Below are 106869 nucleotides of genomic sequence, written 5' to 3'. Positions count from 1 at the left end.
AGTAAGACCCAGGACTTAGAGAGGCTCTTGTTTCAGTGGATTCCCCCATTAGGCTCTCCAGATTGGGACAGGACTCCAATACAGGTCCTCCACTCTCCAGGGACCATAAACAAAAAAAATCTCTGTTATAAAAAGAGAAAAGTGGATTTCTTCATTTGCTTCGTGAAAATATAGTCCTCTTGAAAGACGATCAGATCAAGGATGCTTATTGAAGATTGTTCCCTCTATTTGGAATGGAATATCAGACTTTTCTCTACTTTGGACTTTTAAATCTTTAATTTTGGATATTGGTATTCTATTACTATTTCCTCCTTGGGAGTGCAGTGCTGGTCTACCCTTGATTCTTCCAAGACTCTCCATGTTCTAATGGAATGAGCAGTCCACATGGCTTTCAATTAGACACACACACCAGGTTAGCCAATCTTTTGGTCTTCTATGTAGCAGTCCTTTATGAAATAAATAAATAAAAATAAAATGAATATAAAATGTGCTTGGGTAGTCCCAAAGGCTTAAAGAGTTAGGTTGTCCCTACGGGATGTTAATGTAATCTTAAATTGTTTAAATTTCATGCCTTTGTGCGTTTTAGGAATATTTGTAGAAAAAATGTTTTATTGCAAAGCTTTTGTGTTTGTTAAATCTTTTTTCAGTGTTTCAGTGTGCATTGTTGTATCAAGAGTATCCTCAGTACCAAAATTCACAAGTCTCAATATTATCACAAGTTCACTACTGGAAGTATGTTTAATAGCTAGGTACATGTAATTTGTTAGTACTCTATGCTAAATCAGCTAACATTCATTAACATTCAATGTCATGGTTCTTAGGTGCTGATTGCAAAAGAGATATATTAAATTGTTATTAACAAATACAGTTGCTTGATCTCTAATGTCAAGTCACTTCACATCTTACATTCACATGTATTACATTACCATTACTTACTATATTTATATCCAGGTTACAAATGCCAAAAATAGCTAGTGATCTGGTCTGGAGTGCTAATGCTGAAAGTAAATTATATCACCTCCATTTATTAAGCCATTTACATTTATATAATACTTGATTATAAAGATAAGAAAAGGATTGACCACAGCCCCATTACCAAATTACAGCTATGATTAAAACATTGAAAAAAATTAAATAAATATACATACTTACTCTTACTTTTAATTTATAGCCTAGCGATAAAGTGAGATGGGAAGTTTATCTCACAGCCTCGTTGTCTTTCCCATTAAAAATCAAAGATGGTACTAATGTGAATAAGGTCTATAGGTTGTTAAACATACGGTCAAATCATCGTGTTGATCGGAAAGTTCGGAAGTAGAATTCAACACACATTATTTCACTCACAAAGTATCTTCAAGTTAAACCCCGGAGAAAAAAGATTTTAGAGTTTAAGATTTTAAGATTTTAGAGCTGTACACAGATATGTTTTGTCATGTTTTGCTTGTCACTTCATTAAACACCAACAAAAAAATAAAATAAAAAAACAGCAGAAGCTCCCGATTGAGACAATTGCTTTAATGGTCATGGGTCCAAATAAATACAATGTAGTATAAAGCATAGATATTAAAATAATCTTGTATAAAAACTCTACCTCAGACATCCTTGATATCATCCTTGGGGGCGGTCTCTGGTTAAACTGGACCAATCACAGCTGTTGTTGTCTGTGTCGACGCGACTCGCAGTTACATTTTTTAAGAGGTGCACGTCGGACGATGGCGTAGGTTCGTCGCAGATGTATAAATCAGCCTTTAAAAGTCGAGGATTTGACAGAAATAGTTTCAGGTCATGAGAAGTTCAAGCAGATTCAGATTGATAACTCATTGTCATATTTAGATATATATATCAGGATGTATCCTCTAAAACACTCTAAACCTTATCAGCTTTTATTTATTTATTTTCTAAACATTATATTATTCAAATAACATTATGGCAGCCTGTAGATTGTATATAGTCAACATGGCCATATTGTCATTCCACAATAGGTATTTTATCTACAATTTCATGTAAATTTAGTAAACACTATATTTAAGCAAATTGTATAAGGACCAAGAATGTGAAATTCTAGTATCTGATGAAACAACTCAACTTTCATAGAGCTCATTAAGATTGGACTGAATAAATGAAGGGCTGTGGTTTTGTGTACCAGTTATTTATAATCACAGACAGTGGAACACTCAAAGTAGCGTGAGCAAGATCCCGTGCAATCCTCAGTAATCCTGATTTATTTCAGTGTTAGGCTAGAAAGAGCATGCCAGACCTCGTGGTTAAGGTGCGAGGGTGAGAAGCTGACAACAAAAGAGCACGTCAGAGAGGTGTGAAGTAACAATATGGAAGAATATTAAAGACATGGTTTATAGGGTAGAGAGTAAAGAAAAGATAAAGGAATAGAGAGTTATTAACAGGCATTGAAAGAGAGAGTGTGATGTTGGTATGAAGAGATAAGGTTGATTAAGATTAAGATTGATTAAGGCTCACGTTATTTGGCAGTTATCATGACCATGGCTAATTAAGGTAGAGCTCTTTAATTGTAATCTGCTTGCTGCTTGCTGAGCAATGGATATAGAAAGAGCGTGAGGATTGTGCAGACAGCCTGGTACAAGTCATGTAACACTTCACCCCACCTCCAACTTTAAACCTCACAGGCAGATGGCACTTGAGTCAGGTGAGGAAGTGGCTGGTCAGCTGATTCCACCAAAGACTGAAATTAGAGATCAGGCCTCTCGGATCACAGTGGAAATGACAATATGTAAAAGGGTTGAAGAACACTCTTAACATATCCTGCTTTCTGCTCCTCAATGCTGCTATGGTCACCACAAAGCTCTGATTAGCTGTTAGTGTTTATTTGAAGCTTGCCTTTCTGAAAAGTTCAAAGCAATATAATAAATAATCATTATATTAAAGTGATAAGAAATAAATAGATTTATTTAAAACTTTCATCAAGGCTGTTTTCTGTATATTTAAAACATGTTGTGTAGTGATTCAGATTTACTTTGTAAGAAAAGTGAAAAAGCCTGGGAATGATGAAAGCTCCAGAAATTGGATAAATATACCAAATGGGCAATTGATGTAAAAGAGGGAATTAATGGAAAATTGCTTATGATTACATCATGATTATATTATGCAATATATATATATATATATATATATATATATATATATATATATATATATATATATATATATATATATATATATATATATATCCCAAAGCCTTGTCTCCTTAGTTGGCCAAGTGCTATGAGCATTATTCATTAATGTTCAGCTAGATCCTTTATACCTATAATGAACTATCTGACACCGATGATGAGTGTCAGTGTTTTAGCCACTCTTACATATTAAGCTGTGGTGAAAAATACTATAATATATTGTATATACTAATTGTATTCATATTCTAGTTTTGAGAAGATAAACTAACTTTAGTCTTTTCTGTTTTTTGTCCCTCTCATTTGTTTTTCTTTCTTTCTCTCACTCTCCCACTCTGTCATCACAACCTTGTCCTTTCTCTCTCAAACACAACCACGCACATGTACACACATCCAATCAATCACTACTGCAGACAGCGATGGCTGGGTACTGTGCAGTAGTTTTGGGGTAGTGCCCCTTGGAGGGTACAACCTAAAGCAAGAGCTGTATTTTTTAACATCAATCAAACTGTCACAGGCAAAATATTCACAGCATTTCTCTGTGCCAGAATTTGTCTCATTGTCACTGCCATTTAACAGTTTGACCAAAGAATCAAATGAAATGGCTGACCACAGAAACTCTAGTTTTCTTTGCCAGTCCTACCAACCACGATCGCAACCACAATATTCTGCTGTAAAAAGACGACGAAAACAAACCACAAAGCACAAAGCCAAAAGCACACATGGCCCAGTGAGCTCTCTGTCCTCCACTCCAGTGATACGCAGCCAAAGCTGGTGGGGTAACTGGCTTCTCCTTCCACTAGCCATGATAGCATACTTGCCCTGTGAGGCCTGGGCCACCACCTTTAAAATCGCCATTGTAGGACCATGGGCGTGTGACCCTATGTACTCTAAAGCCCTGCCAGACCTGGCTGCCCGATTAGCCATCAGTCGCATCAACAAAGACCCCGACCTCAACAAAGGCTACTGGTATGATTATGCACTCATTAATGAGGATTGCACAAGCTCTAGAGGCCTGGCTCGCTTTGCTGAGCTGGAGGGATATGGCTCAGCCTTTCTTGGACCTGCAAACCCCAGCTACTGCACCTCTGCTGCACTGCTGACGAAGAATTGGAACAAGGGCATCCTGTCCTGGGCTTGCCTGAATGCTGACATGAATGAGGGAATGTATCCCACGTTTCTTCACCCACTCCCATTGTCTTCTCGTGTACTTTTCTCTGTACTGCGCTTTTTCCGCTGGGCACATGTTGGGATTATAACAGCAGAGAGCGACATGTGGGAAGCAACCGGGCATGAACTTGCATCATCCCTACGTGCTCTTGGTCTGCCAGTTGGCACTGTTACTACCATGGAAATGGACAAGGACGGACCACGGCGAGCCCTAAAAGCAATACGGGAGGCAGATCGTGTGAGGGGTGAGATATGTTTGACTTTTTATGTTTAGCAAGTATCTCTTTTACTCAAATTAGAATTAAAACAGAAACCACTGAATAGTGGTTTCACATGAAATTATAACCTACTTCCATTTCTGCAGATATTGAAACAGAATTAAATCTGTGCTAAATGATGTTATCTATAATTTATTTTAATACATATTTTTGGTAACACTACATTATGGGTGCATTAAAAAACATGAATTCAGGCTTAACTAATGCACATTTAATATTGAGATAATGTATGACTCATGATTAGCTAAGCCATTCATTAATAATTGCCCCATCAGCAACTAATAAAGAGTCTGACTGATTAATATATTAAGTCATATATGAATTGCTATTAATTAAATGTGTCATCATGGATTAATTCCCTAACAATTTATTAAATTAACTAATCATGTTAATTATCAAAATGAGCCAAAGCCATGTATTTGAACTTCCACCCAATACGGGTACACTAATATGTATTAATACATGCTTAATTAGTGCATTATTACTGCAAATTCATGTGTTAATTATAACAATTACTTAATGATAAGTTAATAGTCATGTGCCTCAACAAGTAGTCATAATATAATGATATCTTTGCAAACCATTAGTTAAAAATTAATTAAAACTGATGATACTGCCTAAAAAGTCATGACTTGGGAACTCATTTATCATTAATGACAATCATTGGACTTTATAAAAGCTGTTTATTTAACATCGGTTTCCAAAAACATTGCCTCACTAAAGAAAAAAAAAAAAAACAGTGGGATGCAGAGATAAAAAAGAGCTATATGTATTTATATGTGATATTTTGTATATCTCTTTTTTCATTGTAGTTATTAACACATAGATTTGCAGTAATAATGCAGTAATTAAGCATGTATTAATGCATATTAGTGCACCCGTATTGGGTGGAAGTTCAAATACATGGCTTCGGCTCATTGTGGTAATTAGCACATTAATTAACACTATTAGTTCATATAATAAGTTGTTAGGAAATGAATCCACAATTACACATTTAAATCATAGCAATTCATATATGACTTCATATATTAATCAGACAGACACTTTATTAGTTGCTGATGTGGCAATCATTAATGAATGGCTTAGTTAATCACGAGTCATGCATTAACTATATATTATCTGTGCATTAGTTAAGCATGAATTAATGCATATTATTGCACCCGTATTGTAAAGTGTTACCAAGTTTTTTGCAATCTATCATCTAAACTGCCATAAAAGCTAAAAGAGTTGCTGCACATTTAGCCAAAATTGAGTTATAACTAAAATTGGTTTTCTTAGACATTTAGACTATGATCAATCCTGACAGGCATGTTTGGCTCAACTAAGAGAAAACTGAGTGAGCTCTGCTGAAGAAAAAACAACATTTTAACCAGCCAATTCTGGTAGGCTGGTCTTAGCTGGTCACTCAACCTGGTCAGGCTTGTCAGTTGGCTGGTTTTAGAGGGGTTTTGGGAACTTTATATCTGGTCAGGCTGAGCACAAGCTTGGCTAGATGGGGAAAGGAACTAGACCAGCAAGACAGTCTTGTTGACCAGTTTTATACCAGCTAAAACTAGTCTTAGCTTAGTTTCCCCCACCCCCTTATGTCTAAATGATAGTTCATGCTTTTTGGCTTTGTAGGGTAGTATATCAGAACTTATCATTTGTAAATGGTAATTACTGGATTACAAATTGTCAATGTTGCTGCATCATTCTGTGCCGAGGGACCCTCTTATCATGTGGAATAGTCATTGACACCAGCTCATCCTTTCATTGATTCTTCAACCCTCTCATCACATTCCCCCTCCTTGTTCCTTTCTTTACTCCTCATTGTCTACAGTTGTCATCATGTGCATGCACTCTGTTCTGATTGGTGGAGATGAACAGTATAATTTGCTAACCACAGCAATGGACATGAGAATGATTGACAGAGGATACATTTTTATTCCATATGACACACTGCTGTATTCATTGCCATACAAAGATGTGAACTATGCAATCCTGGCCAATGACACTAAACTGCGAAGGGCGTATGATGGGGTCTTAACAATAACCATTGACCAAGGGGAACAAAACTTCTTTGAGGCCTTTAATGAAGCACAGAAAAACTACGACATCCGGACCAGTACATCAGCTGAACAGGTACAGTGGGTCTAAACTTGTCTTACCAAAGGGATTTAGGTCTAGTGATATAATTTTTAAAAACCTAAACCACAGTTATTTAGAAAGAATATCCTAATTTTTAGCTTGTGCCTGAATAACATAAGTACTCAGTCACAGAAGATGGTTTGCCACAACAATGCATCTTGTTTCACCCCTAAATGTGTTCATATTGGTTTTTAGCATTGTACATTTAACATACACAATTTGTTTTTGTTGAGATATTTTTCAGGTTGATGTTCAGTTGGTTCAGTGGTATTTTCTCTCTAAATGGTTCACGTGACATGAACATCATCTTGCTGAAAAAAACAGCATAGCTGATAACTAGCAAGTGTTGTGTTTTGAATGCTGGTGTCCCCACCAGGCTCTCTAGTAAGCTTCACCTGCAAGAATTTCTTGATCAGCCAGCTTCACTGGTTTGTTGATGAGTTTACATTTGGAAGACTGATTTATTTTAGGTTGTTTGCTCATCTGCCATGTGTCTATAAAACATTTCCTTTCCGTTGTCAATAAGATATTCAGCAGATGTCTTTCAAATGTTTATGACTTAAAATGTTTATAAATCTGATCTTTTTAAGATGTTTAGCAGATATTAATTAGAATGCAATGCTTTCCAGATTAAAAGATTTTAAAAAAGACATCTCAGAGACGTGTGCTATCTGCTAAAGATATCCTGGTCCACTAGCTAGACCAGCACCAAACTACCACAAACCAGCATAAACCCTCTAGGACCTGAATGGAAATTCATGCTTACTTATTATCACTTATTATCATGCTTTATTATTACTAATAGGGTTAGAGTGGTTAAAGATAGAGATGCACCGATTGCAATTTTCTTGGCCGATTTCGAATTCCGATTTTCTTTCTAAGAACTATTATTGACCACATATACAAACAAAATCTACCTTTCTTCAATGCTAAATTTTATTTTCATAATAAAATAAATTATTAAACATTAAAATTTCCCCCAAACTGCACTAAGTTACTGGATCTTCTCTCACTTAAACAACTCTCAAAATAAAGTGCTCTGTGACTGGAAAGAGGTAGAAATAACAATTAACTGCAAATGAGTTGCTTTATATAACAGATCAAATTTTCCACTATTTTTAGAAATGGACATTTTTATCTTTATTACTCGTCTAACAAAACAATTCCAAAGATCTGAAAAACTGAAGTGTCCAATACGCTCAACTTACGTTAGATGTCCAAATATCAGTTGTAAAACTGAGCACTGCTTCGGGAACGGCTTGCATACCTGTCAACACTCCCGTTTTTCCTGGGAGTCTCCCATTTTGTTATTTCTCCCAAAAAAACTCCCGTAAATTTGTATGGCCCAAACCACGTTATATGAATAATCACATCAATATAATATTCCAAGGTGGTCCAGTTGCCAGATCTTGAATGAAACGCATCCTACTCACACAATCAACACATCATACACATTACAAATAATTTATGCTCACAATCTGGCAACCTACAACCCATTTGAGCTGTTGATGATTTGCGCAGGCAGTAGACGCGGGGTGTTAAATCAAGCATCACTGATATATGGGAGGAGAAGACTCAGCTGGTGCTGCGGTGAAAAAAACAAAATATACATGTACATTTAGCAACAGCTGGATGGAAGAATTGAATTTCATATCCCGAAGCCATATCGACAATGCCCACGCCTTTTGCAATGTGTGTCGCACTGATTTTAATATCGGACACGGTGGGAAAAATTACGTTAAATCACAACGGCACAATTTGTATGTATTTAGCCTGCCTCTGCCATCCAGCACCCCCCTTCCCCTCTCCCGGATTTGTGTACACAAATGTTGACAGATAACAGGCTGCGTGTGTGACATGACACGAGATTAAACAACTCGGGCAACGCGACGTCGGAAAGTACCTCCTACTCTGTATCGAGGAAATTTATCAGATTTCTGAAGCCTCTGTCCTCAACTATGGAGAACAGCTGGTCATCCAGGGCCATGAATTCCATAATTTTCCTCGTAATTGCTTTGGTATTTTCGTTGCCCAGGAATGATAAAAGACGCTGCTGACTTGTGGCGGTCTCTGAGCACTGGCTAGCTTTAGCCGCTTTCACTTTTTAGCTTCTTTTTTAAAATGGGCATTTTCAGCTGGGTGATGGTGTTATAAATGTCTAATTAGGTTTGTTGTTCCGAAAGTTATTGTGGTGGTTCCCCCGCGGTTTACTTTGGCCTTAGAATTATTACACATTTCGAACTTTATGTATTCTTCACTCACACAGTGAAGATCTCCCACGCCAATGACATGTTTACGTGCGGCTGTGACGTTATTGCCTGCGCCGCTGGCAACAAAACGGACCGGCTTGGAATCGGTAAGATGTGAGGCTGACTGGCCGGTTACCGGTCCGGGCCGAGCATGCGGAAAATCGCTAATAATGGTCCCTGGCCGGCCGATCGGTGCATCTCTATTTAAAGAATATGTGCGGAAACATGTTATTTGTAACATTGAGTGTTAAATTACTATAGGTAACTTAAGTAACATCCAAACACTTTGGATTACTTATTTTTCTTTTTTCCATAAATTTAAAAAGATAGGGACCTGAGATTTCAAGCATCATGTGCTACGAACATTTTTCTAACATTCCCATTAGGTTGATCTATTCTGGGAATGTTCAGAACGTACTTTTTTATCCCCTTTTTCTCCCAATTTGGAATGCCCAATTCCCACTACCTCATGGTGGCACAGTTACTCTCCTCAATCCACTCACAGCATGGAGGCTCATGCTACTCTCCACGATCCACAAACTATTTACCACGCGACCCATTGAAAGCAAGAACCCCTAATCATGACCACGAGGAGGTTACCCCATGTGACTCTACCCTCCCTAGCAACTGGGCCAATTTGGTTGCTTAGGAGACCTGGCTGGAGTCGCTCAGCACGCCCTAGACTTGCGACTCTAGGGGTGGTAGTCAGCGTCAATATTCGCTGAGCTACCCAGGCCCCCCAGAAAGTCCAGTTTTTTAAATGTTTACTGTTTTTTTCATGCTCTCTGGAAAACGTTCTGGAAAACATTTGAAAATTATTATTTTTTTCACAATGTAGAAACATTTAAAGTACATTCCACTAATGATGTATGAATAATGTTTTCATGCTAACATTTTTAAAACACATCAATGACAGAAAACCTTGAAAAAACATTCTATTAATATTACTGTAAGAATTGGGGGCCTGGAAAGCTCAGCGAGTATTTACGGTGACTACCACGCCTAAAATCGCGAGTTCAAATCCAGGGTGTGCTGAGTGACTCCAGCCAGTACTCCAAGGCAAACAAATTGGCCCGGTTGCTAGGGAGGGTAGAGTCAAATGGGGTAACCTCCTCGTGGTCATGATTAGGGGTTCTTGCTTTCAATGGGTCGCGTGGTAAATAGTTTGTGGATCGTGGAGAGTAGCATGAGTCTTCACATGCGAAGTCTCCATGGTGTCATGCACAACAAGCCACGTGTTAAGATGCGTGAATTATCAAATGCTTTAAAAATATTTATCATTGTTAGTTCAGAATAATTAATGTTGTTAACTATGTTAACAAATATGGAACTTTACTGTAAAGTGTTACCGATAATTTAAATACAAATTCTAAGTAATCCCTTCAGATACCATTTATGAATGTAACTGTATTCTGATTATCAACTATTTGAACTGCAACTATAATGAAATACAGTTAGTATTATTTTGAATTTATGTATTCCGTTACACCCTAACCCTGATTTACTGTTATATAGGCTATGTGGTAACACAGATGCACTGCTACTTCCTGCGACAGTGAGATCATCATCTATAAAATCCCAATGACTAACTGATTTGGAGACAATAAATAAATCATTAAGAAAAACCAAATACAGCACTTTAGTTGAAGACATATGATGTTATTTACTTATTGGTTTTGTGATTTTTTTCCTTCTTGGCAGGTTTCTCCATTTTTTGGGACCATCTATAACATGATATATTACACAGCCATGGCTGCAGAGCAGAGTCGAGCTGCAAGTGGAGGCCGCTGGGTATCGGGTGAAGTTCTGGCTCAGAATGAGGGTGGATTTGAGTTTAATGGTTTTAACCAGCGGATATCGGCAGGTACTGATGGCGAGGGGATGCAGGCACGCTACGTTGTCCTGGATACAGATGGCTCTGGGTCAATACTGCACTGCACACATGCACTAGAAGCGCCACACACATATGGGAAATATGGAGGGCTGAAGTACTTGGGGAAATCCATTCATTTTGCCGGAGTGTCTCCAAGCAGTGACTCCAACTGCTGGTTCAGCCCTTATGTGGCTTGTAGTGGAGGTGAGAAAGGAACACATAAGGGTTACCTGTGGATTTCATAAAAAAAAAAAAAAAATTAGCATTCCCACTGATTCCTCCTTCTATCTTGTTCTTTATTTCTGTTGCAGGCCTGAATGGGGTGACCCTCTTCTTTCTCTTTCTGTTGTTCTGTGTGTTGCTGTGTGGGGCAGGTGCCTGTTTTCTCCATATAAGGTATGAACTGGCTTGCTTGTTCACCTTGAGTTAAACAAGTTTAATGTATTACTAATAAACAATTGAGTATGTACATGTGATTACAGGAAACATGGGGGGATATTAGGAGTATTTGGTGGTGGTGGTGGTGGAGGAGGAGCAGTAGGAGGAGTAAACTCCAATAAGATAGTGCTGACATTGGATGACCTGGTCTTCATCAACACCACACTCAGCAGGAGGGTCAGTCAAATGATCTCTCTCTCTCACTCTCTCTCTCTCTCTGTCTCTCTCTCTCTCTCGCTCTCTCTCTCATTCATAGCCATTGTCTATGTTTCTCTATACATTGGGTTTTCTTATCTCACTTTGTAGAAGCTGAACGAGGAGAGTATGGTGAAGAGTCAGCTAGATGTTAAAACCCCATGTCACTCAGTTTCAGGTCGCAGTTACATTCCATCAACTGCTGAATCGTCCAACGTTGCTGTATTCGAGGTGTGTGAAACATACTTATACAGTATGTGCTATGTGTACAGACATATATGCACCTTAATAAATAGTTTTGATTCTATATGTAATTTTAAATAAATGTTTGGGAATCAGGAGGAGCATGTTCATCATATCCTGCCAAACGCAATACACGCATGCTTACTTTACTCTTGTGACGATACTTTTGGAAACTCTCGACCACCCCATCTCCACCTTTTGCTTATTTATTACTTATTATATTTTATGAAGTCAAGGGGGTCTACTTAGTCTCATGCTTAAGCCTCCCATCATGAACATCATGGCAAATCTGTTTACCCTTATTCCACTCAAGAATTATACAGTATAAATGTGCATGAACTTGTGAAACTGTGTATTATTTTACTACCATGCAGCAGTTATTTGTAAATCATTTTTCTGTGTATTCAGGGTGATTGGGTTTGGCTAAAGAAATGTTCCTGTGCAGGATCTGTATCAGAAATCAGTGACAGCACACAAGCCATCTTTATCAAGGTAAAAGAGAGCATGAAAGAGACTGAAATGAATGAAAGTTAATGAATAAATTATCAACTTTCAAAAAATGTGTTAGCTTCTGACTTTTGAAAGTACAAGTAACTACTTATTTTCCATCTTCTCACAGTTTCTATCTTTCTTTGACTTCTATTTGCTTCTATTTGTCTTCCTCTCTTCCCCTCTCTATCTCTCTCTCTCTCTGTCCCCAGCTGAGAGACATGCGTCATGAGAATCTGAACCTGTTTCTGGGTCTGTTCGTGGATTCTGGGATATTTGGCATTGTTACTGAACACTGCACAAGAGGCAGCCTGGAAGACCTGCTCAGCAACGAGGAAATGAGACTGGACTGGATGTTCAAATCCTCTCTCCTCCTTGACCTGATTAGGGTGAGAATTAAATTATATCAATTAAAAATAAAGAGCAGAATGAATGTATAGATAAAGATTTTTTTACTGAAATTACATTGTGGCCACTAGCCAGGTGGTATTCTCCATCAGTGGCCAGTTGAACAGATGCAACAAACACTTGCTGTAAAACCAGCAAATGTTTTTACAGCCATGATTTTTTTTACACTATATAGTTGTTGCTATATATATATGCATGATATAATTGTTGCAGTTATACTATACAGTTTGCATACAACTTAATGCTTAAACTTAAAGGTGTAATTTAAAGTTGTAACCATTAACACTTGCTTGGGGGCAAGTAGTTTGTGATCCCTGGTATAGATAAGTAAAAAGAACTCAGCATGAAGCCATTGAACAATGCCTAGTTATAATAACAGGTTAGCAGCTGCTCACATCTCTTCATACTTCTCCTGTATTCTATGACTTTTCTCTCAATATTTTCTCTATTTTTTCCTTTTCAGGGAATGAAGTACTTGCACAATCGTGGAATTATTCATGGACGTCTGAAGTCAAGGAACTGTGTGGTAGATGGACGGTTTGTTCTGAAGGTTACAGATTATGGCTTCAATGAGATCATCCACAGTCAAAACATCATCATGGAGGACAGCAATCCTGAGGGTAAATCAAATACATGTGGAGACCATACATAGTACAGTTTTAAGTCCTAGGTCCGTATTTTAAGAGCACTTGTGCTAAACGTAGCCCTACGCCATAAGTCATAAGCGTTGACATGTTAATGGGTGGAGTCATGTGCAATGAATAAGAAGAATTTAAAATTACATTCTTTTGTGCATTAACTGCATCCTTGATCGTTGGCAGGGCTGGACTGGTAATCTGGCATACCGGGCATTTTCCCGGTGGTCCGACGCACTTTGATCAGGAGCGGGCTGGCCATTGGGAGAACCAAGCGGGCCATTGGGTCGGCCGCGAAACGTGCCGAACAGTTGGGCCATTTCTCTTCCCAGTCCAGCCCTGATTGCCGGGCATAATTCTATGACAGTGACACGCTCCTTTTATAGGCATGGAAAATTAGATTCTGATTAGAATTTGGATGTACATTCCGTTACATTATAGAGAATGTAAGAATTATGAATCATTTTCATCTACTGACACATAAATCATGTATTTATCTAGTATTAACAGTGATTGTATCGGCACACACTTCGCTTCTACTGGTCGATTTTGAAAATTTTTATTAATTGATTAAAAGACAAAAAAATGACACCAAAAATATGAATATTAATTAACAAAAATATAATCTAAATAACGAAGTGGTAAAAAAATTAAATAAAAAATCCAAATATTTTACCCTCTCCAACTTCTTCCACCGGTACCTTTTGCAGGGACTTACAGGACTATATGAACCAGTGAACTCATGAAATATATGGTTATTTTCTTCCAAACACTGTAAATGAAATAATAAAAATCCTAATGTGTGAATTAGCATACAAGTCCCTTACTTATTCTCTCCTATCCTCTCCTTTCCTCCTCTCCTCTCCGAGATAATCACTGTTTCACACTTTTCGATTTCTCAGTCTTCTTTTTCTGTTTGTCTGCCTCTCTCTTTGGTACAGATCAGTTTTGGACAGCTCCAGAAATCCTACGGGATCCTCGGCTGCAGAAGAAGAGCACATATACAGCAGATGTTTACAGCTTTTCTATTATCATGCAGGAGGTGATCTCTCGCTGTGCACCTTTCTGCATGTTGGACATGCCCCCTCAAGGTTAGACATGCTCAAATCACTACACAATCAAACACCACTCACTTCTCTACATGAGTGAATCTCACAAAACATGTCAAGAAATGTCCAGGTCACATCCATGTTATCCCAAAATAATAATAATAAAATAAATAAATATATAAATAATATTTTGCAAAAGAAAAGGCAGCCTTAATGCTAAAACTGCTCCCAAAATTCTTATTACTATAATGTATCTAGTATTGTAATGATTATTCTCATAATTATACAGTAAAAGAAATTGCAATTATTTTTTAAATTAAAATCAGTTCATTTTTAATTAAAAGCAGCACAACAAATGTCGCCATGATGTATAAATTAATGCTTTTATAAGGTGATACAAGTGGCTAGAGACATTCCTATATTTTATAATTTTGCTTGATATTATACAAGCATATTCATGTATCCACAACCTTTGAATTAGAATATAATCATATACTTCACATCATGAAACCAGCTTATATGGCATTATCATTGTATTATGTCCATCCTTGTATTCCTGTATTGTATACATGCTACAAGACACAAGTCTTATATGTTCAATGTGTGTGTGTTAGAAGATTACTTCATGCTCGTTCGCTATCCTTGTAAATGGTTTGTTAAATGGTTTGTGCTTTCTGTGCCCAACATTCCTGTGAGAAACTGGAGTGCTAATTAATACTTTTATAAGGTTTATGCATTAATCTTCACATCTTACAGTAATGAGAACTGGGGGGAAAATGAGCTTAATTGTTCTGAAAATAATGTCACAATGCAAAAAATATTTATGGTCCTAATAGTAAACTTAATTGTTTTCTTTTAGTTTATTTAGTCAGCACCCAGGGGACTGTGTTATGCTAAGGCTGTTTTTCCATTAAGATTTCTACTCACTATTTTTACTCAAATAGAGACAATAAACTAAACTACTATCTAACAATATATATCTATTTTTGCGATTTGAATAATGGGGACACTAGAAATGTTCTCATAAACCACATTTATAGTATAATACCCTTATTATTACCAGTTTGTAACCTAAAAACATTTCCTCGAAAACCAAACAAACCAGCCCAAACACACACAGACACACGCACACACTTCATAACTCAGGAAAACTTTATTCCTTATATTTTTTGTCCATTTATTTTTATAGATATATATAAATTAAATAAATAAATCAAATACAAACAGTAGGCATAACCAGTTTTGTTCATATTTTTACCATGGTGAACTACTCGTTTATACTCCACCCCTCTAATGTCCGCTGTGTATAAATGTGACATAAAATAACTTACTCTGGGGGGCACTGCAGGGGAATTTAGACCCTAATGGAGTTTGTTTGGATGAATTTAGATCTGAATACAGCAGTGTATTGAGTTATGAATACATAAGTTGTCTATTTCTGACCACAGAGATCATAGATAAAGTGCGCTCTCCTCCTCCATTGTGTCGACCCACTGTGTCTGTGGATGAAGCTCCGTTGGAGGTGATTCAGATAATGAAGCAGGCCTGGAGTGAAGAGCCTGATAAGCGACCCACGTTTGAGGAGATCTTCAGACAGGTACACTCTCTCGCACTTGTTCTCTCTCTCTCTCTCTCTCTCTCTCTCTCTCTCTCTCTCTCTCTCTCTCTTCCACTCTTCTATCTTCTATACCCACACACAAATAAACTCATATACCACAAACGTTCCTAACAGGAAGAGACAAACTTACTCACAAATATACAAACATAAATGTATTAACTGTATATGACATGGCTAAAGAGATTTTAAAGCAGCACTAAGTCACATGCAATTGATTCAATTCACATGAGTCCTTTCATTGCCCTCTTTCAGTCATTCTTCAGTCAATTTCTCAAGATTTTACCTCAACTCTTTCTCTTATCTTGCTTGCTCTGCCCACTGTATTTTCTCACACTCTGGTGATTAGTCCTCACCACCTTTCTTTCTCTATCAATTTCAATTTTACTGTGCTTTATTGGTATGACAAACACTACATATTTGTATTGCTAATGCATTTGTTACACTGCATACAATGAGAAATTATGCTGTGAAAAATAATAATAATATAAATAGTGCAAATAAACAAGTAACTAACAATAAAACATATCAGTAGTGCAAAATAGAATAAAAATGAAGTAATAAAATGAAATGAAGTAACACTGCAGATTAAACTCTATTATGTTGTCTGTGTCTTTCTCTCTAACCTGCAGTTCAAGAATGTGAACAAGGGAAAGAAGACAAATATAATTGACTCAATGTTACGGATGCTGGAGCAGTACTCCTCTAACCTGGAGGATCTGATCCGAGAAAGGACCGAAGAACTAGAGGTAGAGCGTCAAAAAACTGATGCTCTATTAGCTCAGATGCTGCCCAAGTGAGTCCCACTCAGAGATCAGTCTTTTATTTTTTTTATTTCTACTCCCTTCCACTCTTTTCTTACTATGCCATTTCCTCATCCTGTCTCTTTTGCTGTCTTTTAGGTCTGTGGCCTTGGCATTAAAGACAGGGAAGCCAGTGAAACCAGAGCACTTTTCAGATGTGACACTGTATTTCAGTGATATAGTGGGTTTCACAACCATTTCTGCTTTGAGTGAACCTATTGAGGTGGTTGACCTCCTTAATGACCTTTACATACTCTTTGATGGAATCATTGCTATCCATGACGTCTATAAGGTTTGCCAGAGCTTTATTTATGTTTCACTGACCCACTCGTAAGACTTGAATGCTGTTGAGGAAATTGAGGAGTTTGGATGCTTTTACAATGCTTAAAGGAATATTTCCCCTAAAATAAAAATTATTTAGTATTATTTTTATGTTTTTATTATGAACCAAACTTCCCTGTACTCCATAAATACAAAGAATGTTCAAAAAAGGTTTTGAATCTTCTTACAGTTGTGCACAATAGATTACTGATTTATATCTTTTCCACAATTAAGTTTTTAAGCCAATAAATTTAACTAATATCTGGTGTATTTTTATATTTTTTTTCTGGATTTTGCAAATTGTACCATCATAATAATGATAAATCATTCCAAAACTTAAAAAAATATGTTTTTTAAATGATTAAGCCTAATATTTTTATATATTAACAGGACTACTTACTCCATAAACATTTTTTTAAACTACATAATTTAAACTACACTGAGTTTAAAAAAATTACATCCAAAAAGAAATTGAGACAGTGGTTGTTAATAGTGGTTGACTGATATATCGCCGAGGCCGATAAATTGGCTGATATTCTGACTTTTTTTAGTTTCAGTTACAGTTCGATACAGTTTCCTGTTTGGCCGATTTTTTTCTTGAGGGTGCCGAAAATCGCATGCCAGCATGTGAAGCATCTGAGACATGTTAAAAACCAGTCATGGTTTGTTTTGTTGTTTTGTGCCATCGTGTTACTACAATAACTGACCGGTGTGCAACACAGTCTCATTTAAACGGTCTGCATATTAGAGCCATGGCAGACAAGTTTGAGCTCATAATGTTAAAGTGCTCGCCTGTTTCATTCTCCCTCTCTCTCCTCAACAGTTCCTTGAAACTTTAACTGTCTTGTCTAATGAGAAAAAGACAAATATCAATAAAATATATATATATATACGGTGGTAGAAAGTCAGATGCATACATTTTCGGATGCAGCCCAAGGTAAAAATCACAAGTAAATGTCTTATTCAATATCACTGTATGTACATCCGTGGCCAAAAGTATTGGCAGTGACATAAATGTTGTGTTTTGCAAAGTTTTCTGCTTCAGTCGTTGTGGTGTTGATTCACATTGTTTATAGATTGTTGCGCAGAGTGATCAGATGCATTTTAAATAATAGTAAAATGCTTCATTGGCCAAACAATTTTACTTTATCACAAAAACCCAAATTTCACAGTTTTTTGGCCCTGGCACAAAATGACCAGCTAACATAATTTCACGAATCATATCAGCAGCACCTGGGAAATTGTGAACGAGTACTAGTCAGGTGAAATCACTCCATCATTCTGATTGGATTATAAGAGCAGACTGATTGCTATACAAGGAGGGAAGAAGTCCTTCCAATCATTGTGTTCTTGTTAGCAATGGTTACCTCTAAAGTAAGACTTGCAGCCATCATCGCTTTGCATCAAAATGTACTCACATGCAAGGAAATTGCTGCAATGAATATTGCACCTGAAAAAACATTTACCGGATCATCAAGAACTTCAAGGAGAGATATTCAACTGCAGCTTTTGGACAATAGCCAGGTGTCAAGAAGGGCAGCAAAGAAGCCACTTCTCTCCAAGAAAAACATCAAGGACAGACTAAAACTCTGCAGGAAGTACAAGGATTGGACAGCAGAAGATTGGTGCAAAGTTATTTTCTCTGATGAAGCCCCCTTCTGACTGTTTGGAACATCTGGAAAATTGATAGTTCGGAGAAAAAAAGGTGAACGCTACCATGAGTCCTGTGTCGTGCCAACAGTGAAGCATCCTGAGACCATCATGTGTGGGGTTGCCTTTCATCCAAGGGAGTGGGCTCTCTCACAATTCTGCCCCAAAACACTGCCATGAATAAAGAATGGTATCAAACGTCCTGCAAGAGCAACTTTTCCCAACGATGCAGGAGCAATTTGGTGACGATCCGTGCATTTACCAACATGTCAACATCACAAGGCAAGAGTGGTAATGAAGTGGCTCAGAGATCATTACATTTAAATTTTGGATGCGTGGCCAGGCAATTCCCAGGATCTTAATCCCATAGAGAACCTGTGGTTAATCCTCAAAAGTTGAGTGGGCAAGCAGAAGCCCACAAATTGTGATCAACTGCGAACACTAATGAGGCAAGAATAGATCGCCATCAGTCTGGATTTGGCCCAGAAGCTGATATCCAGCATGCCAGAGTGAATTGCAGAGGTTATGAAGAACAAGGGTCAACATTGTAAATATTAACTCTTTGCATATATTGAATGTTTTTGCCAATAAAAGCCTTTCAAACTCATGAAATGCTTATCGTTGTTTTCCAGTATACCATAGAAACATGTGAAAAAATATTCTACAAATACTGAAGCAGCAAAGTTTGCAAAACACAACTTTATGTCATTGCCAAATACTTTTGGCCACGGCTGTACAAATGCGATTTCTATAGTGGGCATGACATCCATGGTTGCTGGACAACTGTGTGCACTGTTATTTCTTTCTTCCTAATATATTAACAATTTCTTCATGTGCAAATTAATGAATACAATTTTATGACTAAACAGCAATCAGAAGAAACTGCTGTCTACCATTTAAAATACAATATTATTTATCAGTTTTATGTGAAATTTAGTAAATATAGTGCTAAATAAGAGTGATTGTTTTTCTTTTTTAACAATTTAATGTTTGTTATTTACTATATTAATTTGTGTGATATATCAGCATTGTATCAGCCTACTGGCCACCCTGCTCTCTGGATATCGGCATCGGCCATTAAAAAACCCATATCAGTCAACCATTTAATAAAGTTAATGGCCATTTTATTATATTTCGCTTAATTGCAATTTAGTTCTTGCACTCCCAGTTTTCTCTTGGCACACCCAAAGTCTTGTTTCTAGCTACGCCACTGCCGTGGAGCACAAAAACAGATTAGGTAAAAATAAGTACGTATTTAAAGAAAACTGCAATGAAAATGAGATTGTTGTCATTCTGCCTCATCCCTTTTTGCGTTCCATGAAAGAAAGAAATTGATAGGTGTTTGGAACTACTTAAGGGTGAGTTAATGATGACAGAATTTTCATTTTTGGTTTAACTATCCCTTTTAAAGCTGATCTCATAATATTAGACTTAGAGTGCATTTCCTGCAGATCAGACAGCTTCAAACCATTAATTTCATCAGAGCGATTCAAAATAGTTGTATCTTTGGTGCTTAAGTTTTTGATATTTTGGTAAAATACAGCTTTCATGTATAATATGACATAATATCAACAGGTAGAGACTATTGGTGATGCGTACATGGTGGCATCAGGGGTCCCGAACCGTAATGGTAACCGACATGCAGCAGAGATGGCCAACATGTCTCTGGATATTCTGCACTGTATTGGAACCTTTCAAATGAGTCACATGCCTGACGTCAAAGTCAAAATCCGCATTGGACTCCATTCTGGTGAGAATAAAATACTACACACAAAAACAGTAGCCCTATGCCTTCACTTGCAGCCACTTAGTGTTTGCCATTTTACTGTTCTAGCACAACACCATAGATGAAGTCACACCAAATACTTGGTCACACTAAATATAACTGGAATGGCGGTGCTAGGCAATAATCTGATGTGGCGAGCTGCAAAGCGATCATCTGTGTTCTGCGACTGCTACCGGGTCTTTGAATAACGTACTATATAACATGTGAGGAAAGGTAGCCGGAGGAGTTTCTGGTGTCCCCCTAGGGAGATGGTTCCTTACGCAGACAGTATAATAAGTGTAATTGTGTACAGGGAGTGGTAGTACTGAACTCTATGCAAAACTGTCATACAGTAGAGCCAGAAAATTCAGATTGGGATGAGAGTGCTGTTATCCCATTTACTCAACTGTTTTTCTTCCACTAAATTAAATGCATCGTCTCATGAGGTTAAAAATGAAACTCATTGACATTTCATTGATGTTCTATCCTTACACCACTGAACTGAACATAGTGCTAAATATAAATACGTATTTACACTTGATCCCCTGAAGACTGTGTATTTCAAGAACAAGTGAAACGATAATCTCGGACGTCATCCTGTTAACAGATTTATCCATTTAGTTACCACATCGTCGGCCCTATCCCAACCCTTCAATGCAACATGTTGTAGAAAACATATGGTGCTCACACAGGTGTGCCTAACACAATAGTCGTGTCTCAAATTTTGTACTATACACTTATGTATTTGGCCATCTAGTAAATACATTTTCAAAGGGTAGCATCATTTCAGATGGAACACTTTTTTTGCTACATGGTAGCAAACACTTTTTTTCAGTTGAGGGGAAATTACATTGAAAACACATTTGAGATTGCCGCTAGCTTTAGCATGTTAGCGAACCTGCTTACAAGTTCGAAATAAGTGCCAAAATGTACTTTTTAATATTTCAAGGAATCAAACAATGGTAAAGCATTCAACTCACATTTGTAAGATGCTGTCTTTCCTTCTGAAGTATAGTAGATACAGCATCTTGATCATTTTTTGTCAGGCCAGCATTACAGCCTGATATCCTCTCACCTTTCCATAGGGAAAGATGTGACCATCGAGTACAGGCAGTATTGTAGATAATCTAATCTATTTTTGGATTACTTAACGCATGTTTCTATAAAATTTTAAGTGTATTAAATACCAATTTGCACTCCTTTCATTAAACATCAGTAAACATAAAATCACCCAACCCCCCTCAAATCAAGAAGGATATGTAATGTAATACATATGTAATCATGTAATCCATAAAAAGGAACTGTAATTTGAGTAAACAACATTAAAAAAAATTTTATTATCTAATTACAAGTACATGATTTTTGCAGTCGTATTACACAATAGAGATTACACATAGTCCATTACTACCCAACACTGGTACAAAAGTAGTAAGTCAGAAGTTTACATACATTTCGTTTGAAGTCATTCAAAATCATTTTTTAACCACTCCACAGATTTCATGCAAAGTATAGTTTTGCAAGTTGTTTAGGACATCTACTTTGTGCATAACACAAACAATGTATCCAACAATTGTTTACAGACAGATTGTTTCACTTCTAATTGACTATATCACAATTAAAGTAGGTCAGAAGTTTACATACACTAAGATAACTGTACCTTTAAGCAGCTTGGAAAATTCCAGAAAATGATGTCAAGCCTTTAGACTATTAGACAGTTAGCTTTTGATAGGAGGTGTACTGAACTGGAAGTGTACCTGTTGATGTATTTTAAGGCTTACCTTCAAACTTAGTGCCTCTTTGATTGACATCATCAAAATAAATCAAAAGAATCAAAAGAAATCATCCAAGACCTCAGAAAATAAATTGTAGACCTCCACAAGTCTGGTTCATCCTTGGGAGCCATTTCCAAAGGCCTGAAGGTACCACATTCATCTGTACAAACAATAGTATGCAAGTATGAATACCATGGGACCACACAGCCATCATATCGCTCAGAAAGGAAGACTCTGTCTCCTAGAGATGAACGTAGTTTGGTGCAAAAAGTGCAAATCAATCCCAGAACAACAGCAAAGGACCTTGTGAAGATGCTGGAGGAAACACGTAGACACGTATCTATATCCACATTAAAATGAGTCCTATATTGACATAACCTGAAAGGCTGCTCATTTCATATTCTTAAAATAAAGTAGTGATCCTAACTGACCTAAGATAGGGAATGTTTTCTATGATTAAATGTAAGGAATTGAGTAAAAATTTGTTTGAATGTATTTGGCTAAGGTGTATGTAAATTTCTGACTTCAACTGCATGTGAAAGAGACCAAATTAAACATAATTCTTGAAAATCTGTGGCTCCAATAGCCGCTGCACTCTGCCATGCTTTCTTAACTATGTATGTTAATCTATGTATATTAGGTCCAGTTGTAGCAGGTGTGGTAGGGTTGAAGATGCCTCGGTACTGTCTGTTTGGGGACACAGTAAACACAGCTTCCCGAATGGAATCAACAGGGTTGCGTGAGTGCACCACACACTTTTCATGTCTTCTTCAAACTGTTTATGTGTAAATACTGTACATCTGTATGTGTCTGACAGGAACAATATAAGTAACTGTCTGAAGCCATGATTCCAGGAATTTACTGTGTTTGTCTTTGGCTGAGGATCAGTTAGAAGACTCAGTAGTTAGTACTTTGTGTGTGTGCTGATCAGTGAGTGCATGTCAGTGAGAAGCTCCGAGGGCTTAAGTGCAGAGTGCTCTGTAAACTCTTAAGTGTATAAGCCAATTAGAAAGAAAATTCTGCTTTAAGCTAATGCTCTTAGAACTCAGCCTCTGCTATCACCCTGAATGGTCTCACCTTTAATCAGACCTTCTGCCACACTTTCCCCTTTGCATTTACTTCAACTTTAGAACATATTTCATGCTGAAGAATGTTAAATAAAAATGTATACAGTTTAGTTGATCAGGCCATCAAAGTCACACACGCATCCTGTGCTGTGACTGCTGTGTCACCTGTTCACTTTGAGGTCTCAACATGTACATAATGAATTCACTCATAAATATTGTGTTTTCTAGATAATCTGTTGTGAACAGAAGTGTGCAGAATGTCTAAAGTGATGTAATTTGTTCAGTACATCATATATAAAGGGCTCAGAGTGCGCTTTCAAGGCGTTTTTAACATTTTGGGACATTATGCCATCTAGTGGTTAAGTCTCAGCTACTAAGAAAGCACCACTACCTTGATGTGAAACGCATCAAGATGTTCTTGATGTCCTTGGTCTGTATAAGTGAACTCACAGTATCCCAATATGGACAATGACCAAGTATTTTACAATTTGGTGTAACATAACAAATTGAGTGGTTTTTTTTACTTTCTTTCCACAGCTTACAGAATTCATGTCAACCAGAGTACTGTTGATGTCCTGAACAGCCTCAAACTTGGCTACAAAATAACTTCTAGGGGCAGGACAGAGCTCAAGGTACACAAACACACCAACACAGTCATGTAGGAGCACAAATTACACCATACAGTGTTACAGTTTTTCACAATAGCTTAGACACATTTCTTGAAAAGTTCACCCATTTTCTCATAACTGTAAACACAAACCCAAAAGTTCAAACTACATTCACAAAACCCCTGACACTTCTGGCTAAATCAAACAAATACATTTTAACTTTGGCCAAAACCAAAAAATGCATTTGGATCATAAACACAGCCAGTCACTAATATGGCAACCACTAGATACTACACCAAAACATTTAAAACACTGTGTTCAGGACATATAGGTACAGAAATTATGATTTATTTTATTTGACTTTTGTGGTTTGCATTCCTCATTGCCAAGTGCATAAAAACAAATATGAGACCAATTGCAACAAAGACACATTTGATTGTTTTCACAATAAATATTTACAGCAATGTATACAGCAAGGGGCAACTACAGTAGAGCGCATTCAGAGTATAGAACGCATGAAAAAAAAAATGAGTGAATGAAAAGAAAACTTCAATGCAGTGCAGTGCAGTACACATATTATGTAACGAAATTCAGGATTTTACTGTGCCTCAGCATCACGCCTCTGTGCTGGGTCAGACCAGAAGACTTCGTCAACGTCATATGACATATTCTCCCATCCCAGGCAACGGGGAAGAATCCTCTTGTGCGCAGAATCCAACCCTGACAGGACTCCACCCCATGTCACCACAGGCCATTTCCATGGACTGCTGAAGATTTTCCCAGGTGTAGGAATTCCGGTCATAGACCTTACATCTCCATGTTGAGAAGAACCCTTCAATTGGATTTTAAAAAGAGGAGTAGTGTGAAAAGAAAACATTCAAGAAACATTGGTTTATGTTGAACCACTTCCAAACCTGGGCACCACTGTGAAATCTCACATTGTCCTAAACAACCACATAGACTGGACGCTCTGCCTGGCCATGATCCTGGAGCTCATGGTCAAACAGGAGATCTCAAAGACAACCCAGGAATGTTAGGTGGTGTTGAGTGTTATAAGGCCCCAAGGTTGCATGGTGGTGGAGAACTCCTCTGTTACTAATGGCCGCACAAAGGGTCAAATTGCCTCCACGCTGACCAGGGACTTTCACAATAGCCTGCTGGCCAGTTATTTTCCTTCCTTGCCTTCTATTCATCAGATTGAATCCAGCCTCATAAATATAAATATACTCATGGGACATTTACATTGAATCCAGGTCAAATATTTTCTGTAGGTGAAATATATACAAAAGGTTTTGTAGGTTAACAGTTGTAGTATGACTGCTACAGAATGAAAGACCTCTTCTGTTCTTTGGACTGCTTTACAGTACTACATTATAGTGCAGACTTTTGACAGTTTTACAGTACTGTATGTAGTAAGGTACTGTAAGAACCAAAACTCAATTGGAATGTACACTTATATGCACACAAAAAAGAAAAAAAGCTTTCACTCTTAGAGTTGCACTCAAAGGGTACCCGGTACACTTTTTTTCACACATACCCTGTTCCTCTGCAAGATTCCTTCAATAGTGGAGAGGATCATGCAGTTGATATCTACAGAATTGGCATCATCTTTGATTAATTTGTCTCGTATTTCTCTAGGATGGATGGCATTATTTTGAAGGGCCATATCAACAACGTGAGCCTCTTGCGGTAGCGTAAACATGGAAAGTCTGCCACCTCGAGGAGTCTTGCAGTTTTACAAAAAGCAAAGATAGAATTACACACACATAGAGTCCTGTGAAGATACTGCAATACATAGATGATTGTTGTGGAAAAAAATTATTAACCAACCATTATCACTGCGTAAGAGACACTCTGACACAAACAGTCTTTTAAAATTATTTATTCTTGCAAGAAGGACCCAGTCATTACACAGGAGTAAATCTGTGCCATGAGTGAGACAAGAAGGGGAGGGCTGACTTGTTTTTTATACTCTTTTATCCAAGGTCTCTGACAGAAGCAGATCCTCCTCCTCTGCATTCCTCAGACACAGGGGCATTCCCTTGCAATGACTATTACTGATCAATGAGTATCAAAATTTCTACAACAATGATACAGGTTGTTCTCCAGTTGCTTTACTATTGTAAAAGTGATGTACTGTACTGAAATGTTTGCATACAGTAAATATTCAAGGACCAAGAACCAAATTACTGTACCGTACCTGTCATGCTGTCTGAAAGTCCTCACTATGGTGGACACTGAGAACCTGTTCAGGTTTAGTTGAACCTATTGTCCTGCTTCCCTCATCGTCATCCCATGAACAATGACATGATCAATGATGGTGGTACGAATTTAATCAGAAATTGGTGCTCTTGGAACTCCTTGTCCTCATCCAACTCATCGTCCACCACCTCTTACATGTACCCTTCCTCCTCGTCAGCCACCTCTGACGCAAACTCTTTCTCTTCTGCTTTGTCGATAGTTGCCATCCATTGTTGGTATCAACATTCAACTGGCCCTTGCCCCTTGCACTGGCTTATATGCCATTCACATATTGGTTTCATCATTAGAAACAAGTGCTAACAAGTTTGAGTCGTTGTGTTTAAATGATGACACTGTGTTGAAATTGTGTCCAACTTTTGCAGCCTGTGTTTGTCATTTTGGATCATAAATGCATCTCCATTCAAAATTAGCTTTAAAGTATGAGAATGTGCTTAGAGTTTTGAAAAAAGTGTTTCTGAGTTCTGCAAATTGTTTCTAAGCAGGCCAATATAGTTTAAGGTTTTGCCAAAAGAGTGTTTGATTCGACAAATGGGTTCAGGCAATTGACCGTTTAGTTCAGAGAATGGGGTTAAGTGTTTCAGCAATTCAGAAAAACGGTAAGTGCCAAGAATTCACAAATGTCTTGAGGCCTGGGAGAAGGGCTGTATCTACTGGGGTGAAATGTGGGATAGATTCTAGGGGCCCAAAGGTCTAGGGGGAACCACAACAATTTCAACAGTTTGATGTAAGGGACCCAGATCAATATATAGTCAGGGAGCCCAGAATTCCTAGCTACAGCCCTGCCTGGAACTATATTCATTATATCCACCGAAAGACACTGTATGAGTACCCTTTTTCTCTATAACTCTGTCTGTCACTCAGGGTAAAGGTGTAGAGGAAACATATTGGCTGGTTGGGAGAGATGGATTCGACAAGCCACTTCCTATACCACCAGACCTTACTCCTGGGTAAGGAAGAAACCAATCCTATATATTGCTATTGTTGATGCATTGTGTACATATTTAATAAATCATGAGTCAAATATAGTTGGCATTACTCTAATGGTTATATAATTTCTGTATATATTTCACAAAGGGCAAGCAACCATGGTATCAGCTTAGATGAGATTCCGTTGGACAGGCGGCAGAAGTTCCTTGAAAGGCAGAAGAAGATGGGGAACTGAGGTAAGGAAGGATTACATTTTACATTTCTTTTTGGTGGATTTTAGCATTGAGCCCAAATAATCATTTGCAATAGCAACATTTCAAACACACAGACTAAACCCTGCAACTTCAAGGGATAGTTCACACAAAAATAAAATTGTGTCACTTTACATCTCATTTACTCACCCGCATGCCAGATGTGTATGACTTTCTTTCATCAGCAGAACACAAACAAAGATTTTTAGAAGAATATCTCAGCTCTATAGGTACAGTACATACAATGCAAGTGGATGGTGATCAGAGCTCAGGCCCGGTCCCACTAGCCCTTTTCCACTGACATGGTTCGGGTGCGGGTTCTTGAGCCAGTTTGAATTCTCGAACTGTTCCGTGCATTTCCTGCACGGAAAAGGCCATTCCCCACTGTTTCTGCACCGGTCCCAAAAGCTTGCTGGTCTCCACACAGGAACCGATTACATCAGGAGACAGAGGGCGGGATAATGTTTCATCATCATGGTGAAGTTTTCTCAAACAACAACAGTAGCTTCTGTCTGCAGCAAGGAGTACTTCTTCACTCTATAATAACAATCAAAACCCAGAAAAAACATCAAAAGTGTTCAGTTAACATGACGAAATGACGAAATGAGTGCTGTAATTGCGATATGGTATTTATGAAGATCAGAGATAAACAGAGAGATCGCAATGGAAAAAAAATACTCTACAAGAATAAAAATGCAGCAACAAATGATGCACTCCACCTTCAATTGGAGAATTGGCCAAATCATACACAAATTGAAAAACACTGAAGGGAGAACAGGGACCATAAGAAGGACATAAGCAGAAGAGACAGTAGACGGAGCAACAATGTTTTAGACTCTTAGACTCGGACACTGACCAGCCTGCTAACTAACCGGGGCATTGAATTCAGCCAGGCTCGGCACAAGAACCATCGTAATTTCAGTGGAAGTGGGCTATGAGTGTGCTTCTGAAAATTGTGGGGTGCTCTTTATAAAGTGGAGATATTGTAATTACAAATTTTTTAATAGATTAAATCTCCGCTACTAAAGTAGTGCACTCATGCACAATTTTCTACAGTGTATACTGATGGAACCATTCTGCTTGAAGTTCTCTTACGATTCAGCACACTTGACATGTGTCACTAAGCTGACGCTATGGCAAGTGTCCTTCTACACAACCTAATTGAAAACTTTCTACAATAACGGCAGTATTGGCTATGGTATTTAAGCCCCGGCCTTTTATGTGTGAAGCTGTCCGGTATAAAAGCGGGTGTACTACCGTTCAAAAGTTTTTTTAAATAAATTAATATTTTGGCACAATTATATTTTTGTCTACAAAACTAATTTAAAACATTTAAGCATACACCTTCAGATCAAAAGGTTTTTAAGATCATGAGAAACATTTCAGGCATGTGACCCAAACCCAAACTTTTGAACGGTATTGTATATATATATATATATATATATGTATGTATATATATATACAGTATATCGTTACTTAAGTGTTCCTTATGTGAGGGACAAATCCCACCTTCAGATCAGCATGAGAGCTGCTTTCAATGTCTGGGCCAGAGACAGCTCTCAAAGAGACTATGAGGGCATGAGTCTCAAGACACTTCGCTCATGAATCAGATGATTCAGCTTCGGCCCTCTGCAGGAGCGCATGACCTCGTCACATTTGGTGGTTCTGACACTTAGGATGATGTTATGTCTCTCGCTACATTTGGCGAGTGGTCAGTGGAGGACATTGCCGCCCCTTCCCCCAGCGAGGGCGAGAAGCCTGCACGCACCAATGACAAGGGGATGCTTCGCATCCTTTCAAGGGACACAACCAAGACACAGACACACAGTGAACTGCCCCATACCTGAAATTCGTAAATTTCTTTAAGAGCGATTGGACGCAGGGCTCACTCAGTCAATGGGACCTATCTTTAGTCCTGGAGAGTAGAGTATTAAATTGAATACTAAATTAACACTTGTAAAACAGGTTAAGGGAAAGGAGGAGGTGAGAACCGGCTTGACAATATAAATAATAGTTTTAATAATAAACTGAACCAAAAACACACAAACATAAACACAGAGCAGCTGCATGTCATTCTCTCTCGAACCGTTGCTACCAGCCATCTTTATCTCTCGCGCACCCCCATCAGACCGGGCGTGTGTTGTTCCAGCCCGGTCCTGCCCTCCTCCTCTCTACACCACTACATTGAAAAATTAAAATAAACAATTAAGAACTATACTCAGCCTGTATTCAGTTTTACTAACACATGACAGAAAAGTAGCAGCAAAACGTCTCGTTCTTTTTATTGTATACAGTCATGGAATACAGTCTTCTTATTTTGTGTATACTGTATATTATTAGGTGTATATTGTATATTGTGTTGTGTAACAAGATGTGTAAATCAGAAATGTATTGTAATTGTTATACTGCTATGTTGCTTGGAACTGCACCCAAGACTTTCACCCACTGTTGCACTTGTGTATATGGCTGAGTGACAATAAATGGATTTTATTTGATGATGGGAATGAGACATTGCATCACTAAGGTGATGCTAAAGGGAGACTGAATCAAACAGGCTGCATGACTCTGATAAATGATTACTGCCAGAGTAACAATCGCATACAGGTATGAGGGACTTCAGCATTTTAAAAATAACACAAACAAACATTTTACTCTCTCACTTTTACATAATTTTAATACAGTAATATACATGAAGAAAACTAGTGTTTACTAGTGTAACTATACAGACTTAATTTTTTTTAACATTCTAGTCCTGCAAAACCTCAATGGTGTGATGATATTAATGCTGTCACTGTTGTGATAAGGCCAATAGTTCTCTCACTGGATTCAAATCTGCTGTGACGGTTAATTGCACAACAGGAAGATCACAGCACTTCTCAAAGCTTGCAATAGATGCGTTCTACATCCTTCTGTCCTTCCGAGTTCATTCTTCCAAGGTAGCTTGGCAAGACTGGTCTTCATAAGAACACAAGTCCATTCTTTGCATTGTTTGAATTGAGAAACACCCTCTGATTTGGGTGTTGCATCTATTATCGTGCAACCCTGAGCATATTAAAAGCTTGTGGATGAGGTTCATGATAAATCCAACTGCGGGCAGTAGATTGCCCTGGTCTGTAATTGAGGGTGCTCTAATGTGTGTTTGAGGGTGCTTAGCACCCTCAAGCATCCCCGTAGAACCGGGCCTGTCAGCACTTTAAAGCTTTAAATGCACAGACAATTATAGTAAAAGTAATCCATATGGCTCCAGTGGATAAACTGATGTCTTCTAAAGCTATACGATTGCTTTGGGTAAGAATAAGATGAATATTTAAGTCCTTTTTTACTATAATTTTACTACAAGAGCTTCACAGGATTTTAATGAATGTGAATAGCGACTCTGGTCTGCCAAGCTCAACCAGAGTAAAAGGAATCGATTTCATTCAGGCAATGTATTTGTCTTCTGAAGTAATATGAACACTTTGTGTGATGAATGGAACAAAAGTTCACCCATAGTGAAAATGCTCTTATAGATTACTCACCCTCATGCCATCCCTGGTGTGTATGACTGTCTTTCTTCTGCTGAACACAAACAAAGATTTGTTTAAAAATATCTCAAGCGAATGGTGATCAGACCTTTGTAGCTCCATAAATCACATAAAGCAAGCATAAAACTAATCCATACAACTCCAGTGGTAAATCCATGTCTTCAGAATTTAAATGATGTGGGTGGAAACAGTACAATATTTAAGTCCTTTTTTTATGCTAAATCTCCACTTTCACTTTAACTTTTACATCTGAAAGTCACATGTGGTGCCTGTTTATTTTCACTTTCACATCCGGATAACTTTTATGTTGGTTTTGAGATTTTTGGAGCTACAAAGTTCTGATCACCATTCACTTGCATTTTAAGGACCAACAAAGCTGAGAAATCATTCTAAAAATCTTTGTATGTGTTCTGCAGAAAAAAGTCATACACATCTGTGATGGCATGAGGGTGCGTAAATGATGGGAGAATTTGGGTGAACTATCCCTTTAGGTTGCTATTCACTCTCAAATCAAATAATTAATAAACTCCCAAATCTAATATGTTGGCTACATCGATAACTTCAAACCTCATTCTCATCGCATCTCGTGGCCAAAAGTGGTGAGGTTTGATGTAGCTGCCATGTTTGATTTCAGTGCTTTTTCACTGATTTGATTCGAAAGTGAATAGAGAATGTAATTATGTTCATCACACAAAGTAATCGTATGGCTTCAAAGGATTTGGAAAATAGCAATATTGTGTCATATTTAAATTACTGTGGGTTTATGTTAACTTCTTGTTCTCTTTTGCAGCTTGACAGTCACTGTTCACTTTCAAAATATGGCAAGTAATTACTTTCTAAAAATTCATCTTTTGTGTCCCACAGAAGAAAGGAAGTCATATGGGTTTGGAGAAACATTGAGGTGTTTAAATAATTAAAGGAATTAGATTTTTAGGTGAACTTTCCCTTTAAGGGGTTAAAAGCCTGTCTTAAAACTAATATCAAAGCATATTGGTCAGAGTACACTAGTCACCTGCCCTGCTAAAAAAAGACAAGCTTAGATTATGCTGGTTAGTGTGTGTTTGTGACTGGTCTAAATGGTGGACCAGCATCATCTGACAGACCAAGGAAATCTTGCTGGATAAGATAGTTAAGCTAGGCATGGTAGGGACACCACTATACCAGCCTTCAAAAACACAACATATACTGGTGATCAACCATGTCTTTTCAACAGGTTTGTCTTGAATTTTTGGCAACTCTTGTACTCATCATATTGTGTTTCCGTGTCTTCTAACAGGTTGTCATGGTAATGTGTCTGCACCAACCTATCAAATGCAGGAAATCTCAGCAAGTGGGGAAGGGAGATGAGAGGGTTCAACTGAGGCATTAAAAGACCTGTCAAATACCCTTTTCCCATTTGAATTATTACCCAAATGAGAAGAAAACCCACACCAGGACATCTGACAAACACCATAAACACTTGCTGCAGGCCAGTCAAAACCATCAGCTCAACAAGACAGCATACCAACTGTCGAGGATTATTACAGAGGACTTTTTTAAGCTGTGTAGAGTTTATACTGCAATTTTTCCCAAACTTAAATGAAAACTAAAGACAGTGCTGAGATAACAGCTCATCGAGGCATACAAGAAAATGAGGACAACAGCACACCTCTCTTCCATCTCTGCAGTTGTTTCTTTCAGACAGTCCTATGTTTAAAAAACAAAAATGAAACAAATTAATGGTGCTTGTTTGTTCATGGTCACCTGACAATTTTGTTATAATTCAGTGGAATAATGCCAATAATATTCATATATCTAAATGATTAAACTATTGTTTTTATTTTTTCTAGAATGTCAGCTGTTAAAAGCTAGGTGTTAGTTTCCAAAAAATAACTTCTTCGTTATTACATTTTTCTTTTTGAAAATGGTTTTGTTCATTTTGAGCAATGCATGTGAAATGCATTCAAAACAGTTGTCATGGTCAAGCTAACATTCTTCAAAAACCCAAGAATCTATTTCAGACAATTACTCAGACTCATTTGAGTAGCTTAACTTCATTTTCCCTTTGAGTTAAGAGTGACAGATACATTAAAAGGAAACTCAAGTGATCTAAGTCAAAAACAATTTGAGTAAACTAAAATTGTCATGTTCAAAATGGAATGGCACATTATACTGATACTCGGCTGAGTCAGCTTATTCCATGAGTATTATGCTGATGTCCAACCCTGCATTCCTTATATGCAGCTCTCCAGGATGATGCTCTGTCACCTGATACCTCAACCACAATCTGTAGGTTATCAGATGAAACACTCGTAGAGTCCCAGGCCCAGTATGTAGCTGCATTTCAACTGTAAATCTCCCAGTTTTATTTTGTTGTCTGTGATTGTGTAAATAAAGGCTGATTTTAGCGAGAAAGCAGTGTTGTCAATTTAGATTTCAAATGTGAATCATTCTTGTATTTGTAACATACAAATGTTAATTTAGCTGATGTCAGTACTTGAATCCTTGAAGAAATGGTTCACCCAAAAATTATAATTCTGTCATAATTTATTTGCCCTCATGTCATATCCTAAACAAACCCATATGACTGTCTTTCTACCATGGATCACATACATGTTCGGCAGAATATTAGGGTCTGACACGCTTAAGTCACCATTCACGTTCATAGCATCTCTTACAATCACTCATCTCTTTTTATGTTCCATGGAATAATATATATGGGTTTGGAGCAACATGAGTGTGAGTAAATTGTGCAATTTTGTTCTTTTAATTTTTGGTGTGAACTCTCCCTTTGAACTATATTACTCTGCTTTCAAACTTCCTAGAAATAAGAAACTATTTCTGAAATATCTGAAATCTATATGGTTAAAACTACTCAAGAAACGTAACCAAAGCACTTCCTTTAAAACTGACATTCAAAAAAATCTATCATTTTTTTAAACAACTATAACAACAAAAAAGGGTTATAAAGACTTCACAGTCTTTATATATTTGTTTTCTGAGGCACTTTTAGTTGCTTGATAGTATTTAAACACAAATGCACACTAAATAGTTGCAGGTATGAGACAATGGTCAGCATATGTGGGCTAAAGAAAAAGCTTTATCCTTGAGTATAGTGTTGATTCTACCACGGTGTGCTATTATTTTATATATTTTAATATTTGTGATGTTGAAGAAGGAAAGACATCTCTAATATCTCGCATATGTCAGGGCTATTATGACTGATTGATAAAGACCTGCAGAGAGGATAAGGTGTCAATTTGCGCTCGGGTGACTAGTAAATACTACACGGAGTCTGAGATGAATTATAATTCGCCTAGAACTAGGACATTGTGTCTCCGCCCACTTCTAAAACCCGGGTCGCTGATTGGACAAAGATTCGTTATTGAGGCGGAGTCTATGGGTGAGGCGTGAAGCTTTACCAAACTATGATTGGCTTTCGTCTCCCTCTATCACAATCCGAATAGCGGCTCCCAGAGCCAAACCACATTTAACACATTAAGCAACTGATTCTGGTAAAGTGCCGTTGATATGAACCAGAGCATGAACATGGGATAAGTAATACTGCGTCATTGTTTTCAAATTTGAGAAGTTTACATGAGCATTCAGGAACGCCAAACGCCTTAATTTCACCAGAGCGAAATAATTTCCTTCTCTTTTATATTGCCCAGAGCGCAGAATAATGTGTAGATGATAAATATCCGTCTTCTTTCAATTAAGACGAACACAACACGACGAAAAACTCACTTGACATGCACTTCATGGACTTCAACGGACAACTACGGTAATGTAAGGTAAAACTCTAGAAACATGAAATGTGTAAATGATGCTAGATACATCCAGTGACACATTTTGCTCAAACCTGATATTTGAATTGTTGTCGTCACATATTATGACCGTTTAACGGCGTTCAGCCAGACAACATTTGTCTGAATTAGTCTAATTTCTACTTAGCTATGCGTGACAGGTGTAGTATTTATAGGGGAGGGGGAGGGGATTTAGCTTAATACGAAGTCACATTAGCAATAATACGTTTGATGTATGTATCTTTTTGCATTTTGTAGTTGGATCTGCTCGCGCTTGTTCTACTTGCGCGCGCGTGTGAATGCTATGTTTGTCTCCATGTTGCGAGGGCGCATCAAACTGCTTGGCTGCTCTGTCGTTCTCAGCTCTCTCGCAACCTCCGTTCCACTACTCATGCAGCGAAGGCGGGGCCAGCCCAAATAAATGTGGGCAGGGGAAAAAACGAAGACAACAAACCTTAAAAATGTAGGCCACGGCGCGTGACCCAGTTCCTCATGCTCACCATAGCGAGTGTGAATGTGGAGCACGGTTCCAGGGCGTGTTGTACTGTGCGTTTTTTACTCCGTGCCTGACAATCTTTTGACAAGCTTTTAGAAATAAGAAAGGGAAGAAATATATTGAATTAAACGTTGCATTCATTGAATTTGCTTTTTAAAATTGCAACTATGTAAGCTTTTTAATTATACTTTTATGTCATTAAATTTGAGACATGCATACACCGTCCATAAAAGTAATGTAGTATTAAATGTTTTTAAATGATTATTTTCATTAATTTTTTACTTTTTTTGTCTGAAGCCTACATGCATTCCGTCTATTAACCACGTCTTGCAATAAACAGGAAATATTTACTTTACTGATTACAGCTGAACACTGTGTGTGTGTGTGTGTGTGTGTGTAATATATATTTATTACATACCCATAGCCTATGGGCTGACCAGGTGGGAAACCATTTCTCTTCACCTGTAGATTACACCTGGGGGGCAAGTCAGTGTATGTTTCAATAGGTGTGCGTAGTAATCTGAAGCCAGGGTGGGCTGGGCTGCTCCAAGTCTTTTGTGTAGGAGTATTGGGTGTTCTTGTTTTTGGCCATGGTTAATATACACGAAGAAAGAGAAGATTGTAGTGTTATGTGTGTTTGACAGATATTTTGTGTTGGCCCCCCTGGAGAAGACGATCAGTCTGAAGCTGACCTACTTTTCTCATTTACATTATTTTTTTGAGGGTTTAAAGGCAGACGTGTGAATCGTATACTTCTAAAAGCACTTACAATAATTATTGTGTTAACTTGTGTATTCCCTATTTATCTTTTGCGGAAAAGGTTAGTGATTTTCTCACACTAAAATCATGTTAACACACACACATTATTTACTTCTTGTGGCTATACTTCTAAAACTGAGTATTTGTACCTTTTTCAGATTGGCCCAATTCAATTCCATGCATTTATTTATTTTTTTGTAAAGGAGGGACTTCTAGTAATCAATATTATGCCACAAATGCTGTTATTTGAATATAATTATATTAAACAAAGTATATTCCTTATACAAAAACGACTAATCAAAACTAGTCAGAACTGATTTAGACACTCATTATTCATAAAAAACTTGGTCACTTTTTAAACCTTTCAGTGATTACAGGAGAAGACCGTACCATCCTGCAGTTCCAGGAATGGAGAACAGGAGCCACCTGCCTCCAGATGGTGGTGACAACCCCAATCTATCCTCAACCCTCCAATCAGAGTGTGAAATGGAGATTAGAACAGTCAGGAAGGAGCAAAGTGACCCAGAGACCTCTTCACAAATGGGTGTGAGAAAAGATCATCTCTGTGATGTGCCTCACAAGGTGCCTCGTTTCCAGTATGTGGACTTTCCTTCTCTGCATCAGTGTATCCAACAGCTTACTGTGCCTCCTCTGAATGGTTGGCTGGGATCAAGCTCTTTGGCAAAGGCACCAAACCATAGACCTGCCAGTCCCAAAGAGAAGGTGCCCAAGTTTAAGTATGTGGATTACCCCTCTCTCCACCACTGCATTCAGCAGCTGTCTGTTCCTCCGTTAGAAAGCTGGAGTGCAGGGCTGGTCAGGCTCAATGCGGAGGGAGGACAGGAAGGGTCTGGGTTGCAGAAGAGACCTTCTCAGCCTGGGACTGTGAGAAACAAGCAAAGGGTTCAGATGAATGAAGCTGGAGATCAGAACGAGGACAGGAGTAGAGTAACAGTATTTTCTTTCCAACATACAAACTTAGTCACAGGCAAAGAAGAGAGTCCTGTGGGGAATACTCACAAAGCTTACATCTCAGACAGGGCGAGAGGATTGCCTGGGTGTGTAAAGAAAGGTAACCCACCAGATTGTGCTTTCAGGTTCGAATCTGGTTCTGGATCTCAGACAGACACCGTGGTGATGAGAAAAGACAGACCTTCAGTTATTAGCATGGTGCACACAAAGAAGCATCAGAATTGTACAAAGGCAGATCACTGGGACTCCTCAGATTCAGTCGAACAGGTACCATGGAATACTCTAGAGTTAGTGTGCCAATTCTGCCAACAGATGTTCACAAATCCTGAGAAGTTTAGAGCTCACCAGCAGAGCCATAGAGATAAGGTGACTATAACCCTTTATTCATAACCGTGACATATAACTATTTATAAAAAATACAAATAATGAGATGCCTCAAGTGATTTATCCCCCCCCAAACTCAATTTAGCACCCTGATTACCAATTAAATATTGCAATGTCCTCTCTTTTTTTATCACAGAGACCAGACTGATGGGCAAAACTCAAGGTTCACCTGCTGAGTGAGAGCTGGTTTGGGCAAACAGATCACACCACATCAGGCCTTCTTGTGTTGTGATTGGCTGCAAGAGTGATTGCAGACAGCACTATGGAGACATCACGTTAAACACAAGACATTTTATTTCCAACATTAGGGAGAATGTAACCTTTGTCTTGATTGATTAAATTAAGTCTAAAAAGGCAGAATTTGACACAGAAATGCACAAGCATACAATGTGTGTGTTTTTTTTTTTTTTTTTTTTTTTTTTTTGTGTGTGTGTGTACACAAGAGAACAGACACAGTGAATTCCTTTTATAATTCATTTAGAGGTCAATATTTACTGCCCCACATAAGGACCACCAGACGTAATGGTGTTTCAGCTTAAGGCAGGGGATTAGAACCTTCTACACATATTGTGTTTACAGTTCCCTGAGGGGGAATGCACTATGGGCTGGTGTGCAAGAGATTTACTTATTACATATAGGTTCACCCACACCGTGTACATGGTGACAGGCTAAATATTTAGCTTTGGGTGCCTACAAAGAAACAGGCTTGTTAATGATGATTTGCTATGTCAAATTTTTATTGATTTGTGTGTGTGTATATGTGTGTATATATATATTTATTATTATTTTTTTTTTAATTAATGTGTAGCTCCTTCAAGCTGGTAGATTTAAATATTTAAAAGATTTACTGCTTGTTTTCATGTGTTTAATTGGGAGTAAAGATTTTTTTTTTTTTAATACTGAAATTGTTTTCTCTTTTCAGTTCAGGCATGTACAATGCACCAAACCTGTTTGACAGGTTGTCTCTTGGTTTTGCAGATGAAGTCTTCAAACTTTATATAAACAAAAGATTAGAAGAACCCACATCCCAAAAACACAGTGAACCCAGCAGATTAACCTAATTTCATTGTCTTTAACTACAGACTGATCCAGATACAGCACAGTGTCATTAAACCTACGAGCCAACATCATCATTACAAAGCTCTCCACCTATTTAAGTTTTACACTTTAAAGTTTAAAGGGCTTTTTACAAATTATAAAAGGTGTGAAATGGAGGAATAAATTGGCTTTTGATTACAACAAAAGCATGAATTTCTTATCCGCTAAATCATTCCTAACTTGCAGTAAAGGTTAAGAAATGTACAGTCAATCTAAGTTACTATGATCAACATGTCAAAGAGAAACAGAAATAGCAGATAGAAACAGTCATTATTGTAGTAATGTTTATCTGTTAATCACGTTTCTTTCATGGATCTCAGTACAGTTAAAGCAACCCGCCTTTTGTTGACTTAATGAATATACAATTTCAATTTTATAATTGGCAAAAGATTTCAATTGAAAGTTTTATAACACTTTATACTGCTCTAAGCTTTTATGCCAAACAAAGTATCTATACCAACACTGAAACTGGGAAAAATGCCTGAAAGTTTTTACTCATCTAGCCAAATGTGGATTATAAAGTACAGTTGTCTCATTCCATTTTGTCTGTGCAGAGTTGACCCAAACCATCTATAACAGGACCGATCATAATCTAGGACCACATTTCAGTCATAACTAATTTTTGTGACGCATTTAGCCTTTCCAGGGCGGTATAGTTATTGTGATCATCATACCACGTGTCTCCAGAGTAATTTCAGGACTTTCCAGTAGTCTGTTGTGGGTTGTCACTGTAACACTTTCATTTCAACACAGAACAGATGGACACTGCAGCTAAGACCTCTACAAATATCAGACTAATTAGTGTGAAAAAAACAAAAGGCTCTGAAAACAAGGATTTAAACACAAAAACAGAACAGCAGAGGAAAAGAGTAAGACGGACAGTTATACAGTGGAATGTAGGAGGAAAGACAACCATGGGAGCAGGTATTTGTTTATTATTGTTTATTCATTTCAATAATTGAAAGTGAATTGATTTTCAATAAATTCTAAATTTAGAACCGATTATTAACAGATTTGTACTAACAATTCTCGATTGCCATCAAAACAAAGGGACACTTTCACTTTCACTTTGTTCTGAGAATCCGACAGAACATTCCTAATTTAAGATACAACCTCTTGTTGCACATTTAAAATGTTGTAATGCCCCCCAAAATTCAATGTATTATTCTGTAGGTAATTCACAGGTGTCTGATCTACTCAGCGAGGAGAGAAATGCTTCACCAAATGTGAGAACAAATTCCTTTATGATATATATTACAATATGAGGTTATTACTATATTGCTGCATCATGAAATACCCAAGACTTGCAACATTTTAATGTATTTTAAAAAGTATTCCTAAAGTTGTTGAAAGACGGCAGTTATGCCTTAAGAAAGTTAACCCTCATGGAGATACTCATTAGTGCTGACAAAGCCCTGTGGGTTCTGTCACTGAACTATATGGATCAAATCAGTCATTATGCGTTCTGTCTGGTCTGTGAGTATAAGGTGCTTTCTTCTCCCTTTCGAACACAGACAATAATGGATATCCAAGATGGCAAGAACCCAGATCCCAGAAATACAGTGAGCACATCAGATTATTTCATTGCATGAACTAAAGACTGAACTAAATCTAGCTTTGTATAGTTAAACCTATGAATAAACTAGCTGAAAAGAATGTTTGTTAAATACCTCCCATGCCATAATTTTTGCCACAGTGCCCGGAGTGTTTCTCCCCACTGAAGCCTGCAGATATAGAAGGATGCTCTAGTGCATTGCTTCAATGTACTCAATGCTCTACCACTCCGTTCCTGTGTTCCTCCTGCCTCTACCCCTGCATATCTACAACTTACCCTGATTCTCCTTCCTGCACCAACACTCTGTGCCCACTGGTCTCCACACTGCTAACATGTGGAGTGGTGTCAGATCAAAAGAGTAAAGTTCTTGGGTGTCCCGAGTTCAGAGGCTGTCCCAAGTGTCACAATTTAATTATGCATGAAAAAGGATGCAAGTTTATCACATGTACATCATGCTTTCACCAATTCTGTTTCATCTGCTTGCAAAATGACTGTAAAAAAGATAAGATAAACTATTGGTCCCTAACTTGCAAAAAGCCAAGAGCAGAAAGACAGAGATTTCTCTCACCACAAGCCTGAAAAGTGATTCATCCCAGGTTTGGGAACGATTCTATTTACAGCCTATAGGCCTTATTCACATTAGCACCATCTATGCTTTTTAATGGGAATGACAACAAGGCTGTGGGGGATAGACTTACAGTCTCTTAAATGGGCTATACTGCAGTTTAAAGTGTTTTTGGATCATTCGTGGACAAAACATTGAAAAATATCTGTCCAAAAACATTCAATATACTAAGAACTCCAGAAGAGTTGTGGAAAATCCGATGCGATCTAGGAGCTTTATCCAGCTTTATACCATTCGTGCCATTGAATAGATGGCTATCCCTCACAGCCTAGTTGTCATTCCCATAAAAAAACCTCTAAAAATCAGTAAATGCACGAAATCTGATTGACCTGAAATTTTTATTTTTCTGACCTGGACTATGCTTTGCAGGCACGACAAAAGTGTGAAAAGTATTAGTGATTAAATTACAAATCCCATCCAATACACAAACTTTGCACTGGCTGACATATCAGAGTATCAGTGTGCAATAATTTGCTCATCACAAGAGTAATCGATGTTTTCTGTTAAATAACACATGGATTCAACGAACAAAGCACCATTTATCTGTCTAAATATCCTAAAAATAAATTTACCATCATATCTGATAAACGAAAGCCTGCATCTATTATTGTAGAACTACCCATAGTCTATTCAGATGTTTTTGAGGGTGGACTCTGACCTGACATGTTCTGTTACTGGTGTTTAAGGCCTCTGGGCTCAAATCATAGCAGTGACCAAAGTTGGCGTCACACTTAGGGTTGCAACGGTATGAGATTTTCATGGTATGATAACAGTCTCAGAAAATATCACGGTTTCACAATATATGGTATTACACAATTACTATTATTAGTGAAAACAGAAGGGTTATTTTATTTAATTATTTATTTTTGAGCAAACAATTTATTAGAATTGAAACTTGAAACCATTTATTTTATTGAATTATGTGTCACACTTTTAAGAATGATGCGGCGCCCACTGTTGGTACATCTGTGTAAAAAAAGTCTCCCTTTTGAAAATAAATAAATAGAAAAAATAAGAAAGCTAACAGAATTATAATAAACAGAATTATAAACATGATAAAAAAAAAATATCATGTAACTATAACATGTTATATAAGTAAAGCATGTTATTTTACATGAAAAATAACATCAGCTGTGTGAGCTTTTAAAGTAATGTCCTCTGATTATTAACAGTTAACATATACTGTAGGTGAGTGACAGCACCGCCAGACTGCTCCTGTCTGTACCTTTAACTCAGGGGTTCTCAACTGGTTTTGCTTCAGGACAGATTTTACATTGGAAATCAAGTGTCGACCTGCCATAGATCAAACATAACCTGTATTTAATGTATCCTGGGTGCATTTCCTTTTATGTTGCATAGATTTGTTCATGGTTTTCCAGTACAAGGACATGCATCAAGTGACATTATTTTTGTTGATGTCAACAACAAAATATACAGGAAGTTTTCTCTCCCACCTTTTAAAAATGTAAGATATTTTTACTTATATGAGCCCATTATTATCCCATTTGTTACCTAATATTACATATTTATACACATATTACACAGGAGGAAAGGCTCCTCATTACAATGGTTAGGTCAGTGTAGCTAGACTTAAATAATAGTAATAATAATAATAAATTAATGTATTTATGAAAAATAAGTACTAGCTGAAACACATCTTGAAACTTTAAATACAGCTGCCACTGTTGATATAAAAGGAGGTCTAATAGATTCTACATTAAGAGTATTTCATATGAAACTATAACATTATCAAAATATAACTGTTTCCTTTACTCATGTAAAATCCTGAAACAAATTTGTAAAGGTGATGTGTGTAATTATTAATATTTGTAACTATTTTGGTAAAGGGGCCCACAGCGGGATTTAATTAGTGCATAAGGGGCCACATTGTATTGCTTTTGAGATACAATGTTCTGCATTGATTTGGTTTTTGTATAATTTAAGCCCAGAAATAGTTGTGTACCCAATTTTCTGATGTGTATCTGTGACTAATGGGACTAATCTGCAACTGTCTAAAGTATTATATTGGTCTACAAAGATAGATACTTTTCTATCAGGCATTAAAAAAACTGAATAAAGGCGAGATTACACATTTATTTTGCCATCTCTACTTCCCTGTTAATTTATTATTCAGTTTTAATAATAATAAAAAAATAAATTTATAGAACTTTTAAAGTTTGTTAACCATGTCTGCTTTAGCGGTTTGCGAGATTGTCATTAAATCTACATCGGCAGTCCTAAACAGTCTATACCTTGGGCGGCCGCAGAAATATCTTCAATGGGAGAACCATGGCATTGGTCTTTCCCTGCTGTCCGTAGCCCAGTCCGAATAGACCAGTTGAGAAACACTGCTTTAACTCACACACACACACTCATGTCAGACCCCCTCACCTCACTTCTCTCAGACATTTTCTCCACTATGCGCGTGTGGAGAAAACGCGTCTGACAGGAAGACAAGGAATAAAGGAGATGCGCACGCATATGTGAGATTCTCTGTCCGGTTGCATTTTTTTCTCAATTCCGTAGATAAGCAAATGTACATGGTATGATATCAGTCAATTTTCAAACCGTGGTATACCGTGAAACCGGTATATCCAAACAACTCGATTTTGGCCGAGGGTGTCACACTTGCCGAGATCTCGCACTCTCAAGTCGGAATATATGACACACTTGCTGATTCAAAATAGTGGAAGGGTGACAGACATCCCGACTCTCTCTCCAATTTCCTACCCTGTGGAGCTCACCGAGATAAGGTGTACCACATGAACATAAATAATTACCGGTATATAATAGTGATTTAGGATGTAATTCATGCAATAACATCACCTTGTCAATATAAGTATTTATTCCCCAAAGGCTTGCCGTAGAACATGTATTTCCATATGCAGCTTTCATTGAGCAAAGAAATTATATTCAATAAAACCAGATTGTTTTGTCTCCATTCTCTGAATTTATTAGTCATTTTTAGTGTAGGAGAACTCCAGAAAAATGCTTGGTGACAGAATCACTATTACAAATAGTGATTCTGATTATATGCAGCTGTGAGTTGATCGCTGATGAAAACATTCATAACAGCATGACATCTCGTCAGTTCTTCAGTAAAAGAACTTGTTGGTCACTTGACGAGCCCGCAAGAGTCTGCTTTGGCAAAAGAACATTTTTCAAACAATTGAAAACTTTTCATTTTCTGGAGCCATTAACTCAGGGAGTCCCGATGGTCAAAGTATTAAAGACTTCCCGCTGGCAGATGCCAATATACACCTACCTAATGCACAGTCTCTCACCAACTGGCTGGCAATTATGAAATAATAAATTATTGTAATTGTACATTGTAAATGAAGGTTACTCCAGACAATCGCAGGAACAATCGGCTAGTTTGACAACAGCTTAATTTGTTGCCCGTGTTTTCCTTTCCCAGTGTTGTCAAACTGAAGACCAGAAAAACAATGCTTAATATTACTGCTCTCTATAAATACTTAATTCTGATTTATCAATTTCAGAATTTTCAAAAAAGTTTTTTTTTTTTTTTTTACTTCCCATTAAACTATATAATAGACTTTTCACCTAGGCAACTGAGATTACTCATATAACTGTGCTAATTTCACCTCTCTCATTTCACTCATGAGGCCTCTTTCTAATATAACAGTTTAAACTCGAATACATGTCAAGTAAAAAATTATTTAGCCAGTCATTATTGCATAATAAATCAGGCCACGGTTTTCAAACGGGGAGGCACGCCACTGAGCATGTCAGGACACATAAATATAATAAAAATTTATAGCAAAGATAAAGGAAAACTTCTTGGCTCAAGGGTCAATAGTCTGGCTTAAAAGACCGTAGCTCTATGCCGCTATAATACTGTTAAAATGTCATGAACTCATGCTTATCACATGAGTGCATCCATGTACCGGTTGCACGAGAGCGAATCTCTTCACTCGTACACAGATTTCCTTCACTCTCCCACAAAACTGGACACATTTACCCTGCTTTATGAAATCTCCCTGCACTCGCTCAGTGTGTTTGCATGCTCAAAATGTGTCGTTTGCACTCGCAAATCAATCATAAAGCCATATAGCTCTGCCTCGTTCATTCGTCAAGACGTGTCCATTATTACGAATTCAACATGATATATGGTTGACGTGTCTTTTTTGACAGATGAAGTTTCACAGAAACAGACTGGCTCACGTGATGCGAGTTTATTACAAATATAGGCTAAACACAGTTAAATAATGCCATTATCATAAGGACAAACTTGTATTTGTAATAGAAATAATGCAAAATACAGTTTCATATTATTATTAGAAATATTTATAGCTGTTAATCACACATAAGTGTATGGCGCATTGCCGAATGAGTCAGACGGAATTTAAGGTTACTGATCATCTTTGGTGAATTGCTTCAACTCCTGATATATTATGAATTTGGTAATATGACACTAGAGAAAAATCTAAAGATATTTTAAGATAAAGATTTAAATAAGTGGCCAGAAGAGCAGCCTACTGTTGTTTTTAGTGGAAGATTTTTTTTTTTTACATTTAGCATAGGCTCTTATTTAATACTGACAACATTGTTGTGTGTACAGTATTATTATAATAGGCCTATACAAAAGAGATGGTTATTGACTTTTGGTGAGCACAGAATGACCGCTCTCTGCAGAACATCGATAGCTCCTCTGTGGAGATCGTCAAGAGCACCAAATTCCATGACATTCACCCGGTGGAGAACCTCACCTGGTCCCTCAACACCAGCTCTATTACCAAGAAGGCCCAGCAGCGTATCTACTTTCTTCAAAGGCTGAGGATAGCACATCTCCCAACCAAAACATCCTCACTACATTCTATAGAGGGATTATTGGGAGCATCCCAAGAAGCTGCATCACTGCCTGGTTTGGGACTTGCACCGTTTCGGACCGCAAAGCCCTGCAGAGTTAGTGACTCTGGACAGCTGAGAAGATCACTGGGATCATGTGGTTCCGTTTGTCCTATGTTGTATTATGTAGCACCATGGTCCTGGAGGAACATTGTCTAATTTCACTGTGTACTGTACTAACTGTATATTGTTGATCAACAATAAAAACCACTTGACTTGACTTGATAATGTAAATATATAAATCTGCCAAAAAAAGGGAGGGTTAAGAAGGGTGCAGTCTTGTAAATTGTTTAATCCCCTGCTTTAGGGTGATACAAGACCTTTCAGAGTTTATTTTGCAATAATGACTGAAATACTTTACATTATCCTTACTTCTTACTTTTATAACAGGACAGCAATCATTCAATTTCAATGATAGCTCTCATTAGAGCAATACAGAAAGATACACGGTTTCATTTTAAGCGTTCTTATTAAATAATTCATATTAAAGTACACCAGAGTTCTGTCCAGATTCAGGGTCTTATTATCAAGCACATGCTTTTGAAAGGCATTAAGGTATAATGGGAATCAATTTGGCAGATGCATTTCATTTAAACCAACTTTTAAAAACACTCACTACAAAGACAGGCCCTCTAGAGGAATTTGAGGATAATGCAGGTATGTAATTGTATATCACTATTGACTTAAATCAATGGTGGATTTATACAGGTGTTGTGATGGAGCACTGATGGAACCTCAAACCACCACCATTTCGAAAGGTTTTTCCACACTGTTCACAAGCATAAGGTTTCTCCCCTGTGTGGAGGCGGAAGTGCCGTGTGAGTGTCAATGCATGGCGGAAGCGTGCACTGCAGACAGAGCAGGCATATGGCCTCTCTCCTGTATGGATCCTTTGATGGATCTTGAGATGGTGCTTACGGTTGAAGTCTCGTCCACATAGGCTGCAATGATACTGGCTTTGGTCGGTGGGAAACGGATGGCGCTTGGGGCTCTTATGGTGGTTGTTATGGCGTTTTGGGAAGTGGGCATGCTGGCCAGAGGACGGAGATGACAGGAAATCTAGGTCTGTGGGTTGGAGTAAAGAGTCAGATGAGTGCAACGAAGGAGAAAAAAGGAGAAAATAATGTGTAAAAATCTTGCTAAAATGGATGTAATTGGCATCTATCAGTGGACTCAAAGCAAATTAATTTCCCTTCTCTAGAATGGTATTTGTCTTATACAGTACTAACCCTTAGGGAGGTTGGTGGACTGGCAGTGCAGGTTTGATTGATAGCTCTCTGAATTCAATGGCTCAGGTCTCCAGTCTTCAAGTAATTGAGACTGAGCCAGAGAGAAGCTGTCTGAGTTAGGCTCCTCCACTCCAGAGAGAGACACAGGGATTGCGCCACCATAACCCTCATCTTTCTCTACCTTTACAGACACTTCAAAGGATGACCCCTCACTGAGCACACCTGCATCTGCACCTGTCCCAGCACATATCTGCTCATTTTTTATGTCTGAAAATGGAGCGTGAAATGTAAGAGGAATGATCAGAAACATTCCCAGTAGCATTAATATGTGTACAATGGTTTGCAGGTGTAACTTGAACACTGTCACCAAGTGTAGCATATAGTGGCACCAGTACAGATGCAGCACCATAGTTATGACAAATAACAACTCAGAGGGGTTAGAATGCGCACGTAACTATTAAACATGGATGGCAGATCATGGCACTGAACATTGTGACCACTGTTATACAAAGCTGTTGGTTACCGCACTATCCCTGATGATACTTGGCCACTTTAATCAATGCAAACCTTAATAACCGCTTACCATTTGTCTCATGTAACCTGTGTTGGATGGCTTCTTCCAGTGTTTCTGAAGTCTGAGCGCTCGCACCTCCAGATGGGATCTCAGAGGGCGATCCTCTCTGGACACATACCTCATAATCACGTTCGGAGTCCATAGTAGGCTCGGGTTCTTGTATGGGGCTCGAATGCACTACATTACGGTTATTTAACTGCCGACGCCCCCGCTGAAGCCTACACCTGATGCCAGGTGTTTTTTTCGCAGACTGACTTCTAGTGCCAAATGGAAAATCTTCAACACCTTGAGGCTGTTGGTCCAGGCGAGCACGCACAGTCGTCAGTTGTGTTTCAGCTGTTTGCAGCCTAAATTTTAGGATACTGTTGTCCCGTATAGCTTCTTGAATCTTGTTCTGTACGTCTCTGAGCGCTCTGTCGAGCAGTTTGGTGATCTCGACAACGGCGATCTCTACAGCAACACCAAGCGCGTTTTGAAGGGTTGCAGTCAGTTCGTCTTGAAACGAGAGCGACACCTCAGCAATCAGAGAAGGTCTCGCATGACTGTCGTTTGCGTCCATTTTGATGAGGAAATTTCGTTTAAAATATCCTTTTTGACAATATTTTGGTATCGTATGAAGAGAAGAGCTGTTCCTCTCACTGAGGAACGCAAAAGTATCAAGCCGTTTAACAGTTGGCCAACCAAATCCTTCCCTGACAAATCATTCCCTTGCATGTAGAGACAGAAACAACAGAAAGTGTGATCATATTGTTTTAAAGGAGCCCAATTAAAACCCCTAACATTTTGAACCCCTAAAAAATTTAAATAAATAATATACACAACGTGTATACAACATTTTCTATAGGTTTCAAAGGTTTTAATTTTTGATAAATAAAACTCCGCAATACTACGTATTTCCCCACGTTGTCATTGGTTGACAGAAGAACGACGACTTACATTTCAGTAAGATTTTCGAAATTTTATTTTTTCATCACGTTTTTACAAAACAATGCTTCCTTCACACCCATCTCTTATCTTTTATAAAATTATATTTATGCAATCCCAGATGTGGATGACTTTCTTTCATCTGCTGAATTCAAATTATGATGTTTAGAAGAATTTTCTCAAATTGAATGGGTGCCAAAATTCTGAAGCTCCAAAAAGCACAAAAAATCAGCATAAATTATCCATTCGACTCCAGTCGTTTAATCTGTGTCTTTTAAATCGACATGATAGAGAGAAAAATATCAATATTTAAGTTAGTTTTTAAATGTAAATTCTCCTCCCTGCCCAATAGGCAGCGATATGCACAAAGAATGCAAATCGCCAAAAACAAAAGAAGGAGAATGTGTAAGTGAAAGTTGAGAGTTATAGTAAAAAAATTACTTAAATATTTATCTGTTTCTCACCCACTTCTGAAGACACTGATGTAAACACTGTAGTCTTATGGATTAGGCTACTTTTATGGTGCCTTTTTACGCTTTTTGGACCTTTAAAATTTGAGATATTCTTTGTGTTCAGCAGAAGAAAGAAACTCATACACATCTGGGACGGCATGAGCATGAGTAAATAATGGCAGAATTTTCATTTTTGGGTGAACTATCCCTTTAAATGGTGATCTCATGGACATATTATTATAACTAGATTTTTCAAGACTAGTAAAACTAATTATTCTATCGTGTTAAAGCCAGACACAACCAACCCAGTACTGCACAGTATACACTACTTTACTTTAAATGCAATTAGTTCTAATCTCTTTTTGAAATAGAAATTATAATGAATTACAATAGTATAATGATTTATTAGGGGGGCAGGAGGGGGAGGAGAGATATCACGAAGTGGTGAAAGTTTGATATGTTTGATGTAAAATGAAAATCCTGTTGTCTACTGCCACCTGGTGGATATTTTTGTGAATTTCTTGAAGTGAAAAATTTGCTGATGTTGATATAGTAAAACTGACAATTAAAATTATTATTACTGATATTTTAAAAGGAAAGTTTACTGAATATAGGCAACTTGTGCTTGGTTAAAAAGCTTTTTAAAATAATTTTATTGAAAAACACATTGAAATCCACATATCAGATATGATACAACAGGCTTTTGAGGTATATCACTCAATCACCATTGCATTCCATTCAATATTATTCATATTTGAAGTGCTGAACTGTCATACCTTTCTATACATTTTATAGACCAAGGGAAGGAAGTTGCCATGGCCAAACTCCCAAACATTTGGTATCTCTGAAAAGCCCAGGGACACCTCTGATAATACCTCAATTTTACTACTGTGGCATGTATACAGCCTGATCTCGTGAACATAACGTGACCATGGTAACATTTTTGCAAAATTAAATTACGTTATGACATGTTTGGCTTCAATTTCCCAGTGAATTGTACATTCAGTAATCAGACTAGGTTTTTAAGGTGCTTTTAGACTGAGATTTTAATGAGTAAAACGGACCTCCTTAAAAATTTTAACCTAAACCTAAAATATTGTGATCTAAAATCAAATGAGAGGTAGACTCAAAATAGACATCCTTGTCTGTGTGTGACTTTCTTCTGCAGAACAAAAATGAAGATTATTAGAATACTATTTCAGCTCTGTAGGTCCATACAATGCAAGTGAATGGGTGCCAACATTTTGAAGCTCCAAAATGCACATAAAGGAAGCATAAAAGTAATCCACAAAACTACACTGTAAAAAGTTTTCTGTAATTTTTACAGTGTGACTGTAAAATTATTTACAGTATGATTATTGTATTTACATTTACAGTAATATTACTGTATTTTCATTTACAGTATATGTACCGTATGTTCATTTACAGCATATGTACTATATTTTCATTTACAGCATATGTACTGTATTTTCATTTATAATCAATTGAATTTAAATGTAATTTAGTTAAGATTTCATTTGTATTTTTTTGTATTAATATTTTACAAGAAAATCTAATTGTAGCATACCTACAGGTAAAGTGCATAATTAGTTGATGATCCATGACATTCAAATCACTGAATCATTCAAATCACCATTACAACAAAATATATATATATATATATATACTTGTGCTGCAACCCTCATTTGGAAAAATAAATATATAAAATGATTTATAGACCCACTAATTAACCTAATATACATGTGGGAAAAAGTATAGCAATGGGAGGAAACTCAAAGAAAGGCACTAGCTGGCCAGCACATGCATACCCAGGATGTTCTTACTTCGAGACAACAATTCTTACCACTGAGCTGCCCTTTTTCAGCCTAGACAGGTTGGCATTACAACAAAATCACTGTCCATTTTCCCACCAATGCACTTCACATCCCTCATCTACTAAATGGCCAAGTATTTGTACACATACAAGGAATTTTACCACAGTTTTTCATTGCTCTCAATGCGCTTACACAGGATTTATATTATATTGATCAATAATATATATATATATATATCAAAGTGGATTGACCCCAACCCAAATTAGGAATATGAATTCTGCGCAATTTGTTGTCACACTGTCATTTAACAATTGGTGTTATGCTGCTTTTGAAGTATTTAATGATGTACGAACATCTGAATAAACTCCAGTGTACTGTCCGCCTCTTCCTGGTACTGCACATTGACTACATAGTAGCAGCCAAACAGGACAGCTAATGCTGATGAAAAATCTGTTAGCTCCTGCGGCTGGTTGATGACTCTGCCCTCCATAGTTAGCATCCATGTTTTTGCTTGGAGAACAGAATCTCCTGTAACAAACACCATCACAGCAGCTTTTTAGTATTGTCACAGGCTATGTTCAGCCTATGCATAAGAGCTTAAAGCTGGTGTTGTACAGACCCACCATCTGATCATAATCTCAGCCATAGTATCAATTAATTCAATTATTTTAATAGCCTTACCAAGTGAAATCACCTTGGGATGCTGGGAACAGTGAAGCTTCTCTCTACATCTGCAGGAGTTGCAGTGACCTAAGTGCAGCAATTAACAAAAAGTAGGAAGAAATTCATTAAATATATAGAGAACATACTTGTGTCTTTCTTTACAATACTTTCTAATAGGCTCCTCTATAGAGGTTATGCTTATATGCCACTATGTGTTATATCTTGTGATACAACCCCTTGACCAGCTCAAGTATGTCTGCCTATCTTGCAATTCACAGTTAAATTCTATTACAGGCTTATTACCTGTAAAGTTTGATTTTTGAATGATGCAAATAAAATGGACCCTCAAATGCATGACACATGTATACAAAACAGGAATAGTCTTTGAAATGTCAAACTATGATTCTAATTACAATCAATATTCTCTAGAAACAGCTGTTCAAATCCGCATTAATACCTACATCGGCCAAAAGAAAAGTGAATCCTCCCTTTCTCTGAAGTAGGCCTACGTCATTGTGGTAATCATAGATGAAAACTGCAAGGTCAAGTTGACAAATGTAGAATTAGTCAGGTTTATATTTTGATATGGTGGTAAAACCAGGAAAGCGTTCACACAGATAAATTACATTTTTACAGTAACCACAAACTAGTTGCTTGATAATTATCAACCACGAAACATAATATTATGAGAGGCTGCCGATCTAATGGCAATGTTTTAATATTAAAGTCAAATACATTGGTTTAAGAGCCAGTTTCTTTCTTTTGTTTGCCTTCAAAGTCTAAGGGGTTTTAAGTCTGCCTGGCACCATGTTGATATTTTGGCTTCTGGAATGGTCAATTTTCATAGCAGAGTGAAGAGTCATATTTCTGGATTCTATAGATTCTCAGCTACAATGTGGATGCATTGTCAATACACTTCTTGATACACTTGTACATGTTCTGATGTGATATATCACCAAAAAATAAAAAAAACAGAAATTCAATTTTGTTGTTTTTATTGTATAAAAAAATATTAAACATGAATAAGGAATTTTACAACAAATATTTATTCCTCAAAAGGCTTTAGAACAACTTCAAAAAAAAAAATGGGTGAAAAAAATATAAAGAAACAAAAACAACTATTTACATTTCTGTGACTATAGTCACCATACGTTTTTTTTGTTGAAAAACACAGAAGAAAATATAAAAAGGAACAAAAATGTTCATTTGAAATGGAATATTCTGTATCAATTTAGTAACATCCAAAAACCACCACTAGATGGCACTGTGCACTGCATTTGAAAGACTTGAAAGATTGATGTGCTTTTCATCAGTCGTTCTTTTCTTACATGTTGTGCCACATATGAAAGCAGTTACGCTCTGGCTGTAGGCAGAGTGGCACATCACACTCATTGCATTTCCATGAGGTGTCTTGTCTTGGGAGCCCATCTGCCTTACATTTCTCACACCTCAGCCTTGCAACTGGTTGTGAGATTGGCACAGGCGTATGTCCAGTTCTCCTCTGTACAGGCATGGCCCCGACTGTGACACCACACAGCTCAGCCACAAGCTGCTCCATGTAGGCCCTGTGGGTGATGAGCTGGTTGGCTGGTGTGTTCCTCAGCTTTTGAATTCTCTGCACATTATAAAGCCATTGGTCACAGCAATGTCAACAAAATGAAAGAACATGGTTCTGTACCATCTTCTGGTTGTGTGGTGAACAGAGTAATACTGTATCAGCTGGTCCGATAAGTCCACTCCCCCCCATGTACATGTTGTAATCAACAATAGGTTTTGGTACTGGTATGTTTGTCTCCTCCCAGGATCCATCCCTCTTTTTCAGCTTCCTCTTGACAGTGTCCCCATCATAAGCAACATGGACACTGCTGCACATTGCCACCTCCCTGTTGTCCATCCACTTGGTGAAGACAAGGTTACCTTCTCTTATCCACCTGAGAGATCCTCTGGGGGATTTCTTGGTCAGTTGGTTTATTTTTGTTTTTGGAGCCTCACGTATGGTACCACAGGCTCCAAAATTGAGGGACAGCAGGTGCCTGAAGAGTTTTGGGCTGGTGTAAAAATTATCACAGTAGAGGTGATAACCACTGCCTAGGAAAGATGGCCTCATCAATTCCACCACAGAGTCAAATGAGAGCCCTAGCCCAGAGGCCAACCTGCTTTTACCTGTGTATATATTGAAGTCACAGGTATAGCTATTGCTGGAGTCTGCCAGCACAAACAGCTTTATCCCCCACTTGGTGGGTTTCGCTTTCATGTACTGGGTCATCCCAGTTCTTGCCTTGGTGGCCACCATCCTCTCATCAATGGAAAGCTGCTTCTTGGGATGGTAGGCAAACTGACAGGCGGCCTTTATCTCAGTCATCAGTGGCTTCAAGCGAAAGAGTGTGTCATACTCATCTGGCTGAGTCTGCTTCTTTCTGTCATTCACAACGTCTTCCTCTGGGTCACTCATATGGATGTTCCAAGATATGGTACGGAACCAATCCCTTGTCATCACAGTGTATGGAAATTTTTTTTTTTGAAATAGTCACTTACTGCTGGGAGCTTTAGAACTCCCATGTACAAAACTAAACCAATGAATTTTAACATCTCTGCAGGGTTGATGGTGGTCCACTTGTACCTTTTCCCAGCAGCAATGTTTCTCTCTGCCAGCTTGTTTGTGTTGGCACACAATGTCCTGATTGTATCAGCACTAAAAAAGTGCTTGAAAAGGCAGAGGGGGCTTTGCTCTACAGAGGTGTCCAATTGCACTCCAGGTTCCAGTCTGGGGCAAAACCTATGTGGAATGGGGGCCACATCAGGATCCTTTTCGGTCTTCCATCCTTGTTCCAGCTGGTCTGGTGGTGCTGGACATCTGACAGGTGAAAGTGACTAGCGAGCCAAACTGATTCTGTTACACAGAGGGCCTCCTACCCCTATGAGGCGAACTCAAGGCAGGGGTTGCAGATGATCTTGGTGGCTCTGTGGCAGTGCTGGAGGAGCCGGGTAGAGGACGAATAATGGATCTGCGGGCTGCAGGAGGAGGCCTAGATCTGTGGGCTGCAGGAGGAGCAGAAGCGGTGCTGTGTCGAAGAGGGCGAGCGGTCGGGGTCCGGATGTACTCTGCTGCTCTGTGGTTTCCTGATTTAGACTAAAACACAGATTTTGTCATTAGTTTAGATTCCCACATATCAAAAGTTATTTCTGAAAAGCTACAATAAAATTTCCCTAAAAAAACATTACAATAAAATAGACAAGCAAAGTAAACGAAATCGCTTATAAATGAAGATGGACTACATGCGGCCAAAACGTGCACATTATTTTGGCGCACATTATTTGATTACTGCTCCGTTATTTCTGAAAAGCTAAAATAAAATTATTTTACTAAAAAAACGATACAATAGCCTACATATTAGACAATATATTAGCAGCAATATTGCATTCATAACTACTTACTCCTCAAATGGATCGATTCCGTCCAAGATTTGATCCTCTTCACCCGAATCAAACCGATCTGGATCAGATCCGTCCTCACTCTCATCGCTGTCGTCAAAAAGGATTTCAACAACTTGGTTGCGAGTAAATCTTGGTTGTGCCATATTTCTCTTTGAAAATAATCAATTGCAAAGTACAAATAAGCATAGGCTATCTCCAAATGTGCGCGTCCAAAGACAGTGTATAAAAGGTTGCGTCAGCAAACAATTTGGGAATCACACGTGGAATTGATTCCAAACCCCTCCCCCTTTTTACGTTCCTCGGACATCTGACAACGTCATTCTTTGTTTTTGGTCTGTGATTGGTTCACACACAGGTCTGTGATTGGTTTACACACACCAACAACATTTTATATCGTTAGATAAAATAAAGTACAATTTCTTTGTTTTGCGGTAAAATGCTATAGATTTGCACTAAAATACGGAAGGCTTATCATTCGCGGAAGTCAACACAGTCTATGCAGACGAATGTCAGCTTTTTCATAAAAAAAAAAAAAAGTAAGTTAATACCGTGATCCATTCCGAAGTTATTAATAGATATGTCAGGGGTGCGCACTACGAAGCTCTAGCGTCAGTCGACTTTCCTTACCGTTACGACGGAAACACCAGAAAAGACAAAAGACACCTCCAATCTGGGACTCGAACACGATCCAGACTACAACCTTGAAAAAAAAAAAAAAAACATTCACTTGAAAACACTGTCTCATAAAATAATAATAATAATAATAATAATAATAATAATAATAAAATCCGTTTGAACATCGGTGTTGCTTAACACTCTAGTATTTCACATTAGATATTTGCGTTAGTTCAACACTCCTGGTTAGCTAACGTTAAAGCGGCAGAGGGACTCACAAAAGTTGCGTTTCTCTGTTTAACTAAGGGTTTCTTCAGCTAATTTAATTGATATTAACATATTCACAAGTTGATAATATCACCGTTATGACGGCAATCACCAAAAACTCTTAGCCAACAGCCAAAAAAAACGGGCGCCAAAGACAAAAAGTTACTGTTAATAAAATGTTCTTTAATCAGGTGACGCACGTTAGTATGCTGTTAACATTACAAATCAATACATTTGAAAATGTCTCCGTTTTATATAATTAAATATAATAATACAAACAATATACTAACCTTTTCGATGAATCACCGTTGTAAAATTTAATTCCTAGTTGTCCTTTATCTCACTTTCACCAAACAGTATGGAAAAAAAATATTTGAAAAGAAATCTCTCTTGCCATTGGTCAGTTTTTTGTGGGCAGGTTCACTACTGTAAATGGATTTACAGTACAGAAGACTTACTGTAGAATTACAGTAATGACCATATATTTTCCCATAATCCTTTGCTATTTACAGTAATGTACTGTATACACATTTTACAGTATCTTGCTGTACGTATTACAGTAAAATACCGTTCAAATTACAAAAATCAGTTACAGTGTAATTATTCTATCCTGTTTCACATGTGGTGTATGTATTTCAACATAAATGAAGCCCAATTAGGCATCATAATTTATAATTAAAGTCAGTATAATTTATGTTTAAGCTATCACAGCACATTTTTTCGAACCATTTTTTTCTTGATAACCATATATCATGATCCAGTTGATAAAAGAGATAACAGGAATTATTTTTCGTAGATTTTGACACACAAAAAAGGCCAAAGCCATCCAACAGGTGTCGCAAACACCACGCTTTGAGGGATGCGATATCACAGGACACTTGCCAATGACCGTAGAAAAGGGGATTCCGCATTTAATAATTAAAAAAAATGGACAACTCTGTGAAAAACAGGATCACGTTACCTTTCCTTGTAAAATAATGAATCTAAAACAAACAATATTTGACACGACTTCCCTCTAACTTACCCAATCTAAATTCACAAAAGCAGTTAAACGAAACGATAGTCGATGTAGAATTAAAAACGTCTCAAGAATCTGGGACGCGAAATATGTTGATTTAACCATGTTAATTCTGAACTGAACTGTCTCATTCAACCAATCCATCTCCACACCGAATGCACTGCTGTCTGTTGACACCTTGTACATAATTTACCATAAACCACGGGGTTATCAGTTTCATAGAAGCACGGAGGGGCATCCGAGTGTGCGGGCTAGCCTAGAGCTGTACAGTAAACAGTTCTGGTACACACTAGAACTGAACTATATGCTAGCGCAGACGTCGCATGCCGCATGTGCACGCCTGTCAGTGGAGCCTGGGTGCACACCACCATACAAGCTGGACCGGGAGGAAAACGCTCTTGAGCGCTTATTTTGGCTCTCATGGAGGGCGCGTGATTGCGTGATGAAAGAGAAGAGGACTGCTGCGATCATGAACGAATGTAAAATATACCACCGATTTTAGGCAGGCATTGGTGGGAAAAACAAGAAAATCGCCCAGCAATGGAGAATCAGGCGGCGATGGAGCTGCAGAGCTATGAGGACGTGAGGAAAAGCGGTTATCTCCGCAAGCAGAAATCTATGCACCGGCGCTTTTTCGTTCTCCGGGCTGCATCAGAGCAGGGCCCGGCTAGACTCGAATATTATGAAAATGAAAAGAAATTCCGAAGCAAGTCACCTGTCCCAAAGAAAGCAGTTTACCTGGACTCCTGCTTTAACATCAACAAACGGGCAGATTCAAAGAACAAGCACATGATAGTGATGTATACCCGCGGGGAGAGCTTTGCCATAGCTGCGGATACCGTGGAGGTCCAAAACGAATGGTACCAGGCCATGTTGGATCTACAGCTTAAATGTGAGTCAATTCTGATTTTACCCGTCGATCTAGTTTGTAAATCATCTGTCATTCACATAGGCAGAAGACCTAGAGTAGTTGCTAATCTGCCTATCAACTTGCTTGTTGGAGGGAGCCCCTTGGTTTTAGCTGATCTGTGTTTGCGAAGCTGTTTAGAATTTCAAACGAGTCAAATGCACGTTTACCCCACCCGTCTGTTTAATGTACCCACCACACCTGGAAATTTAGACGCACGCGTAATAAAATGGTCACAATTTTGTGCATGCGTGGTTCAAAACAAGGTCTTTCGTAGACTCGGGATGAATTCATAATTTGACTTCAGTTGTGTTAAATGTTTATGAGAAAGTGAGATGTAAACCAGCGCTATTCGACATGCATTGCAAATGCTATCGTCTCTTTCTACTATGATGCGTAATATGAGAGAGTGGCGCATTGAATAGCGGGAGCTCGCGACTGTTTTTGTTTTTCTACACATTTGTGCATGTTGAACGTGTAACCTACATTTTTGTCATTGCGCTTCTGCAAGGGAGGGGGACGTCAGGAGGCGCGCGTGTTTATTGGAATAGGGGTCTCCTCTTGCCCATCCCTCGTGTTTTGGTAGCCCGCGATTCCCCCCACCCCGCCGCTGAATGAACCGATCACAGGGTTGAACAGCAGGCCATCAGTGTGGTGATACGTATAGAGACAGTAGTTGCCGAGCAAGCGATTCTATAACCCTTCCTCGGTTCTGATTCGCGCTCTATAATGGATTCACTTGGCTGACGTGTTTTGTATCCAGCTATTACACTTAAAGGATCTCTTTCCGTTATATGCACACGTGCGGTGCAAAATATCCAGCATTGGTCATAAATAACCCTGCTTGAAATAACTTAACCTGCTTCAGTAAATCAGATTAAGTTTCTGTATAATTTTGACTTTATTGTTGTATCGTTTTTAAACAAAAGCCAGACACGATCAGCCCAGTACTGCACAGCACAGCACATACTTTAAATACAATCAGATGGTAAGAATTCATAAATTAGATTTTAGAAATTATAATTATAATTAATTATAATCATGTATAATAATGTGCACTCTATCCAGGGGCGTCACTTTGTTTTAAAAAGTGTTGGGGACATTTTTTGGGGTGGAATGAAGAGGGGACAAGTGGGGTGGAGAGATGTCATGAAGTTGTTGAAAGTCATGAATGTTAACATAACATCACATGTATCAAATTTGATATGAGATTTCTAAAGCCTGGACTCATGAACATAATGTGACCATGGCAACATTTTAGCAAAACGAAATTATGTGCCTATACACCTTTGGCTTCAGTTTCCCATTTAAATGTCCAGAAGCAAATGTAATGGTTTCATAATCAGAAAAGGTTTTAAAGGTGCTTTTAGATGGAGATTTTAATGAGTAAAAATGAGTAATGAGTACCTCCCTAACCTGAAACTTTAACCTAAACCTAATAAATAGTGATCTAGAATCAAACTCGAACCTCAAACCACAGTCTTCCAAGTCCAAAGTTCTACACTCTATCAGGTGAGCTACTGCAAAACGTAGACAGAAAATTGGAATAAGTGTGTAAATGTAAGTGAGTCTGTAACACAGGTGTTAAAACAAATCTTTTTTCAAATGATGTGTTCTAGTAAAAGTGTTTTGATGTCATAATATAGCAGTGTGTGAGTAATAGTTTGAAAAATATGCATTTATAAAGTCATAATCAGTTGCTGTACTCGTGATTTGTATGAAATTTAATAAAACACACAATTGTTGTATCACCTCCAGTGTTAGAGGAAACTGCAATGAAACTTCGTTCGGGAAGTCAGGTTGCAGTTTACATGTATAGGCTAAGAGAAACTTTAATATCAAAAGTCCTATACAAAAATGGATTGCTGTGTCTCAGGAGGAGAATGACTTTTAAAGTCTGATGTATCAAATATGATACAAACACAATTTTAATTAGAAAAATAAATACATTTGAGATTATTATTGAATATTTCAGATTTATAGGTTTAATTAGATTACGTGCAGATAATGTCAAATAATCTGTCAAATAAAACTGTCATTATTGATGACCAATTCAAGCGCTACAATAAATATATCACATAATTAATTTTGATATCTTGATCCATTTGCCCAACACTGTAAGTACTGGAATATTGCTAGTAAGTCAATAAATGCATTGATTAACATAGCTTCAGCCAGAATGTCTGATTGGTCTCATGGTAAGGTAAGGTTCATGATGATTTTTATTTTGATAAACAAATATTGAATCTGTACAGAGGATGTATATCATGAGAGGGGACACATCTGTTTTGCATTTGCTTCGTGATTTCACTGGAAAGCAGCTCAAGCTGCGGAAGAGTGAAGTGAGAAGAATGCAGATCTGCATTCACGAGAGAAGATTGCCACCTGCTATAATATAATTCCACTGATAACAGCCACAACAAGCACTCATTATAACATAAAAAATAACAAACTCCAGTGTCAGAGCAACCTCTTATTATAACACACTAAACTAAATGGAAAATCCTGCTCAAGAACTGGAGATGTTTCTTTCTTCTGCTTTAGACACTTTCCTGGTGAAAGCTATTTAAAAAATTTGTGGGGACAACTGGCAAAGGCAATATGTGTTAGGGACATGTCCCACCCATAAATGACACCTATGACTCTGCCTATAAGGCTCTCTTAACTGCATGCATATTTATTTCTCTTTCCTATTGTGTTCCCATCTTATACCTATTTTTGTATCTGTAGGTAAGACTCCTGATAACTGTGGCAGTGAAGGAGACTGTGGAATGCCTTCCCCTGGCCCTGCCTTTAAGGAGGTCTGGCAGGTTAAAGTCTGGCCCAAAGGTTTGGGCCAGGCCAGGAATCTAGTTGGCATCTACCGACTTTGCTTGACTGACAAAACAGTAAATTTTGTCAAACTCAACTCTGATGTTGCAGCTGTAGTCCTCCAGCTGATGAATGTGCGACGCTGTGGCCACTCTGAAAACTTTTTTTTCATTGAAGTGGGTCGTTCTGCCATGACGGGCCCTGGTGAATTCTGGATGCAAGTAGAGGATTCAGTGGTGGCACAGAACATGCATGAGACCCTTCTTGAGGCCATGAAGGCCCTGAGTGAAGAGTTCCGGCAAAGAAGTAAATCCCAGACTGCTGGCATGTCTTGTGGAGGTGGCACTGCCTCTAACCCTATTAGTGTACCATCTAGACGGCACCACCCAAATCTGCCACCCTCCCAGGTTGGCTTTTCTAGACGTTCTAGAACAGAAACACCAGGAGTACCTCATAGCAACAACACGTCCCCCACTCCACCACATGGATTCTCTAGGTCACGAACTGCGAGTATTGGGGCTCGAACAGAGGATGGAGGGGGCAGAGCAACAGCACTAAGCGCCAGCCCGAGTCTCAATGGTTCATCTCGCTCAACTACCCCAACCCTGCGACCGAAACCCACACGAGCACCCACTCCAGCCAAGATCACCCTGAGCCTAGCACGGTACACCCCTAACCCTGCACCTTCCCCAGCTCCTAGCCTCTCTTCCAGCTCTGGACACGGGTCAGAATGTGGGTTGGGAGTAGCTACCTTTGGGACAGTGCCTATTTGCGCCTATGCCCGAATTCCTCAGAGAGTGTCCATGTCAGGATCACCGAGTGATTATGGTTCCTCAGATGAGTATGGTTCCAGCCCTGGCGAGCACTCCCTGCTAGCCACAGGGCTCACTGCTGCCCTGGTTGATGGCGGTACCAGTTACATCCTGATGGGCCATCGAGAAGGTTCTCACAAACGTGCTCATGGACGCAGGGTTCTTCGTCGATCATCTAATCGTGAGTGTGAAGCTGAGCGCAGGATGCTCAGCAAGCGAGCTTCAATACCCCCTACCTCTGTCAAGGAAGGCTTGGTCTCTCTTCACAGGAAAGAGGAAGAGGATGATGAAGAAGACTATGCAGTGATGTCACACAGTGCAAGTAGAGAGTCTTTCACTTCATGCCAAGGTTCAGGAGGTTCAGCTACAACATCATTGTTGCAACTGGAAAATTCAGCAGATAAAGGTGTCAGTACTAAAGGGGGACTTGAGGACTTCTCAGTAGACAGTGGCTACATGTCCATGTTACCTGGTGTTACGGCTCCTCCTGCATCAATGTCATTATCAGTCTCTGGTTCAGATGTCATTTCAAAGGGTGGAGATGAATACATGTCAATGACTCCCAATAGTAGTGTCTCACCACCTCAGCACATCTGTCTCCCCATCAATGAAGGATACATGATGATGTCTCCAAACAGTAGCTGTTCATCAGATTTGCATGGCCTGAGTGGATGCATCTGGAGCAGCAGGGGCAGCATGGAGAGTCGGGCAGGCAGCGACTATATGAACATGTCACCTATAAGTGCCAGATCAGCATGCAGTACTCCTCCATCACAGCCAGAGCATCAACCATTGCAACCAAAAATGGTCTATTCCTATTTTTCTTTGCCACGTTCTTATAAACACACAACCCTCTCAACCCGCTTTGAGGATGATCTGGACAGGGTTTGTATTGGTAGAGGTGAAAGGGAAACTGGAGGAAAGATCAGGCATAGTGGTTACCATTGTGGAGGGGACGCATCTGGGGTCTCAGGTGGTGGTGGCCAACAATCTCTGTCCTCATCCTCTTTCTCCTCTAGCTCAGCTAGCAGTGAAAGCCTTGAAGACAGGTCAATGTGTCTGTCTGTAGGTGGAGTGGGAAGGGCAAGTAGGTTGGGCACAGGACACAGAGTAGGGGGTGCTCACCCCAAAATCTCCCACCACCATCACCAGCAGAGATGTGGACCAGGTGTCCAGAAACAGGGTCAATTACAGCAGAGGAAGGACAAGTCCTCCAGCTTTTTTGTGAATATGTCCAAAGCCAACACGCTGCCAAGGGTCAGGGAGACTTTGCTGCCAACTCCATCCCCAAGCCCTGGAGAATATGTAAGCATTGTTTACCAGGGTGAGCGAGCAGGGCATTACAAAGGGAGGAGTACAGCTGAACCGGGGAACCCTATGGCACAAGGACCTCAAAGAGCCTTTCACAGACCACAGCCATGTCAGAGTGGGACTGTCATTCTTCCTCTGAGCTTCTCAGCACCCCTTTCCACCTCTATCTCTTTATCCTCTGAATATGTGAACATGGACTTAGGTAACTCACCTTCTTCTCTTACTTCCCTCTCCTCTTTCAACCCTGCCCCAAAAGTCAGAGAGGAGCTCACAAGAACTCCTCAAGTGGATCAAGAAGTGGCACATTGGAATAGCAGGGAGACAGATTTGACATCTGCAGATGTGGCTTCTTCTCCTTTCACAGACTATACTGAGATGAAGTTTGGATCCCCAAAGTCCCCAAAACCTGGCCAAACACCCCAGCCATCATCCATGAAGCAGGAGCACAACATGAATTTCTCCTCACCAAATTCTTTTACAAATGTGGAACAGGGTGCACGACTAGTCAGGGCTGAATCATCAGCAAGAAGACGGCACCTCTCAGAGACATTCATGGCCCCTCCAATTCTCCCCATCTCCCCCTCTGCCTCTCCCTCTCCTTTTCCTGAAACACCACATGGTGCTTCAACACGACAGCAAGGATTAGAGCATAACCTTTGGACTAGTGGTCAACCACCCTCCCCACAGTGTGCCAGCCCTGGTGTAGCAAATCTACCTGCTGCTCAGGCATCTTCTTTGGCTCTGGAGAAAGTCCTGAACTACATTGATTTAGACTTGGTCAGTAAGGAGAATTCTCAAACCAGTGAGGATGGACCCTCTGGCCCTCACACATTTTCTTCTCCTGTAGTAGGGGGGGTGGCTGGCGCTGGAGGAAGCACCTCCTCCAGCATCAACACATATGCCAGCATTGATTTCATCAAGTCACAAGAAATGAAAGTTTATAAAACCAGTAGGAAGGACAACAAAGGTAAGAACATTGTGTGCCACATACTCTCACTGTTGATTGTAAAAGCCCAATTTATACAGTTGTTGTTACTGTTTGGCTGTTTTGCTAAGCATTCATCTCTGGATATTTTTCCATCCTAATCAATATGCCATGATAAAACACTTAAAATGGAAAGTTATGTCACAGCTCTAGTCCTTGTTTTCTTCGAGTAAATGTTATTAGTGTAAAGTAACTTTAATCAGTAAAGTAATAATAACTCAGATCCACCTATGATTATAAAATGCATTCAATACCTAGATGCTCTGCCATTATTTTTTATTTGTTAATGCCAATGTATGGGTGTCCATATTGTAAGTCAAAGTATGTCCTGCTGAGGCTAACAATGATAATGAAGGTATTTTCAAGTTATTTGAAGGCCTCACCCCCCCATCTTTCAATTGTCAAAAAACAATAGTAAATATTGAAAGAGGCCTAGTACTGTAAATGGTCTGCTCTGCACCTGGTTCTATTAGTGAGGAGGAGGTGGAGTGTAATAAGGATCTGACATCTCCTGTATAGAATTAACCACAGATAATTTCAATTGTAGGGTTTGATTGTTACAGTTTGTGAATGCATGGTAAAGGGAATGTGAGTAAAGGCATCTCTGTGTGTGCCTGTTATGTGTTGTTAGAAAATATACTGATGCAAATTTGAAGCTTCTCTAAGTGTTTGGAAGGGATACCTCTGAGCAGCCATGTATCCACATATATATTTAACTCACTGTGATTGTAGGTAATTAGGGCTATTTAACTTTAGTCTTGCTGAAAATGTTCCTGAATGTGGCTTTGCTTCTACTCATCTCTTTCCTTCCTTGTCTCTCTTGCTCTTCTTTCCTCCAAGTCTTTCATCTTGACATTTTACATCTCTCTCTCTTTATGTGGTTAGATACAGGGTCTGTTCCAAAACCTAGTGAGCATCCTCTGGAGCCAGCTTTTATCATAATAGGTGCACTCGCAACACAAAGGCTGTTCCAAAAGGTGGATATCTTAATTAAACTGCCTCTTAAAGGTGGGGTATGTGATTTGCAAAACTGCCGGCAGATTTTGAAAATACACAACTCATAAGGTCCAACCTTCTCTCCTCCAACGCTGGCCCTGACTCCACCCATTCGAAAAACATGGACGCGCAATCATGCACGATTTTCTCATAACTGTAAAAAAAAAAAAAGAACATAGCCAGCCCTGGCGTCTGTACAGCGGTCTTCTATTCAAAACAGGATTCATAGAAATGTGGAACAACCCCACTAGCACTATAAAAGCTCTATTCTCCATACATAAATACAATCGCTCACATCAGCTTCCTCCCCAAACAGGTTGTTTAGCTAGCTAGTTCATCATATGGCTGGGCTATAACGTTAGAACAGCTACAATTCTCATGTGCATATCGTCAGTAAAGACAGTTCCCTGATTAAATACTACTAGTTAATCGGCTTCTCACCTGTCAAGCAGAAAAAATGCCACAGCCGCATCTGTTGGTAGTCCTTCCTGGTCCTTCAGTTGCCGCCAACGTTTAAAAGCATCGCCTAGAATGACCCTTGTTTTTGACCTTTCTCTTTCGGCCGTTTTGTTCGCAATTGCTCTCTCGAAAATAGATTTTCTTTTCTGTGATGGTGTCTTGTCTCCCATTCTACAAACGGAAGCAACTACACCTTCTCCTTCTCTCTCTCTCTCTCTCTCTGTACCGGGGCGACTTGCACTTCCTGTTACTGGGTCACGAGCTTAGAGTATGCGCACGAACGGGACATGCGCGCCAGGGTGGTGGGGGGAGGGGGGCATGGTACGACTGTTTGATAGACACATTTTCTGTCCAATGATTCTAGATGGTCTTGAAAATGATCGGCTGGAGTTTTTCGAGTCCTGCCCATTCCACAGATGATTAAATTGCTTAATTTTCATTTCAGTGCTTCTAATTTACAGCCAGTAAGTGGGTTAGGAATAGGATTTCAAGTTATTTTGAAAAAATGGTCAAAAAAGAAAATCACATACCCCACCTTTAAGATAACTTGTTAAGATATACTTAGGATTCAACTCAGCCTTTATCTCAAACATGAATTTGTTGGAAAATACTAAGATAAAATGTTCCTGATTTATCTGCTTGAACATTCAACCAAAATTTGTTTAGTCAAAATTTGAATATTAGAAACATAAAACGTCACGGTTACTGTTGTAACCTCTGTTCCCTGAGGGAGGGAATGAGACGTTGTGTCAAATGAAGTGACACAAGGGGTCTTCCTTGGGAGCCTCACGTACCACTGAACTTGAGAAAAGGCCAATGAGAAATTGGCAGACAGAATTTGCATGTCCCACCCCGGACATATGGGTATAAAGCAGGTGTGCGTCTGTCAGTCAGGTTTTTGCACTGAGGAGCCGAGAATAAGGTACGGCCGTTTACAGTGGTAGGTCTAGTGTTGTGGCAGAAGGGACACAACGTCTTGTTCCCCCCCTCAGGGAACGGAGGTTACAACAGTAACTGTGACGTTCTCCTTCTGTCACTCACTCGACGTTGTGTCGAATGAAGTGACACAAGGAGTCCCGTTCAAAAGCGCCATGCACTAGACTGTGTTACGTGACCTGCTCACACAGGTGCAAGCAGGCTGCTGCATGCTAGAAGCAACTGTATCGGCTGCAAGTAACCCTCCCCAATGCCCCTAGAAAAATATGTCATTTACAGACCTTAGGTTCCCAGCACCACTAAGGGGGGAACAGGTGCTACATTACTAACATGGGAGCAAGCCCGGCAGCCTAGGCCTTTTCTCTCTATGTCTCTCTAACACTATGAACTGTGTCGGGGAAGGCGGTCTTTCCCGATCCTATTCTTTCAGGGGGCAAAGACCCTGCGGAGGCCACATCCTGCCTAGACTAGGGGGAGGTGACATGTGGCAAATATACCACATGCGGCTTCACAACCCACGTGGTGTATTTGCCACATGTCACCTCCCACTAGTCTAGGCAGGATGCCTGATGAGGGAGGAGCTCTACAAGCATGGCGATCGGGGGCAGTAGGACTGCCCAAGGGAGACGCGGGTCCGCCGACAGGGGGACTGTGCCGTGGAAAACACATCACAGGGAGTTGCCTGAAGAGGGAATTAAGCCTGTGGAGCCCTACCCCAGTACAGAGCACCTGTGGCTCATAGTAGGTCTGGTCGCAAATTGCTCCGCTGAATTCACAGGCCAGAAGGCTAGGGAGGAAGAACATCCAAGAAGCAACGCTTAGTGGCTAACCTGTGAGAGAAGGCTATGAGAAGGTTATGTCTATATAGGACTAATGTTTACTGTGGATATAGATACTTGTCTACCTGTTTCCTCCAGCATATTCACAAGGTCCTTTGCTGTTGCTCTGGGATTGATTTGCACTTTTCGTACACCAAACTACGTTTACCTCTAGGAGACAGAATGCTTCTCCTTCCTGAGCGGTATGATGGCTGTGTGTTTATACTTGCGAACTTGTTTGTATAGATGAATGTGGTGCCTTCTGGCATTTGGATATTGCTCCCAAGGATGAACTGAATCAAACAGTTTGAACACTGCAAAAAATGTCTTATTAAACCTGCTGTGTAATTTTTAATGATAATGATTTTTATATTAAAATGCTTTCTCCTGTCTCAGCTGTAATCAAACATACTTTTTATTTAAATTGTTTTAGAAGGAAATGTTAGTTGCCACAATGCTAAGGTGTTGTGTTTGCCAGGACATTGCTGTGGGGATGTGAACATGTCCTGAGTGGTTATTAGCATGTTGTTATGTGGTTACTTGGATGTTACTATCTTGCTAGAATGGCCCCCAACTCAACCTAGATATGGCTTGTGCTCTTCCTTTAATGTACTGTAGTGTATTGGTTGTTTTATCAACCTCTAGATACAATGAACGTATATGGTAAATCTGATCACTTTGAAAAGTAATGGCACATTTTGTAACAATCTATATGATGTGAGTTTGTCATTCATGTCTGTAGCACACAAAGTGCATGTCTGGTTAGAATTGCCATAGCAGTCATTCTGACCGTTCATACTAGACTGTACGTAAGTTTAATACTTATGGTTAGGGGTTTGATGAAATTCCTAACCCTAAGTATGAGCAAAAGTAATAGTGATGCTTGCCTGAGTAAGCACTACTGATACTTTTGAGAAAATGGCCCATCTTCCATAACTCACATTGCACAGATTAAAGGGGGGGTGGATGTCATGGTAGAATCCATGAAGCGTGCAATTAATTCAGTGCTTTAAGACTTGATAAGCATCATGGAAATCAGATTTTTAACTATTTAACATCAGGAGAAAAAAGGAGTGTTTGATAGAAGAACGAGGGCAGGAGATTGTATTAGACGAATGGCATGATTGTTTTTATTTTTTGGAGGTTGAAAGATAGACGATACCAAAGAAATAAAGGATGGACTAAGGGAGTACAGTATGAAAGACAGTAACTTTGACACTAGATGGAATAAGAAAGATAGATGAAGAGAGACAGACAGGGAGTCATGCCATCAATGCAGGTATTGTGTGACTCAAAGTGACGCTCTGAAGGCTTCACCTCATACAAACCCAGTCACCACAGTGGTGCTAAGCAGAGGGGAATCTGCTTCATCCTAGGGCTGTCTAGACGAGCAGTTGCTGTGGGTCAGAGTAGCTGTAATGTAGCTGACCCATCAGCAGCCCAGAGAATGCATTCCTTTGTAGTGGACCTGAAAGAAGGCCTTTACTCACACCAGCATTAATGTGTGGCCGTGAATGCGTGTGTGTTTTGTGTTGTGCTCAACATTGTGGAAATTTCTACATAACCCGATTGGGATTATCATCGGTTAATAAAGTCTATTATTACTTCTGTATCTCATCCCAGTAACACAACTCTCATAGGACTAAAGTTTTGGAACATCCACCCAATTATTTTTGTCTGTATGCATATTTGTTTAAAGCACAAATCTTTGTGCTCCCTTTGTAAGTTGCATTTGTGTGCTGATCTTGCGTCCTGTGTTTTATGAATTGTATTAGAAGGCAAGGGCAGACAGGGACTAAAAAGTGACCCTGGACATTCTGGCCCAGAGCGGCCCACCAAACCCGGCCTGCAACACACCACATAACACACCGGCTCATTTATTTCATTTTCTGGCTCAATTTCTAATTTTTGTGTTGAAAAAAAAAAAGAAGAAGAACGAGCCCCACAGTAAAAAATTGTCATTACTTTAAAACATACAAAACTACTCTAAATGTGATGAGTGGAATTTTTTAGAAAAGCACTAAAATAAGCACTTTATAGCTCTTTAAAACTTTTTTCCAACATACATATGTTAGGTTAAAATGTACATGAAAGTACAAGGAAAGTGTGTATTTTAGTTGCAGTGACAAGTTTTTAAAGATCTTAATCACCTTTCAACGTTTTTCTAGAAGTGCAAATAAATTATTATCTTTGTTAATATGAGGTTGTGGAAACAACAAGTATAATAATAATATATTATATATGTATATAGAGCTATTCAAGATCATAAAATGTTGTTTAATATAGTTAGATGAAGAAAGTGTCACACAGCAGGACACTGCTTAAAATGGGTGAAGGCGAGAGCAATGCGTAGCTCTAGCAGTGTAGCTTCCCTCGTGAGATTTAGTCAGTTTCTGAAATATGGAGACAGAGAGAGAGAGAGACTCACTGTGACTCCTCCTTTCTGGGTCAGGTCTGCGAGGGATCAAGCTAGAGACGAGAAGTTAGGGATAAAACAGGGGTAGTATCCGGCCAACCCTTGGAAGGCACATACCTGGGTTTTGGTGGTTGGCTGGGGATAGTTCCATACTGCCAACAACTTATCCTCATGAGGTTTAATAAATCCTCTTCCAATTCGGTAACCCAGGTACTGTGCTTCTGCAAGCCCGAGATGACAATTTATAGGGTTGGCCGTAAGTCCATAATATCGATTAAATGGAGCACCAAGCGAATGCAAATAGGCCTACATAATATTATATTTTTTGTAATATATAATAGTGTATGCTGGACTGCCCCGGAAGATGAGTGCCTCGCTTTGTGTCCAGCAAGCGGGATAGCAAAAATTTTTCACAGCAGTGAAAAGTTTGTTTTTGAAAGTCTAAACATCCACAAAAATGGATTGAAGCAGAATAATTTGTTAGACAAAGACATATTGTGAATTTGGGAAATTATTACATCTATCTTTTTTCAATATATTTGGACTTTACAACGCTCTGGAGTTATTGGAAATGTTTGGATCACACGAATCGTAAACAATCCAATGCAGACACCACTGGAATCAAAATGTTATGTTATGATAGGTAATAATAAACATCAGGACACAAAATTGAAATTCTAATGAATGTGAAAATATATTAGTTCATCGACAATAACAGAACCTGCTATTGTTGCTAATTACAGAGACAAATTTGATTATTTATATTCTATTATAAGTCTTAGGATATAATAACCTATAAAAACATCACCAATATGCATTTCAATGTATAGTAAAAACCTTTATGGACATGTATGAAACACATATAGGCCTAACCCAAAATGGCCAAACAGTTCATAAAGAATATGAAAATTCACTAAACTGTGGGAAAATTAACTGATTTAGAAAGCAATATTTGTTTAACAGTGAGCAAAAATATCATGCTGTAAAATTATAATGAAAATATCATGCTGTATCATAATGAACACATTCTCCTATAAGTGGGCTCACTTGAACAAGGCATCTCGTTGTTTTGGGGGCAAACACTGCACATCATTCACTGGCGCTTGTGGATCAATAACTCAGTCAACACAGGTCATCACTACCTTCTGCCCTCCACCCAGTTTTTTTTACGAACCGGCATTATCTCTGAATCACTCTGAGAATCAGTGTCAGAAGAACTATCAAGAGACCAAGAGACATCACTATCTGAACCTGCTCCTCCATTAGACTCAGCATCGTCAAGGCTCTGAAGCCTCTGTGGCAGTCAGTCTCTTTCTTGCTGACATTTCAAAGCTAATGCTAAGTTTTAGCTTAGCAATTGCATATAAAAACAACTAGAGAAAATGGTTGCTAGGTAACAGTGACGCCCATCTTCAACGGCGGGAAGAAGTAGCAAATGCTGAAATGATTCACCGGCTATAATGTGTACGGTCAATATGACTGTTATGGCCATTCAAGGTAGAAATACTCAGAACTCTTTTGTGTTTTGTCATTTTAATAAAATAACAATGTTAGAATAAAATATACACACATTTAAGAAAAGTCAGGGTCCTATGGTTATATGGGTTTTATTTCAACAAAGTTATTACATTGCAAAATGTAAAAATAGTCAACATAACTGCCTTGGTAGTTCTAGTGTTAAGGAGATTGACGTGGTACACTTGTTGGACTCTTTGACGTCCTGGTTGGTGGACTCGATAGTTGATGGGAACCAGTCACTCCATTTATGTGTAGGGGCTCTGCCAGATGACCAGGAACTTTGAGTTGGCATGGGGTATGAGGATGAGCACTCGATCTCCTGGGTGGAATTCCCGTGGCTGGGCCGAGCGATTGTAAAGCTGCTGCTGTGCGTGTTGTGCGTTCTGCATGTGCACCTTCACCACCGGCATTCTCCATCTTCACATGTCCTGTATCTGCTTGATCACAGTGTGGTGGGGCGACGATTGCTGCTCCCAAGCTTCTCGGGCGACATCCAGAAGACCCTGGGGTTGTTTGCCGAAGAGTAGTTAGAAATGGGTAAAGTCGGTTGAGGCCTGAGGAACTTCCTTAACGCTGAAGAGCACATAAGGGATCATAAAGTGCCAATCGCGCCCATCCTCAGTGACCATCCGCTGCAGCATCCTCTTCAACATCTGGTTGAATCGCTCTACCAGGCCATCCATCTGAGGGTGGTAGACTGAGGTGTGGAGGTGGGTGATGCGCAGCAGTTTACAGAGATCTGCCATTAACTGGAAAACAAAGGGGGTGCCTTGGTCAGTCAAGATCTCCTTCAGGATTCCTCCACAGCTTATCAAAAGGAACAGCTTCTTAGCAATATTCTTGGATGTGTTTTTATTCAAAGGGATGCTTCGGTATATCTGGTGGCATAGTACAATATGACTAGAATGTATTCATGACCTCGGGCAGACATAGGCAGTGGTCCCACTAGGTCCATGCTGTCACGCTCAAATGGGCACATCAATTATCGTCAATGGAATGAGTGGGCCAGGTGGTGGTCACTGAGGGGCAGTCCTCTGGCAGACTTCACGCCGTTTACAGAACCACTTCACCTTGCCGTCTAACCCCAGGCAGTGGAACCTGTTGCGGATTCGTTGGGTGGTATTTTGGGGTCCCAGGTGTCTGGCCATCGGATGTGATTGTGTCAGGTTAAAGATGGTTTCTGTTTTGCTTTGGTGCACTACCAACAGTTGCTTTTGTTCTCCATGCCTTTCCGCCACACAATATAGAAGCCCATTCTCAATAATGAAGTGAGGATAAGTGTGAGGAGCAGGTTGCTGGGGGACTCCTTCAATCACTCGGACTTGGTTCCAGCAGTGCTTTAGCCTTTCATCCACTCTTTGTTCCTGGCCAAAGGAACCTCCTGCTGAAACCAGTTGGAACAGGTCAAAGATGATGGTAGTGGGATTTTCCAACTCACCTTCTCTCTCTCCATTGCCAGCAATGCGGGGGGGGGGGGGTGTTGGGTTTAGAGTTTGGTGCAGGGTGAATAGTGAGGCAAAGGCAACACACAGTATTCTTCAGGCTTCCCGTGCTACAAGTACTTGTGTTTCCAAACCGGTCCTCATGAGTGAAGGAGAGTGCGATGCGTGGCTTGCTTGGTGTGGCTGTTTCTGAATTATGGAGACAGATAGAGAGACTTTCGTTGTGACTCCCCATGTGTGTTTTTGGTGCTGGCTTACATAGCGCTCCCTTGATTGGAGTCAGCGAGTTCCAATTGCTATGGGTGATTCACTTTCAGGTGCGTGTCATTATCATTGCCAGGGGTGATGCTGCTTCGGGCATGGACGGCTCTCCACATTATTGAAAAAAAATCTATGAAAACAAAGTTGGCCAGAATATGTAGCTATTAACAAATATAAATATATATAAAACTTAGGAAACATACCTTTTAAAGTGTAGAACTTTGCAGATGTTTTGCAGATTAACTGCTCATATTTTCACTCTATGTGAGTTTTTTGCATCTTTATATCTGCAGTGTTTTAATTCCTTTCCCAGATTATTCTGGAGAAAAAGTGAAAAGTCCTATGCTTTGACAAGCACTGTTTCTGCTATCCATTAAACAAAGTAAGCCTCAAATGCTCAAATAGCCACAAAGTAATTTTTGCATTATTCAGCAAGCTGTGGTATGAATAAATTATGCAAATGACTATGTACTGCTCATAGCTTTAATGTTTACCAATTTTATTTATGCTGCTGTTGTATTTGTTGTAACTTGCAGTTATTTGTCATTTTTGTGATTATTCAGAGCTCATCTTATACTTAACATGTTGTCAATTAATGAGCTCCACACGAGGTATAAAGTAAATGTACACATATGGAAACGTTACAATGTGTAAGTAATTTTAAAATAAAAGTTATTTAATTTATTCAAAATAAAAGCCATATGTGTACATGTTGGCTTTACCTTACAGAGTTTTTAAAATATTCACTCTGTAATGGGGTCCACGCAGGTATGTTAGAGCCCAGGGTGGCTGCCCATATAGCCTCGAGGATGGGCCGGAACTTGCGCAGCAATGGGCCAGCCCAAATTACTCAGCGGCCCACCAGGAAAATGCCCGGTGTTCCCAACAGCCAGTCCTTCCCTGTTAGAAGGTCTTTGTCTACGGTCATCTGACCCTGATTTTATTTGACTCAATGAAGCAAAATCTACTGGGGACAGTTTAATTTGTTTGTATCACAAAGAAACTCAAAAGCCTATTATTATACTTTTCAATAAAAAAAATACCCTGATTACAAGACCATACTTTCATAACATAATTCATTTTTATCTCATTTTTACAACATTCTGTCATGATCATGTTACTTGAATTGTCCTTTTCCAAGGAACACTAAATGAGTTATCTAGCAGAATGTCCAGGCTGCTGTTTTCCATACAACGAAAGTGAATTTAAAGTAATCTTGCCTTCTACCATCTCTTTACTGGTAGGTCCATGATACTGTACATGTGAGAACATTTTTGTTTACATACAACCATTCAGTGAATAGCAACTTAAATTGTGGCGTGTTCCTCACACAAAGCTGTTTTATTATTGTTGAATATTTGAAATATAGCATACATTAACTACTTTTGTAGTAGGGTCTTATTTTTGTTGTAATTTGGAGATTGACAGCTACAGATACATATTGATTATTGAATTGAAAAGAGCACCTTGGACATTCTGCAAACTCTTTTTGTGTTCCGCAGGGGGAATAAAGTTAAGATAAAAAGTTCAGGATTCAAGCATGAGGGTGAGCAGTTTAAATTTTTGGTTGAACTACCACTACCCCTTTAACGACTAGCTTTCCTTGCTTAATTCATTTCCAGTTCTTTCTAATTATAAGTTATTATTTAGGGACACACAATGCAAATGCATATATGATCATTCATATTTTAAATGGATTAAAGAATTAATTTGTCCTAATAATTCATAGTAATGGGGAGATTTATTATTAGAAGATTATTAGTTATTTTTAGGCCACATTATGCTTGCAGTGTCTGTGATAATTCCAGTCTTGCTCTCTGGTTTTCCACTCTCTGGTTGTCCTAAAAGAGTAAAAGGACTCTAATGCTTTATACTTAATGAAGTTGTTTTTGAGTGTACTTTTAATATCCTTGACCTTTTGAAAGGTATATTCTGATGTTTGAGCCTTGTTTATACCAGTTCAATTTTCTATGACAGAAAGAAACTCAAACCACTCATGCTTTTCTACTTTAAGTGAAAAGGTTTGATGCTTATTTTGGACTTTAGATTTTTCTTACGTCAAAGGAAGACTCATCCGTTTGGTTCCCTTAGTGATACTAATGAGAGTGTTGTTCTTTTTCTCCCCCCCTGCTTGTTTTTACTTTCTTTCTTTCTTTCTTTCTTTCTTTCTTTCTTTCTTTCTTTCTTTCTTTCTTTCTTTCTTTCTCAGTCTCTCTGCTTGTCAGCCAAATATTTGGTTCCAAACCTTTCCTTGCCTTTGACATTATAACACACACACACACACACACACACACACACACACACACACACACACACACACTCACACTCATTAGGGTCGAGGTCAGCAAAGATGTAAAATCTATAGTGACAGTCAGGGGGCCTCTTAACAAACCATTCTTGCAGCTTACTATTGCCTTACCTGCCGTTTAAATAAAATAAAAAGACTATATTTTCTGCTATGGTTATATTCAATTTAAAATATAATGTTTGTGATATTTCATATGAAACATTCATGTTAAAAGCTGCATCATCCAATGTAGTTAATTTGCAGTCTTGCTTTGAGATATCTGCTTAGTCATAGTAGGGCCATTTTAAATTTTTGACGGCAATGAAAATTAGGCTTTTAGGGATACAAGTACTGTCTGTTCAAGGGGTTTTACTGTTGTTTACATTGATTTTGATTGTTCTGCGGATGATACATTGAAAAAATGTCTTTCCAAAATAATTTCAGAAGACAGTCATGGCCAGTGCTAGGGATGGGCTATCAGGCTTGAGCTCTGAATGTTTTCAGAAAAGCCCTGAATGTTTGTAGTTTTATTTATATTTAAAGAATTACTATATAAATAAAACTTCAAATTCAAATTGTATTATAGAGTGTATTATATTCCAGTGTTTCATCAAAGGATGGCTCCATTCATATCAGCAGAGTTCTTGGCTAAGGTCTGAATATCCACACACTAGAACCTCCCCCTGAAGTTTTGAGCTAGGCGCTTTAAACAGCTTTGTGCGATGCATGCCACTGAAGAGACTAATTCTATTTATCACTGCCCTGTTTTCATTTTTGTCAAAAATATAGTGCTCCTCTGAATAAGAACTTTTGATTTCACCTTTTGAAATCTTAGTTACATTTCAGTCTAGAGCCAGAAGCAATACTAATGAGACTGTAACAGGTCAAATGACAGCTCCACATTGTTGAGGGAGATGGACTGAGGAAAATGTGTTACAGATTATGTTAAGCAAACATCATCCTTATGTACAGTATATACTGTATGTTCATATTTGGGTTTGTCTGAGAGAGAGAATGGGTTTGGGTTTGTGTGTGTATGCAAAGGGATATGCATGTGTGGGTAGACGATTGTCTGCAGAGAGAGATTATGGTTAACTAAAGTGGGTGTACTGTGAGCCGAGCCAATTGATCTGTCTGCTGTTAACAAACCATCCACACACATACTGTCACACACAAACACACGCATGTATACACACTCGAAGCAGTAGTAGGTATAAGGCATAGATTCACTGATATTGTTGAGGAAGAAAAAGAGAGAGTTATAATGTGTGTGTTTAGACTATTGATATTTTTAGGATCAGAGAAAGCGTCAAAAGGAATGAGTGAGAGTGTGTTGTTGGTCTGGACAAAAGAGTGTTCATTTAATTACTTTTTAGAATGTAAATGGCATCTCATTCAGTAAAGTAAAGCTGGCTATTAACCAATTCACATGTACACATCAGGGTGGTTATGTAAAACATGGAAATGTCAAGTAATTTTTAAATTGTGCTTTCCAGGCCTAGAAAGTCATGTGAATTTTATCGCGAATGTAATTTTTCAAAATCTTCACAAAATGTCTCCTCAGTTAGATTTTGCTCTTCAGACAGAATGCGTTCTTGCGCTAAAAGAAAGCTAGACACAGTGCAATGAATAAAACACAACACAGGTGTCTCTAGACACACAACCTGGCACAGCATCTAAAACATTTGCCACTCCTGCACGAGACAGTCAAAAAAACAGTGTGACATTGTACGGCGGTCAAAGATGTCCATCTAACACGTTTACATAGAAAATCAATTGAAAAACAGTGCAGACAGATTTAAAACACATGTTCAGTGTGAATGGTCCCACGTTTTTGCAAGCCATACTACCATAGTGAGAGAATTGTTTATTTGGGTAAATGATGGGTCAAAGAGACTCACAAATCAGTCTGAATAAATCATTAGTGTATTGGTCTGATGTGGCAGCGGGGGCGTGGTCAAGCGCCCGTCGGGGAGAGGAAGCGGTAAGGGCGTTTGCACCTGAGCTAAATCATATCTAACACCTGTCTCTAATTCCAGTGAGCACGGGGAGAGCGGCATAAAAGCAGCCACAGAACCTCCAGAGCGGAGAGAGAGAGTGACAAGGGAACCCAGTGTTCCCAAGAAATACTTTAGAAGTGATGTACAAAAAGTGTGTTAAGAAATATTAAAAACCCTGTTACCTGTGGAAGTTATCACAACCCTGTTTCCTGTGTTTTCCCTCTCTCGAAACGAGAGCGTTCCACATCTGAATTGCCTGAAAAAGTTATGGAAAAGTCATTTAATTTCATTAGTCAAAAAGGGTGGGAACCCTGACACATGTACAGTGGCATACAGCAAATATGTATGCCACCCCTTCTACGATAGGCCCTGCCCACTAATGACATCACAAATAAATATTTGTGTCTAGGATGAGTTATTTTGAGCAATTAGATACTTTTTGCTTTATTTTGACTTTTCTGTGCTGGGGATTTAAATTTAGAAGTAATCATGTAAACATTTGATTGTGACGTAAATTTAAACTAAACGATACTATTGCAAAGATCACAAAATTGAGTTCTATTATAAAATCTTTCTTTGCATCAGAGAAAATCTGTTTGTCTATCTGGTTACATCTTGGCTCTTTCTTAGCATGCTATATTTACTCCATTACATTTACTTGAGTAACTGGGAAAATATTTACTTTTAGTGTAGGTTTAAAAAAGGGTACTTTTTGCTTTCAAGGACATTTCTAATTAAATTTTGTACCTTTACTTCATTGGGCTGCATTCCTGTCATTATATTACTGGGTTTAATATTTATGAATGTGTAATTTATTGAGAGATTATTGAATGGGACTTTTACAACAGTGGAAGTTCACACAGCTGTGCACGCTGCCACAGATTGTCACTCAAGTCGAGTCCATCACTGCTGCAGCAGCGTTATCTTCTAATTCGATTATTTAATCGTGATTAATCTCATTTAATCGCATATACAAATATTTGCTGAGAAAGCCCCTCATATAACAATAATTAAATATATAAATAATTATACATAGTTTCTTTAAATATTTAAAAATTATTTATATATATATATATATATGCATAACATTCTTGTGGCAGAAGAGCTAGTCATTCATAAGACAATACAAAAAGAGACTTAAGAATACAATGTATTGTTCACTACCATATTATTGATCATAAGTCAATCATTGGCATACAGTTCACAGCAATCCATTTCGCAAGTGAATTTGTCAATCAGTTCGAGATATATTATGAGGGCTTGTTTAAGGACCCGTCAATTTACATCTGCGTCAGACATGCTTGTGTAGCGTCTCGGGTGTGTTGCGTCATAAACAAAAAATGTTTAGGTCCCTGTGCAACATTAAATATACTTAGAACACAGCTTGAGATCTCTTAGTTCGGATTTGCACTCCATCAAGTGTTTTGAACCCAAGAACGTAACGCATGTTTGTGTTGTGCTGCTGCTGGATGGTTGTTTTCTTCACTGTATAAACTGCGCATTGCCCATACAGCTGAAATTTCAATTGGCTTTTAGAGTAAACAGGCGGTAATACAAGCTTGCATTTCTCAGGAATCTCCTTATTAATGTCCGGGGGCATTGCGATTAATTAAAATTACAATTAAAATTGCACTGAATTAATGCGTTAAATCAACAGCCCTATGTATTACTCAAGTAATTATTTATGTTCGTGAAATCGTTGTTGTTCACATGAAATGATTGCTGTGTGTGTGTGTGTGTGTGTGTGTGTGTGTGTGTGTGTGTGTGTGTGTGTGTGTGTGTGAGTGAAGTGCTTCTGACTAGAGTGTCCGCTGTTCACACTGCATCTTTGACTGTGACCCCATCTGGCCTTTTTGTCCATATAGACAGACGTGTGTGAGTGGGCACATGGAATATGACAGCAGGTTTGTGTACTGTAAATGCACACATAGCAAAACTGGCAATAAAATGGACAGAAAAAGAATACTTTTAAGTTTCTTAAACATGTCTGTGGTGAAGAAAACGAAAAAAAAAAAAAAAAGGTTCTAAACAGACATGTGAAGATCCCATGGGACCAGTTCGATGATCCTTTTGTGCTGGCAAAACAGAGAGCAAGAAAAACAGAGAGGAAGAGTAGAGACTCTGGCTAAACAGAAAAATATGACTGATGATGAGTTTCAAATTACGCTATTATCATTTCTATCTATTTAGTTTTCTTTTTATATTTTGCAAACAGGTTGCTCTGCGTGTGTGTGCATATCTGAATCTTCTCCTGCCGTCTACGGTCTGTAGACTAAACTGAAAGTGGCTTGGTGCCTCTGTGGCTGTGTTATCCTGTGGTATGCTGTTTGTAATAAAAATAAGACTAAGATTATGAGACTGTGAGCGTAAATTATGGCATGCAGTATGCTTTCACCAATGTCCTCCAACGACGAGACACCTCAACTCTGAAGGCAACGCTGAAGGGAACTCTGTAAACTCCATATCATTACATTATGTAATTTTCTGTTTGCTGCCTTGAGCTTGTCCAACATATCAGTTGTGATATCAGAGCGAAACACAAATGCGAAAGTTATTGCAAAAATAATCTCCGGAAACATGATTAAAAAACAATTCAAATAAAACTTTCTGGCAGTCTGGTTACGGCAGTGCCACTCCACTTCAAACTCAATGGTTATTCACTATTTTTAAAACATTTTGTCTATTTGTTTAACATAATTTTTCCTGTCTTCTCAGTTTTCAGGTGATTCAGGTCAAAGGTGTGAAATATGTCAATGTCATCTGCAATGCCATTATGGGTCCTTGAAGGGATAGATCACCCAAAATTAAAATAGTTTTCAACATTTACTCAGTTGTAAGACATTATTTCTTCTGTGGCACACAAAAGATATGAAACTGATATGAAAAGAAATGACTATTTTTGGGTGGACTATCCCTTTAAGAGCAGCATTTTTGCTCACACAATGCTGACAAAATGACCTTATTATGGACTACTTGCACAACTGTTTAGTGCGGCTCAGGTGTGTCAGGTGTTTTGCCAGAATCAGCTCAATGCTAAATTATTACTCCCTTCTACCTGATTGGTCCCTATATCTAAAGCCCACCCCTACACCCATCCGTATCTTAACCACAGTAAGGTGTCAGTGGTCCCTATCCCTAAAGACCACCCCTACACCTTACCATAACCATATGCGGGAGTCAACGTAATGTGCTCCTAAATGCAGAGATTTATTCATATGAAGGCAGACATTGTTAACAAACATAACTAAAAACGTATTAAATTTTATTTGTCATGAGGCTCAGTGCAAGTAGTCCATTGGCATTGTCCTAAGGATACCTAATCAAGTATCTCTCTGTTTTCTGTCTTTTTGCAGATTGTTAATGTTTCCACATTCAAAAACAAGATGGAGACGCAGTCAACGCTTGTCCTACCTCCCTGCGTGAGTGTTTGTATGTGTTCACCTGATGTGTTGTGAAAAATGGTGTGATTGCCCAAATCCCTCAGCAGTGGACACTTAACTGCCCTGGCCTCACATCAACATTTACTCTCATTAGTTTCCATTGATTCAATCAAAATAACATTTGTGCCAAAAGACTATAGGTCATGTCCACCAGAGAACACAGTGACGGACAGATCTTTCTGCCAGTCATGAAGGGCCAATGCAACACTTGACAACCAACCAGGAGCCAAAGGAGCAATGATATTCCTTTTTTCCTCTACCACAAGTATTGTAAAGAGATGTTAAATAAATTAAAGATGAAAAATATACATCAGACATAATATTATTTAGAATCAATCAAACTATCTATCTATACAACATTTTTGAAAAAGTGCCTCATTTTTATTGTAGCCATTTTTACATAGGTCTTGATGTGCTCTGTAAAAGAAAAATGCTTTGTTCTTTGTCTTGCTTTGCCCATTCCTTTCTGTTGCTAAGCGTAAGGTATCCTGAACAAAGTCAAGAGGCAGATTGGAGAGAGGGAGAGAGAAGAAAGACTATTAGTTATGAGGAATAGCTTTATTTGCTATAGTTTCTGTAATCAGATTGTCTTACTGTACTGTATAAGGATGTGTGTGTGTGTGTGTGTGTGTGTGTGTGTGTGTGTGTGTGTGTGTGTGTGTGTGTGTGTGAGCGTGTATTTATCACTTTGTGGGGACCAAATGTCCCCATAAGGATAGTAAAACCCGAAATTTTTGACCTTGTGGGGACATTTTGTCGGTCCCCATGAGGAAAACAGCTTATAAATCATACTAAATTATGTTTTTTGAAAATGTAAAAATGCAGAAAGTTTTCTGTGAGGGTTAGGTTTAGGGGTAGGGTTAGGTTTAGGGATAGAATATAAAGTTTGTACAGTATAAAAACCATTATGTCTATGGAAAGTCCCCATAAAACATGGAAACACATGTGTGTGTGTGTGTGTGTGTGTGTGTGTGTGTGTGTGATTTCAGTCGTCAAAGCCTCAGCCATGCTGTGCCTCAGTTCAGTTGAGAGCTGGACTACACACACACACACACACACACACACACACACACACACACACACACACACACACACAGAGAGAGAGAGAGAGAATATGATTAAAACTGATAGCATATACTATATTTGTATTAAACAGTATTGGTCAATGGATCTACTCAATGCACATATACACATATTTATATAAAACTACATCCACAGTGAGTGAGTGAGTGTGAGAGAGAAAGAGAGAGAGAGAGAGAGAGAGAGAGAGAGAGAGCGAGAGAGAGAAAATAGTCCATGTCCTTAGTTGTATAGCCAGGGTAATAATATCATGTTATTTGCGATCCCAAGTTTACTTCAGCCTCTCACACACACACACACATTTAGAATTAAAGCTGTGCCTCCCTCAGAAATGGAACTAAAGTTCATATATCAGCAGACTGACCTACAGCCTACACTATACATTAAACACACCCACACCTGGCTAGACAGCAGATATCTTTCATCAAATTTCTTTCTGTCTGATCTGTTGATGTTGTTACTCTGACTGGTATGTACTATTTACACTTCAGCTTATTGAGTTTTACACAGACACTCACACTTACACATACTAACTCACCCTGTTATAGTGAATGTGCTCTTTGTGTTCTCAGTGTTTGATTATTGTTTTGTTATTGCAATTTACAGATGAGAGTTACAAGGGAACAGGGTCTTTTTATGCCATCTAGACAGTCTCTTCATATTGCTGAATCATAACACAGCTGTTCGTTTAAAACAAATATATTTTAAAATATATTTTTAAGCAGCTGTTCTGACTTTTACAATTCACATTGATGGCTTCTGCAATTTTCCAAATAATCTAGTTTAATTTTGTGTTGTATAACTTGCAAAAATAATGTGTAGAAATGATCCTGTTTTAGTGCCAAATCCTAATCCACACACTAGTTGTGCACTGAAGAATGATTAAACATTTCAGCTTTTTAATACCAGATTTTTAGTAACAGATATTTTTCTCTTTTGCCTGCACAATCTGCGTATTTTCGATCACTCATATGCTATTGTATATTTCACATAGTTAATCAGCTGCCTTCAGTTAACAGGAATCAACATTATGAAGCCTTATAGAATTAAATGAATGCCTTTTCTATCATGTAAAAATAAGAGCCTCCTTGATCATAGCTTATGCATATTACTTACTCTTTAATGTGTAATACATGCAACATAATGAAGTGTTGAATAAAGGTAACTTTTGGCTTTCACAGTGTTTATAAATACATTCATTATCCACATAAATTAAATACAGTACAGTGGTTATCAATGATTATTACAGATAACACACACCTCCAGTCAAATAATTACAATTTTCCACATACCTCAAAATCTCTACTATGGATTACAATTAACAGAACAACAACAGGTGGTGAATATGATGGTGTAATGTAGGGTGGGCTTAATCATGTCCCCTTAAGAGTTTGAACCTAAGTGTTTGTTCCCCGTCTGTCGCTCTCTTCTGCGTTGTGTCAAAGAAGCGACACTAGGGGTCTCTCTTGAGAGCCTTTTGCATCTCTGATCTATGATGAAAAGGCCAATGAGAAATTGGCAGACAGAATTTGCATGTCCTGCCACCGGACATACGGTTATAAATGGAGGGAAATACGTCTGTTTCATTCAGAAATATTCTTCGGAGCCTCCTGCAAGTCCACCAGGCCAAGGCTCTTAAAGATCTGCACTTGGGTAATCCTGATCCCGACACGCTGCAGGAACTGCGATCAGCGACCGACCTCGCCCTCAGGGCCACGAAGGTCACAGCGCGGTCACTCGGGCAGGCGATGGCCACTCTCGTGGTTCAGGAACGACATCTGTGGCTGAACATGGTCGAGATGCGCAAAGTGGACAAAACACGCTTCCTCGATGCACCTGTCTCCCAGTTCAGCCTTTTTAGCGACACTGTAGAGGACTTCACCCAGCAGTTCTGTAGCCTGTCCCTCCAACCAAGATGAAGAAGGGTTTCTACAGCCCTTACTTCATCGTACCCAAGAAAGGCGGCAGCTTATGACCGATCTTGGACTTGCAATTTATCAACCAGGCTTTGCACAAACTCCCGTTCAAAATGCTCATGCAAAGACACATTCTAACTTGCTTCTGGCATCTAGATTGGTTCGCAGCGGTAGACCTGAATCAGAATCAGTCTGACTCAGTCTCCTTGAAGACGGCCCTCCTGATCGCGCTCGCCTCCATCAAAAGGGTCGGGGACCCGCAAGCATTCTCTGTCAGCGACACATGCCTGGAGTTCGGTCCGGCAGACACTCACGTGATCCTAAGACCGTGACCGGGCTATGTGCCCTAGGTTCCCACCACTCCCTTCAGGGACCAGGCAGTGAACCTGCAAGAGATGCCCCGGGAGGAGGCAGGCCCAGCCCCTTCGTTGCTGTGTCCGGTACGTGCTTTGTGTATCTGCTTGGACCGCACGCAGAGCTTTAGATGTTCTGAGCAGCTCTTTGTCTGCTTTGGTGGACAGCGGAAAGGGAACGCTGTCTCCAAACAGAGGCTTTCCCACTGGGTAGTGGGCAGCACCCAATACCGTTGCGAGATTTTACAATCTCAGGGTTGAGTCGGTTTCGTCAGTGTTTTCTCAGGTCCTGAAAGAATAGGAAAACTGGGAAAGATCGCCTTCCCCGAGTGCGTATGATAGCATTAAGATGGGACCAGCCGCTTTAACTCTATGTGAGAAACATAGAGAGAATGGCCTGCGCCCATGCTTGGCACATCACCTTAGAGAGATGGCCTGCTCCCATGCTTGACACGTCGCCTTGTTCCCCCCTGTCGGGGGTAAAGAACCAGAAGGCTTTGATTATTTTTTTGGGCCGTTGGGGAAGGGTACGTGCAGCCTGGTACAGCTGGTGGCTTTGGCACGTAAAATAGCTGCCCGCTCCTGTGTCAGCAGTACACAGTTCAGTGCATGGCGTGATTTAAATTGGACCCCTAGTGTCGCTTCTTCGACACAACTTCGAAGTGAGCGACAGACGGGGAACGTCTAGGTTACGGATGTAACCTCCGTTCCCTGATGGAGGGAACGAGACTTTGTGTCCTCCCGGCCACATCGCTGAACCGAGCCACTGTTGCGGCCAAACCTCATTGTCGGCTCCTCAGAAAAATCCTGAATGAAACAGACGCATTTCCCTCCCTTTATACCCATATGTACGGGGGCGGGACATGCAAATTCTGTCTGCCAATTTCTCATTGGCCTTTTCTCATAGATCAGACATGCAAAAGGCGCTCAAGAGAGACCCTTAGTGTCGCTTCTTCGACACAACGCCTCGTTCCCTACATCCGTAACCTAGACGTTTTTCATCCTGAACTGGATATATGCCTTTTTAAATCCACCTCCTGCGGAGGTCATGACAAAAACAAACGCAGTATCTTAAACATGAACTGTGTTTTTGCGTGTGTGTGTGTGTGTGTGTGTGTGTGTGTGTGTGTGTGTGTGTGTGCGCGTGTGTCTGTTAGTCTGTCTCTGTAAAGCGCTTTTGGTTATTCAGTTTTTTTCTATGTCTTAACTAAATTTAAATTGCCTTATTATCTGTATTAGCTCTTATTTAGTACATGGCAGCTGTAAAAAAAAAAAAAAGATGCTTTTTATTCTAAAGGGATTTTTTTTTTCCAGATTGAGGATTTTATAATCTGGTGTTTGGTTTGGTGTAGATAATTGTATGTACCCGGACTTTCTTTGCAGAAAACATTAACATAGTATTAAGTGATGTAGAAATACAGCCAAGGTAATATGTGTACTGTAAGTAAGGACTATATATAGTCAAGAAAAAATAAACTAAAAAAGATATCCTTGTCTCACGGTACTGTCAACTGCTGGGAAAAAGGGTCTGATATGCACAATCAAAGTTTGTGTAAAGTTACTAAACTGATCTGTTATTCTGTATATTTAATGCTATGAAAAATGCAATGACAATGGTGTATAAAGGTGTTTAAAATAAGAGCTATTTGGCTGTGAGCTGCCGTACAGTTCTGTGAATAAGGGGAAATGTTGGGCTCGGGTGGGCAGGGGAGACTGTATGGTATGGATATAGTAGAAATGTCAGTTAAATTCAGAAATTCCTTAATGATTATTGCCTGTGATTAAGACAATGTCACACCATTTATGGAAAAAAGATCAAAAAGAATGAGAGACTGAAACAAGTGTCTTGTGTCTTTGTTCAACATTGCATCAGCTGAAAATATGTATAAATGTTCTCACATATACAGAATCACCTACACGGTGGGGACACACCAACTGTCCCCATAAGGAAAACAGCTTTATAAACACAATAAATAATGTTTTAATGAAGATGCAACAATGCAGATAGCTTTGTGTTTGGGTTAGGGTTTTCATTAGCACAGTATAAAAACAATACCATGAAGATTTGGCTATACTTGTGAGGGGCACATTTTTGAAAATACAGTGAAATACAAAGAAACCTGACTAGTGAGTCACAATAAACAACAGACATGAGTGTGAACCGGATTGCATCTGCATGTGCCTTACAGCCAGGTCCCCATTCCTGAGACTCCGAAGTAGCATTAGCCTTTGAAAAAAACAACACTGCATCCCCTGCACGGAGAGACGGCAACACTCAGAGTCATCTCTAGTCTGTGTGCAAGAGTTAGGCTAAAACATCAACAACATTTGAGTTCGGAATGGCGTAATACCCATTCTACTCTTACATGGCAGAAATAGTATGAGTAGTTTGGTAGTATGCAATTATGAACCCAATCATGTTTGAGAAAGATTCAGACTGCAGACCAATTAAAGGGATCGCTCACCCAGATAGTAAAATTCCCTCATCATTCACTCAACCTCATGTCATCCAAGATGTGTTTGACTTTCTTTCTTCTGCAGAAAATAAAGGAAGATTTTTAGAAGAATATCTCAGCTCTGTAGGTCCATACAATGCAAGTTAATTGTGACCAAAACGTTTGAAGTGCAAAAAGCACATGAAGGCAGCATAAAACTCCTGTGATTTAATACATATCTTCAGAAGTGATATGATAGGAGTGGGTGAGAACAGATCAATATTAAAAAAATTATCTTCTTTAAAAAAAAAAAAGCTATATTATGCATATTCTCAAGAGTTCTTCTTATGTTTTTTGCTGATTTAAATTATTCATGAATATCATCACCTACTTGGGCTGCTGTGCACATAACTGATTTATTATTTTATTTGTTTTATCCCTCAATTTTTCTCCTCCCTGTCTAGCAGGTGGCAATACCCACAAAATAATGTGAATCGCTAAAAAGCAGAATAAGAAGAACTCGGTACTCTCTTAAATGCGAATGTAGGAGGGCTTGTGAAAGTGTAGATTTATATTAAAAAAGGACTTAAATATTGATCTGTTTCTGACCCACACCTATCATATTGCTTCTGTAGACATGGATTTTACCACTTGAGTCATATGGACTGCTTTATAGCTGCCTTTATTTGCTTTTTGAAGCTTCAAATTTCTGGTCACCATTCACTTGCATTGCATGGACCTACAGAGTTGAAATATTATTCCAAAAATCTGCATTTGTGTTCTGCAGAAGAAAGAAAGTAATACACATCTGGGATATTAATGATACACATTTGCTTCTCTACAGCCTTTACAATATTCAAGCATTATGATGCATCATATATTAACATATAATTCTGACGCTGTATACCATAGATATTATCGTGCTAAAGATAAGTAATTGGAAATATTTAATAATATTATTTAGTAGGCCTATGTCATTGCTTACATTAGTGAGATCAGAGCGCCACCTTGTGAACAAATGGAAGTCCTGATACATTTTCTTGTCTTGGTTAACCGAAAGTACGGAACCTCCTCTTCTATTTGTGTGCTTATACATTCATGGGGCTGTTTGAATGCAAACTGAATGCAAACTTGAATAAACTAACGCCACCTGCTGTTAGGAGACTTCATAGACTTTATTTGAACTAAATAAGCCTTCACTCTACAGATTCTTCACAGGTTTTATGAGGGTCTTGAAGACAACGCCCATCATCGGAAGTGGAGCATGATGTTAACAGATACAATTTAGTTTTGATGCACAGATGATACTATTGTATAATCTTATTGTCTTTCCCCCCGTAACTCTGCTTTGCTTCGAAATGGTAATGTGTCGTAGATTGTAGAGATAATTTTAGTTCACTTCCTTCCTGTCACATAATGCTGTCAACTTCCTAACCCTTCTTCCAGGAAGCATGGCAAAGTCAAACCCTCCCAATAAAAGGTAATTTTCATGTTACTACTAAGTATTTATTTTTTTTACATATAGAAATCTACATAATCATGAAGGTCTCTAGAATCACCCAAACAAAACAAATATTACAAGAGATCTACACTCACCTAAAGTATTATTAGGAACACCATACTAATACTGTGTTTGACCCACTTTCGCCTTCAGAACTGCCTTAATTCTACGTGGCATTGATTCAACAAGGTGCTGAAAGCATTCTTTAGAAATGTTGGCCCATATTGATAGGATAGCATCTTGCAGTTGATGGAGATTTGTGGGATGCACATCCAGGGCACGAAGCTCCCGTTCCACCACATCCCAAAGATGCTCTATTGGGTTGAGATCTGGTGACTGTGGGGGCCATTTTAGTAAAGTGAACTCATTGTCATGTTCAAGAAACCAATTTGAAATGATTCGAGCTTTGTGACATGGTGCATTATCCTGCTGGAAGTAGCCATCAGAGAATGGGTACATGGTGGCCATAAAGGGATGGACATGGTCAGAAACAATGCTCAGGTAGGCCGTGGCATTTAAACGATGCCCAATTGGCACTAAGGGGCCTAAAGTGTGCCAAGAAAACATCCCCCACACCATTACACCACCACCACCAGCCTGCACAGTGGTAACAAGGCATGATGGATCCATGTTCTCATTCTGTTTATGCCAAATTCTGACTCGACAGAAATCGAGACTCATCAGACCAGGCAACATTTTTCCAGTCTTCAACTGTCCAATTTTGGTGAGCTCTTGCAAATTGTAGCCTCTTTTTCCTATTTGTAGTGGAGATGAGTGGTACCCGGTGGGGTCTTCTACTGTTGTAGCCCATCCGCCTCAAGGTTGTGCGTGTTGTGGCTTCACAAATGCTTTGCTGCATACCTCGGTTGTAACGAGTGGTTATTTCAGGCAAAGTTGCTCTTCTATCAGCTTGAATCAGTCGGCCCGTTCTCCTCTGACCTCTAGCATCAACAAGGCATTTTCATCCACAGGACTGCCGCATACTGGATGTTTTTCCCTTTTCACACCATTCTTTGTAAACCCTAGAAATGGTTGTGCATGAAAATCCCAGTAACTGAGCAGATTGTGAAATACTCAGACCGGCCCGTCTGGCACCAACAACCATGCCACGCTCAAAATTGCTTAAATCACCTTTCTTTCCCATTCTGACATTCAGTTTGGAGTTTAGGAGATTGTCTTGACCAGGATCACACCCCTAAATGCATTGAAGCAACTGCCATGTGATTGGTTGATTAGATAGTTGCATTAATGAGAAATTGAACAGGTGTTCCTAATAATCCTTTAGGTGAGTGTATAGTGTCTTGTATACTTAGTCAAAAGTTCAAGCGGCAACAATAGTTGCCGGTGGGCAAATGCCTTGTACGTACATATCATTGGGAAATGGGGTATACTGTGTTAATAGGTTAATAAATCAAGGTTATTGGTCTTTTTTAGTGCTTTTTGCTTTTATAATATTCCACCTAAACATAACTTAATTGATTAATTGCTGTAGTTTTTCAAACTTTTATGATATTATGTCCTGTAAGGGGCAAATATTGAGACCCTTCATTCAGTTTGGATGCGTTTCATTCTTATCGGTCAAGGACCCTAATACTTTTTATGACTAGCTTATGATTCCATTATAATGTTGAAATTCAGACAAGTAAAGAGTTTACATTTACATTATTTTATGAAATCACCTACAGTATAAAGACTGAAATGCACATATCTCCCATATGTGCATTTCAGTCTTGTGGCTGTGTTGACCTGCATGACCAATGTGTAAACCGTTACCAGATTGGCATCTGATCAAAAAAGTGGTGGTGGCCATGCTACAGCTGGGCACACAACAGTGCTATGGTCAATGCCTGGTGTTATTACAGGTACATGAAGGTGTAATGGGAAGTGGGAGGTGAGGCTCCTGGGTGGCAGGTTGGAAGGATGGGGTCTATATGTTAGGTGGCATGACACAAAAACAAAACTAATTATTTCATTCATTCAAAACCCACCAATTGAAAATTCATTCTTTCATTCATTCATTTATGTAAAGAGGGAGACAGAGATCTCCTCTCCTTCCAAAGGCTGGTTGCCCAGAGTTTTCTCCAGCACCATGGGTGTTAATGCATTAATTATATTTATTTTCATTTAACTTTTTGATACACAATGCCCTGTTAGGGCAACTTAATGTCTGCACTATGTTCCACCACTACCCAATTAAATGGGTTTGTTGATGACTGTTTAAATTCCCATTTATTCAAGATAATTTCGACATTTTAATAATTTATTTTCAAATTCAAGATATTATAAGCTAAAGCAGCTTTTTTGGGGTTTGCAGTGAATGTCTTTATACTTTTACACATAATAAATTTGTTTATGAATAAAGATTGATCTGTTGAAAGCAGTTATTTTGAGAAAGATGCCAAATGTTCTCCTCCTATTCAAATTCGACATTGAAGGCGTGCATACAACATATTTGCCCACCGGCAACTAAAGTTGCCTACATTCAAATATGATTTTCAAGAAGAAGAAAAAAACGTGGGAAAATAAATGCAGAACGTGTTCATATAGGACACTATTAACATGACTATATGCATGAAACCATTCAGAACAATTTGGGCACAAATGGGTTAAGCAATCTTTTTTCTTTTTTTTTTTGGTGAGTTGATAGAAAGTTGGTGTTACTGTTTTCTTGGGTGTGGCAATTTTTTAAATGCGGAGCATAAATTGTGCTAATGTTGTCTCATATTCTCTTACAGCAGCAGACGCTAGTCGTCTTTACAAAAATTACATTTACATTTATCAGACGCTTTTATCCAAAGTGACTTACTGAGCCCTTATTACAGGGACAATCCCCCGGGAGCAACCTGGAGTTAAGTGCTTTGCTCAGGGACACAATGGTGGTGAATGTGGGGCTCGAACCAACGACCTTCTGATTAACAGTTTACCAGTTATGTGCTTTAGACCACTACACCACCACAATGCCTGTGAGGTGTAAGTCTTCATTATCCCAAGCGTTTACACTATTATCTTAAACACAGTGAATGATTAGGGTTGAAAATAATAGGCTACAGTATGTCAATATTTAACAAAGTATAATGTGTTGCAGAATCCGAAATTAACTTAGTTATGGGGCAATTTTTGCCCTCCAGATTTAAGTTTTAGGGGCATTTTCAACCTTTCTACTGTGTCACCCTTTTATGTAAGGGTTCGCTGTCCTTTTCTGCATAACGCGGCGGCTCATTTTTGCTTATCGTGGTCGACCAACGATTTCGCGGCCGACCCACGCGGCTCGGTTATCCCGCAGGCAAGTTCGCCCCTGATCGGCCTCAAAGTGCGTCGGCCCACTGGGAAAATGCCCGGTATGCCAGATTGCCAGTCCAGCCCTGGTTGTTACTTATAGATTTAAATCAAGGTTGTTACTTATGAATTTATATCAGCATAAAGTCATATTATGTGATTTAGGCGATATGCTTGAATACAATATTATAAAAAATATCAGATGAGAGGGAATTCATAATGGGGCAAGTGTGCTTTGACTCTAAAAATGCTGGGTTATTTTTGCTAGGCCTACTCATTCGTTGGGATAAGTATTTTAACCTATTTTGCTGGGTTATATTCTCGGTAATGGCTCATATTGACCCAGCGTTTGGGTTATCTCGTCTCCTCGCGCTGTTCAAGGACAAAACGTAACGGTCGAGAGGAGGACGACGTTGGACAGTATGAGTAAAGGCCATTGCACACTGAGTCCGAAATTTTCGTATGCGTTTTTTCGTGTTCATCAGCCTAAAAATTCGTCACGCACAGAAACCTTGCACACTGAGTCCGATGCGTATTTATTAAAGGGGTCATGACATGAGAAACCAAATTTGCCTTGATCTTTTGGTATATAAGAGGTCTTTGTATCATTCAAACGTCCTGCAAGTTTAATATTTTAAGACGTCCTCCCCATTCTAAACGAATCATTTATTTAATCAAGCTCAAAATACAGCTCGTTCTGGATTCATGGTTAGAAGTGACGTGTCGGTTAGAAGTGACGTAACAGCGTTTGCATATGACCGCCTCCAGCACAAGATAACTACGATTTAAGCGCAAGACAACTACGCTCATTTCGTATCGCCGTGCGCCTCACAAGTGTTCAGTCGATGGACAGCGAGCTCTGACAGAGACTACTTGTGCACAGGAAAATTACGATGCCACACAGATGTGCTGTTCCTGGCTGTGGTCAAACAAAACCTCTGAATAAGCTGCCGAAAGATCCAGACGTCAGGGAAAAATGGATGCAGTTTATTTTTTGCGGACGTTCCAGTCACGGCAGTGTTAACTTAAGCGTTTGTTCTGTACATTTTAAGGATGACTGTTTTGAGAACAAATCTCAATATGATGCTGGCTTTGCCAGAAAACTGTTGCTCAAAGATAAGTCCGTGCCGACTATTCTGGGAACAACGACGATGCAAACTGTAAGTAATCTATTTTAAACTTTAAACTACTTTTTAAAGCGCAATTTCATTCATTATGAATAATCACAGTGTTTTTACTTAGTTTACTTGCATATTGTTCTGGCTGGGGCGTCAATAATTGATACATAGGCACTGACGTTAGCCAATCATAACAGTGGGCGTTAACACTGAAGTCTTAAATGGAAAACGCCCCCAAAACAGACTGTTTGAATCAGAGGATGAGAAACAGGGTGGGAAAAGGTCATAAATCACTAGATTTTAAAAGTTTTTCTTAAAAAAAAAAAATATTAATACTATAATTGCACCTAAGGGAACATAATAATACAATAAAAAAAAACCATGTCATGACCCCTTTAAACCTTTGCGGAAAAAAACGGATGGATTCGTCAAGCAGTGAGGATGATTTTGTTGCCCTCTCTCTTCTTTAAAAGAGAAAAAGAAAGAGGAAATATTGGGTCCATCCAATCCTGAGATTGCGCCGAGAGGAAGGAGAGTTTCAGCTCCTTATCAAGGAGTTGCGAAATTATCCCGAGCGATTCAAAATTTACCTCAGAATCAGAATGTCTGTGGAAAAGTTTGATGCTTTGCTAGCGATACTGGAGCCACACATTAAAATGAAGACTACAAATTTCCGTGAGCCAATCGATCCTGAACAGAGACTGGCAGTATGTCTAAGGTAGCTAACACACACACACACACACACACACACACACACACACACACACACACACACACACACACACACACACACACACACACACACACACACACACACACACACACACACACACACACACACACACACACACACACACACACACACACACACACACACACAGCCGGCGGAAGCGCTGGGCAGACAGATCAGCTGTATACAGGTTATATTTTGTACCCTAATAATACAATAGTAATCGAATTGGCTGCTCAATCACACTAAAATCGATCCGAAATTTCGATCTGATTGAAAGGGGAGGTTTATTCCTTTTCTATTCCGATCGAGAGAACATACACTTGATCGAATTGAAAACCGAAACTGAAAGGACTGCGCATATTCAGTGTTTTTGTAATCCGCATTTTGTTTTTCATACAGTACTTTGTGCTGCGAGACGAAGTGTATCAACTTGTCAGACGCCATTCTGGATTTTGCCGGTCACTTGTACGGTGGCTCCGATTTGTCAAAAAACCTCTCAAAATGCTGGCTGTGGATGCGAAAAACGCCATTAAAGGCCATTGCACACTGAGTCCGAAATTCGCATCCGAAATTTTCACACGTTAAAAAAAAAATTCGACCTCACGTTATTTCAATCACGCTTGCACACTGCCTCCGAAACTTTCGTCCGTAATAAAAAAATTCGGATCGGGTTCGATTTTCTGCGTTTTTCGCATCCACAGCCAGCATTTTGAGAGTTTTTTTCCGCAAAGGTTTAATAAATAGGCATCGGACTCAGTGTGCAAGGTTTCTGTGCGTGACGAAGTTTTAGGCTGATGAACACGAAAAACCGCATACGAAAATTTCGGACTCAGTGTGCAATGGCCTTAAAGGTGAGTGATGATATATAGCCTATTTGGCTATAAATCAATAAAACGTACTTTATTTAAACTAGTGAGAAGTATGCTATTTTTGGATTTACATAATTAAGTAAAAGGTCACCATTAAAACACATTAAAAAAAATAACACCCTGAGGTTATAATCGCGTCTTGGCCGTTACTCATCGGGTGCACGTTAATGACAATAATTCAATTGACCGGCGTCAATTATTCCGCTTAAAGGGTAACTAAACCCCTGCTCAGAGTCTGACTCCACCCACTAGCAATATTTGAAAAATGCTGGAAAAGTGGGCAGACACCAGCGGGGATAGAGGGGACGAAACGAGGGCTGGGCTGGGCTGGGGGGGGGGGCGTGCACCTGAGACCCGTAGTGACGGATTAAAATTGACAGCTGCTGTCAGACTCTAAAATGGAGAGTGACTGGAGTGGTAATTTTCTCCAGGAGTATTACTATTATGTTATTATTATTCCTCACACGGTCGCAAGACGACATGTACATGAATCTGATGAGTTTTATCGAGTTGATGTCAATAGCGCACGCTCTAGGCATATTCATATTTTGCCGCTATGTGAAAAAATCCAGCAAATGCGCCGGCGCGTTTGTCTACCCCAGAGGATTAACTTTAGCCTAACCATAAATTGTGATTCAAATATATATGATCACTCACCTCAAGACGCCGCTGCGGTGGTGGAGTCCATGCAGGAGGAGCAGCGTTTGGCACTGCGTCGCTTTTCAGCGCGAGCTGTTTTGAGAAGCCCATTTCCACCTCCATTGCATTGGAGAAGCAATCCCGCGTAAAATGCAGTTTGCACACTCCTACAGCTCTAGGCGGGAACTCGCGGTCTTCCATGCCAAGGACATGCAACCACTGGCGCCTAATTTCCAAGTCTGCTGGAAAGCTATACAGTCCAGCAGTGCTGTTGCAACCAGCAACACTACACCTACGTACCATCCTGACCACTGTACTAAATACAGATAATCTACGCTAACTTGAAGCTATCCTAACTGACGCTAATACTATGCTACTAACTAACTATGCTTCTAACAATACTACACTAACAAATATGCTAATTAACTACCTAGACTACACTAAATAATCTAAATAACTATATAAATGCTATGCTAAATAGATGCTAAAATACTCTATCCTGATCGTTTTCAATACTCGCAATTCCAACTCCTGACTCGCTACAGTGGTTTTGACTGAAACGAGATGGTTTTTATACTGCCATGGGCGTGGTAGCTCGTACCAAGGGCGTGGTGAGCTGGAACCTGCTTACGTCAGCTGTCACCGGTTACGTCACGAGTACCGCAAACAGCCAATAGGAAAATTCAACTGCAGTAGCCACCGTTCAACCTGAAGAGGGCAGCACTCAGACGTTTTTACACCATATATTGTAGAATTAAAACACTTTATACACAAATGTCAAAAAAATTACTTGAATCAATGACCAGTACTAATAAAGCCCCATTCTTACAGATCATTAACTAAAAAAAGTTGGTTTAGGGTTTAGTTACCCTTTAAAAAATGGTTAGCCTACTGCGTATCAAGACATAGTTTTTATTATTATTATTATTATTATTATTATTATTTTTATTTATTTCGACATTAATTTTTGTTCTTAAATGCTCTAGTGGTTGTATAAAACAGTTTACTCCCATATTGCGTTTTTCAGCCATCAAACGACGAAATGACACGATAAGATGAAAAAATATCAGGCCACAATGAAGCCGTAAAGTAAACCAAGGAAGGAGGATTCAGATAGGTAAGGTTTAGGCAGACAACTCACTACAACCGTGATGTGCAAATGGCTTGCACGAATCACATCACACTTTAATATTGTTTAGTCTCCCATTCAGCTGATGAAAACACGCTGCGTAATCATGAGGAAAGATTACATCAAGATGTAGATTGGAATGCAGGTGCAGAATTTATATAAATAAAATAGTCTACTCCTCTCTCGCTCTCTCGGCGTGCCAGTGATTACTTCTCCACGTGCCAATGCTGGCACGCGTACCATAGGTTGCCGACCCCTGCATTAGTGTGTCAATTTCTAAGAATGTGTGTTTGTGTGTGTTCATGGGAACTGGGAATCAAATGTGAGGGTTAGTTTACAGTCATTACATTAAGCTTTGTAAAAAAACAAAAAACAAAAAAAACAATAGAAGTCTATGGTGTGTCCTGTTTTAGATAGCTCAGCAGGAATTCAGCTATCTGAGTGACACTTTTGTTTTTAAATGATACTAAAATAGCAAAATGTGTGATTATATGTTTTGATAAACATGCTGATAATATCTTTTAATGTTTTCCCCACCAAAAGAAAACACTGAAGAAATGTAAGTTACTCAGACGGTTTGGTGTGGTTAATATTGCATAAATCCCAGATAAGTTGATTAAACGTAATATTCTGCAGAAAGGAAAGGTGAACAGAGCTTGATGCCAGGGGTGGACTGGCCATAGTGAGAACCGGGACTTTTCCTGATATGCCTGCCGTGAAACTGGGCAAAACGGGGTGGCGATAACAGGGCCCACTCTAACCATTTCTTTTTGTTTTTCTGTTTCAAAAGTGGCTTTTTCTTTGTAATTCTGCCAATAAGTCCTGCACCCCTGAGTCTTCTCTTTATGGTTGTACGTGAAACTGGTGTTGAGCGGGTAGAATTCAATGAAGCTGTCAGCTGAGGACATGTGAGGCATTTCTCAAGTAGTTTCTCAAACTAGAGACTCTGATGTACTTATTCTCTTGTTCCCCGTCTGTCGCTCACTTGATGTTGTGTCGAATGAAGTGACACTAGGGGACTTTCTTGAAGGTCTCGATTACCTCTGAACTTGAGAAAAGGCCAATGAGAATTTGGCAGACAAAATTTGCATGTCCCTCCCCCGGACATACGGTATAAAAGGAGGGAATCATGCATCTGTTCATTCAGATTTCTTCTGCGGAGCTGTGCGGTTGTGTGATCAGCGAGCTGATATCATTTCTGTTCCACTCACCTCTGTAGAGCATTTGCTGTTGGATCTATGACGCATATCATTGGCTTTCTCCTTCTCTGCACAGCAGTGCAGCTTTTCACCCTGGCGCTTCTAAAAAAAGAGTATTTTCCTAAAAGAGATATTTCTCTAAAAAAGCACACACAGCAGGCATTGAACGTCCTTTTCAGGTTGCGTCTTTATATAGATGCCCTTCTGCCCCTGTGTAGTTCGTGGATGTGGTCGATTTCTCTCTGCTCCTGATGGTCATAGACGTTGCCTTGTGTGTCTGGGCCACGATCACACTGAGGCGGCGTTTGTGGATGGTTCATGTTCTCACTGCGATAACCATGGCAACGTTTCGGTCGTGGCTTTCCTTCTTAAAAAAGAACGCCACTCCAGCAGCCCCCTGCGTCGCTCCTTCCCACGGGATTGAGGATGACCCGGCTGGCGATGGAGGCGATTTGGGGATGGCAGTGGGCTCGGTTTCACCGGGTAGATCCCCACAAACCACCTAGCACACGGGTTGATTTCCATACTGGCTTGAGGCGAGACCGGCTCGCCTCAAGGCCAGTCTGTTTACTCCCTTGAGCCCGCTGAGCTGGACGAATTTGGCGCTGCATCGGAGAGCGTCCATGCGTTTGACGCGTCTGACTGGACTGGACTGCCACCTTTGGGTCGGCATGCTCAGTCTGAGGCTGACGCCCAGATGGCCGACATGCTTGCCTGGGCCGCCGTGAGTGTGGTGTTGGACTCGAACCCTCCGTCATCATTTGATCTTGTCTCAAATGAAAAAAATACCACTCAGTTTTAAGTCTCCATTGCTCAAGCATGTTGTTTGTTTTAGAAAACAAGTGTAAATGATTTTAAACAATGGTGAAGATGAAATTAATGTGACATTTATATTTCGAATTGCCAGTTTTGATTATGTCATTTTTGCATCTTCCGGTACAATTAAGTGTTTTGAGTGTGGCAAAGAAGGTCACACCAAATGAGCATGCCCAGGGAGGGTTCAGGGTACAGGTTTTAACATATTCAATCGCTGCCATTGTGGTGATTTTTCCATGCAGATTTGATTTGTAATACAACTGCAACAGGGGTGTTGAAAGGTTTTATTGTGCTGTAACTTGTACGGTACTGTAAGTGCCAAGCCAAAAGCATGTTGTCAAACGCAACAAACTTTTCATATAAGCTATTCTTCTTGATGTTTTGTGAGGAGAAACAAACACAATTTAAGCTTCTCTTGGGATGAGCTCTGCTGTTAAAGGGATAGATTGATTTGACATTGATTTAACCACTGGAGTGTTATGTTTATGCTGACTTGATTTGCTTTTTGGATCTTCAAAGGCCTGGACACAATTCACTTGCAGTGATGGATTACCGACCTGGACAATGGGGCCAGTGACTGCCTGGGGGTGCCCTATGCTTTAAAGGGGTCATGACATGGTTTTTTTTTATTGTATTATTATGTTCCCTTAGGTGCAATTATAGTATTCATATTTTTTTTTTTAAGAAAAACTTTTAAAATCTAGTGATTTATGACCTTTTCCCACCCTGTTTCTCATCCTCTGATTCAAACAGTCTGTTTTGGGGGCGTTTTCCATTTAAGACTTCAGTGTTAACGCCCACTGTTATGATTGGCTAACGTCAGTGCCTATGTATCAATTATTGACGCCCCCAGCCAGAACAATATGCAAGTAAACTAAGTAAAAACACTGTGATTATTCATAATGAATGAAATTGCGCTTTAAAAAGTAGTTTAAAGTTTAAAATAGATTACTTACAGTTTGCGTCGTCGTTGTTCCCAGAATAGTCGGCACAGACTTATCTTTGAGCAACAGTTTTCTGGCAAAGCCAGCATCATATTGAGATTTGTTCTCAAAACAGTCATCCTTAAAATGTACAGAACAAACGCTTAAGTTAACACTGCCGTGACTGGAACGTCCGCAAAAAATAAACTGCATCCATTTTTCCCTGACGTCTGGATCTTTCGGCAGCTTATTCAGAGGTTTTGTTTGACCACAGCCAGGAACAGCACATCTGTGTGGCATCGTAATTTTCCTGTGCACAAGTAGTCTCTGTCAGAGCTCGCTGTCCATCGACTGAACACTTGTGAGGCGCACAGCGATACGAAATGAGCGTAGTTGTCTTGCGCTTAAATCGTAGTTATCTTCTGCTGGAGGCGGTCATATGCAAACGCTGTTACGTCACTTCTAACCGACACGTCACTTCTAACCATGAATCCAGAACGAGCTGTATTTTGAGCTTGATTAAATAAATGATTCGTTTAGAATGGGGAAGACGTCTTAAAATATTAAACTTGCAGGACGTTTTAATGATACAAAGACCTCTTATATACCAAAAGATCAAGGCAAATTTGGTTTCTCATGTCATGACCCCTTTAAGGCTGCGCAATCTATTTTGGTGCCCCCCCGCTTGAAAACCATTTTGGGCATGAACAACGAACACCCCCCACTCAACAACTATTGGGTGAAGGGGGGCCCTTGAAGATAATTGTCCCCAGGTTGGTGAACTATCACTTTAACTTGTAGGCTATTGAATCTGGTATGGTGACATTGGCAACTTGAAAAACAAAATAAAAAAACAAAACAAACTTTTAATATCAGAAAGTAGATTTTTTATTCATTTTTTTCTGTTATCAAAGTCATTGCTATATTTAAAACAAACAATAGAAAGACACAACTCAAAAGATTGACAGGTTCATGAGTAATGTGGCCATATAAGCTGCTTATGATCAATGCAGATCCCTCAATGGAACAACATTATCATTGTGAATTTAAAAACAACAAACAAACAAATATGTTATTGTTCTAGGTGGCATTTTTAAGAAACATTACTGACCTGTAGAAAATAAGAAGTAGAGCCCAATTGCTACAAACCCTTGTGAATTCCCTGTAATTGATAGGGTATTGTCACTAGGGGATTTTACAGAACTAATAAGCCATAAAAGATGTAACGATGGGGTTCGCTGCCCTCTCACACACAAATCCTTCTCCTTGATCCGTATCAACATCAGAGGTCATGATGCCACACCTCACATTATCTTCATCCATATCTTCATCCTAAGTGTAGTCAGAATGGCATGTGATCAAGTGTTCAATAAACATTACAACATAAAGCTATAACATTGTTGTATAATCAGGAATATTATGTTTTATCGATTTGAATAAATAAAAATGTAAAAATGAGCTCATAAATTAAGGAGGTTTAAATTTGTATTAACATTTTCCACTAGCTCAAAACCACAGACCACACTTCCTGTGCAGTTTTGTATTAATCTTTGTCTCATGCAGATTTACCCATACTCTGTTTTGTTTTCTAAATATCTCTCTGATTAATCATCCCTTAACAGCATTGACTTGCTGATTGTGGTTACTACCTGTTCATAATAATCTTACATAAAAATGACATTTTTAAATTTGTGTTGAAAAAAAATTATAATTACTATTAATATATTATAATATTTCATATTGTAGATTTCAAGCGTATTACCAAATGTGTTGAATCAGTGTCTCCAGATCCATCTAAAGGGGCTCTTAAGACCAGAAATCGTTTTCCATTGGCCTTGGACTGCAACCACACCTGCCCATATGCATGTACACAAATAACATGTATATTATAACCATTTCATGAGGAAACATTTACCAAGAATTGTGGACAAAATGCAGTATATTGATAATATGTTTAATAAATTTGCATCCTTTTATGCTTGCAAAGTTAGATTAACCCTTGTTCTGTCCTATTTATCTGGCAGTTTGGTTATAAACTACCCACATTCAATTTAAAATATTTTAAAAGTGAATTAATTTCATTCCATTTCTTTCACATGGTTCTACATCATCTCATATTCAGACTTCTTAAGCTCTGTAATAACCTGCTCTGTTATATCTGTCAAAGTAGTACTCATGGCACATATTGTTCACTTTATTACTGCTGTATTACTTGTGCAGGAGAGAGAAATGGGTGAATAGCCACTGTACCATGTTATGCTCTCTTAAAATGGCCAATCTAGCATTCCTCTGAGAACAGAATGTCTTAGCAGTGCTGCAACCACCATGGCCAATCCAAAACAAATAAAACATGTTGTCCCGGAGAAGCCACACTTCTGAAAGTGACACAAACATTAAACAGTAAGTATCATACTTTATCAGTTTTAGTTTACATAAATATGAAAATATAAAGATAGTTTGCGTATTTATAAAACCTTGGGCAAATCATTATAAAAGTTGTTTAAATGGATAGCTGACCCAAAAATGAAAATTCTCTCATTTACTCACCCTCATGCCATCCCAGAGGTGTATAACTTTCTTTCGTCTGCAGAACAAAAATTTAGATTTTTAGAAGAATGTCTCAGCTCTGTAGGTCCTCACAATGCAAGTGAATGGGTGGCAAAATTTTTACACTCCAAAAAGCACAAAGGTATCAGAAAAGTCACATTAAGGTAGTATAAAATTAATCCATGCGGCTCCAGTCGATCAGTGAATGTCTTCTGAAGCAAATCGATATGTGTGTGTGTAAAAAATAAATAGATAATTAAAACTGTTATTAACTTTTAAAAAGTGCTTCCTGCCAGCAGTTGACACATGTCATACCTGTCACATAAGCACATTTGAGAGTTCACATGAGGAACGAACGTCACACAAGATTTTAAACAGCATCAGAGCCCTGGACAGAAGTGTCGATTTAAAGTTAAAAACATTTTAATTATCAATTTTTTTGTACATAAACCTATCGATATGCTTCAGAAGACATTAATTGATCAACTGGAGTCGTGTGGATAACTTTTATGTTGCCTAAATGTGACTTTTGGACTCTCCAATTGCTGGAACCCATTTACTTGCATAATGGGGGTATCACACAGGGCGCCATACAAGCTAGAACCGATACTTCATCAGGCTAAGTAAATAATGAAATAATTAAACTTTTTGGGTAAACTATTCCTTCACATGTCCTTTTTTGCTAGAAATTTTTCTGAGATTTAACTGAGCAGGGATGAGACATTTTTTAGTAAAAGTTTATATAACTATTATATTGGTTCTGAAGATATTACATTTTACCACTTGAGTCTAATGGATCACTTTAATGCTGACTTATTTGATTTGGAGCTTCACAAGTTTTGCACCCATTCACTTACATTGTATGGATGGACCAAATTCTTCTAAAAGTCTAAACATCTGGAATGGCATAAGGGTAAGTAAATTATGAGAGAATTTACATTTTTGGTGAACTATTCCTTTTAATCAATTTTTGTGAGAAGCTCCTGCTGTGCCAGAACAGATATTTTTAAAATAAGTTTTGGTTTAGTGGTTTAGTTAAATTGGTACAACACTGCTCACTTATCCAGCACAATGTGTGAAAGTTTTGAGACACGGGTGTGTGACACATCTTCTCAGCAGTAAGTCAAATTTAAAAGAAACCTTTTTCTCCTGCTCTCTGTCCTTCAGCTATTTGTATAAGTTGTGTTTCTTTGATGTTAGAGTCTGGAAAGTGAAAACGAAATGGAATATTGAGACATCAGAAATTATCTTATTTTCAAATGGCATTCAGGACCCAAACTTCAGTGTTCAAACTTACAGTTCAGCCCCACAATGACAAGGATGATGGTTGAGATCAGAATGTTCACAGCAAAAAGCAAAAATCCATACTTCCTCCAATTATGCTCTCCTAAAACACACATTAATATAGATTAAGAATCCATGAAAAGATCAGTTTTTCCCTCTGTGCCCTGTCTCCTATTCATTCACTCCATGCATCCATTCCATTCCTGTTGTCTTACCTGAGGCCAGTGTTATATTGCTAATAGTTTTGTGGGCTGTAGTAGCAGGACACTGAAGAGATTGATAAATATCCTCTGTTTTAACAGCATCTCTATTCTGCATCTCTTCATCATCTTGATATTCATTCATAGACAACCTCGACGACCTCTTCTGCAGCTCCATCAAACTCACACGCACACAAACTGACTAAAGTAATGCCACATACGCACAATGTGAAAGTCAGATGACACTCTGAGGTTTAAATGCTAGTGATGCAAAAAAAAAAAGAAAAAAGAAGAGTCCTGCCATGACTAACATTAATTACAATATATCAAACCCACATATATCCAGAGCTGTTGTCTTCATTTTTCTTACGCACTACTTTTCTCCTAGCCAGAGCCTGTTTCCAAGCATCTCTTTGGTCATACCATGATGATGTGGTTTGATATAAATACAATTATGCATTTTGAGTTCCAAAGAAACAGGAAGGAGAGAAAAACAGGAAGAACTTTTTTTGTACCACAATTGGCAAAATATAAAATTAAGCAGAAGAGTAAGTAACAACTTTTCGTGTACTTGTGCTTATCCTGTATGAGCGAGTATTTTTTTTTCTCAAGTATTACTCTTAGTCCCAGTGATTTACATGACATCCCTCATCAAACATCAAACAGTATAGCCAGGCCATTGCAATCAGCGATTTCTGGTCAAACCCCTCCATCATTTTTTTCATCCTTGCTCTGCTGAAATACAGTGATCACTGTGTAAATGAACTAACAGGAAACTAAAAGATCTAATAATCTCATTATTATATAATAATTATCCCCTATTGTTTTACATTTCTTATTCAAGCTTTTGTTATAGAAAGATGCTAATGATTAATAAAACAAAATAAATGTATTTTGAATTATAGCCTACGCTTCTTTAAATTGAGTCCACATAATTACAATGCCAGCAATCAATTTGAATGATTATGCTTATAAAGTAAAATAATTTATTTTTATTATTATTATTATTAGAAAGTCTTTCATAAACCTTTTGAAGAATCGTTGTGTGATAAAATCACTTATTTACCATATCTGTTTAAACTTATATCCAATTTTACAACTTCGTTGCCATAAAGACATGACTCTGTAAACCCAAAGTTAAATGACTTTACAGCTAAAACATTATAATACTAAATAATATTAAAATATTATTACGTTTTAACAGAATAATTAAATTAAGTGCTCTAATATATATATATATATATATATATATATATATATATATATATATATATATATATCACATTTCTGCATTTAAACTCTCCAAAAATTGGCCACATTCACATCCATTGACATACATTAAAGTGAGTGCCTTGTGAGGGTTAGCGTCAAATTTAATTTTGTGGCAATCATCATTATGCCACAAATGCTGTTTTGAAACACCAATATCCCCATATATGGAGCATAAAAGAAATCCATGTCTCTAGTGATTAAATCCATGAATTCAGACATGATATGACATGATAAATATTTAAGTAATTTTTTTTTATCATAAATTCTCCTCCCTGCCCAGTAGGGGGTGATATGTATGAAGAATGTGAATCACCAAAAACAGAAGGAGAATGAGAAAGTGAAAGTGAAGTAGAAATTGACTGAGCAGGGAGGACAATTTATAGTAAAAAATGTTGTTTTGTTTAGTTTTTTCTCCATCTAAAGAGTTTTGTTTTGTATGTTTTCTGTTTTTATTTAATAAATGCTCATTGTTGCCTATCTGTGCTTGGGACCTCCATTCAAACACCCCATTCAATGACAGCTCATAATATTTGAGACATAATAATGGAAAAAAGCTTGTGGAATGTTATTGGCTTTCCATGTTTTACAGTAATAATATTTTGGAGAGTATTTGCTAATCCATTTAGGAGTTATCGCTCTTTATTGCTGAATGTGTCTGGAATGTCGAAAACAAAACTGTCTTGGCCTCGCTTGGCAGACTGATTCCCTCCCTGTACAGCTGATTGCTCACACCATGGACACTTTCATAAACAGGGACACTTCTGTCATCTCATTCACTTCATTAAACTCTGTGCTTTTCACGTCATGAATCCAAATCAACTCAGATATATAGCTACATCTGCCTTTTCATCATCCATATAAATAAAAAAATGGAACCTTGACTAAAATGTTCAGGAAATACATAAAAAATATATATATTTGTGCGATACGAGATATGCAACACTTGTAAATGTACAATTTTGTATTACTGATCAATAAAACTGTGTGTACATTCCAATTATAATTTGGATGTAGTAAACTTTCTATGCTTTGATCCAAATTTAAAGGACACATTTTCACAAGTTGTAATTTAAATCTTTGGTGTCCCCAGAATTTTTCTGTGAAATTTCAGCAAAAAATACCCTACAGATCATTTATAGTACCATGTTGAAAATGCTAATTTTTAGGTGGGAATAAAAACTAGCTGTTTTTGTGTGTGTCTTTTAATGCAAATTAAAAGGTGCTCCCCACCCTGTATTCAGAATAGGGCTGAGTTTTTATATCTTTGCTTCGGATAACTAGACATCACAAGCAATATGACTGACAGTGAAAATAGTGTTCAATCCTATATGTTTGAATCGGAGTCAGACACTGATGAGGGAGAGACTCCGTCAGAAGTAACAACTTTGAGAATGAACCAGGAAGTTTCTGAATGGTTATTTGATAAATGTATTTATATGTTGTAGAGTTTTTTTCAGCAGTTTTGCAAAATGGATGAGCAACACACACACACAAATACTGTTACAACGTTCGCTATATGCTATAACGAAACAACACACAAACAAAGATGTCCGTCGGCAGTGTCAGCAAAGTGACGTCACTTTGTAAAGAATCTGCGAACGGCTTGTTCTGAGACAGTGCTTATGATTACTGGGGATTAAAAAAAAGGACTGGGTGGATTTTTATCATTATAGGGTGCTGAACGGCGTTGAACGTCCTTTTCAGGGCATGTCTTTTAAAGACGTCTTTCCGCCTCTGTGTAGTTTCTGGATGCGGTCGATTTCTCTCCACTTCTGACGGTCATAAAAGCTGCCTCGCGTGCCTAAGCTGCGATCACAAGCAGGCAGTGTTTTATGAATGGTTCATGTTCTCAGTGCGAGAACATAGCTATGGCAGCATTGCTGTCGCAGCTTTCTTTCTTCATGAGAGAAAGCCACTTCAACCCCCCCCACCTCGCCGCTGGCGATGAAGGTGATTTGGGGATAATGACGGGCTCAGTTTCACCGGTTAAATCCCCGCGAACCACCCGCCCCCCCGGCACGCTTGCTTGCCAGCCGGCATTCTCCCTTGAGCCCCCGGAATTTGATGACGACATCGCCGCTGCATCGGAGAGTGTCACAGCAGCGTTTGATGCCGAGTGACTTGCCTGGGCCGCAACCTTCGGGTCAGCTCGCCCAGTCTGAGGCTGACGCACAGATGTCCGCTATGTCCGGTGCTCCCCTCCAGGGCCTGTAGGATGACGTCATAATTGACCTCCAATGCCTACAGCGCCACCGGACAGACCGCTTCCGCCTTGCATGCCATGGCCCCTCCTGCAACCCACCAGACCATGGCACTTCAAAATCTGCACTTGGGTAGTCCTGTTCCTGATGTGCTGCAGGAACTGCGCTCAATGACCGATCGCGCCCCCCGACGCAACGAAGGTCCTAGTGCCGGCACTCATTACTCTGCTGAGGTAAAACCGTGCGCTCTTATCCCAGGAGATCCCACGAACTCGGTTCCCTGGATGACTCCTCCCTAGCCCTCTGGTCCGCGAATTCAGCGGAGGAATTCACCGACCAAGACCAATGTGGGTACTCAATTTACCCTGTACTGGAATAGGTGCTCCACAGGACGGGCTCCCACGTGGACTTTTCCCACGTGGACATTTCCCCGTGAACTTTTCCCTCACGGACCCACCGGTCGCCGTGTTTGTAGCAACTCCTCCCACCCAATGAGGTAGGATCTACCACCGCGCAATTCTCCACATGTGACCTAAAAGCCCATGTGATGTATTTCACCACTCTTTACCTCCCCAAGTCTGGGCAGGTGTGGTCTCCGCATGGTCTTTCCCCCATGAAAGAATAGGAAAACTGGGAAAGATCGCCTTCCCCGAGTGCGTATGATAGCTCCCATGCTTGGCACGTCGCCTTGTTCCCCCCAGTCGGGGGTAAAGAACCTGAAGGCTTTGGCGATTTTATGGGGCATTGGGGAAGGGAATGTGTGGAGCGGAGGGGGGCAGGGCCGGGTTGGAATATCGCGCGCCCGGTCCCCAATCGGCCTGATGAGGCGCGCGAGGGATAAAGGCGGCCGGTGATGATTGTTCGAGAGAGAGAGAATTACGGGCATGTCCATCATGTGTGTTTGTTTATGTGTTTTTGAGTTTTCATTAAATTATAATTTATGTTGACAAGCCGGTTCTCGCCTCCTCCTTGCCCATTCTTTAACTGTTTTACAACACGTAAAGTACATGCCCGCTCGTGTGTCAGCAGTACATGTACACGGCTCAGCGCATGGCATGATTTAAATTGGACCCCTAGTGTCGCTTCTTTGACACAACGTCAAAGTGAGTGACAGACGGGGAAGGTCTAGGTTACGGATGTAACCTCCGTTCCCTGATGGAGGGAAAGAGACGTTGTGTCCTCCCGGCCACATCGCTGAACCGAGCCACTGTTGCTGCCAAACCTCATTGTCGGCTCCTCAGAAAAATCCTGAATGAAACAGATGCATTTTCCTCACTTTATACCAGTATGTCCGGGTGGCGGGACATGCAAATTCTGTCTGCCAATTTCTCATTGGCCTTTAATCATAGATCAGAGATGCAAAAGGCGCTCAAGAGAGACCCCCTAGTGTCGTTTCTTCGACACACGTCTCGTTCCCTCCATCAGAGAACGGAGGTTACATCCGTAACCTAGACGTTGTCTTCTGTAAATTAAGTCCATGTCTTCATTAAATTCTGTTTAACTGTGCAATTGTATTTTTACTATATAATAATCAGATACAAGTACAGAACTAAATGAGTGAATAAAAGTTATTTTGGTTAATG

The 106869-nt window shown here is 39.0% G+C and overlaps 6 protein-coding genes and 1 long non-coding RNA gene across 13 annotated transcripts; 4 read left to right on the top strand and 3 right to left on the bottom strand.

Annotated features, from left to right (window-relative positions):
• Positions 1 to 297: 297 nt before the first annotated feature.
• On the top strand, positions 298 to 33248 carry LOC127639616 (retinal guanylyl cyclase 2-like). Its single transcript, XM_052121731.1, has 20 exons — positions 298 to 412; positions 3557 to 4558; positions 6411 to 6712; positions 10669 to 11044; positions 11152 to 11236; positions 11323 to 11455; positions 11585 to 11704; positions 12125 to 12208; positions 12418 to 12594; positions 13077 to 13233; positions 14190 to 14339; positions 15746 to 15894; positions 16545 to 16708; positions 16815 to 17007; positions 20262 to 20436; positions 22864 to 22962; positions 23828 to 23922; positions 27022 to 27107; positions 27235 to 27323; positions 32139 to 33248. The coding sequence occupies exons 2-19, from the start codon at positions 3745 to 3747 to the stop codon at positions 27320 to 27322; spliced, it is 3447 nt and encodes a 1148-aa protein (XP_051977691.1). The 5' UTR covers positions 298 to 412; positions 3557 to 3744; the 3' UTR covers position 27323; positions 32139 to 33248.
• Positions 33249 to 34334: 1086 nt separating this feature from the next.
• LOC127639785 (uncharacterized) lies at positions 34335 to 37540 on the top strand. Of its 5 annotated transcripts, XM_052122024.1 has the most exons (3): positions 34335 to 34635; positions 36271 to 37240; positions 37395 to 37540. In XM_052122024.1, the coding sequence occupies exons 1-3, from the start codon at positions 34532 to 34534 to the stop codon at positions 37404 to 37406; spliced, it is 1086 nt and encodes a 361-aa protein (XP_051977984.1). In that variant the 5' UTR covers positions 34335 to 34531; the 3' UTR covers positions 37407 to 37540. The 5 variants fall into 5 exon arrangements, with proteins under 5 accessions (XP_051977984.1, XP_051978004.1, XP_051977994.1 ...); XM_052122044.1 differs by lacking the exon at positions 37395 to 37540 and having other exon boundaries at positions 34335 to 34625; positions 36280 to 37264; XM_052122034.1 differs by lacking the exon at positions 37395 to 37540 and having other exon boundaries at positions 34335 to 34625; positions 36271 to 37264.
• A 311-nt stretch (positions 37541 to 37851) lies between these two features.
• Positions 37852 to 40198, top strand: LOC127639887 (uncharacterized). The gene is made up of 4 exons (XR_007970024.1): positions 37852 to 39280; positions 39530 to 39582; positions 39871 to 39918; positions 40053 to 40198. It is a non-coding gene; the product is annotated as an uncharacterized LOC127639887 (long non-coding RNA).
• Positions 40199 to 46068: 5870 nt separating this feature from the next.
• On the bottom strand, positions 46069 to 47845 carry LOC127639772 (zinc finger and SCAN domain-containing protein 12-like). 2 transcript variants are annotated; one of them, XM_052121985.1, is made up of 3 exons: positions 47218 to 47845; positions 46635 to 46901; positions 46069 to 46470 (listed from the first exon to the last, which is right to left on the bottom strand). In XM_052121985.1, exons 1-3 carry the CDS (start codon positions 47765 to 47767, stop codon positions 46106 to 46108), a joined length of 1182 nt encoding a protein of 393 aa, XP_051977945.1. In that variant the 5' UTR covers positions 47768 to 47845; the 3' UTR covers positions 46069 to 46105. The 2 variants fall into 2 exon arrangements, with proteins under 2 accessions (XP_051977945.1, XP_051977953.1); XM_052121993.1 differs by having other exon boundaries at positions 46635 to 46868.
• A 4309-nt stretch (positions 47846 to 52154) lies between these two features.
• On the bottom strand, positions 52155 to 54722 carry LOC127639814 (piggyBac transposable element-derived protein 4-like). 2 transcript variants are annotated; one of them, XM_052122066.1, is made up of 2 exons: positions 54497 to 54722; positions 52155 to 54191 (listed from the first exon to the last, which is right to left on the bottom strand). In XM_052122066.1, the coding sequence occupies exon 2, from the start codon at positions 53553 to 53555 to the stop codon at positions 52710 to 52712; it is 846 nt and encodes a 281-aa protein (XP_051978026.1). In that variant the 5' UTR covers positions 53556 to 54191; positions 54497 to 54722; the 3' UTR covers positions 52155 to 52709. Both variants share the same exon structure in this region, with proteins under 2 accessions (XP_051978026.1, XP_051978033.1).
• A 2043-nt stretch (positions 54723 to 56765) lies between these two features.
• On the top strand, positions 56766 to 80660 carry LOC127639706 (insulin receptor substrate 1-B-like). The gene is made up of 3 exons (XM_052121879.1): positions 56766 to 57288; positions 60034 to 63204; positions 79709 to 80660. Exons 1-3 carry the CDS (start codon positions 56937 to 56939, stop codon positions 79714 to 79716), a joined length of 3531 nt encoding a protein of 1176 aa, XP_051977839.1. The 5' UTR covers positions 56766 to 56936; the 3' UTR covers positions 79717 to 80660.
• An 18038-nt stretch (positions 80661 to 98698) lies between these two features.
• Positions 98699 to 101984, bottom strand: LOC127639844 (uncharacterized). The gene is made up of 6 exons (XM_052122132.1): positions 101829 to 101984; positions 101627 to 101716; positions 101470 to 101532; positions 100033 to 100157; positions 99545 to 99634; positions 98699 to 99114 (listed from the first exon to the last, which is right to left on the bottom strand). Exons 1-6 carry the CDS (start codon positions 101956 to 101958, stop codon positions 98986 to 98988), a joined length of 627 nt encoding a protein of 208 aa, XP_051978092.1. The 5' UTR covers positions 101959 to 101984; the 3' UTR covers positions 98699 to 98985.
• Between the last annotated feature and the right edge of the window lie 4885 nt (positions 101985 to 106869).

Source organism: Xyrauchen texanus, chromosome 4 (genome assembly GCF_025860055.1).
Source record: "Xyrauchen texanus isolate HMW12.3.18 chromosome 4, RBS_HiC_50CHRs, whole genome shotgun sequence".
NCBI lineage: Eukaryota > Metazoa > Chordata > Actinopteri > Cypriniformes > Catostomidae > Xyrauchen > Xyrauchen texanus.
Note: the sequence above shows the minus strand (reverse complement) of the source record. Positions and strands in the feature narration are given on the sequence as shown.

Excerpts from the sequence above, each read along its gene's own strand:
- LOC127639616 (XM_052121731.1), top strand. The coding sequence starts at position 3,745 with ATGGCTGACCACAGAAACTCTAGTTTTCTTTGCCAGTCCTACCAACCA. Across the intron at positions 14,340-15,745 it reads GTTGGACATGCCCCCTCAAG|AGATCATAGATAAAGTGCGC; the intron begins GTTAGACATGCT and ends TTCTGACCACAG. Across the intron at positions 27,108-27,234 it reads CCACCAGACCTTACTCCTGG|GGCAAGCAACCATGGTATCA; the intron begins GTAAGGAAGAAA and ends TATTTCACAAAG.
- LOC127639772 (XM_052121985.1), bottom strand. The coding sequence starts at position 47,767 with ATGGACGCAAACGACAGTCATGCGAGACCTTCTCTGATTGCTGAGGTG. Across the intron at positions 46,902-47,217 it reads CAGGTTACATGAGACAAATG|ACATAAAAAATGAGCAGATA; the intron begins GTAAGCGGTTAT and ends CTCCATTTTCAG. Across the intron at positions 46,471-46,634 it reads GTCCACCAACCTCCCTAAGG|ACCTAGATTTCCTGTCATCT; the intron begins GTTAGTACTGTA and ends TCCAACCCACAG.
- LOC127639844 (XM_052122132.1), bottom strand. The coding sequence starts at position 101,958 with ATGAATGAATATCAAGATGATGAAGAGATGCAGAATAGAGATGCTGTT. Across the intron at positions 101,717-101,828 it reads CAATATAACACTGGCCTCAG|GAGAGCATAATTGGAGGAAG; the intron begins GTAAGACAACAG and ends TGTGTGTTTTAG. Across the intron at positions 99,635-100,032 it reads TTTTAAGAGAGCATAACATG|GTGTGGTTGCAGTCCAAGGC; the intron begins GTACAGTGGCTA and ends GCATATGGGCAG.
- LOC127639814 (XM_052122066.1), bottom strand. The coding sequence starts at position 53,555 with ATGACAAGGGATTGGTTCCGTACCATATCTTGGAACATCCATATGAGT.
- LOC127639706 (XM_052121879.1), top strand. The coding sequence starts at position 56,937 with ATGGAGAATCAGGCGGCGATGGAGCTGCAGAGCTATGAGGACGTGAGG. Across the intron at positions 57,289-60,033 it reads GTTGGATCTACAGCTTAAAT|GTAAGACTCCTGATAACTGT; the intron begins GTGAGTCAATTC and ends TTGTATCTGTAG.
- LOC127639785 (XM_052122005.1), top strand. The coding sequence starts at position 34,532 with ATGATAAATATCCGTCTTCTTTCAATTAAGACGAACACAACACGACGA. Across the intron at positions 34,636-36,270 it reads GACAACTACGGTAATGTAAG|TGATTACAGGAGAAGACCGT; the intron begins GTAAAACTCTAG and ends TAAACCTTTCAG.